Source organism: Sceloporus occidentalis, unplaced genomic scaffold (genome assembly GCF_023333645.1).
Source record: "Sceloporus occidentalis isolate IW3139 unplaced genomic scaffold, rSceOcc1.0.p SCAF_2, whole genome shotgun sequence".
NCBI lineage: Eukaryota > Metazoa > Chordata > Lepidosauria > Squamata > Phrynosomatidae > Sceloporus > Sceloporus occidentalis.
The window spans coordinates 52,983,223-53,127,401 of record NW_028316982.1 but is presented as its reverse complement, the minus strand read 5'-3'; the positions used below and the strand labels follow the sequence as shown (position 1 = coordinate 53,127,401).

General features: G+C 42.1%; 1 protein-coding gene across 1 annotated transcript; it reads right to left on the bottom strand.

The window, feature by feature from the left end:
- Positions 1-54,707: 54,707 nt before the first annotated feature.
- LOC149318300 (uncharacterized) lies at positions 54,708-117,648 on the bottom strand. Its single transcript, XM_089508319.1, has 3 exons — positions 117,614-117,648; positions 55,715-55,767; positions 54,708-55,420 (listed from the first exon to the last, which is right to left on the bottom strand). Exons 1-3 carry the CDS (start codon positions 117,646-117,648, stop codon positions 54,708-54,710), a joined length of 801 nt encoding a protein of 266 aa, XP_089364445.1.
- Positions 117,649-144,179: the final 26,531 nt, after the last annotated feature.

Sequence of the window (144,179 nt, the reverse complement as noted above, 5' to 3'; positions counted from 1 at the left end):
TTGAACCAGTTCTGCTTGCTTGGCTTTGTTTGAAGAGCTTTACAATCATTGAAGTAGTTTTCCTCTGACTCACAAGCAATTTCTTCCTACTTCTGAGGAAATAGGCTCAAGTCTATGAAAGCTCATGCTACCAACTTCTATCTTTCAGTTAGTCTCAAAGGTGTTGTAAGATCCCTTTGCATACTGATTTTCCAGATGAATGTGGCTATGTCTTTGAATTCTACCTAGCAATGTTATAGTTAGTATCAGACACTTCGGGGGCTTTAATTGAAGGGTCTTTGATTTGATTAAGATGCTCTGACTTGTATTGAGTTTGATTGTTCCAGCTCCCATATGAAACACCATTTTGTTACTCTGGTGATGATAAACATTGAAGAAGGTCCCGAGATGAACTGTGGAAGTCTCCCTCCAGATAAGAAGAAGAAGAAAAAAAAACCCCAACTTCTGCAAGTTTCCAGTTTTGTTCCTGTATAAACCATTTTGTTCTGGAATTCCACACAATGCTTTCTTAATTCCAGTGTATTTGCTGGGAACTCCCAGCATTATCAAAAACTTTTTATTCCTACTTCCCAGGTCACTTTAAATTAACCCATTATTTTCCAAAATGAAATGGATCTCTCCTTGACTATCTGTTTGTATTATGCTGGAACTGGCTAAGATGGCCATCCCCAGTACACATAGCTATTGCTTCCAGGATACTGGCTCAGTGGAGGTCAAGATGGATAGGAAAGATGGATGTTTGCACCAAAACAAAATCATCCTAATGCTTAGCAGAGCCAGTGTGCTGTAGTGGTTTTAGCATTGGACTATGACTCTGGAGATCAAGATTCAGTTCCCTGATCAGCCATGGTAACCCACTGGGTGACCTTGGGTGAGTCATACTCTCTTAGCTCCAGAAAGACCTGTGACAGATTTGCCTTAGGGTCATCCTAAGTCAAAGTGACTTGAAGGCACTCAACAACAACAGCAGCAATAACAACATTTAGCTATTATAATATTGCTAATGCATTTTAGTACTTTGACTATAACTCTGGAATAATAATAAAGAAGGCTCAGTGGAAACTGGTGAAAATTATTTTCTGATATGCTGTATGAGTCAAGATTTGACATGTGATCAGTGGGAGGGAGAGTAAGAGGAACACATGGATGGAGGGAGGGAAATCTGGGATATTTCAAGAAATGATTTGGAGGCTAACCTCGGACTATATAGTAAAATAATTTTTAAAAAGGACTGGAAATTATTAATACTTCCAGCGACATCCCCCAGCCTGTTCTGGATGAGCCCAATGTTTCTTGGCTTTTCACAACCCAGCACTTTCTGGCTCCAACACTGTATAGATCTCCAGTGCAAATAACCTTTGTGGGCTTGCTTAATCTGAAAGAAATGGGATATGAGATTGTGCAATCTGTTTCATGACACATTCTCCAGACATGTCCTGAGAGCTTCATGCAAAGTGAATGTGGTGGCATTATGGGGCAGGAGCTCCCAGTAAAATCAGTAGACCCTCCTTCCTCCTAAGCTTTCCTGGCATGTAACATGACAGAAACCCAAAGATTGCAGCACCTAGGCACAATGTGGACAATGCGGAGCCAAACAACAGCTCTGGCTTCAAACTGTGTTTCTCAAGGGAGGGAAGGTTTAATCAGAATCCTTTATGTTATTGGAGCACACATTTTTTGGGGGGTAGTGGTTTAGTTTCTGTTTTAACAGAAAAAGAATGATCAAAAATAAGAAAACAATCACTGTTTGAAAGTGAAAGAAGGGTGCCTTTCCCCCCTTCCCACAGCCCTTTTCCCTACTTTGACATCTCAGTGTTTTTTTCTCTTTTAGCTGCGGTTTCTGGGATAGGTGATAACTGCCAGTAATAGGATTAGCATTGATTTCTTTAGCAAGAACAGAGATGTGGCAGTTCCAGCCATTTACTGAACTGCCAGCTTTGAAATATCAAAAAAAGAAAGAAAAAAAGAAAGAAAAAAAGAAAAGAAAGGAAAGAAAAGAAAGAGAAATCTGCAAAAAAGAGCTTCTTGCAGCATTTTAAAGAAAAGAAAGCTTGTGTGAATTAAAATACACATACACACTGACTCAAACAGACATAGCATCTGTATAAACACACACACATACACACATATGCATGTGTGTGTGTGTGTGTGTATTAACAATTTGGTGGGGTTTTTTTGTTATGGTGAGATAAAGGATCAAAAGGACTGTCTGTGTTCTAAGCTTCACGAAAGCCTTTCTAAAAATCATTTGGCTTTCTTTAGCTTTCACTTGCTAACATATTTTAGGAGTTAATCTTACATATTTACTATTGTATCATGACTTTTTTTTAACCTTGAAATGCAAGCAAAGGCAAAATGAGAAGAAATGAGGGGAAAATAAAGAGATCAGAGGAGGAGATGGCACCTATGGAGGATGGTTTTATCTCTGGCATTGGTGCATATTGGCATAGAACTTTTTTATTATCTTCTACTGTATCCCCCAGAAGTCTCTGGTCTCCTTCAAAAAACCGATACAAGGCCCGTTAAGTGGATACAAGGCCTATTAAGTGGAATTTCCAAGGAATTATTGATAACTTTCCTTTGCTTTTTCTTCCAGTGGATATGGAAGGGGCTCTAAATTTACAGAAATTAGGGATGTGATGAAATTCATCAGTGTCTTAATTATGGCCGAGACAAGTGGTCTCAACATGGTAGTTTTCTTTGCTCATTTTTCTCAAATAAAAATTTCTCAAGTAAAAATAATAAAAATTATTTGAGGATTTTCAAAGCCTCACAAGACATCTCACTTCACGCATGAGAGCATGATGTGTGCGCCTTCAAGTTGCCTGTTGTCTTATGGTGACCACATGAATTTCATAGGGTTTCCTTAGCCAAGGAATATTGTACTCAGAAATGGTTTTGCTACTTCCTCTGAAATATAATCTACAGCACCTGGTATTCATTGGTCTTTCCCATCCAAGTACTAACCTGCTTTAGCTTCCAAGATCAGCCAGGATCTGTTGCCCTTATGGTATTTTAGGCCCATTCAAGAGCAAGATGCCCAGTAGCTCAAAAACCACTGCCTAAGAGCTCTTCTGTTTCCCTACTTTCTTTTTCCAGCCTCAGGAATCTAGACAGCCCTTTCCTATTTTCTAGCCTGTTTAAAATTATTTACTAATGAGTTATGATAGCTCCCATTTTTGCTTCTAGGAAGTGCCTTATTTTGAATTTCAACATGAAGCTGGCCACTGTAACTTATATGAAAACAAAAGCGCTGATCAAATTTTGAAGCCTCCCCTTTACAATTTAGACTTGCAACTTGCCACAAGAATCCAAAACAGTTGGTCAAATCCTGAGGTGTCTACCACTGTTTCCTGATGAGCTATATCAGGCCTTCTTTTTTATGTTCCCCTCCCACCAATTTTGTAATGTCAATGGTTCAACTTGAACTAGACACTAGCACTTGGAGGACTACCAAAAACATTCTGTGGAATTTTGAGGCATCTACTATGGTATCCTGATGATTTGTGGCTTTTGTTTCTAGAAAGCCCCTATTTGATTAGAGACTTGACACTAAAACCTGGATAACAACTGGAAACACTATCAAATGTTGAGTTGTCTATCATGATGTCTTCATGACATATGGCTCCCATGGACATAAGACTTTTTTTTTGTTTTTAAAGGTATAGTGCTCTCTTATTTTATTGGCTGATTTAGAAATCTTAAAATATATATCAGAAACAGGGCACATAATTCTCATTTAAGCAATTGAAATATTTGATCCTCTGTTATTTGCTTCATTATACTTCTGTTATTGTAGATCTGTGAGGCTTCGTAAAATGTAGAACAAACAGAATTACAGATGGATGCTGTAGTTGTATGCTCACTCAACTGAGAGTAAATCAACTAAAACCAGTAGGATTCCTTTCTGTGTAGACATATATAGGATTGCTCTATGAGATACTGTATTCATGACCCTGACCCAGGGATAGTCTTATGCAGCATCAGGGTGCCAACATGCTGCTGTGTAGGCGACACAACACAATACAATGCATGTCTGCTGTTGTCCTAGCTGCTGAAAAATGACTAGCAATGATTCATTTAGGATTGGTTATTATTGCATTGGTGATATTCATAATCCTAACCTGGTTTGTTTTATGAGAAAGAGATGGCATGACTTATTGATGACTTTCTGTTTCAAGTTAGCCTGTGAAAGATATATCTGAATTCTTATTCATTTTATTTGAGAAATTAGTGTATACGAAGAAAGGAAAATGATATTGCCACCATTCTATAAGCTGCTACATTGGTCTGGCAACTTATTATTATTATTATTATTATTATTATTATTATTATTATTAACCTTTATTTATGAAGCGCTGTAAATTTACACAGCGCTGTACATACAATCTTTTTAGTTAGACGGTTCCCTGCCCTCGGGCTTACAATCTAAAAAGACATGACACAGAAGGAGAAGGGAGTGGTGGAGGGAAAGGGTAAGAGGTCCAGCAGTTCCTCTCTACCTCCAAGGCCTGGACCAAGGCAGATGGACTGGAGGGAGGGCTTGGCTTCATAATGGATGGTTAATCTTCTTCCAGGGAAAATACATACTCTCAAGTAGGATAATATATATACACTTCATAGCAATACAGGAAATGGTTTGATAAACAGGCAACAAAAGAACATCAAATAGTAAGCGACAATTATGCAATGCCTGGGAAGGCTTCTCTGAACAGGATGGTTTTCAACTCTGTTTTGAAGCTGGTTAAAGAAGTGATGGCTCTTGCTTGTGGGGGAAGAAGGTTCCAGGAGTGAGGGGCAGCAAGTGAAAAGGGGCGAATCCGGGATGGGGCAGAGGAAATCCTGGGCTGAGACAGCAGACCTTGACTACCAGAACGGAGGGCCCTAGTGGGAAGGTGAGGAGAAAGAAGGTCTGATAAGTAAGGAGGGGCCAGTCCATGGAGGGCTTTAAATGTCGACAGCAGGAGCTTGTACTGAATGCGGAAAGGGAGAGGGAGCCAGTGAAGGGATGCCAACACAGGAGAGATGTGGTCAGAGCGGTGGGTGGAAGTGATAATGCATGCAGCTGAATGCTGGACAGAGATTAAAAGATGGAGGTGAGAAAGAGGAAGCCCAGCCAGGAGGACATTACAGTAATCAAGTAGTGAGATCATTAGGGCATGGACCAGGATCTTGGCAGTAGAGACAGAGAGATATGGTCGGATTTTGGCAATATTGTACAAAAAGAATCTACAAGCCTTGGTTGTGGTCTGGATCTGAGGGATACACGACAGAGAAGAATCAAAGATAAAACCAAGACTGCGGGCTTGCTGGACTGGTTGAATAGAAATGTTGTGCACAGAGACAGAAAAGGAGTGTTGAAGGGTGGGCTTAGGAGGAAAGACAAGAAGCTCCGTCTTGGACATGTTGAGCTTCAAACGCCGATTGCGCATCCACTGCGAGACAGCTGTGAGGCAAGACAAAACTTGCTGTTCAAGCCTTGGAGAAAGGTCAGGGGTGGAAAGATACAACTGGGTGTCATCGGCATACAGATGATAGGAAAAACCAAAAGAGGTAATGAGTTTTCCTAAGGACAGTGTGTAGAGAGAAAACAGAAGGGGACCCAGAACAGAGCCCCGGGGAACTCCAACAGATAAGGGAACAGGAGAAGAAGTCTGACCTCCTGCAACTACTGCAAAAGATCTGCCAGACAAGTAAGATCTAAACCAGTCAAGAACAGAGTCTGAGAACACAAGGTCAGAGAGTATGTCAATTAGGAGAAAGTGATCAACGGTGTCAAAGGCTGAAGACAAATCGAGAAGGATGAGAACAGAATAAAGGCCATTAGCCTGTAAAAGGTCATTCGAGATCTTAGTGAGATCTATCTATCTATCTATCTATCTATCTATCTATCTAGTCCAGTGGTTCCCAACCTGTGGGTCGGGACCCATTTGGGGGTCGAACGACCCTTTCACAGGGGTCGCCTAAGACCATCCGAAAACACATATTTGCATATAGCAATGAAAATAATTTTATGGCTGGGGGTCACCACAACATGAGGAACTATATTAAGGGGTCGCGGCATTAGGAAGGTTGAGAACCACTGATCTAGTCTGTCACATATATGATTATATTCTAATATAGTCCTATTTGGGCAGTGGGTCTACTGTTATTCAAAGAATGTACGGAAGGAGAGGAAGTGAAGTTGTCAGTGATGACACCATTCCCAAAGGTTTCCCCCCCCTCTACTGCCCATTTAACATGAAGGTATAGAGCAGGGGTAGGCAACCTTTTTGAGCCAGGGGCCGGGTTGCTGTCCCTCAGACAACTGAGGGGCCGAAGCCAAAAAATAAATAATTAAATAATTTTTTAAAAAATTAAATAAATAAATAAACTGGGACAAATGTAGGACAAAAATTTCAAATGTAAGGCACTTTTTTAAAAATATGGAGGACACGCTAAAAAATTTGCTGATTTTTAAAAAAATGTTAATATAAATCCATGTTTCGGAGGCTTCTATAGACAATTGCTCCCCTTGCCCGCCACTTGCTCCCCTTGCCTGCCGCTTGCCCCCCCTTGCCCGCCTCCTCCTGATAGGCCAAAGGCTCCGGCGGCAATCGGCGGCAGGACCGGGCTGGGGTCGGTCCCAAGGCCTTGCAGGGCCCCATCCGGCCCGCGGGCCGCAGGTTGCCTACCCCTGGTATAGAGGGAGACTGAATTGCATTCAGCTGGGGATCTCTGAACACTCCTCCACCCCACATGCATAAACTAAATTCTTAATCTCAGGGTGAATTCTAAATACATCTGAAGATGTCAGCCACAGATGCTGGTGAAACGTCAGGAAGAAACTGTGCTAGAACATGGCCGCATAGCCTGAAAAACCCACAAAAAACTATGGATGCCGGCCATCAAAGCCTTCGACTTCACAATTCTAAATACAGTCAATAGGTTCTAAATACATACAGCTGAATGCACTTAGAATCGTTGAGGCTACAAAGAACTAATTCCAGAGAGGCCAGTATTGAGCTAGCTCATTGAATAATCTGACCTGGTATAAAACGTCCCTCTGTGGTCTACGAATTCTGATTGTGTTTCTCTTATTTCCAGTAATCTTCATTCCAAATATTGTAGGCATAGATGTGACACTTGCACTACTGCATAGGAGAGCTCCCTATACAGAAGGAGAGTTAGCACTACCACCTCCTGGGTGTAAGGTCTGATTTCAACATCCATTCTGATTCTTCCCAAGAGATGGGCGAATCTACAAATTTTGGCTTATTTATCCTTGACAAAAATGTGGAGTTTTGCAAATACCACTCTCCAGGGATTCTCTACTTGCAGACAACTTCATGGCTCCTCTTCACCTTTCTTATGATGCTCTACTTTTATGCCAGACTTGGATTGGGCAGCCCTGCAAATGGGCAGCTTTCTCTTGTAAAATAGGACATAGGTGTTTTGAGTTGGGACTGAAGTCCAGACTTCTCCAAAAGATCCATAGGACACCAAGACTGGCCCAAGTCACTGGTTGCAGAAGAAGAATTTATTGATGATTAATAAGTGCAGTGGGTGTTTACAAGCAAAGATATTGCTCACTGCCCTTCAGCTGGTAGGGAGCCTGAAACTCCTCACAGTGTCCCCTAAACAGAACCAACCCAGCTTGTGCATTTTATCCTCCACTTAAGTGAAGGACCAAAGAATTTTCTTTTGTGCTCAGTTTATATGTCTGTGCCTGCCTTTGCTCATAATCTGGAAGCTTCTCCAAGAAAAAAGATGGGAAGAGGCAAGTACTCCCCTGTGTGGCAAAGGGCATTAGTTCTTTAGTAAGAGAGAGGGGAAGGTCCCCACTCTAATTCTTCTGGATTGTGGCTAGCCAGGCTGCTTCCCAGGATGTTCCTATCCTTTTAAAGAGGGCTGGGCAACTGTGGGTCCTTTCCTGTTATCAGCTATAGTGCTATATTCAACTTTATATACCAGGTTTCATCTTTTGGAATCTTCAATTTAGGGAAGTAACATCTAGAATTTCTCAGCAAGAGAGTTCCTTCAGTGGTTTACCAAATTACAAATCCCAGGATTCCATAGGACACAATCATGGCAGTTAAAATGGAATCATGACACTATAAATGTGTAATATGAAAGGTCAATGTGAGATACAGAGCCCATTTTAGCCTTTGCACACATTTGGCCCATGGGACTTTTCTGAGAAAGCTAAAGTGGAATCATGCCACTTCTAGTTTCATTTTTAGCTGACAAACAACTTTTACAGTATTTTAAAGGGTTTCTGGGAGGGGGGGGGGGGCAGAAATAGGTAAACTGTTCCATTTCCAGGTGGGTTTTGGCATTTGGAAAATCAAAGGTATCACCTGTAAAAATTAAATGGGGAGCCAATGTTTTAAGAAAAATGAAGAAAAGAGAAAGTCAGAGGAGATGTGACAATGAACTCTCCAGACATTTCTGTCATATTAATGTTAGCTGCATTTACAACTCCCTAATGTCTTTTTTAGTACTGCTCTTTGCGAATAACAGACTTAAAGATTGGTGTAGTCAAACTGGCCTTCAAGGACTGGCTTGATTGTATTTCTGCATTCAAGGACAGCTGTTCAAAACAAGAATTTTTATTGACTGTTAGTAGCTTTTACTGGTGATTGGCAACTAGCATCCTGCTCTCAGTTCTCTGAAAATAAAGAGCAGAAAAGCTCTGAGTTGTTACAGGTCTAGGGCAGCTGCTGATCTGCTTTCTCCAAAAAAGCTGCTTACAGAAGAAATCACATTCTTGGGGTCCCCTTGCACAATGTATTCCAGCTTGGGCTGAATGTTCTCCCATTTTAATGTTTAGATTAGAAATCATGCTTTTCATGGACAGGAACATCTCCTGGAAAAAAATATTTATGCTAATGCTTTGCCCCTCAACCTGCTCATAATTTTACCCCCTTTGATGTGTGTGTGGGTGTGTATTGCTTTTGAAAAATAATATACTAGTAATTATATCTGGAAATGGTGGCATGGACAATTCTAACTAATTGGGTATGATGTAGGCCAATGCCACTCAAACTGGCAGTCTGTAGGCTGGTGATGTCTTGAGCTATTTGCTGCTGGTATCTGAAGAATTTCCAGGGAAGAAAGAAGCAGTTGTAGTCAGTGGGCCCAAATATGGTGCTGGTCCATGGCACACCGAGGTAAAAGAATTTGCAACTCAACTACATCGAATAGTTTTTAAAAAACATACTGATGTAGGCTACAGGATGTTATTAGATTTGGCTACATTTTATAAAAAGCAATACAGATTGAGTATCCATTATCTTAAATGTTTGGGACCATTGCTTTGAATTTTGAAATATTTGCATATACATAACGTGATATCTTGTAGATGGGGCTCAAGTCTAAACATGAAATTCATTTATGTTTCATATATACCTTATAAACATGTACAATATTTTAAATAATGTTGTGCATGAAACAAAGTCTGTGTTCACTGACCCATTAGATAGCAAAAGTGTCACTATCTCAGCCATCCATATGGACAATTTTGGATTTGGGAGTAATTTGGTTTTTGGAATTCCAGATAAGGGATACTCAACCTGTATAGCTTAATTCCATTACACATACCATTGAGATTTATAGAGACTAAATTAAACATGACAAAATTAAAAAAATACAATTCAGACATCTAATGACAGAGCAAATAATTCAACAATGGGGTAGAGACATCAAGTGATGTATCACAGCATCTCCAGATGCTACCCCCAAAATGTGTCCCTCCAACACAGCCATTTCAGTGTTGCTGGTGAGTGGGGGCAATGAGTGCTTTCTTTGTAGCTGGATGTGCTGTGATAAGCTCTCAGGTGCCAGTCACAGGGCATCCTGCTATAAGAAGAGAGCTGAACACATAAATGGCTATGTTGGGGGAGAGCCTGTGCTGATGAAAAGGTAGGGGAAAACCTTTGGTTGCTGTGTGTGCAATGACCATAAAAATAAATTGCAATGATGTAAGACAGATGCATAACCTTCTAATTACTGAACAGGATGGAAGCCCATATTTTCTGAAGTGTTTGTGATGATTTCTTCATACAGTCTTTAGAACTCAGTGTATGCAATGAATGGGTATCAGATCTTATCAGTGTTAAATACAAGAACACTTTTTTGCCCCAATGCTTATTGCACTTGCTATGTGATAATATGACAGAGAACAAATAAAGCTAACTTCACTTAAGGGCAGTGCTGTCTGCCACTGAGTGATACTTTGGCTTGTTGCTTGAACTCATGATGTTCAACATGACAGAGACCAAACAAAGCCAATTGTGATTAAGGGCAGTCTGCCACTGAATGATACAACGAACAGAATGATACCATGTAATCAGCAAGAACTGGTTGTGTGACATGATTGAGGGGGAAAAATTCTGAATAAAGACAATGTTTTTTTAATTTCAGGCCCTTTTTACAAACTGTAAATGACACCTCTGCAATTTAATGTCAAAGGGGCCACATTTCAGTGATAAGAGGCCCAAAATCAAAAGTATGAGACGCAAACTGCCAACTTACTGAGTATAAAGTTCTTACTCTCAGTAATTATGCCTTAGGAAAGACATCTGAGTCTTTTACAACAATCTGGTAAAAACAACAACAATGAGATACCTGCCAGCTTTTGCTATCATGGAGAAGTCAAGATGGCCAGACAGGGACACCTCCGCTCCATGTCATATACTGTCCTAATTATTCCTTCCAGTCTTCTTTCTGGTTAGGAAGCCACACAAGGAAGAAATGTTAGATGAAGTGGAGCAAGTGAACTTTCTTTTCTCCTGTTCATCCCTTCGTTTCTTGTCATACCAGCTAAATGATGGAACACTCTGGCTGGCATTCTGTTAGTGACATTCACAAGCTTCATTCCATCTTATGATTACATATGCATCTCATTGGTCACCGTGAAGGTTGTTATTCTCTTCCTCTCTCTGCAAGGACAAAAGCTCCCTCCCTCCCGCAAGACTGCGATAGGCACTCCCAATAGCAATTTCATTGCTACTGGAGAGTCGATGGTATCAGAGAAGAGTCTGGCTATACTTCCAAAGCCAGATGCAGACCAATGACATAATCTGCTGAGATTTAAAGAGGACCCTAGTGGACAATGTAGTTCTGCCTGTAGAAGTTTTACACTGTCCTACCATACAATATCTCAGCCTAAGTGTATTATGAGAGGTGTAATCTTGTTTCCTTGGGTTTTTGCAGTAGTAGACAATTTCAGGTACACTAGCAGGATTCTGGCCACTGAGTTATATATCAAGTCAATAGCCAGAATCATGTCTTTGTCATATACTTGTGTAAGTCCCCTTGTGGTTATACTTTTGGGGTTGTTTTCTAGCTACCAGATTCAGTTCAGAGTTCCACAAGTGTAACTGTTGCACATGCAGTTTCACCTCCCCAGATGGTATGCAACTATTTATTGCTGGCTTCCATGTTGATTCACCGAGACTACAAAGGCATCATTGTGCATTCCCTATTGCACAGTGGGACCAAAAACAAGCCCACTGGCATACACACAACTGGTTCCTCACATTCAGAAGAAGGCAGCATAGTGCAATTCCTTTAACTACATGCATACAGATTTATGTTATGCATGTGTGTTGTAGGATCTTGGCTTATATAGTATAACTTAATATAAAACAGCTCATATATAGTGCACAATTTTCTCTTTGGCAAGTTTCAGATTAGGGCAACATAACTTTTGCAAAGTAATAATCTTCAGCTTCCTAGCATTTGTAATATGCAATTGTTGAAAAAGAGACAATATTATATTATTTGCACACAGTCTCTTCCTCCTATCCCTACAGAAGCTGGAAGGTTGCTATTCAAATATTTCTTTTCTTTGTCACCTACCAGTGAGCCATGATTCTTAGGGGTTGTTTGGAGGTGATATATGCCCCTGAATGTTTTGAAAATTACATATTGTGCATAAAGGCAAAACAACAAAAGAGAAGAAAAGAGGCATGAGTCGCATTTGGAAAACTGTTCTAATGCCTTTTGTCATGCTTTGCCCCACCAAAAGAATGTCCATGAAATTTTAAAATAACGGAGAGGGAAGGGAACATATCCAAGATGGTGAAAAAGGAGAAGCAGGATTTGGCAGTGACTGGGATGTAAGAGAAAAGGGGAAGGTCTGAGAAATCAAAGATGAGCCCAAGGCTACTGGCCTATGAGAGAGAGGAAATAGCAATGCAAAAATGTTGCTGCTGCTAAGAAATAATAATTCTTCCTGCTCACTAACTAATCTTGCAGCTGTATGTATTTATTCCTTTTAGTTATACACCTCCTTTCCTCCATGAAAGATGCTTAAGATGACAACTGTTCAAAGGTACAAATGACCTGGTTGCAGCAAAAACAAAAGCTAAACACCTTGTTTGTCTTTTTCTTAAATAAAGAGATATTTGTTTCAGTACTGGAAAAGGAGGAACAACCTTGATTCACAGTAAATAAAAAGTTCTAGAACAGGCAAGGAGAGGGTTAGAGATAGAACTACAGCTTATTATAAGAAACACATGCTCCTTTTGTGAATAGCAAAAAAATAAGATTTTTGTAAGATTTTTTGTAAGATTTAATTAACTGTTTCTTTCTCTTTTTGTCAGTGTTACAGATAAAACAGCTGCTCACAAATGCTGACTGTTATCATTCTCAGTCTGGATTGCTGCTGTGTCACTATGATCAAACTAGACTATATGTTTAGCTAACCTTTTAGAAGTTGTGCTATCTCTAGTGATAAAAGACATTGGTTAATCATAGCAAGTGATTTTTCTCACCTATATACTTTGCATTTAGTATGTTTTGTATTCGCATTGTGCTTATTGAAAGGTATAAAGGTAAATGTTTCCCCTTTGATGTGACTGTCCAGTCATATCTGTCTGCAGTGCATGGTACTCATCTCTGTTACTAAGCTGAAGGGGCCAGCATTGTTAAAGACAACTCCATGGTCATTTGATCAGCATGACTGCATGGAAAGCTGTTATCTTCCCATCAAAGAGGTACCTCTTTACCTACTTGCACTTTGACATATTTTTGAACTGCTAGGTTGGCAGAAGCTGAACTAGTGACAGAGCTCACTTTGTCACATGATGCTTGGGTCTTGAACTGCCAACCTGGCAACCTTGTGGTCATTGGACTAGGCATCTTAACTGCTAAGCCACCGCATCCTTTCTTGAAAGATATACATGGGCTTAGTTTTTTTGTGGATTTTTTGGGCTATGACGCTGTGTTTTAGAAGAGAATGACCCAAATGATCTATAAACCGACCAAGAAAATCCAGAAAATGCTGTGCTCAGCAAAGGACAGGAGAGATCTTTTCATGGCCACAGGTGTTTACTGCATACCGTGCAGCTGTGGACAAGTCTACATAGGGACCACCAAATGCAGTGTTCAAACAACAATCAAGGAACATGAGAAACACTGCAGACTGGGTTAGCCAGAAAAATCAGCAGTAGCAGAACACGTTATAAACTAACCTGGGCACAAAATGCTGTTAATTGTTTGTTTTGTATTGTTGTTATAAAACACTTAATTATTTTTAAAAAAACCCACTGGAATTCTGGACCATGCCAACAATTATCAGGTCAGAATGCACAGGGAAGCTATTGAAATCCATAAACACCTGGACAATTTCAACAGGAAAGAAGATAGCCTTTAAGTAAACAAGGTTTAGCTACCAGTCCTGAAAAACACCAAAATCAAGACCCAGCAAATGCAAATGAAAACCATCCAGGGTGAGGGGTTTTCCCAGCAGACAATGGATCATTAATTAAATAGACACCCTGAGGCCTTGCCATTCAACAGCAGAACTATACAGAGATTAACATGTAAATTGCTTCTTCTCAACCAAGGGTCACACAGTATAAATATATACCCCACTCTCTTTCATGCTAACATTCTCTGAAGATGCCAGCCACAGCTGCTCATGGAATGTCAGGAATAAACTCTTCTAAAACATACCCTCAAAGTGTGAAAAACCCATAAAAAAACTATGGATGCCAGCCATGAAAGCCTTTGACTTCACATGCATGGGCTTAATTTTGAGATCTGCTTGTTTGATGCAGAACAAATTGGCAAAACCATGTGAATCTCAGCAAAACTCAAGGAGATGTACTATGGGAACTCAAGCTTCTATAAACCAATCTGAAAGAGCCTCTGAGATGAGCACTGAAGTGAGAAACTGTGAACTTGATTATGAGAATGTTAGATACAATTTTGCTCCCAACCCCAAGTTAATCATGATAATCTATAGAATATCTTCCTCTTCTCTTCCCTGTGCATCAAGCACAATTTTGTACATTTTCTCTGTCATATTCCACAACCACATACATGAGAACATGTTCTAACAGTTGCCTCTTGTATTGAGTACACATTTCACATCAGGACTATCAAATGTAATGGCACTCCCATGTCTTTAAGAGTATTCCATAGCTTTTTGTGATCTATAGTGTATAAAGCATATGCTGATTTATTTATTTTTTTGGAATTCCTTGGTGCATTCCACTAAAATTCCATTGTATGTTTGCTATGTGGTTCCTAGTGCCTAGTGTTTTTCCTGAAACCTGCTTGCACCTCTGGACTTTCTTTCTCCATATATGATTGGAGTCTCTGTTGCAGAATTTTGAGCAGAATTTTGCTTGCGTGGGAAATTAATGGTATGATCCTATAGTTGCTTCAGTCTTTTGTGTCTCCTTTTTTGTGTGGATGGGGATCAATATTGAACATTTCCAGTCTATTGGCCACTGTTTTGTTTTTTTTGTATTTGTTGGCATATTTTATTTAACACTGGAATTGATACTGTTTAAGTTTATTAAAATGTAGGAGACTTATTTCAGAGAAAACTGGAGCGGGGCGGGTGGAAGCAGGGGGGGCTGCATTGGAGGGATTTATGGGAAAAACACAGTTCCTTTTCTTTCACAAATCTAACCTACCCAGAAATGCCTACTGTTTCTGTTGTACCCCTCCTAATGTTTCCCCAGATGCCACCTACTGCAGACTTGCTTGCATGACTAAATAGCATTGCACCATCCATGTATGGACACATCAAGGGAAAGGAGAGGCTTAATGGCTACACATTTCTGGTGGTGAACAAGAGTTATAATTTGTTACAAAAGGAGAGGCAGGGCTACTCTTCCTACTAAAGTCATACATTGAATTCTCTTTCCATTCTTGTTTAATTCTGAAAAGAAAGCCTTTTCTTGAGTGGTGTGTGTGTGGCGGGATGAATTTCAGCCTTTGAAATTACTAGACAGCTCCAGGCTTTTATAGCCTTTGAGAAAGAATAGTGTGTAAAAACATAATGAGTCACTATTAAGGGAAGTTGCCATATATCATACAGCAAGTCCCAATATCCTATTTTTCCAGCCTACCAAAACAGGATTGCTGTTCTCCTTTCTGCTCGGCTATGAAATCTGACACATAACATGATAAATAAATGCTAATGACGGGCACCCAGATACAGTAATATGAAGGGGGGGGATCTTGAGTGAAATATCTTGCTTCCACTTGCTTGTGTCAATGCAGAAAAAAAACCCCTGTATTTCCTCTTTATTTGTTCTATTTGTTTATTTTGCTGGACCACCCCATGAACCTGCAAGAAACATGTGAGAAAGAAAAAAATTATAGCAACACCAACTATTCTGGGAGATACACGAGCCCCTCCATGTTTATCAGGTTGAGGGCACTGTATTTTGATGTCAATAAGCAATTTTTCCAGCCCGGTCTCCTGCCCGACCCTTTTAATCCATCAATATATTATTAGAGATAAAGTTGGTGGATGCCTGCTGCAGTTAGAAGATAAATGACATCTCTGAAGTCAGGCATTAAAGACTAGATTAAGGCCTTGTGACACCGTTTTCAGTGCTCATCTCTGCACTTCTGTTCAACCTATCACACTGAGTGACAAGAAAGAAAAATAATGAACTGGGCCAAGGAAAGAAGAAGGAAAAAAGGCAGAAAGAGAGAGAGATTTCGCTTCCCCCCCAATAGACAAACTACATCAGTTCACACTCGGGATTAGACTGTATTTAAAGAAAGAAAGAAGAAAGAAGAAGGGGGAGTGTGGGGTCTGGGAATGGATGGTGCAGTAAAGATTAAAATAGGGAAGGGAAGAATAAATTGGAGAGTTTTGTTCTTGTTCTTACCTTAGCTTATTTTATTGTCATTTTGACATTATTTACCTTGAAGGAGTAACCAAACTATATTTACCTGAGCACACTCATGTGGAGATTTGGATGCTGTAGTTTTTTCTCAATCTAAATCAAATTCCATTTGGAAGTCAGGTATAAATCATGAGAATAAATCAATCTTTACCATTAAAATTAAAATCTAAATTAATTAGAACTTATTTTTCTTTTCTAAACTGGCTCTGGGATTTGTCATCCTTGAGGTGGCCCACTTTACTTATCTGGTGATTCAAGCAAAGTGATTTAAGAAAAGTTACCAGATGCAAAAGCACCAATGTCATCTTGCTTTCTCTTTCTAAAGGATACTCCGAGTATCATTGTACACTAGAGGGTCATACAAATACTGGTAATAACATTACTGCCATCATTACATGTAGCTCCATGAGCTGCTCAAATAAGCTGCTTCCTACAGAAATCTCTGTACATTGAACAAAACATGCCATAGACACAATGATAGCTACTGTTTATACCAGTGATGTCTGTTGTGGCCTTTCAGCAGCATGACTTCTGAGGTTACATAATGAAATACTGGTTGGGCATTATGCTGTCCACTTCTGCTATCAAACAACAAATGTTTATCCTGTGACAAGGCCAAGGGGTGCATCAAGTACAATTTGCCCTTAGCTAGTAGTCGACCACATACTCAGCTTTTCATTTTCTTTCCCCATCAAAACCATTCTTTACCTTAACTCACTTCCCCTTCTTTTGCATGAGACTAAAAGAGGGGAGACAGGAAGCTTAACAGAGTTATAATTCCTGTTTCCACTTTTCTCCCTCATAGCCAAAGCTGAGGGTGTAAATATGACACACCAGTATAAGGAATGCTAAAGCTCAAAATAAGCGGAGACTGTCTAGGCAAGCAAGGAGCAACACAAAGGGTTTTCCCCCAGATACAATGGAGGCAAGAAAATGACCAAGTGGGGCTTCTGTTCAATAAAGATGGCAAAATATTAACAGATCATAGTGAAAAGGCAGAACTACTCAATACAATATTTTGCTTCAGTTTTTCTCCCAAAAGAGAACTGGATACTTTCATGCAGCATCTTGGCAAATGATCTGGACTGCAAATCAAGATTGATAGGGAGTTTGTCAGGAATCACCTAGCTAACCTAAACAACTTCAAATCTTAGGGCTGGATGAACTGTATCCCAAAGTACTCAAGAAATTTGCTGATATGTTCTCTGAACCTCTTTCCATTATTTTTGAGAAATCTTGGAGAACAGATGAGGTGCCAAAGGGCTGGAGAAGGGCAAACATTGTCCCTCTCTTCAAAACCAGCAATAAGCAAAATGCAGGAAACCTCAGGCCAGTCAGCCTAACCTCAATATGAGGAAAAATATTAGACCAGATTATAGAAGGATCTGTCTGCGTGTATCTTGATGACAATGCAATGATCAGATGAAACCAGCATGGGCTTGTCAAGAGCAAATCCTACCAAACTAATCTTATATCTTTTTTTAATCAAGTCACTAGTTTAGTAGATGGTAAGAATGCTGCAAATGTCATTTATCTGGATTTCAGCATGGCATTTGATAAGGTCTCCTATGATATTTTAGTTAGCAAACTAATTAGGTGGGAACACTGTCAGATGGATCCAAAACCGGTTAGAAAACACAATCAAAGAGTCAGTAACAATGGTATTTTTCAAACTGGGAGAATGTCTTGAGTGGAGTTCCTCAAGATTTCATCCTAGAACTATTACTGTTAACATTTTTATCATGAGAGAAATGATGAGGTGGAGGTAGACCTCATCTAGCTTGCAGATAATACAAAACTGGGAGACGGGAACTATACGTAACTTATAACCAATGTAAACTGACCAAGTTATCCAACGTCCCCTTCAACCATGAAACTGATAAAAGCTACATATTCTCCATGTGAAAAGGACCTTGGGATTATTGTTGATTCTAATAAATTTATCACACTGGACTTGGAGAACAGGAATGAAGTGGAACAGAAGGGAAGGGAACAGAATAGAAAGGGGGGGCAACATATGTCATTGCACAGGAGACCACTGCCGATGCCCCTGGGAATCCCCAATCCATTCCCCAACCATTCTACAGCAGCCGATTTTGAAGAATGATTCTGACTTCCAGCGGCATCGGTGGCGTTCCCTGTTCCACTCTGTTCCCATTCTCTCTTCCAGTTTTCCAAGCCCCATGTGATAAATGCACTAATTAGACATTTAGCCAGCATTACTAGAAGCATAGTTTCCACATCAAGGGAAGTAATAATCCCACTATATTCTGTGCTGGTGAGGCCTCATCTGGAGTACTGAGTTCAGTTCTGGACACCTCATTTTAAGAAGGTGGAGCAGGTTCAGAGAAGTGCAATGAAGATGATAAGAGGCATGGAGAACAAAACTTATGACTCTGAGGGACGGTAAATGAGCTGGTTATGTTTAGCTTGGTGAAGAGAAGACATGATAGGGCAGACCTGTTGTCTGCTGCCCCAGACCATAGGGTCAGGTCTAATGGTTTTAAGTTACAAGAGAGAGACTGAAGACTGGGCCAGCCAGAAAAATCAGCAGTAGCAGAACATGTTACAAACCATCCTGGGCATAAAATACTGTTTTAAAACACTGAAATTCTGTACCATGCCAACCACTACCATGTCAGGATGCACAGGGAAGCCATTGGAATCCACAAACACTGGACAATTTCAACAGGAAAGAGGAATCCCTTAAAGTAAACAAGGTTTGGCTACCAGTCCTGAAAGATAGCAAGATAAAGACAAATGCAAATGAGAAATCTCCCAGGGTCAGGGGTTTCCCAGCAGACAATGAGCTCTAATCAAGCAGACATTAATCCTCTTGTGCAGACCCTCACACCCTGAGGACTTCCATTAGCAACCAACAATACACATGCAAATCACACCTGCCTTTCCAGCTCACACAATATATATAGCCAAGTCCTTTCCAGGCAAACATTCTCTGAAGATGCCAGATACAGATGCTGGTGAAACTTCAGGAAGAAACTCTGCTAGAACATGGCCACTTAGCCCGAAAAACCCACAAAAAACTATGGATGCTGGCCATGAAAGCCTATTCACATCAGAATAGATTTTGATTGAATATTAAAAGGCATCTTTTTTGACAGTAAGAACAATTCAGCAATAGAATCAATTGTCTAAAGAGGTGGTGGGGCCTCCTTCTCTGGACATCTTCAAAAAGAAGATGTCTGTTCAGCTACCTGCTGGGGATGCTTTAGCTGTAGATCCTGAATTCAGCAGGTGGCTGGATTAGATGGCCCATGAGGCTCCTTCCTACTCTATGAAACTATTACTCTTATGATTCAGTGATGCTACTGGCATAATCTACAGTAACTTTTCTTTTTGGTGAACAGAAAGCTACTGACACAATAGTGTCTGTTCATGACAAACACATTAAAGCTAATTAGATAAACATAGGCGGGATACAAACGGGCAGGGGAAGACGTCTTGGAGGTGTATTCTGCTGAATACGGAGCCTCCAGACCGCCCACCCCTGGGGCGTGGCTCAGGAGATGGGGCTTCCACATGGGGGGCAGTGAAGACGCCTCACCTGGGGCCGTTTCTGACCCACAGTTTCCAAACCGCCGCCTCGGAGGACGCTGCAAAGAGAGAGGCAGCTTCCTCATGGGCGGCCAAAAACAGGGCTTTTTTTTTCTTTTGCCGGCTGGCGGATGCGCAGCTGCGCAGCTGCAGCGCTAAGCAGCGGCGGCAGAAAGCCTATGTGCACATTTAAAGTGCCCAAGCCCCTTTAAAACTTTTTCCCCCGCTCTGCCCAAGAACAATAGTGATCTCCTGCCAGCTGGTGATCAGCTGGTGTTGGCATCCTTGTCCTCTTGCACTTTGCCAGTGTCACCAGCATCATGGATGCCTCCTCTCCTTTGGTCCCTGCACTCTTGCTGAATCTGCAATGCACAGCCACAGCTGTCGCCGCTGCCACCGCTGTCCCCCTGCCATCCCCCATCACCTCCCTTGTATATATGTAAATATTTACAGTTTTAGCGGTTTTTATTGTTAGGTGAAAATGGCACAGGAATGTGTGTAGGGGCTCACTTTAAAGTCCAAACTTTCCAAGCAGCGCATGCGTACATGTTGCTCTAGGGTTAGGGTTAGGGTTAGGGTTAGGGTTAGGGTTAGGGTTACGAGTCTTAAAATGCGCTGCAGCTGTTACTTTGGTCAGATCTTACCTGGGATACTGTGTCCAGTTCTGGGCACAACAGTTCAAGAAGCTGGACAATCTGGAATGTGTTCAGGGAAGAGTTACTTATAATAAAAATGTTGAAATCAAGGGGGCTGGGTATGTTTACCTTGCAAAGGAAAAGACTGAGAGGTGACACAATAGCCTGTTTAACTATCTGAAAGGTTATCATGTAGAAAATGGAGCAAGGTAATTTTCTGTTGCTCCAGAGACTAGGAATATATCCACACTGCAGAATTAAAACAGCCTGACACATTTTTACCTGCCATGACCTATCTTACAGAATCCTGGGACTTGTAGTTTGTTGTGGTATTCAGCCTGGTCTGTCAAAGAGCTCTGGTGCCTCACCAGACTACAAATTAAAGGATTCTGTAGGATAGAATCATGGCAGTTAAAGTGGTGTTGAACTGCATTAATTCTGCAGCATAGATACACCCTAGGACACAAATCAGTGGGTTCAAATTACAAGAAAAGAGTTTTCACCTAAACATTAGAAACAACATCCTGACTATAATAGCTGCTGAACAGTGGGACAGGAGACTTTAGAGGGTAGTGGATTCTTCTTCATTGGAGGTCTTTAAAACAGAGGTTGGATGAGCATTCTTCAAAATTGCTTTAGTTACTGTATGTGTTCCTGCATGGCAGGGTGTTGGACTGGATGGCCCTTGTGCTCCCTTACAAGTCTATGGTTCTTGTTTCTGTGGTTCACTTTTCCAATAGAGGCAACTGTGTTTGCCTATACAGGCAAAAATGATCAAAATTCTCTAATGATTAAGGCAAATTTGGTATAATATAACCCTTTGTGTACTCAGATCCATTGCATCATTTTAATCCACATTAGGTGCTATGAGTCTTCATTGTTTACTCCAAAGTGATAATGTTTCCTTCCCTTTCTTCTTCAACCATTATTTAGCAGTAATGCCCTACATTTTCATAGCTATAGTTAATGAAAATGGGTGGGTCACTTGGGTAACTTTTTTGTTTCAAAGGAGAGCCCAACCAGGGAAAACTGTGGATGAAATGCAGGTCAACCTGATGGAGTTTTGTCTGTTGGCCAACATTTCCCAGACAGCTCCATAACAATGCTATGCCCTCCTGGGATTTTAAAATGGCAGCAACATGTGGGCAGCCACTGAGGAGAACACTGCAGCTACTGCAAAAACAGGCTGTATTAGTAATAAAGGGTGAAAGGGGTACAAAGGAGAGGGAGACAAAAGGACTGATGAAAGGAAAAGCAGATAAGCGAAGGCATGATTGTAGAGGTTTCTGCTTCACCGGGGGGCACAAAGGCATACCTTCAATCTCTGATTATTGTACCTCCAGTAGTGTGACGCATGGCAATCAGGATACAATTGTATAAGCAGTGTATTGTGATGATGACGTGGGATATTTTGGTGCATATAAAAAGGATAGAATCATAGAGTTGGAAGAGACCACACGGGCCATCCAGTCCAACTCCATTCTACCATGCAGAAACTCTCAATAAAAGCATCTCTGACAGATGGCTATCCAGCCTCTGTTTAAAGACTTCCAAGGAAGGAGACTCCACCACTCTCTGAGGAAGTGTGCTCTACTGTTGGACAGCCCTTACTGTCAGGAAATTCCTCCTAATGTTGAGGCAGAATCTCTTTTCCTGTAGCTTGCATCTATTGTTCCGGATCCTGTTCTCTGAAGCAGGAGAAAACAAGATTGTTCCCTCCTCAATATGTCATCCCTTCAAATATTTAAACAAATATCACCTCTTAATCTTCTCTTCTCCAGGCTAAACATCCCCAGCTCCCTAAGTTGTTCCTCATAGGGCATGGTTTCCAGACCCTTCACCATTTTAGTCACCCTCCTTTAGACATGCTCGAAAGGCAGATAATACTAATGACAGATAACATCATTGAAATAAAGGCTTGGAGGAATAAGCTATCTAGAACAGCACTACAGGTCAAGTTCTTTAAGCATTATTATTATTATGAAGGACCAAGTCTCAGCAGCCAGCCAGGCCAGATAAGTCTGCAGGTAGAAAGACATTTGCTCATTCCACATATTCCATGAACTCTTGTTAGGGGACTTCATCAGATCCAGATGTGTGAATCCACAGGTTCTATTCACATATTTGCTTTTTAGGTGTATGGTTAAAAATATCTTAGGTGTATGCCTGACAAAGCCTGTGTGTAATGTGCATGAGTACAAGGCCTCAGATAGTTTGCAGCTGCTCTGTGAAACTGAGGGCAGTGATAAAATGGTGTGAAGACTAGCTTAGAGCTTAATGTTGAATGGGCCTCTCACTGTCTTTCTCTCTCTCTTTTGCTTACATCCTTGCTGTCCTTTCCTTTTGAAGATTTTCAAATTCTCTTTAAAAAATTACTTTGTCACAATAATTCAGCAAAGGGTTTCTGTGCCTGTAGAAAATATTAATAGACTATTATGAGGTCCTACAACTAATTTTTCCACACATATCATCTGTCTTTGCATGGTTATTAAGCGCCAACAATATTTCATGCAATGCTTCCTTGCTAAATTAATTTGGTTTCTTCTTCTCCTGTTTCATTTTTTTCTCCTTCTGCAACCTTTAAAATTAAATTGAATCTTCATAATTATGGCTTTTTGTTGTCCCTCGTATCTTTTGCTTTTCAATTTCCCTATCAAAGTGGCTATAGAGTTTAATAAAGATGTAAGGAAACAGCACTGCTGAGTATAAGAGGCAGGAATGGTTTGGATTTGGTTGGGATCGGAGCTCAAAGTATTGTGAATTGAAGGAGAAGGAGCACAAGAGCAATCCTCTACAACATTCAGAAACAGGGGTGGATTGTCTCCGTAATGCACTAACTAGGGCAATTAGGAAATAATTGAGCCTAAGATTTCAAGGTTGTCCTATAACAGCACAGACACAGAATTTTTCTCAAACTTTTCTGAAGATGCCAGCCACAGATGCAGGCAAAATGTCAGGAATAAACTTCTAGAACATGGCCACATAGCCTGAAAAACTCACAAAAACCTATTTTCCCATTAAGTTAATGGCTGGAATTCAGTATGGGACTTAAATCTTTATGCCCTTGGCTAGGGTTGCCTTGGAGTGCCGTTTCCAGATGCTCTGCAACCCTAGCACGTCACCAGGATGTCATCGTTGCACAGTGCCGTATACACGGCGTGAGCAACTCTGACGTCATTGCTGCGCGCTATCCAGATGGACCTGCGCAGCAACGACGTGCTTGCGCCGCCACCAGCAGTTTGTGGCGGTGCTAAAAGGTGCCACTTTTCAGCACTCCTTTGTTTTACGCATAGCTGCACCACGCAATTTGGTTGCTGTGGCATGGCTATGTGGAAAAGAGAGGCGGCTCCCGGCTGTCTCTTTCAGGCGGTCTGTACCCCACCTTACTTGGGGTGTGTTTCAAAATAACTGTATTCACCTGGGGGCTGGTGTGTGTTACTATATATGAACATCTACTGCACAATGGTAGCCAATGGAGTGATTGACACAGAACGTGTGGAATTCGCACCAAGGCATGTGGGCAACAGTCCTTGATATGCATCAGGACATTGTCTAGGAAGTACTGAAGTACAATAGGAGGGTACAAGGCACATCTGAAGTCCCCAATGTGCATCAAAGTATTCTGCCCAGATGCGCGTCTTTGCCATTCACTAACAGGGGTTTTGTTGCACTTCTACAATGTACCCAATAGCTATAGCAAGAAATATCAAATACATTTCTTTACCACTTATCAATGAACTAGCACTGTCTAGGCGGTTTATAGTGTGTAAGCTAATTACCCCCAACAAGTGGGTACTACGAAAGGATGGAAGGCTGAGTGGACCTTGGAGTCCTCATCAAGGATTGAATTTACAACAGTGTGACTGCAGTACCAGCATTTAACCACTGCATCACCAGGGCTCTTTAAATGATTTGTAAACATACGGTTTTGTAAAGTTATGAAATATAGACTGTGATATAGGATCTCAAACACTATTAGTTTGGGCAGACAAAAACCCTGAAGCTATTTGGTCCCAGCATGTGGACATTCCCAGGTGTTTCCAATGCTGCTAATCTTTATTTAGTAAATCTGAGTCATTTACAGTGTAATCCCATACATGTCTGCTCAGTCAGTCCCACTGTTTTCAGCAAGGCTGACTTCTAGGAAAGTTGAGTATGATTGCTACATCAACAGTATCCTAACTAATTTTCCCACACATATCTGTCTTGGTATGCTTTGCATGGTTATTAAGCACCAAGAACAGTTCATGCAATTATTTCTTATGGATGAGGGAAAACCGACTCAGTCTGAATCCAGAGAAAACGGAGGTGCTCGTGATAGGTTCTCCTGGCCCAGGGATGGCGGTGGTTCCACCTGTCCTGAACGGGATCACGCTTCCTGTGAAGGACTTGGTACGCAGTCTGGGGGTGCTCCTTGACTCGTCGCTCCACCTTACATCACAGGTGGACGCGACGGTCAGGAGCACCTGCTATCAGCTGCGGCTGATACACCAGCTGCGTCCCTACCTGGGCCAGAGGGACCTTGAAACGGTAGTACATGCTCTGGTAACCTCTCGCTTGGATTTCTGCAATGCGCTCTACATGGGGCAACCCTTGTACCATACCCGGAAGCTACAAATAGTACAGAATATGGCAGCCAGACTGGTTACTGGCATATCCAGAGCCAGCCATATAACACCTGTGCTTAAAGATCTGCACTGGCTGCCTATTTGCTTCCGGGCACAATACAAGGTGTTGGTCATTACCTATAAAGCCCTAAATGGCTTGGGCCCAGGATATCTGGAGGACCGCCTTTCCCCATACAATCCGCCCCGCACAGTCAGAACATCAGGGCAGCAGCTATTGAGGGTTCCAGGGGCCAGACTAACCTCTACCTCTAAGAGGACTTTTTCCATCTTGGCCCCTACCCTCTGGAATTCTCTGCCCATTGAGCTCCGCTCGGCCACCTCCCTGGCCCAGTTTAGAAAGGGGCTGAAGACTTTTTTATTTAAGCAAGCGTTCCCTGATACAAGCCCCGATTAACCCTCCCCCCCCCCCCCTACGTCAGCAGTGGCAGCTGGCTGGAATGTTTTAATGGACTGTGTTTTTAGTTATATGGTATATGTGTTTTGTAGATGTATATGATATGCCATGTATTTTATGTATGCTGTACACCGCCTTGGTTTATAGAAGGGCGGTATAAAAATAATTTTTTTATTTATTATTATTATTAAATTAATTTGGCTTTTTCTTCCCTGCTTCGTTTTGGGGCTAAAACCAGGGAGCTGGGACAAACCTTTCTTATGGCTCAGATGCAGGCCAGAAATAGTTTTGGATCCATTGATTATGGAAAAGACCATGATGGCAATCTGGCTAAATAGGCCATACCTGGTAGCTGCAGTATTTGCAAGGGATTTCAACTAGTCTTCCATTCCATCTGGACTTACCCATATAAGTCCACATGACACCGGGATAATTTTTTGTGGTGATGGGCTCCTTGTTGGAATGCTCACAACCTGTTCTAGGGGAATTTTTCTGCCAGGCCCTATGCCGCTGTTGCCAGAACCTGTACCACAAAGAAGCTGGTGAGTCGTAATGATGGTGCATGACATAAGGCAAGTAGCATTCAGTAGATGCTTGGATTTACAAAGGTTTTTACATAGGACATAAAATGTGTTTCCTTACTGATGAGCACTAGGGCTTGTGGGGCAGAGGGTAGGGACACCACAGGTGAAACCCAAGCCATTGCCAAACATGTAACCAACTACATCTAGTTTGCTATCCAGTCTCCTCCTTTGGAAGGTCAAAGTACACCTTGTGTCCCCCTGGTAGTTGCAATGAAGTTGGAGGTAAGATGGGCAGCCGCTCACATATGAAAACTTGTCTGCCTTTGCATTCTGAACACATTTTTTTCTCCCCAAAAGAATGTTTGGTTTGATTGTGGATTGACAGCCAGGTGTATTTCACTGGGCAGCACAATGTCAGCGCTGCCTCTTGCACAGTTCAAAGATGTGGAAAGTAACAAGGAGAATTATCAAATAGATTTCACCTTTCTATCAATTCAAACAAGAATGGGCAAAAATTTCTTTCAGGTCAATTGGAAAGAGAAGACCAACCAATCATAATAGACTGATACATTTTTAGAGGGGACCAGGTTTGTTAAGTCCTCTTTCCCAGGCTTCTCTCCGTTTGAGGTAAGCAGGTTATCATGAGGATGTGATGCTCAATCTTGCCAGATGGACAGAAAGGGAAGACCAAACTTACACACAAAAGACCCTATTATTGGCACAGCACATGTGCAGATCCATAGCTAGCAGCTTAAAGTATAATCCTGCTACTGTCACTATTTACCTATCGCCATAAGTCAGACACACCAATGCATGAGAAGATTAAAGTTAGAAAGCCTTGAATGGAGGTTTCCCCACTCTCTTGACCTCCCCCTTCAGCACCAAGCAAGAACTGAGACAGCCTATGAAGGGTTCAGCTTTAGAGGAGAGTTAGCAGCTTCTAAATGCACTTGAACTATTTCCTGAAAGTCACCATAAGGCCATAAATACTTCCCAGTGAGCTGGGCAGTCTCCATAGCAAGCTTAATCCAACAACAGACAAAGAAAAATAATGCAGTAAATGTAATGTGATCAAAACAGATTAGAAAGAGTAGTACAGTAAACAAAACAAAAGTGAATGAATAAAACAAGGGTCATGAAAAACAATAACAAAACAAGTATTTGGTGGCCAGAGAACTAAGTTAAATGTTGTTTCCCTCATGTGTGTGCATCTGTTTGTGTGTGCATATGAGTGAGTGATATGTTTGTTTTGTTGCCAGGATTCCACAACCCTTTGGGAGATAATGGGTAAGGAAATGATTAAGTAAATAGATGAATAAATATTGAAATGTGCATGGCTGCCATAAATTAGCAGCCTTTACTGAAGTCAAAGTGGATGTTAAAATTCAGTTCTTTCAGAACATGCTGAATTTTATTTAACTTGTGATTTTAGGGCTGTTATTTTAGGTAGGAATTTACATAGGCTGCTGCCCACACTCAGCTCCTGTAAGAAAAGGTGGGGTCAGAGGCTGGAAATGTTACTTCTTTGGACTGCAGCTCTCAGAATCATCCAGGAGAATTTTGGAAGCTGTAATCCAAAAAAGCAACATATCCAGGGTCTAGAATCAAATCAAATCAATCATTGTCTGACTCAGAAGACCTGTTTAGAAGATAGTGTTTCCTCTGGTGGCTGGACAGAGCACTGCAAAACGTAGCCTTTCATTAATGGCCAATTGATCTCTCAGAGGTGTTTGCTTAATACAGATTAGGAGTGAGAATCATGTATCCCTCTAGATCAGCGGTTTCCAAACCTTAGTCCTCCAAGTATTTCATTTCCCAGATGTGCCTCCAAGCTCAGCCAGTAGCCAGGAGTCCAAAACACTTGAAGGACCAAAGTTTGGAAATCACTGCTCTAGATGTTGTTGTACTGCAACTCTCACCAGTTTTAGCTACTGTCACCAATAGTAAAAGATGCTGTGAACTACAGTCCAACAACTACTGGATATGGGCTGCATGATTCCTACTCCAGATATAGACACACCATTGGATTCTGTTCTGAAAAGGCTGTCTCACTGAGCCTCTTCTGAAATCCATGATAGGCCTCTTAGAGAATTACAAAATTAACACTGGAGAGAAGTCTCTCTCTTTCTCTGACACACCCTCACCTTTTATTGTACTACTTCCACCTTTTTCACCATAACCCCAAAAGATTAATTGTTTTTTAAAAATATAACAGAATGCTGAAGTCACTCACTTGGGAATTAATTTCAGTATCACATATTCACAAGTAATATGTTAAATTCTGAAGATTTCTATTAATTGTACTGTCGTAAACAAGTGCTTTTTTAACCCATCTAGATGGGTTCATTTTTAAAATATATAGCATTGTCCACTAATAATTCTCTAGTGATGTGGTCATGCCCTAATGTACTCATGTCATGAATCAGCTACTGTCTTTTTCCCCAACCAAATTCTCTTAGACCAATATTTTATATAGAATCATAGAGTTAGAAGAGACCACAAGGGCCATCCAGTCCACCCCCTTGCCATGCAGGAAATCACAATCAAAGCATCCCTGACAGATGGCCATCCAGCCTCTGTTTGAAGACCTCTAAGGAAGGAGACTCCACTACACTCTGGGGGAGTTTGTTCCACTGTTGAACAGCCCTTACTGTCAGGAAGTTCCTCCTAATGTTGAGGTGGAATCTCTTTTCCTGTAGCTTGCATCCATTGTTCTGCGTTCTAGTCTCTGTAGCAGCAGAAAACAAGCTTGCTCCCTCCTCAACATGACATCCCTTCACATATTTAAACAGGGCTATCATATCACCTCTTAACCTCTTCTCCAGGCTAAACATCCCCAGCTCCCTAAGTCGTTCCTCACAGGGCATGTGACCCTTCACCATTTTAGTTGCCTTCCTTTGGACACGCTCCAGTTTCTCAATGTCCTTTTTGTGGTGCCCAGAACTGGACATAATATTCCAGGTGGGGCCTGACCAAAGCAGAATAGAGTGGCACTATTACTTCCCTTGATCTAGACACTATACTTCTATTGATGCAACCTAAAATCGCATTGGCCTTGTTGGCTGCCACATTGCACTGTTGACTCATGTTCAACTTATGGTCTACTTGGACTCCTAGATCCCTTTCACATGTAGTCTTGTTCAGCCAGGTATTCCCCATCCTATATCTGTGCATTTCATTTTTCAGTCATAAGTGCAGTACCTTACATTTCTCTGTATTGAATTTCATTTTGTTAGCTTTGGCCCAGTTTTCTAGTCCGTTCAGGTCATTTTGAATCTTGATCCTGTCCTCTGGGGTATTAGCTACTCCTCCTAATTTGGTGTCATCTGCAGATTTGATAAGTATGCCCCAATTTTGTCCTCCAAGTCATTGATAAAGATGTTGAATAGCACTGGGCCCAGGACAGAGCCCTGTGGGACCCCACTGGTCACTTCTCTCCAGTATGAAAAGAAGCCACTGTTGAGCACCCTTTGTGTTTGACCGGTCAACCAATTACAAATCCATGTAACAGTTGCCTTGTCTAGCCCACATTCTACAAGCTTGTTTGCAAGAATGTCATGGAGAACTTTGTCAAAGGCCTTACTGAAATCAAGATATACTACATCCACAGCATCCCCTTCATCTAACAAGCTGGTAATTTTAAGTACAGTGGGGCCCCCTTTCTTGAGGACTTGAGGTCCATGGTCTTCAATATTCACGGAGAGGTGACCTCTCTAATTTTCAATGAGGTGTGCCCCCATGGGCATGTGCCCCATTCAAGCCTATGGGGTTTGAATATTGGTGAGTCTCCATTTGTGTGTGTGTGTGTGTGGGGGGGGGAATGAATCCTCCATGAAAACAGAGGGCCAACTGTATACTTAATTAACTTAAGTAATCTCTCCTGGCCTGGCTCCCTCAAACCTGATGGAAATGTCATTCACCTGTGCTTCACCTGGCACAGAATAAGTGTCCTTATCCCATTAGAGCTGATGTTGGGTAAAGTAGGTTGTTGGGAAGTTACAATTGTGGCAATAGTGTCAAAAGTATGACTAAACAGTGTTCATAAATACAGTACAGTTATGGATGAGTAAGGACATTATCACACTTACTAAAAACCCGACGGCTCCCCAACGGGATACAGTTGTGTTGCAGGGTGCTACCAGGTATTATCAGACTTAATTCACTACAGATTCCACCGGGCGATTGCAACCCGGCTCCCAGGCACTCTTTGGAGGCCATTTTTCCAAGACGGCAAGCTCCCGTTTTGGAAAAGTGCCTCTGAAATGCACCTGGGATCTTGGATGTAGCTTGGTTGTAATTGTCTGGCAGAATCAGCAACAAATTAAGTCTGATAGACTCCACCAGCAAGCCGCAAGCCGACTGTATCCCGTTGGGGAGCAGTTGGGTTTTTAGAAAGTGTGTTAATCAGCTAAATCTAGCAACTCTTCTGTATTCACAATCACTACTTAGTCACAATTGTGACACTATTGCCACAATCGTTTCCTGCCCCCCCCCCCCAGGGCATCAGTTTCACTTCCATTTGTGGCTTCTGTTGTGCAATCATGCTACATCACTGGTGGAATTTTATGGTGTGTGTAGCTGTGTGTGAAGATGGCACTGTATTCCATTTGTAATTCAACCATGTCTTTCCACTGTTTCCTTTTTTCTTAGCTCAGGTATTCTGTTAAAGAGGGAATGGTGGAACTATTTCAATGTCAGAAAGCAGAGAAATGCCACTCTGCCTTCAGTGACCAGCACAGCAAACTTATCTCTATGCTATGTCCTACCTGAATATACTTTTTTTTTTTAAAAAAAAAGGGGTCTGCTAAATGCTCACACAATGCTAAAAGACAACACCACCCAGTCTGTTCTCCCTTGATGTGCATCCATCACTTGCAGTTGCCTCCTATAAGAAACCCCACTTCACCCTTAGCAGTGTCACCAAACACCAGCAGCTTGTACATTTGTCATCTTTAAGGTCAGTCATGCTAGGGCATCAAGGCTTGGCAGATGGATTTATAGGTAGTCTTAGATATAGTTATATTTTATAATGCATGTCAAAGGTGCCTAGAACCAAGGATAGGCATCTTTCAGATTTGATTGTATGCACTGGGATAAATAAAGAAAACAGTGGCTTCAGGGAGAATTTTGCAGGTGACAAGACTGTCGATATGGGATTTGAAAGTCTGCTAGGCAAGACTATAAGATTAGGTTTAGCTCTCCCTGTTAAACATTTACTTGATGCATGATTTCCTGCTCTGATCTCTCTGCTCTTCTCTAGGAAAGTAACATATACAGGCGAGTCATGTTTCTTGAATTTGGCCAAAATAGGGCCAACAGGATATAGCACCATTCTGGTGTGCTTGCACTTTATTAAGGGGAATGTCAAAGCCATTCAGAATCACTGACCATAATTTCCCCATCGTTACAAAGCTCCTCTTCCAGGAACATTTATAAATTGTAAATGAATGTCATGTTAGGACTGTTGGAAACTGCTTTAAACTGAAACAAATCATGGCTCCATTTATGCCCAATATGTTCTGACAACTGATTTCCTATACAAGAAATGTTTTTGAGCAAAAGAATCTCACATATATTTCTCTGCAGAATAATTCCCTTGGAACACTTCAGAATGTCTCACTGCCCTATTATTCTCCCCAACAGATGTTTGTGTGTGTGTGGGTGGGTGGGGGATCCCAGCTGTTGAGAAACCATTTTTTTAAAAAAAACAACTGGGAAACAAATAAATGAGAATATTCTTTCCATCTGTTTCCTGTCACACATTGAACATGAATATCTCCAATGAAAAACCTTAGGCTTGTAGACATCTGCGAGTGCAATTTCCACGAAGCTGGAGCCATATACAATTGCTATTCTAATTTATTTAGAAGCTTGTATACATTGAGGGTTTTTCCACAGCAGTTATTTAAGGAGAAGCTAGGCAATATTGGGAGGAGGACATGTACCATGGCCTCACATTTCCTTGTACCTGTGGAGACTCATTTGTGCAAATTAGTACAGGAAGCGAGGCTTCTCTCTCTTTCATTCTAAAGCATATTTGGGTAACACATGGTCTGCATGCTACTTTTAGCTTCTATCTATTTCTGCCATCCCTCTCTTATACTGAGTTCCAGTAGTGAAGGAAAAGCACACAAAACCTCAGCTTTCCAGAGGGAGTGCAGGGCTTCTTTTCAAGCTCAGTAGTGGCCCTGGACACTTTGCAGAAGTGCAATTTGACTTACAAACAGTGCACACACACCTCATGCATCTTGTTTAAAAGGTAAGCCAAGGCTTTTTCTCTGCCACTGTGCCACCTAATTTCAGCTGGCAAATTTGGCAGGGATGGGGTTTTTTGGGGGTGGGTAGAGACAATTTCTAGTCTGCCAATCAGTTTCCTATACATTTTATATAATTGTTCAGTGGCATTCTGTTCTCATATTACTGTGTACATCCCAAGTTGTCATGCTGCTTTCAATTTCTGGCCTGGAAAAGTGACAGTGGCCTAGCAGTACTTCTCTGAACACTTACTTGGGAGGAATTCAACATAATGAGACTTAAGACTCAGCTGTGCAAATGGAGGGGTAAAGCCAAAAATAAACAACTGCTATGCCATTGGGGGGTGAGCTTCTCATTTGGATGTCCATCCTGTAGCATCCAGTTCATATTGTGGGCAACCTGTGCTGCCTTGAGAACACCTCTTTCTCTTGTCCAATATTTTATTGCTATCGTGTATGCCGACAGTCAATATTTGCAGAATATATATGTATAAATAAGCTTAGAGAGAGGTATAAAAACCAAGGAAAATTCACCTCAGAAAGCCTTTTATTCCAACTGGAAAATTGCCCTGCAAATGTGCTCGACACAATGCTCCATATGTCATTTGGAACTGACAGGTGCAGCTGTTAAAGCTGCTACGTTATCTCATCTCTGAAGACAAATTCCAGGCTGTATTTCACTGCTGCTCCATAATGTGTGTGGGTACACTGCCTAACAGCTGCTTTACTGCTCTATATAGATTTCAGGTATAGTTCTGTACTTAGGGGGGCAAAACAGTCAACTAACAACAACCTGTGATATTCACAGAGCCCTGCCAACCTGTAGAAGGAGAGGTGAGATGATAGCAGAGGACCACACATATTCATGATTGGCTTTGCAGTTCACCTTCAAGGCATAGCTTGGTGCTCTCCTTGCGACATATGTCCTGAGACATGAATGTCCTGAGACTCTGCTACAAAGATAGGCCATCATGATAGGTGTCAGGGTAACTTACTCAGGCTTGTCCAGTGGAACTGTGGATGACTGTGGATACTTACATCTATAAAAATTGTCTTTTTGCTAACAGAGACTTGCTCATAGCAAATGTTTTGCCTTTCAAAGTGTTTACTTTTTTGTAAACTTCTAGGACCTGCTGAAGCTGCTCTTTCATAGAGTGAATCAAAAATATCTAATGCTTACTCTGGAGAATTTTAGCAGCACCATCTTTTCTGTGGGAGCTTGTTGTTTTCTTTTTAAGAATACTTGTTATGCTCACTTATTCAGGAAACAATCCATCACTCTGATTGAATTGATTTCATTTGCCAACAGAGACATTAGTCTGTTGGCAGCTAAATTGGCTAGCTGCCTACTGTTGTGAGGTCATCATATTTGCTACATGACCCCTGCTTGGCTAGGACCACTCTTATAAAGATTATAACACAGTGATTAGGATGGGAAAAATGGTACTGAACCAGTAGCACAAGGGGGCATAATGGTGGTGAGCAAATTAAAGCAAGATGGAAATGTTCAGTTAACTTTCCTGCCCTCTAGAAATATTTGTGACCTACAAAAGCACTATTTTAAATCTGAAAATAGAAGTGGGAGAACATTTGGTGCAGCCCTGTTGTTTCATTCTCAGCCTCCAGCTGATTTTTATTTTGTTATTGCAGTTGGTATATTAGACCGCATTGAACACTGATTGCACTAGTGGCTGTTTAGAAAAGTTTAGAAAAAACTATTTTTGGACCACAACTCCCAGATTGCCTCATGCAGCATGAGATTCTGGAGGCTGTAGTACAAAAAGGTATGTTTTCCAAGCTAGCCTCACAGAACTTTTTTCTTTCCCCTTGTAGCTTTTTGTTCCACCTCTTCAAAATTCCTAGTTTTCCTATCCATCTGGATCAGGTTTTCAGTCTACAGAGTGGGGCTGCAGATAGTAGGAGAATCAATTCCTCCCTGGGAGCAACATTCTTTGATCCTGGCCTATACCATGAGTTTAGACTTTTGTTACTATTGTTTGCCTAAGTGAAGCAATAAGAACATAATTTATTTATTTAAGAATTTAAAACCTACTCTTGACCTTTAATCAGATTTCCAAAGCAGTGTTTAATTTATATGAAACCCCCCACCACTGCACATGTAAAATGCAAGAGACAGAAAAATCAGAGCAAGCAACAGCAAATATTCTCAGCAGTTAAAATCAAATTCAGTTAAAGCAAAGCAAGTAAGGAGATCCTGACATGATACCAACAATTTATGAAAGTCAGTTCTAGACAATGATTTCTGGAGTGTGAGGTGCCAATGATGCATTCAGGGGACAACATCCAGGGTGCCAGTCAGTAGAATGAGTAAGAGGGCACATAAAGGCAGCAAGAGGACTGGCTTAGCATATTTTATTTTGAAGTAAATGAAGCAGAAGTCAGACATAATGAGTTAGAAATAACAGTTGCCTGTAATAAGTTATGGGAGGAGGGTCGACAAGGCCATATCAAAGTTAAATTTCAGAAGTAATGGATGTCTGGACATAATGACATTGTAGGAGGGAAGCAGGAGGGGAAAAGTATGGCAGCAACTTTAAGACTAAGGGGTGAAACAGATGGTCAAAATAAGCAGGTTTCCGGATGGCTTTCAGGCAGGGCAATTAGATGATGCATGCATGCCTTGAAGGTGATCGGAAAGCGCACTTAAGCCACACTGTGGGGAGAACCCTTGAAGCTGGTCAGAAAGCGCACCCAAGCCACACTACAGGGAGAAAAGCTGGACTAAAAAGGAACTGGATTTTTGTGCTTCTTTCCAGAAAGTGTGCACCTTCACATGATGTATAAATGCACTGATTTATGGGCGACTCTAAAGGGGTGCTCTTTCTAATCCCCAACAGTAATTGTGCATGTGAATGGCCTATCAAAGGAGTGCATTTGAAAGGGAAGAAGCTGCTGTACCCAAGTGGTAGGGTGGCAATACCCAAAAGAGAAAGTGTGACACCTGTCATGGAGATGAGTACAAAATATACAAAACAGGCAAAGAGAGAGCATGGGGTGAAGGCAGGTTGAAGGGGGCTTGATTATGCCTTGGCATCTGAATGGGCACACCTCTGCTCTGATGCCCTGTCCCAGTGAAGTGCTGCACATGCAAATGTGTGCAGGTTCACAGCCATCCAATGGGATGGCAATCACCAGTGGTTTGTGCCTGCAAAGATGTGCAGGGAGCACTAAAAAAAAGAAAGTACCCAGAAGTATGGCTTGTAGCTGCATCGCGTGGTCATGGCATGCTCACTGCAGCTGCCTTAGGAGTGGTTGGCGCGCTTGGTGGGGTTTCAATGCAGCTTCAAAAAAGGCAACTACAAGCCGTTCTTCCTTTGCCCATCTGTTTCACCCCAACTGGTTTTTGTTTTCATGGATATAAACTCACTTTTTTGGATGCAGTATCAGTTAACCTTAAAGGTGTTGCCACATTCCACCGCCCCTTCTCCTTTTCATGCTGCAAGAAACTAACATGGTGGCTTCTTCGAAAACCATGACATTGTTGTGTAACAAATATAATTTCTTCGTTGTTTTTCCTACTTCCCTTTCCATGTCATTTCTAGAGGCACTTTGAATAGAATTTTTCAGGTTGATGCCATTCTCTTATCAATCCTAAGCTTTCTTTTCAAAAAATGCAATGGGAATGTAAGACAAAGTAAGACACAGATGTAATGAATAGCATAACAAGTTGCATCTCAGACACTACAATGAGTAACAGTTATGGACTGCTTCTGAAATATTGCAAGGAGGAACAGGAATGAATTACTATTATAAAGCAACTATTCAATGTTCTGAAGTAACAAGCAATATCATCTAAAGAACTTGACTCTATAAAGAGCATTAATATCCTGCTCTAAAAATACCAAACTGAACCACTAGATGCCACTACAGAAAAGATGCTCTCCCATATGCTGCCATACACATCATTTCATTTTATTCATTTCATTCGTATGCCACTTCCCCCCCCCCCCTCCCAGAATGGGACCCAAGGTGGCTCCCAGAGAAAGTCAGTTACAAAGCTCTCCTGCTTACACATTAAAAAGCCTTCTTAAACAAAAGGGTATTTTCTGCTTGATGAAAGAAAAGCTAGGAAGGGGCCAGTTTAGCCTCCTGTGCAAGTGTTTCAGAGGGTGGGAGCAGCCACTGAGAACTCTCTCTCTCTCTCTCTCTCTCTCTCTCTCTCTCTCTCTCACACACACACACACACACACACACACACACACACACACAGAGTTAGGGCCTAAGCCATATTGGGCTTTTATAGGTCATGGCTAGCACTTTGAATTGTGTCTAAAAATGAACCAGTAGCCAGTGAAGCTGGTTTAATAAGGGAATTATATGCTCCCTGTAACTGGCCCCAGTCAGCATTCTGACTAAAGCATTTGGATCCACTGAAGTTTCCAAAGACAGTCTCATGATGACTGTGTTATAGTCAAATGGGATACAATCAATGCACCATGTGTCACCATAGCCAGATCTGACATCTCAAGATACGAGCACAGCTGGTACACTAGTTTTAGCTGTGCAGATGCTCTTCTGGCTATTGCTGAAATGCGAGCCTGAGATTTCAGGGGTAGTGTAAGCCCATCAAGCACCAGTGGATATGCCTTTTGACTTATCAGGAACACCTCTGTCTTGTGCTGATTAAGTTTCAGTTTGTTTTCCTTCATCCAGCCCATTACTGATAGAAGGTAATAATTTATTACTAAGTCAGTTCCCTTGGAACCATATGGAAGGAGAGGTAGAGCCTTACTGCATGAGAAAAGAAAGCAGAAAAGGGAGAATAGTGACTTTCTCCTTGCATATCCACATGCTGTCATAGCACTCCTTCCTGTGGGTGACAGTAGTAAGAACATGTCTTTTGCCAAATGGATTTTTACAGTACAACAAAAGGCATGCTTTTGCGACCATCTTCCTCAAGGGGAATAGAAGTGCTTTGACTGCATGCAAGCATGGAAAAAGCTGCTATTCCTCTTATCTTTTTTTTTTTTGGTTGTTGCTTTTCCCATGCAATAAGTCTCATAGAGTTGAGTATCTTTAGCATATTGGTGACATCAAACACCAGAACTCAGGATGATCTTTCTCAGTCATTTCATGCAGATGTTAAACAGCATGGGAGACAAAATAGAATCCTGAGAAGAAGTCAGGAACCCTGAGGGACCCCACAGGCCAATGGACAGGTTGTTGAACAGGAATTCTCCAGCACTGCTTTCTGAGTTTGCCCTTCCATGAAGGACCAGAAACCCCACAGAATAGTGCCCCTAGGTCCCATCCTAGAGAGGTGGCCCAGAACAATAACATGGTCAATCGTATCAAAAGGTGCTGAGAGATCCAGCAGAACTAATAGGGACACACTCCCCTTGTCTATATCCCCTATCTAGATCATCCACCAAGGTGACCAAAGCTGTCTCAGTCCCATAACCAGGACTGAAGCCAGATTGAAATGGCTCTAGATAAACCACCTCATTCACAAACTCTTTGAGGTGGGAGGTGCCATCTCTGAAGGTAGAAGCATCTAAACAAGAGCCCTTGATAAAAATTGTAATGCCTGGACAGGTTCATATGAGAGTAGATGCTCCTACTTTCATAAATGGTTCTTGGGTGATGAAGGTCATTTTACCCAGACCACTTTCCTCATTGATTTACTAGCATCATTAAACAGATCTGAGAACTGGTACATTTCAGTGACTTGGCACGTTTAAGCCTGTAATGACTGAGGAAACTATTCAGAAGAAGACTTCTGATGTGTAAATAGCCACAAGTTAACAGAACTTGCTTTAGCCCAGAGTTTGTGCCACCTCTGTGCTTTTCCCTAAAACATGGATGCCTTCAATGGAAGTGGAAGAGTACTTCAGGCAGGCCTTTGAATAAAGCTGTATTAAAGCCAGAATCCCATTTTTATCTGGCTAATTTTCTTTCCCGAAATTAATTGTGTGAAAGAAAGAGAATAGAGCAACCTGCTGGAACAGGAAGGAAGAAAAACCTTGGACAGAATGGCTTTGCCTCCCAGGCCCTGAAATTTAAGATCTTTATAAATGATCTGTTAAAACTATAGTGACGATAAGCTTATGAATCATGATCTATATTAATCAGGGCTGCTGATACAGAAAGATTAATTGAAACGTGCAGTTCTACACAAATGATAAAGTGGTAACAATTTAATATCAGACAAGAAGAGTGAAGAAATTACACTCCAAGCTTCATGCATCATTACTATGGATATTAATATTTTACGCAGCGCAACAGCATCGGGAATCATAATGAAAATCCATAACTAGTGCACAGACATGATTAAATACAACAGTCTTTAGGTGCTGTTTGGTGATGGGGGTTTAGCCATATTTCACTCCTGCTGTGGGTGATTCGAGTGATAGAGTCTAGACGAGAGTGATTAAAAAGTGTTCCTCCTAAAGGCTGTTAACCTTTTACTACTGAAATGAATTTCTTTGATTTTAAAATTATGCCGCTCACCCTGGTGTTTTTTCCTCCTTCCCCAAGTGAAAACCTTGTATGGAATATAGATAGAGTGGGTTCCCTAAGCTTTTGAAAAAGCATCAGGAAAGCAATGTGTGTGATATCCCCCATGAAGTACGATCTTCGTGTGTGTATGTGTGGTTGTGTACAAGAGATGCTGAGACAAAACACATCTTTATCTTGATTATGTGATGTGGGAAAATGATAATAGACCAACTCTTTTTAGCTCTGGGGTGGGAAAGACTTGGTTCTTCAAATATGGTAGGCTTGCAGCTCCCACTATTTGCTAAAAAGAAACAACAAAAGTTTAAAATATAATTAAACTATCTATCAATTTAAAAGTAGTATAAAAAGGATGATTGTTAAAAAGAAACAACTAAAAATATAAACAATACAGCACATTTTGAAAGACCCTTTCTCCCTGAGCAATCAGTCTTCTAATGCCAGCTGAAACTAAAATGTCTTCTGTAGCCTATGGAATGACTTTACTAAGGGAGGTCCAAATCCTGAAAGCAGCCACTGAGAAGGTCCTCCCCTATGTTCCTACCAGATGTACTTGTGAGAGTTATGGAACACAGGGAAAGGTGTTGTCAGAAGATCTCAAAACACAGGCAAGCTCATATGGTAGAACATGATCCTTCTGATAATCTGAACCCAAACCATATATGGCTTTATAGGTCATGAACAGCACTTTGAATTGTGCCTGGAAACAACCAGCAGCCAGTGGAGCTGCTGCAAGAGGGAAGTTGTGTGCTCCCTGTAGGCAGCCCCAGTTAATAGTTTGGCTGCAGCTCTTTGGATCAGATGAAGTTTCTGAACACTTTTCAAAAGCAGCTCCACACAGAGCATGTTGTTGTGCTGTTGTTAGCTGCCTTTAAGTCAACTTCGACTCATAGTGACCCCATGAATGAGACACATCCACGTCCCTCTGTCCTCAGGGCTCTGTCCTGGGCCCAGTGCTATTCAACATCTTTATCAATGACCTGGATGACAGAATTGGGAGCATACTTATCAAATTTGCAGATGACACCAAATTAGGGGGAATAGCTAATACCCCAGAGGACAGGATCAAGATTCAAAATGACCTGAATAGACTAGAAAGCTGGGCCAAAGCTAACAAAATGAAATTCAACACAGAGAAATGTAAGGTATTGCACTTAGGGCGGAAAAATAAAATGCACAGATATAGGATGGGTGACACCTGGCTGAATGAAACTACGTGTGAAAGGGATCTAGGAGTCCAAGTAGACCACAAGTTGAACATGGGTCAACAGTGTGATGCGGCAGCTAAAAAGGCCAATGCTATTTTAGGCTGCATCAATAGAAGTATAGTGTCTAGATCAAGAGAAGTAATAGTGCCACTGTATTCTGCTTTGGTCAGGCCCCACCTAGAATATTGTGTCCAGTTCTGGGCGCCACAATTCAAAAAGGACATTGAGAAACTGGAGCGTGTCCAAAAGAGGGCGACAAAAATGGTGAAGGGTCTGGAGACCATGTCCTATGAGGAACGACTTAGGGAGCTGGGGATGTTTAGCCTGGAGAAAAGAAGGTTAAGAGGTGATATGATAGCCCTGTTTAAATATTTGAAAGGATGTCATATTGAGGAGGGAGCAAGCTTGTTTTCTGCTGCTCCAGAGAACAGGACCCGGAACAATGGATGCAAGCTACAGGAAAAGAGATTCCACCTGAACATTAGGAGGAACTTCCTGACAGTAAGGGCTGTTCGGCAGTGGAATGCACTTCCTCGGAAGGTGATAGAGTCTCCTTCCTTGGAGGTCTTTAAACAGAGGCTGGATGGCCATCTGTCAGGGATGCTTTGATTTGGATTTCCTGCATGGCAGGGGGTTGGACTGGATGGCCCTAGTGGTCTCTTCCAACTCTACGATTCTATGATTCTATGATTCTATGATTCAACCATTCTTGCTTAGGTCCTGCAGGCTCAGGGCCATGTTTTCCTTGATTGAGTTTAGTCATCTGGCATGTGGTCTTCCTCTCTTCTTTTGCCTTCTACCTTTCCTAGCATTATTGTCATTTCTAGTGAGTCCAACCTTCTCATAATGTGTCCAAATACAACAGCCTCAGTTTAGTCAACTTGGCTTCCAAGGAGAATTCAGGCTTAATCTGTTAAAGGACCCATTTGTTTGTCTTTTTCACCATCCAAGGTATAATTATACTCTTCTCCAGTAGGATACTATGGTTACTAGTATAGAAAGCTGCTGAGATTCCAGCAGAACCATGAAAATCAGACTTTCCCTGTTACATTAGTTCCTGATGTAGGCCATAAACCAATGTAACTCAAACTATTTGCATCTTATAGCCAAGACTGAAAGATTGAAAAGGAGCTAGATAATTCATTTTATCCAGGAATCCCTGGTGCTGAGAAGTCATCACTCACTCAAAAATGGAATACTGGAAACTGGATGATAGTTGTCTAATATGATGAGGATCCAAGGAGGGTTTTTCTAACAGTGGTCTTATAATTGCCTCCTTTAGGCATGATGGAATTTTGCCTTGTTTTAGTGAGGCACTGACCACTACCCACTCAGCCAGTCTCTTTCTGGCATTTTTGATAAGCCAACTAGGGTGAAGATCTAAAACCCATGTGGAGGCTCTAACCTCTCCAAGAATCCTGTCCACATCCTCAGGCCATACAAATTGAAAATTAGCCATTATCTCTGTACACACAGGGGCCCATTAGATCTGTATTAATTATAGCATCCAAGTCAGAGTTACATGTGTAATTTTACTTTAAATTATCCTTTTCAACAACAAAAATAGTGCCTTTTTCAAGCAGATGTGTTTTGGCATCTGGGCAGTGGAAGCAAACTTTCAGTCCTGTAATCATGATAGTGCTATGATTTTAGTGAGTTTAAAATGTGAACTGTAAATACTAATAGCATAGGGATGGAGAGAATATTTGGAAGATTTGACAAACAAGCAGAGTGGCTTCCTGAGTATCAGGTAATCCTGACAAAGAGAATCCTCCTCAAGCCCATTTCTCATTTCTTTTTTCTAGTCCTCAAATAGACTTAAGGATGTAAAGTCGAAGGCTTTCATGGCCGGCATCCATAGTTTTTTGTGGGTTTTTCGGGCTATGTGGCCATGTTCCAGAAAAGTTTCTTCCTGACGTTTCGCCAGCATCTGTGGCTGGCATCTGGCATTCTCTGAAGATGCCAGCCACAGATGCTGGCGAAACCTCAGGAAGAAACTTTTCTGGAACATGGCCACATAGTCCAAAAAAACCCACAAAAACAATTCCAAATATGTTTCTTCATATCACTAAAACATTTATCCTACGTTCTTCTTCCTAGCATTCTCTTTACACAAACATCTTATCAGTTCATTCCATCTCTTTCCTTCTATTTTCACCTTCTTTAACCTTCTTCTTCAACTCTTCATTCTCAAACATTCCACCCTCACTTTTCCATCACCATTTCTTCTATATCACTTTCACAGACCCTTGTACTTAGCTAAATATTTATCCAAACTTTACTGACAAGGAGAAATTTACTTAAAAATTTAAAAGTCTATTTCCCCTGCCAAAGTAAGCTATTTACTTAGTTCATAAGTACTAATGTTGCCTTGGTTTATTCAAACAATTATAGCCAACCAGTAAGCCTTTATATCTTTTGATCCTATGCTACCAAGGTATCATGTTTCTGAGAGGGAGAATGGTGAGATTAGAAAGCCTCTTGTGAAATAAGGAACTGAAATGAGAGAACTGAAAGAACTGAAAGAAGAGGCCTGATGTATCCTTCCTAAATCTCCTGCAACTCCTTGGAGGGCTGGAAAGGCAGCATCACCTCTCTTCTCCTGGATGTAGAACTGTAGCTATATGCTGTTTGGGCACTTCCTGGCCACACCAGGCAGTTAAATAGCTATGACAGTGTGCTCTTGCACTTGGAAGCTGGCTTCTGGAAAGAGGAAGCAGGGAGGGTTTCAACTTGATTTATTTATTTAGCCCCATCAGTGTACATAGCACACAACACAAGTGATTTAATTGTGAATTTGTCAGTTCTGTGCCCTCAGGCTTACATTGATACACTAGAGTGTTCTGTAGTATCTAGATGGATTTTACCACAAACCTCATGATTTAGAGACACCTAAGACAATTAGTTGCTTTCATAGAACTATCTCACTTGTTTCCTTCTTCTGGAACCTATTTTTTATTTCTTAAATTTGTATTCTCCCTTTCCAGCAAATTGTACACAAGGTGGCTGACAATATGCAACATAATTTTTATTAACATACAAAGAAAAGGAAAAAAAACTCTCACAAAACCAAGGAACAATAAAGCAGATGAAGCGAATAAAATATGATAAAACCAATGTTATATCATACTTATACCTTCCTGGTCAGTTTGGAGAGAAATCACAACTGAGTGGCCAAAGTTCTTAAAAAACAAATAAAGGAGAGTGTATATTTATATGTATTTTTCTATTTCTGCCCTTACTCCAAAATGATAAAAAAACCTTGATGCCTGAAACTTGGCATGCTTACTAGGGGGCTTCTTGGAGGTGCACCCTGTGGCTTATTTACTGTAGTTTTGGAAATTAACAAATTAAACATTAGCTAATTTCAATCTGTCCATAGCCTGCAGTACCATCTTCAGTCTCTAACTGGCTCTACATGCCTTCCCAACTGGAAATTACAGTCTGGTCTGGCATAGTAATTCTTCCAGACATCTTCTAGGCTGCTGTATGTGAATTAGAGACACAGCATGGAAAGAACATGCTGTGGGCAACTCCTGCTTTCATCTGCAAGATCTACAAACTCTTGAAACAGTTAAGGAGGGGGAGGTCCTGCCGTATAGTAAGGAGGGAGAAAGGAGTGGGAGGAAGAAAGACTGAATGAGCACTGCAGTGGAGGAAGAGAGACAACTGTGAAACAGATGGGATCTGAGAAGAAAAGAGTGGTAGGAAAGAAAAGTAAGACAGCAATAGGGAAAAGGAAAATTCACCTGGGTGGCTAAGGAAAGAGAAAGGCCACTTAGGAACCATCCCTTAGGAGAGAAAGAGCATAGGACTAGATGGGTGGATGAGGCTATAGGAAGAATGCTCTCTACAGCACTATATAAATAATAATAATAATAATAATAATAATAATAATAATAATAATTAATGCTTGGGGTCAGAAAAAACCCTAGTGACAAGGGGGGTTTCTAGCTAGAGATGTAATAATGCTTACAAGTTTTCTAGTCCTTGAGAATAAATAGTGTCTTGACACTGAGCTTTATCACATGAGGAAGTAAATCAGAATTAAAGCAAGATATTAATACATTTGGCCAGTACTTACACATCATCATGCCTATTCTGTTGCTGCTTTGCATTTCCTTTGTTTCTGTAGTGCACCTTTTCATTGATGTGGAAAACCCATCAATAGGGTCTTAATATTGCTCCTATTCCATTAGTCCTCCAGGCGCAATGTGTTCCTTCTGTGGCAATAACAATTGACAGGAGTCCTATGGCACGAGAGGGCATGGTCCTCCTCCTCTTTCCTCTCCCTCTCACTATTCTCAAGCAAGCCAAGACTGTTTTTACTACATAGCTTTCATTTTTTAAAAAAACATTTGCTGTGATTGCATAAATGCAGCATACATACATACAATAAAATAAAAGGAGTAAAAACAATGTTGGCAAAGGGATGTATGCACTGAAAGGCATGGGAAGTGGGGTTATGAAGCCAGTGCAGAAGGAGCCATGGATCGCCAAAGCAGCACACTCATGTGACTATGGAGCCCTGGTGGCACAGTGGTTAAATGCCTGTACTGCAGCCATTCACTCGAAACCACAAGGTTGCGAGTTCAAGACCAGCAAAAAGGCCCAAGCTCGACTCAGGCTTGCATCCTTCCGAGGTCGCTAAAATGAGTACCCAGACTGTTGGGGGCAAATTAGCTTACTTGCTAATTAGCTTACTTGCTGTTCACCGCTATGATCCTTGGAATAGCGGTATATAAATAAAAAACAAAACAAAAAAATAAAGAGAAGTAAGATACTGAATGTTTTCAAATTGGTAAGTTCCCATTTTCTTCAACACTGCAATTGTAAGAAGTAAAAAACAAACAAAACCCTAGTGAGATACAATCTTTTGAGAAATCCCATGAAGAAAATATGCCAGTGTGAGGGTTGTTTCACCTTTCAAATCTTCAAAAAAAATATAATCCTATCTGCAGAAACAACATCTTGTGTTGAAAAGTACAACACAAAATGTTGGTTTTGTACAAGAAACAAATGATTGTTTTCATTTTTTAAAGTGCCAAGCGACCAAAAAAAAAAAAAAAAAAAAAAAAAAAAAAAAAAACCAACTGAAAAATGTGCAAAAGCTCTCATAATCTCACCAGCAAGAAGAACTTTTAAAAAATATTATTTATTCTTCCATGTGGGAAAGTATGCTGGGATGTAAGTATTGCATCTTCTAGTTGTTTTCCAGTTATTGTCTTGTTTTTAATTATTTTTAACTGGTTTTCTCACTATTTCTGAAGAAAGGTTCTGTATTGCCTTGGTATATGGAAAAGAAAAAAGGGATACTATCATCTCCTTTGCCTTTGGCAGCAAAATGTTTTGGAAAAGCATTAAATGCTAAAAATTATCCTGAGGCTGTGTCTTTAAGAAGCTTGATATTTTAGCAGCCCCCTTTTCTATGAGAAGTCCTTATTCAGCTATTCCTAGAGGCACATCTTTAATGTTTCTCTGGAAAATTTCACCCTTCAAAGAACCAAAAATACTTCCCCCTCTTTTTCTCTTTCTCATCCACTTTTCTGTTACTACAGCCCTGCATCCAGTTTTCAGAGAATGGGATACAATGGACACAAGCAGATCTGCGTATAGGACTATGTTGTAAGCTATTGACTGCCTTGGCTGCCTGATCTGTCTCACTTACCCACAGTTCAATGACTGGAGAAAATAAATTTTCCAACAATGACAGAGTAAACACTGATCAGTATTGACTTCAAAAACATTTTTTCAATTAGTTCTCCCCACAATGAATGATCCCACACACATTTTCTAAAAATAAAGAAAACTTATACACTTCTTGCTTTAGAAATCACTATAGAGGTAAGCAAATTTAAACAATAATGAAATCAATCCATGGGGTAAAACTCACACAGTTAACCCATGAAAATGACTCTAACTGGATTGCAGACTGTATTGTCTTAATAAGAGGTGATATCACTACAGTTTTCCATAGGGAAACCCATAGGGGAACCCTGTGGTGTTAATGCTACATTTCTAGCAGGAGGCTTTATCTCAACATTGCAGTTGTCCCATTTCCTCTGGGTGGGTAGCTGTTAAAACAGAGGTGGGCAACTTTGGTGATCTAAGGGAAATCTGTTTTGCCCTCAGAACCTCTGGGGATTGCACAGGCTGGTGAAATGTGAAAACCAAAAGAATACCAAAAGCAGAAGTGGCTGGAAGGCTAGCTCCAGATTAAAATCACACACATATGTACATACTGTATATATATTTACAAACTTAAACAGTGTTTCTGGATGTGAGTGCATGTATGTGCACAAACTATTTTTTAAAAAATGAATTTGGGAGCCAGGCATCAAATTAATTTAGACTTTTTGACCAGGAAAGAAAAGGCTAGTTTGGAAGAATAAGGGAGGTTTGTGGAAAACAGCATTATGGGGCTGTATGTGTCCCAGAGCCACTTTCCTTATCCCTGTTTTGAAAAGGGATGTCATCAGAAACAGGTAGATGTTCAAATGTTATGTACGCACAATTTTGTGTACACACACCCATGCACAGAGCTCTAGTATTTTGCTATACTTGATAAGCAATGCAAATCACTTTATTTAAAACACCAGCTAGATTTCCTGCCTATTTTGAAAGTCTTTACTAAAATAAAAAGAATGGGACGTCACACCTCATCTAATAGGTATCTCTATTAGCATATTCCCTCCAGCAAGTTTGTGCTTCCCAAGGAGCGCTCAGTGCACATATAATTAAGCAATGTCTGGGAAGCTGGAAGGAAGCAATGTCAACTTCCAATCAATCAAAGCAATTATTGTTCAGCAAAGAGAGATTGAGAGAAAACCACTATCAAATTAAAACAATAGGCAAACATTCATTTTAAACAGTGCAAAAACCATTTATGGGGGGAAATCCACTCCTATTGATTCATCCAGGAAATATTGCAGCCTGACAATTTCCCATTTTACTTGGAAGAAGGTAATTTTTCTTTCTCTCCGCTCCCGCCCCTTGGACGCTGCAAACATAGCCTCTGTATACATGACCTATTTACCATCATTGTTCAGCAAGAATTTTATTTCCTCCCTATCATCTGTGTCCATCTGCTCAAGTAATAGTTCAGCCAGAAATTTCCTTGTATACAGTGCTTCGAATGGTCAGCACAAAAGACTGTGCTACTGTTACAAATCCCCCCCCCCCAAAAAAAAACCAACCCTCCATATATATGAATCTGATGCAGTTGCCAACTTAGACTATTAGGTCCCCTGGCATCACAAAAGCACGATTTGGAATGTGGTGGTGGAGACCTTGGACAAGAGAAGTATGCTGAAATGAGTTCATGTATATAACCTTCCCATGGGATTGACCCAAGACATTTTGCTGCCTGAGGCAAAGGATGAAAACTCCCACAACCCAATTCTGTATTCCAGAGCATGCTGGACTAGCAGCTGAGTCTTACCATCAACAATGATAACAGAACCAGGCCTTGGAAATAATGAGTTACAAATAACATTGTTACTGTACTTGTAAATTGCTACTTTTTTTGCAATAAGACCTAGCAAAGATACAGTTCAAAAGTAGCTGAATGATTTGGAACAATATGCTTTGTGGATATAAATAACAAATAATATTTCCCCTGATACTTAAAAAATATTTGGAGCATTTTTAAAAGCATTTGGGGCAAAATGTTGCAAGTTTTATGACATTTTGTTACCAATCTTAAGGATTTTTCATTAAGTAATGCAACAGTGGTTTTTCCATTTCTTTTAAAAATTAAAAAACCCTAACACAACTAACATTTTATGAGTGACTCAAGAATAAAAAAAAATAATTTGGGGGAGGCCTTTATATTATAAAAAGACTCCTTTTACAAAAGGTAATTTTCCAAGCAGAACAGTATCTTCTACAGCATCTGAGTGAAGCAGACAGGTTTATGGGACTCAGTATAGACTTAGGCCCTGTGCAGACCAGTAGTTTCGGCTGGCTTGGGGGAGAAGTTGGGGCATATCGTCTACATAGTACATGCCCCGGCTTCGCCCCCAGGGTGGTGTGATGCCACTCATAGCACTGCGTGGTGCACAGCTTCACGATGCTCCTTTGGTTCTGCATACATACCATGCAGTGCTGAAGGAGTACTGCCAAGCTGCAGCAATGTGGCTATCATGCCCTTTGCAGGGTGCAAAAAGGAGCCACTTTTTGCAGCTATTTTTTGTGCCCTGCAAAGGCCAGATCAGGGCCGTGGCGTGTCATTGTTGCAGCCCCAATCTGGATGTAACAGGGGCAGCTCTAGGCCGCCCCTTTGGGGCTGTGCGTACAGCTCCTTAGTGGTACTGTTGTGAGCCCTTCCAAGTATCAGCAACCTGTGAAGGATGCTTTATTCTGCCTCATGGTAGGATTGACTTTGAAGGCCATGCATCCCCCTTATTTATGAGTCAGAATTTTAGGACTTTCATTATCTTGGCCCTATCTTCCCTTCCACTTCTTTGCTTTCTCTTGTATCCCTCATTTTCCCAATGTAGGGATCATATATAGACTTAATCCTAATAATACTCTCAAATGCCACAGAAGCGTTTGATAAGTGGATATTATTACAGTCCACTCTCTCTCTTTGTGTGTAATTATTAAGAAATGAGAACTGACATCTTTCCATACAGTTTTTAGTTTACAACAAAGGAGGACTAGAGCTCACTAGTTGCACCAGAGCTTGAAAAATGACTTCTTGGAAAAATCAAACTAGAGCTTAGAAAAATTGCAAGTGGTCAAGACTGCCAGAGAATTCTGAGTGTTGTCCAGAAAGTAACGTTTACAAGCAAAGCATATCTTTTGCCAGCCAGAAGTTCCAGCGATCAAGTTCAGTCTCCAGTGACTTCAGTTAGCAAGGCTCAGGCAGTTGATGATGTGAAAGATCTCAGAGAATCTGGAGGGCTGCTGCCACTCAGAGTAGACTATACCAGTCAAAATAGACAAGCAGCCTGGCAAGGATGTTACGTAACTTTCTGTGTATAGCACATTTACAAAGCAAAAACTGTGTTTTGACAATGTTGTTAATTGGCATCATATGATGTTGATGTTTTCTTTTTGAAGGCTAATGCCTGTCTATGTGATAAAAATGGTGAACTGGTACATTATTGAACTTGCTATAAATGGTGGGTGCATTGTAAGTCTCACAACATGATACCTTTATGAGCCGACAGAGCATCAAGACCATGCAAAAAAGACCATGTTCGGTCTTCATCAGGCTAGAAGATGGCCTTTCCAAAAGACATTAGAAACATGTGCCCAAGTTGGAAATTCCTTTTCTTCAGCATGGATTGGAAGAAAGACATCACTGAGAGTACAACCACTAGTCTCTCTTGTACATTAATAGTAGAATTCTGAAAGCTACAAGTGTCACCCCAGTAATGAAGAATAGACACCACTGAGGGAAACTGGCAAAGCTGTAGCAATTTCTTCTCTGTTGCTCTTGAGATTTGGTTGTAGATTCAAAGGATATGCAGTTGGGCGGGGGGCTGGAAGGAGGAGAAGGGAGGGAGAGAGGAGGAGTTGGCTCATATTCTACTGTGACCCAATTCCATACAAAGCATTTTGTAACAAAACACTTCTCTATCTACAAAGTACAAGCAATCTTTGTTTTCAGTACAATACTTATCTGCATTTAGGCCAACAACAGCCGTGGTTGGCGTATTTTCATGGCTCCTGTTATCCTGTTTATCCCTCTGTCTCTGTCTTTCCTCTGTATACTTGGCTTGTTTCTCTTTCTCTTCAATCCCCTCTCCTTATGTTTACAGGCAGGCCAGAAAGACAGCAGGTATAGGAGGCTGCTGAGTGTGACCTGGACATATGACTTAGAGAGAGAGAGAGAGAGAGAGAGAGAGAGAGAGGATCACATGCCAATATATTTGAAATATCTTAATTTTCAGAGCAAAAGAGGACAGGGCTCTTCAGGAGGACAGAGATCTGCAGTGACCTATCCTCATCTTCTTTGGGGTCCCAGAAGGTGACTGTATGTGCACCACTGCAACTGTCTTTTTGTATTTCACCACACCCTCATTCTCCAACTATCCAGATTTGGCAGGGACAGTCCTGATAAATCCCTCAGTCATCCCACTATCTCAGCTTCCTTTGAAATGGTCCAGGTTCTCTTTCTTGCTCCTATTCCCCCCACCCCCTTTTTCCTCAGCATAATTTAATTGCTGCAAAATGAGTTCGCACTCAGTTAACTCAGCAGTGGGGAGAGGAGAGGAGGAGGCAGAATTTTGGCCCTCCCTGTAGACATAGGCCGAAACAAATAGCTACCTCCTGGTTGTCTGTTCTTTCTCATTAATACCTTTCCCTACCTTGTCCACACTTTGATGGTGCTTGACCATTCATTTCCCAGTTTTCATCTGTGAAATGTTGCAAGGTATGCATTCCCAGTTACTTTTGGGAGGTTGAGCTGGGGTCTTGGTTTTTTCCCCTCTGTTTTACATTATCCCCTTTCATTTGTTGTTAACTGTCTTTAAGTTGACTTCAATCTATGATGACCCTATGAATCACAAACCTCCAAGTCATCCTACTCTCAACTGCCCTGCTCAGTATTTGCAGATTCATGGCTGTGGTTTCTCTGACTCTATCCATATGGAATGCAGTCTTCCTCTTTTCCTATTGTCCTCAATTTTACCAAACATTATATTGTTTTCTAGTGAGTCCTTTCTTCTCATGATATGACCAAAATACAACAACCTCAATTTAGTTATCTTTGCTTCTAGGGAGACTTTGGGCCTCATTTGTTTTAGAATCCATTTATTGGGCTTTTTGCCAGTCCATGGGATCCATAGAATTCTTCTCCAGCACCACATTTCAAATGAGTTGATTCGCTTCCTAGCAGCTTTATTCATTGTCCAGCTTTCATAACCATATATAGAAAATGGAAATATGATGTCCCGGGCAATCCTCCTAACTGTAGTATTTAAAACAGTATTATAAAGAATAATTGGCAGAAATACTTTTTTCTAATAGGAAAAAACCCTGTGGAATTCAGGGGGACTTGGGCAGTGTTGGGAGAGGGGTCTGGGAGGATCAAGCACACCCAAAGGGCTAGATGTGGACCATGGGTCACACAATTCCCATCCCTTGTTTAGAGTACAGTCACCCGTCCTAACTCATGGATCTGAGATCCATGCCCTTGAATATCCATGGAGGGGTGACCTCTGCTATCTTCAGTGGTGTGTGCATCTGGACTGCATGGACAGGGATGAGCCCCATTCAAGCCTATGAGGCTTGAATATGCATGAGCCTCTATTTTTACAGGGTGGGGGTGAGGGTCTGGAATGGATCCCCCATGAAAACGGATGGCCAACTAGATATACTCGCTGTGCAATATATTATGTAAGCACAGGCAAGCAGTTGGTTCACATGTAAAGATAAACTTTGTTTTAATGTTCTGTGTTTGTGGCTAGGGCTAGGGTTTATGTGCTACATCCACTTTTTTGACACAAACTGAAATTGTGGTCAATATAATAGGTAGTCTAGAATGGTAAACTGGCCTGCCTCTGAACACAAGGGGTGAACAAAGTGCAGCTCATGGGCAATATGACTAGACCCCATTTTGTGGCTCCTAAAGTACCTCACTAATTTTACCCTCACATTTTTAAAAACAATATTGGCATAATTTGAGGGTAACCTTTGATCCAAACCTATGCAGAAAGACCCCAAATGTGTGAAAATACACAAAAATACCCCCACCCCATGCCCTAGCCTTTTCATTCCATTTGTTAAATGACATATCTCCCCCCAGTATATTTTATATATGATCATTCATCAAAAACCCATGAAATCACTGAGGTTGCCTGCTTTTAACTATGCATAAATCAAGAAACTGTGAATGTGCGAAGAGAAAATACCTCAGCCTCAGTTTTACTAGAGAGAGGAGTACCTGAACAACTTAGAGGACATGTAGCTGCAGACAAGTCTACATAGGGACCACCAAACACAGTGTACAAACAAGAATCAAGGAACACAAGAGACACTGCAGACTGGGCCAGCCAGAAAAGTCAGCAGTAGCAGAACATGCCACAAACCATCCTGGGCATAAAAATACTGTTTGAAAACACCGAAGTTCTAGACCATACCAACCACTACTATGTCAGGATGCACAGGGAAGCCATTGAAATTCACAAACATCTGGACAATTTCAACAGGAAAGAGGAAACCCTTAAAGAAAACAAGGTTTGGCTACTAGTCCTGAAAGATAGCAAAATAAAGACTCAACAAATGCAAATGAGAAATCTCCCAGAGTCAGGGGATTCCCAGCAGCCAATGAGCACTAATAAAGCAGACACTCATCCTCTTCTGCATACCCTCCTACCCTGAGGCCAGTCATTAGCAACAGAACAATACACATGCAAATCACTCCTGCATTTCCAGGTCACACAGTATATATACTCAACTCCTTTCCAGCCAAATATTCTCTGAAGATGCCAGTCACAGATGTTGGTGAAACATCAGGAAGAAACTCTTCTTGAACATGGCCACATAGCCTGAAAAACCCACAAAAAACTTAGAGGATATTCCTTGAAAAAGTGTGTTACCAGTTGTAATTGTCAATGTGTCACCAGTATATTTGTCAAATTGAATAATTGCTTGCCAAAATGAAAAACCAGTCATAAGATACAAGAAATGAGATCTACCACATTACTTCTCTTTCCTCCTGTAAGTGGCCTCAACAGCTGGTGAGGAGGACTTGTTTAAAATAGTGTGATGCATTTTATTTACAGTATATGCTTTGCCACATTTGAAACTATACTGTTTTTTCTAACCCTAAATGTTCAGGGGTCTATTTTGTTGCTGACTGCCCTTGAGTCAACCCTGACTCATGGCATGGATGAGACAGACATCTCCAAGACCCCCTATCCTTCTCTGCTCTGCTTAGGTGCTGCAAACTCCCTTGATAGAGTCTATCCATTTGGTGGATGGTCTTCCTCTCTTTCTGCTACCCTCTACCTTTCCTAGCATTATTGTCTTTTCTAATGAATCATGGCTTCTCATCATGTGGCCAAAATATGACAGCCTTAGTTTGATCATCTTGGCTTCCAGGGAGAGTTCAGGCTTGATCTGTTCAAGGACCCGTTTGTTTGTCTTATTGGCTGCTCATGGTATCCGCAGCACTCTTAAAAGAACACTTTTTGTTATATCTTTACACTTTAGAATATTGCCCAATTCTTTCATAGTTGTCCTTACCATTCCTAGGAGTTTATTCCATTAACAAATAAGCTGGCTTACCTCTTCTGGCTTGAATTCAGGATCTGGGATGCTTTCGGAGGTTATCATACCTAAATCACTGCTCAGAAGCATCCCAGGTTGAAGCCTCGCGCAGCCAGCACTTTTTCGAAGTTGGGGAGCTTCTGACTTCAAAAATTGGCTGGCTGAGTGAGGCTTTGACCCAGGATGCATCTGGGCAGTGGCATTCCAGCTATATAGGCAGTGATTTAGGTATGATAACAGCCAGGGGCATCCCAGATCCTGATTTCAAGCCAGAAGAGGCAAGCCGTCTTATTTGTTAATGGGATAAGCTTTCTAGACTTCTTCTGATTTCTTTACTACAATCTCCATTCTGATCAATATTTGATCAAAGATACAGGAACTCTTTAACTATTTTGATTTTCTCATTGTCTAGGGAAGTAGGAAGAACTAAAATAAGCCTCTAAAAAGAAATAGATGTGCTATTTTTATGGACAATATTTTTTGGAGCTGAAAAAAATCTAATATACACATGAAGAAAAAAGGGATTGTACAATCAGCTTAGATCAGTTAATTTAACTTGAAAGTTAAATTAGTTTACATCAATACAACTGATCTATCAGTTAAAAGAATTAATTTAGATCAAGAAGCAGCCTAGTGTGGACAGGGCCTTAGGTCTCTAAAAATGCAATCATGGCCTCTTAAATTTGAATCTAATGTTCTAAGCAGAGTTGGAAAAATTACCTTTGTGGGCTAGAACTCCCAGAATCCCATAACTACTCCAGATGCCATGCTGATGAAAGGATTCTGAGAGTCCTAGGACCAAAAAATAAAAATAAATAAAAATAAAGCTTTTCCTAGTTCTGCTTTTAAACAATATCTCTAAGACACTCAGCTTCAAACAGGACATGCAGTCAGTCCTTATTCAATCTTCAATGTGATGAATTCAAAGCATCAAGTAGCAGGTGATGGAAAAGACAATGAACTTTATTGCACCACTGGCTCCAGGCAGGGACGAGAACAGAATGGAAGGGGCCAGGAACGAGTGTGGAACGAGTGGGGGATGCATTTTACTGCACACAAGGAAGTCCTTCAGTCTTTCCATTCTGGTCCCCATCCATTCCCCATCTGTTCCAGAGGGGGCAATTTTTGAGAACTGTTCAAAACAGTTCTCAAAAATATCCTCCTCTTGGGACGTATTGGGAATGGAAGGGCAGGGAACAGAACGAGTGAAGGACTTCCATGTGTGCAGTAAAATGCGTCCCCCACTCGTTCCGTTCCCTTCCCTTCCAGGCTCCTTTTGTCCCATTCTCACCCCTGTCTGGAGCCCTGTGCGATAAAGTTCTAAAAGTCCCACAAGAAAACAAAGCAGAAAGGGAGCCAGGAAGTAGTGGCTTTCTCTGTGCTTTCCCACATAATAATAATAATAATAATAATCTTTATTTCTATCCCGCCTTTCCACAAAAGTGATCAAAGCGGCGTACAAGATACAGTTAAAACATCAGTATATAAAATTTTTAAAAGACATTACAAGGGGATATAAACAGGGGGTGAAACATGAAACGAAACAGGAGATGAAACATATCACATTCATCAGGGGCTAAATAAGCAACAATATTACAAAATGTGGGGTCAAAAACAGAGAGCAAGGGGCAGAACAAAAAAAAAAAAAAAAAAAACTCAGTAGCTAAAGTGAAAAAGCCAGCTGAAATAAGTATGTTTTTAATTGTTTCTTAAAAGAAACTAGTGATGCAGAGGTGCGGAGCTCTATGGGAAGCTCATTCCACAATGAAGGGGCAACGACAGTAAAAGCCCTCTGGGAGGTCCTTACCAAATGAGACTTAGGGACCTCTAACAGATTTGTCCCAGATGATCTGAGAGTGCGGGGCGGATTGTATGGGGAGAGGCGGTCCTCTAAGTACCCTGGGCCCAAGCCATTTAGGGCTTTATAGGTCAAAACCAACACCTTGTATTGAGCTCGGAAGCGAACAGGCAGCCAGTGAAGATCTTTTAAAATGGGAGTTATATGGTCTGTCCTGGAACTACCAGTGACCAATCTGGCTGCCATGTTCTGCACCAACTGTAGCTTCCGGGTTTGGTACAAGGGTTGCCCCATGTAGAGCGCATTGCAGAAATCCAAACGAGAGGTTACCAAAGCATGTACAACAGTTTCAAGGTTCCGACGGTCCAGGTAGGGGCGCAGCTGGCGTATCAGCCGAAGCTGATAACAAGCACTCCTAACCGCCGCATCCACCTGCGAAGACAGCTGGAGCGACGAGTCAAGGAGTACCCCCAGACTGCGCACCGAGTCCTTCAAGGGGAGCGTGACCCCGTTCAGGACCGGATGACAAATTTCACCACCCGGGACCGGGGAACCAATCGCCAGTACTTCCGTTTTCCCTGGATTCACACTGAGTTTGTTTTTCCTCATCCAGCCCATTACTGACGTCAGACAGGCCTCTAGAGGAGAGATGCCATCCTTAGTTACTGCATCAGTCGGAGACACAGAGAAAATTATTTGGGTGTCATCAGCGTACTGATAACACCGCGCCCCGTGTCTCCGGATGATCTCTCCCAGCGGTTTCATGTAGATGTTAAAAAGCATAGGGGACAAAATCGCTCCCTGAGGGACACCAGATGTAAGGGCCCTCTTATCGGAGCGACAGTCCCCCAGCTCCACCATCTGGAATCTACCTGAGAGGTAGGACCGGAACCACATGATGTCCAAGTGCTTCAGATCTCTTTCTCTGGGAAATGGATATAAAAGCATGACTTTTGTCAAACAGATTTTTCCAGCTAGATAAAAGATGTGCTTTTACAAGGCAAGGAGAAAGTAACTACTCCCCAGCTCCCTTTCTACTTTGTTTTCTCGTAAGATAAGGCTGTATGATTTTGGAGTATGACATTGTGAAGCGGCAAATGAGTCACAGTAGAGAATATTCTATAGAGATGACTTTTAAAAAATGGTTGAGAAACATGTTTTTGATGGTCAGGAAACCATGAAGAGAAGAATCCTAGATTGATGGAAATATTCAGTATTTGAACTGATAGTTGATAGGCACAGAAAACCGTCTAAGGCCCGGTACAGATTAGAAGAAAGGGGTGGCCAGAGGCTCCGAAATGGATCTCCTTCCCGTGATGGTGCCAAGGTGCCATTTGCGCCCTGGGGTGTCACAGTGACGTGTCTTGTGCGCAGTGCCGTTTGGATGCATAGCACAAGACACTTCATGGATATGTGCACCGCATGGATGGTGCTGCGTCAAGATAGTGCCGCCCATATATATTAGGGTTTGGAGGCATGTGGTTGCTGTGCGCTCCTGAACCCTAAAATCACAGCCAGCATGCCACAACGTGCCCATTTGTACCAGGCCTTTGAAAGTTTTCATATCGTCTAAATTAACCAAGCATCTGGTATCCAAAATCTGGAAAAATACATTTGGATCCTCCCTCTTTGTTTTCTACTCTTCAAACCCATACAGACAAAAAATTAGGAGTTTTTGAGTTCTCTGTGCAAATAAAGGATGAAGCACTGCTGTTTGTCAGTTGTTTATGCTAAACCAATAGAATACATTCTATTTCAACAGAAAAAGAGCAAAAATCTGACCTACACGACAGGGGGTTTGTGAGGATAAAGTAGGGAGAAGGAAATCCATTGAATCCATTGTAGAAAAGGCAACTAATAAATAACAAAGCAAACAAAAACCCCTATCACAGAAAAGATGAACAAGAAAACAGAAGAGCTTTCTTTGTATAGCAAAATCATAGGATGTGCTCTGTAAATCATTTGCAGCTTGGCAGTTCTTCACACAAGGTAGCCTCAGTGGACTTTCAGTATTTGCTGACTGAAGACCCCAGTCCTCCATTAGCTGCTTGACACATCTACCCCACCACCTCTTTACCAGAGTCATAACAGTTTGACACATCACTAGTGTTGTTAACACAGCTATGCTCAGGCTTTCTCAGGGGACCTCAACATTTTGCAACTCAATGCAGAACTGGAGAAGTGTTTGTCCTCGTTCAGGACAACAAAAACTGATATGAGACAAGGGATAAGATATTTCCAGGTTTTCCCCCTCTCTTTCATGCTGGACATGATGATTCTGTCTGAGGGTGCACCTACACTGTAGAAAAAATGTAATTTGACACCACTTTAAGTGTTTTAGCTCCATCTTATAGAATCCTGGGATTTGTAGTTTTACATGGTCTTTAGCATTCTCTGCCAAAGAATGCTGGCCCCTCACAAAACTACAAATCCCAGAATTCTGTAGGATGGACCCCTGGCAGTTACAGTGGTGTCAGACTGTATTATTTCTACAGTGTAGGCGCACCCTAAGATTCTATGTTCTCTCTATAAGGATGGAAGGTGATCTTTTGTTAGTTGCTTTAATGCTGCTGTTTGGGGGAAAACCTAAGGCTTGAGGAGGTTCATGGCACAGACTTTCTGATGGGATCTCCTTTAGGCCTGTGGTGGGCTTATCTTGGCTGGTGCAAGATATAACAATTTCAGTTATTCATAATGCCCTTGAGGATTATTATTCTCCATCAAGGCAATATGAGGGAAACTCAAATGGAAACTATCTTGCTGCCTGGGTCTTTCTCATAAAAAGCGGGCATGTAGCAGGCTTTGGTGATGGGCTTCAACAGCTGTCTAACGGCATGCTTGTGCTCAACAAGGCATTGTCTCAAAATATTTTGGAAATGTCAGAATTCGCTGCTTCTTTACTCACAGTCATGTAGAAAACTATCTGAATATGCAAGCAATAGCAAAATTTAAAACCTTATGCAATTGTTCGTGAAGTGTGTTTAGTCCACATGTGAAAATGGGAATGGACTATTCCTGCATCAGTCAGTCACCATTTTTGTCAGTCTCCTCATGGGAAGATCAGTTAGCTTTAACAGAATTTTCTCTATGGGTGGATACATTTCATGTGATTGGGAATGCTGTGTTTTGTGTGTGTGTTTTCTTTTGATTCCTGATTGCATGGAGAATGTCCACAGACAGAGGAAGCTCTCCTATTCAGGATGATCTGGTGGCGCAGTGGTTAAATGCCTGTACTGCAGCCATTCACTCAAAACCACAAGGTTGTGAGTTCAAGACCAGCAAAAGGGCCCAAGCTCGACTCAGGCTTGCATCCTTCCGAGGTCGCTAAAATGAGTACACAGACTGTTGGGGGCAAATTAGCTTACTTGCTAATTAGCTTACTTGCTGTTCACCGCTATGATCTTTGGAATAGCGGTATATAAATAAAACAAATTATTATTAAATTATTATTATTAGGATAGCAACAGACGTGTGGGTAGAGATGGGCCAGGATAGCCCTTCCCTCCCCTCATTCCACTCTTCACATGTTGATTCACCATACCAACAAAAGTAAGACCATAAGCAGATGGAGGGGAAAATCTGGCCCACCCTGGGGGTTCCCAATTTGTCGGGAGAACATGTCAACTGCACCTCTAGCTACCACAATGGGCTGACAGCTGATGCACAGTCTACTCTACCCCCTTCCAGCTGTGAGGACAGACCCGCCATAACAGAGCAATCAGCTACAACCCGCGCCATGCTATTATTTTTTTTCTCTTCTGCCAAGTGCACAGATATTCCATTAGCAGCAGCTAATAGCCTCCCTCATCCCACCCAGCCATCAGCTCATTGGATGTCTCACACAACTGTTCTCTCGATTGCATGATTGACCAACTGCTTGTATGGTGCATCGGTGACACATTAGCACAACATGAGCATGGAGCCCCCTTTATCTTGCTTGCCCTCTACAGTTCATTGACTGGAGCAGAGTGTTTCCACCACGGAGAGACAGCTGAGAGAGATCAAAGCCCTCCTGGACCAATGCACACTTATCCAGCCATGATGACTCCTCTGTACGTACCCCCTTCCCTCCCCCATGGCCCCCTGTTGGACTAGCCAGTTTGTTCATGTTTATATTAAATTCATTTTATTATTAGTAACCTGATATGTTTGTCACCATTTTGCTTCACAAGGTGTGTGATTGGTCAGTGGTGCAGCTGACCACTTGTGTGCTTGCGTGATTGATTCATGGACAGGTAACAAAAACAATTATGGCCAGAAATGGGACTGGTGGCAGTGTGGGAGCCCATAAGTAAAAATGCTATGCCCCATGCGGGAATTTCCAGCTGGTAAGGGGGTGGCAGCTTGCCCAGCCTAGGGCACTTGCTTCTGTTGGTTTCCACTGGCTGCCTGACCCCTCCCCCATCTCTGCACCAGTACACATTCTGCACACCAAAGCAATAGTTTGCTCTTTTTAACTTGAACCTTAGCAATCAGGGAATTTTTTTGATCTGAAATTCAGCCTTGGAGCATGACTTAGGACCATTTCCCTGGTGTTTCAGCCATGTGTGTCATCTTCATAGGTGAGTTCTGAAATGGGGTGGAGCTGAATAGCCTCTAATGCAGGTTATACTTTGAATTATCTACAATAAGTGGTACATAATGGGTTGATGTTGTTTTGTAAAATCAGTTCCAGTAGGTAATAAATGCATGGAGAAATGCTCTCTTATAGCAACTTTTAATCCTTCCCTATCCTAATAACACAAAGCTCCATTAATAAGTTACCATGAACACAGACTTCACTGAACTGCCCTGAAATAACAAAATTGTAAGCAAACAAACTGTAAGCAAACAATAAGAAAAGGATGCTGTTTTACAATGTATGGAGAACTTCCTTTGCAGTCATCATTCTCTCAAAATAGTATTCAGTTCTATCAGTTGCATGCTTACATGTCCACATACAATGTCTGTGCTGTTACTGAACTACTGAACAGCTATGGCTGCAATCACATGTTACTAACACTGAGTTTATAGGATTGAGATGTACAGCCCATTTGACAACAAAGAGTCTAAAAACCTGAAACGGTGCAATTAAGGCTTTGTTAGTGCATATCTGTCTTGAAATACCCCCCTGGACTGATGCAGCAAATAAATCCATTCTCCCCCTTTACAGTGAGGCCAAGAATGATTTTTTAAAAAATGTTTTGTGTGATTTCAAATTCTTCTATCCAATGAAATATGTTAATTGTTATTCTACATGAGTGGAGTCACACTCTTCTCATAATCATGGTTGCATTTGGATTTCTGAAGATATGTTGTGTACACCATCACAAAATAGTGTGTGTGTGTGTGTGTGAGAGAGAGAGAGAGAGAGAGAGTGATCTGAAGGGCGAAAATAAGGGTGTGTGCAATATCTAAACACAATTAAATATGTACATAAAACTCCATTCATTTTATTTGCAGATGAAGAAAACAGTCTATTACTAGAAACAAAAGGTTAAGGATGGACTATTATTCCATCCTATTATAATACATTCTGAATTTAACACCATATTGCTCAGATTAGTACATTGTTAAAGATTAGAGGTTTTTTTAATTGCAAAGCTATAAATAATATGTTTGTGCATGTTGTTTAATGACTGAAGTTTAAGTGGTGTGTGTATGCACAATGAAACTAGATTTTAAGGTGTAAAATTGCACACAATAAATCGCTTCACAGCCTTAAAAGCAAAGCAGCAGCAGATTTCACAGAGCTAATACACACACACACACACACACACACACACACACACACACACACACACACTAAAAATTCCTAAGAGAAAAACTATAGAGTCTTTCTATAACATGTGAAATAGAGTCACAATCAATATCAAAAAATATTTAAGACAGCAAATGTATTAATAATTTGCTTCTCTAAACTAAGAGTTAAGAAGCAGTGAAAAAATGATGGAATGGTAAATGAAAGCAGCAAGTTAAAAGGGGTAATATGGTCCCACCAACTTTGTAGAACACTACAAAGCTAGTAACTGCTATCTGTATTGCTCCTTTTTTCAGAATCAGGAAAACCTTCACACATTTAGCACTTGATATATATAGAGATATGATACATCCTTCTTGTCTCAGATATATCCTCTTTTTCAATGTTAACATTTCTTTCTAAGCAGATTCTGCCCAGATGAATTTTAACCAGATAGGTTGTTGTCATTATTAAATTTGGCCATGAAACCCACTGGGTGACCTTGGGCAAGTCATATGCTCTCAGACTCGGGGGAAGACAATGACAAACCTCCTCTGAAAAAATCTTGCCAAGAAAACCCCATGATACCCCATGTCAATTGTAGGTACATAGCAACAATATAGTTCTTGTTGTTAACTGCTGTCAAGTTGATGTTGACTTATAGTAATGCCATTAATGAGAGCCCTCCAAGTCAACCCATCATCAACAAACCTGCTCATGTCTTGCAGATTCAGAGCTGTGGCTTTCTTGGCTGAGTCTATCCTCTTTTCCTACTGCCTTCCAGCCTTGGCAAGCAATATTGCCTTCTCTGGTGAGTCATGCCTTCTCATGATATATCCAAAGTATGACACCATCAGTTTAGTCATCTTGACTTCCAGAACTTGATTTGCTCTCAGACCCATTTCTATAACAGGCCATGCTATCAGTAGACATCTTCTCCAGGACCACATTTCAGATGAACTGATTTTCTTCTTATCATCTTTCTTCACTGTTTAGCTTTTACAACCATCTATAGAAACTGGAAATATGATGGCATGTAGATGATCCTAAATTTAGTAGCTGTAGCCTATATATGCTATGGATAATTAAAGTGAGAGTCATCATGACAATCAGTGGTTTGAGATAGTCAGTTGATAAATGTGTTTATTCCTTCTTGATGTTTTCCTTTTAAAATATGGTAACCCTACCCCAGCATGGTGTAATGGTTTGAACCTTTGACTATGACACCAGTGGTCAGGGTTCAATTCCCTGCTCAGAAATGGAAATCCACTTGGTGACTTGGGTGGGTCACACACTCTCAGCACTAGAAAACCCTGTGATAGGATCAATTTAGGATTGCCATAAGCTGAAAATGACTTGAAGGCATACAACAACAAATCCTAGGTTTTAGAATTGTCTTCCTAGGAGTGGTTTCTTCTTACTGGTCTTTTTTTCACTGGGCAGAGCCCTTTTTTAATTAAAACCCTGCAGACTTTTGAGAACTGAATGGTTTCAAAGAAGAAGCTTTTAAGAAGTTGTTGTACTATTTTTAAACTACTTTGTATGCCATCCAGAAGCAATTGGGTTGCAAGTCCTATCAGCCCTAGCAGGGTGAGGAATAGAACTGTAGCCCAACAACATCTGGGTGGCAACAGATTCTCCATCCCAACCTTAAAAGCTATTGTGATGCTTAATATCAGGGGTAGGCAACCTGCGGCCCGCGGGCCGGATGCGACCCGGTGAGGCCTTGGGACCGGCCCCAGCCTGGTCTTGTCGCCGATTGCCGCCAGGGCCTTTGGGAGGCAATTGTCTATAGAAGCCTCAGAAACATGCATTTATATTAACATTTTTTTAAAAATCAGCAAATTTTTTCGTGTGTCCTCCATTTTTTTTAAAAAGTGTCTTCCATTTGAAAATTTTGTCCTACATTTGTCCTGGTTTATTTATATATCTAATTTTTTAAAAAATATATTTAATTATTTATTTTTTGGCTTCGGCCCCCCAGTTGTCTGAGGGACAGCAACCCGGCCCCCGGCTCAAAAAGGTTGCCTACCCCTGCTTAATATCAACTTTGGTCCTGTGTCCCATTGTGAAAATATTGTATTCCTTAAATTGAAGGGGCAGAATTGGAATTTTCACTCTTGCACTTTGATAGTGTCAGTTGGTTTCTCTGTAATTTCTCCATTGTAACATAGATCTTCTAGGATAGGAGGAATCTTAAAATGATTCTTAAAGGTGATGTTGATCAAGCTGACAGCCCTGATGTTTCAATCCTAAGTAAAAGTCTGTAATGACTGATGGCAATGGTGGTCAATGAGAATGAACTGCTAGGACTGTACAACAATGGCCAGCCGACTATTCCCTCTTCTTCACTGGTGGCTTTTAAGCTGGCTGTATGTCCTAAATAGCCTATTTTAAGATTCCCTAGTTTCATAAAAAGTAAGCCAATGAAAGGATTAAACTAATTAAAAAATGTGAAGTCCATCTTCAGAGCCATAACTTCCCACATGATCCAAAACACAATAGAGATGAGGAGGCTTGTTGACTCCAATAATTTCTATGAACTATGAAGGGACTCAAGAACTCATCTCCACAAAAATAAAGTAAAATACAAAGAAGCTACTGTTCTCACAACAAAAGGTAAAACTCCTCCTTTCAGCTTAGCTTTCTCCCTAAACACTGTTCTCAAGAACCAATAAATCTAATACTGAACAAGCTGCACATACTATTCAGACTACACTTTCTTCTGTATTCACCCCTGTCTAGGAAGAAAATGAAATGTTAAAGAAACTCATGCTATTATTTGTAGTTTTGTTTCTTGATTTTTGTGAGGTGGTCTCTTAGAGGGCTATCTATAAAACTGGAATGTTAAGATGTGCTGTCTTTAATTGCACATATGTTTTACAGTAGTTGCACATATTTCTCTCTGTATTGTATGGGTCTTCTGTGACTCTACACAAAGCAACACAGTTGCTATGGTACTTAGCACCAGCACTTTGGGTTTAAACTGTAAGGATTATTGCAGAGCTTTGGAATTCTGGGAATAAACTGATCTACCACTTTCCAAGGGGACATAGAAAGAGAGAGAGAAAGAGAGGTGAGGGGAAGGAGGGGTTGGAGAGAGAAAGAGAGAGAGTAGGGAGGAGGGGAAATGAAAGGATATTATTTTTTTGTATCTGTCATTTCCCTGCTATCTCCCATATGACTTCTTAATCCATCAGAATGCTGGGAAGATAATGTTTTGGGCGAAATAACATGAGAGAGAGGATAGACTCCCAAGGACCAATATCTTTATTGCTCGGAGGATAAACGGATTATGTCAGCCATTTTCTGTTGCTGACAGCTTTTCTTATTAACCGATTTTATTTTTTAATCTTCCGGGGAAGAAATATGGTTTTATGTCACAATAAAACGCCGGTCACATCTAATTCTGCCCTCAAACAAACAGATTTCTGAAAGCCTTGCAGAGAAATTTGAAATAACTTTAAAGAGGGGTTTTTTGGATAAAGTCTTTATCCAGAGGCTTGTTCAACTGCAGTGTAAAAGGTTTAGAGTGAGAGAGGGAGAGTGAGTAAGAGAGAGAGAGAGGAAGAGGGAGAAGAGAGAGAGAAGTCCCTCACAGTTGTTTTTCCCCCGTTGATCCCCATTAAAAGAAACTCTTCATTGTGATGTACTCAAGGAAATACAGCTCAAACGAAAGAGTCATATGAATGTTAACAAATATGGCTATTTGTGTGGCTTATGCTCTCCGCCGGGCTTAGAGATGTTACGTGTGACACCCAGAGAATGAAGGAAGCAATCATTAGAATCCCAGCAACCTGCTTAACCGCCTTCTTTCAGACTCTCCTTTTTGATCTGACACTATTTTTTCCTCTTCAGTTTTGCTAGGATTACTGTGGAAGATGTTAATAAAGTATTGCATACATTGTGTAGAGAGAAAGATAAGAAAGTCTCTGTGGATGAAACTTTGAAGTTTTCAGCAATTCACACGTATACTTGTTGCTCCTCTTCCCTCCCTGCACATCTCAATGTGAATTCAAAAAATCCCAAGGTCTTATTTCTGCTTTCACTTCTTCCAAAGGCTCACAATGTAGCATCTTATGTGCCTGTCCTGTCAGGAGCAACAGGAACCACCATTAAGCTAATCACACATGCTTTCTTATGGATGTTGCTCTTGACTTGCCCTCATCTACAACAGGCTGCTCCACTCACAGACCCAAATTTTCTTCCGTTCCACAATATAGGATGCTATTTTCCCTGTTATGACAGTAAATTGAATATAGGGAGCATGATGAAAGGTGAAATGGAGGTTATGGAAAGCTTTTTAAATGTTGAAAAAGATACTTTTCTTTACCTTCAGTGCCCTGTTCTAAGGCATCACAGCTTCCTTACTTGGCAAAATCTGCTTAGATAAAACTTTCAGCCAACAAAAAAATAAAAAATAATAATAACTTTATACTTCTGGAGAAGTCAGCTTCATGATTTTTGGCTAGAATTGGGTGTACAAATGATAAACAACATTCAAAACATTTGGATTGCAATTGAAAAATCCAGCAACATTTTCAGAGGCGCACCATAATAGAATATGAGCCTAACTGGCCATGATGGTGAAAGATTGATGCTGTGCTGAATCCAAACACCTCATAAACAGGTGGTGCTGGAAATTACTTAGGACTACCCTTGCCCTTGTGTTTTGGCATTCCCAGAGAAGGTTGGGACCTACAGTAGCTTGGCTTCTCCCTTTCCCTGCCCACTCTTGGTCTCCTTTGGCTCTTCTGCCTAAAGCAGAACAGTATCTGAGATCAACCACAGAGGAGAGTTCTGTTAGGAGAAGGACATTTGTGCCAACAAATGAAGTTTGTGCCCTAATCCTAATCCTTTACATATCTTTGTGTTAGAATTATACTGTAAATCTATTCCAGATGAGAAAACAATGAGGAGTCTTGTGGCGCTTTAAAGAAGAAATGTACAGTGAGACCTCTGTATCTGTGTGGGAATCTGTTCTGGAAGTTCCCCTCCCTGGATACCAAAATCCGTGTGATCTCAAGTTCCATTGTCCCTAATGGTGGCATGTGCATGCAGCCACACCACCATTAGGGACAATGGGACTTTAGGTGAAGTGATGGGGATTGTCCCTAATGACAGCACAGCCATATGCACACACTACCATTGTGGACAATGGGTGGTTTGCCATCTATGAATGCTAAAATTGGTGGATGCCAAGTCCTTGGATACAAAGCTCCCACTGTATTATGGCATAAACCTTCACAGACTAGACTCCACTTCAACAAGTACATTAATCAAGAAATAAAATGCAATACTAAGTTATAGATGAATAGGATTTTTTTTAAAAAAATGTTGATTAAAAATGACCTTACTGGTGCCCATTCAAAAAGCAGTTGCTAGAAATAACATAAACAACAAAACAACAAAACTAATTATCATATATATTGTGATCAAAGAATGTTAGCAAACATTGATTTTCTAATCACAGCAAGTATTGGTGACCCACAATGTTTCCATTGAATCAGGAAGTTCCTCAGGTTGGGATAAACAAATGAATTTAAACCATTGCCCTATTCAGAGCAAAAGAGAGCTAACTGAATTTTTTGATAACTTGAAATTGAGCAGTTTAATGTGGTAATCGCCTTTTGAAGTTCGTTTGTTTAAGAATGATCACCTTAAGGCCAGTGGTGGTGTGTCCTGATTGACTGAAATGTTTTTCCTATTATTATTATTATTATTATTATTATTATTATTATTATTATTATTATTTTGCAGTTTCTTTTACTGATATTGGGTTCATGCCCCTACTCGCTTTTGCTTAAAGACTGGCTTTTTTTGTGTCTTATGTAGAATTCAGATGGGCATTACTGCCAGATGATAGTATATATCATGTTGGAAGATGAGTTGGTGAATGGACCCTTGAAGTTGTGCCTGATATACTTTCATCCTGTAATAGTATTGCTTGAATAGAGAGACAGAGCTGGCATCTCCAAGTTAATTGCATAGTCTGGTCCCCCTGCATTTGTGTGTCCCTCTTGTGACCTGGTATTGGGACATCATCAGTATAAGTGAAATAGGAGACAGCTCCACATACTGATAGATGGTCGCTGCTTTATTTTCTTATTATTTAAAAAAGCTCAGAGCAGTTTGGCCTCTACCAAAATTGGCCTTTTTCAAGGCTGCAGTATAAAATACGAAATAAAATCCCATTAAATATATTAACCTGTACAATATAAAATCAGTCATATTTTCTGCAAGCATATAAAATACCTTGTTCAAAATGTCAAAGTGTACATACATACTTTCAAACAAAAATTTCTGGAGTTTTATAGACACTTTCCAAAGAACTGAACCATTAAACAAAGAGACTATCTTTCTTTCTTATTATATATGAACACAGAAAGTCAGGAGAGAAAAGAATTTCTTAGAAATCTTTGGCTTCTTAGTTCCTTGCCCCTTTTCTTATTTTGTTTCCAAGAGGAGAGGTGGAAGGAAGGGCTGATACACCATGGGTGAAGCCTTCTCTACAGATTGCTGTGATCTCCCTGTTTGTTTGTTTGTTTTAAACCAAAACCTTTTTGAACATAAATCATTTTGTTGCTCCGAAAATGCTATGCACTTCAACTCTGTAGAGTTACATCAGGATTTTCAAAAGATCCTGGCATTACCTAGAGAAATAGGTTGCTTGTTGTTGAATAGTCTAGCCAATGAAGCATCTTTATGGCACAATCCTTTGAGCATCTGCTCAGAAGAATATCCCATTATGTTCAATTAGCTTATTTTACTTGTAAGCAGCTTTGACTCCTTGTTTTGGGGGACAGGCAGAGTATAGATAAAGGAATGGTAGTGGCTGTTATGATAATCATGATTGTTATCCAGTGAGACTTAGGCCCTGTATAGATGGGCCCTTTGCAGTGCGTCCACGACGTGCTAGGGTTGCCTCAGGGCGGTGCGTGCACACGCCCCACACCCTAGCACGTCGTCAGTGTGCCACAGTTGTGCAGCACCATACAAACGGTGCACGCAATCATTACGTCGCAGCTGCGCTGCCTACAAACTGCACTGCGCAGCTGCGATGTAACAGAGCTGTCTCTGGCTCTTTGTGGCACCACAAAAAGGAGCCGCTTTTTACAGTGCCTTCTTTGCTGCATAGCTGCGCAGCACCGTTTGTAGGTGGCGGCACTCCTGTGCAGCAAAGAGAGGCGCCAAGGAGGTGCCTCTTTTTGGCAGTCTGCACCCCACCTTACTTCCAAAATGGCAACCCCTACTTATACAGGGGTTAGTTGCATTGAACATAATGGGACTTCTGTGTGAAAACATAAAGGATAGCCCTATTAATTTCTTTGATTTCAGTAGGGAACTAAGCACTGGCATCACTAGTGGGGTGCAGGGGTGTGGACCACACCAAGTGACACCTTAAGTGGGGGTGACACCAATGCTCCTCAAACATCTTCCTTTGGGCAGAAACAGGCTGTGGCACTCAACTGCTTTCCTTTAAAATGCTTTAAGAGATGGGGGGAGTGGGGAGAAGCTCATTGGGAGAAGAAAGGAGAGGTCCCAGAACTTTTTAAAATTAAAAATTTAAATTTCAAAACTTTATTTTTTTAAAAAAATTGAAATTTTATTTTTAAAAATTATTTTAAAATGTTCTTTACAAACATGACATTTTAGCCCTATCTTAACTATGTATGTGTAAATAAATTTAGATTGTGCATATGATATTGTAATTTAAAGATATAATTTAAATTTTGCTAGTTTGCCACGACTATTAGCATTACATTCAGTGGTATAGGGGAATTACAATTTATGACTAACATTAGTGCAAAAAAGCATTACTAAGGATTCTGTATAGTGTGAAATGGGAAGAGATCAATGGGGGGGGGGGGTTGATACCATGAGTTACCACACCAACCCTAGTGATGCCCCTGACACTAAGGGAACAATCCTATGGGGAGGTTTTTGAGCAGACTCTAGGGAGTTGAATAGAAGATGCACTCTCCCCCATTGGAATAAACAGAATTTTAAAATGACTTGTTTGCCCTTGGTATTCCAAGGTGAAACACTCAACCAGAAGATTCAGATAGCCGAGCTGATGCTCTTATATAAAAAAGTATAAATAAACAAACAAATCAGTGAATGTTCTTTTTAATGATTCATTACAGTCACATTAATAATGCTTATAATATTAGATAATTACAGTATATATGATAAAAGGATGATACATGCTGATGGAAGTCTTAAGTAGGCTTAAATGGGAGGAAATCCCCCTTACTGTCTTGGCATATGTGTATCTCTAAAATGGATGCTAGGACAACTTATGTGCATGTGAAAACACACAGAGTGTAAAAACAGAAATTTGCACATTATGTACCTGGAATCTTTGGGTTAGTTGATACTTTTTAATGTTTTATTTTAAATCATCTTCATAATTTCCTTTAAAAAAAAAGATTATTTATTAAATGTATATCCTGCCTATCTGCCAAAATGTAAGTAAAGCTAGAATTACACTAAAGCCAGAACCAAACAGTCAACACACACCTAAGCAGCAATACAAAGGCTTGTCTGAATAAAACAAACAAATTTGCCTGCTAGTGATGGAAGAACAAGAGAGGAAGCCAGACTAAGGGCCCAAAGAGATAGGCCAAAATAAAGCTGATTCGGGTCACTTTGGAGGTATGCTGTTTAAATGGCACACGCATCTTAAGAGGCCAGAAGCTGCGCCAAAGCTGCGCTCCAGTCCTTAAGACTGAAGCGTGGCTTTGGCACAGCTTCCAGCCTCTTAGGACACATGCATCATTTAAACAGCAGACCTCCAAAGTGACCTGAAGCAGCTTTACTTTCACCTGTCTGTTCGGGCCCTAACTTGCCATAGTAGGACTCCTAGAGCCTGGAGGACATTTGGAAGAATGAAATGTTGCATTGTAGTGCTTGAGTATTAAGAGCCTGGAACTAGGCAATGAAAGCCAATGTTAGGAAGTTTAAATAGGGAGTAGATGCTCCCAACAATGCTAATGCAAAAGGAAAAGCAAAGGAAATAGAAGGCAGAGCCATGTTTAGAGCCATATTCATTCTAGTGCCATTGTAAGCACAGGAAATATATTAATACTTCTTTTCCAATGTGGAAAAGAAAAATCAATAGGGAAAGAAATATTATTTTTAATCTTCTAAGTGATTTTTTTTTTACAAACAACGAAGGAAAAAATGGAAAACGATGAAAAAAAGGACTTGCCTGTGTCCTTTTAACCTTTATTTATTATCACTCAGTCCACATCAACCCATGACTGCATGATAATTTCTTTGGGATTTCATTTTAATTTCACTGTATCATATAATTCAGCACAGCTTTTCACAATATTTTTTTAACTGTAAACTTTAAAAATCTCTTTAAAGGAAATGCATCAAGGAGAAAGTCCCCATCACCCTTCTGTTGCAGTTACTTAATTTATAACATGAAAAGGGTTTGTGCTAAAATATGATAAAAATAAAATCAACACACTTCAAAAAGGGAATATTCTGTAATAAAGCATTTAAATTTGAAGGGTAGCTGCTTCTGTGCTTCTTGGAGAGTTTGCATGAGACACACGTAATACTGTAAGTTTTCGTGGAGGTTATTGCCTTGATCCAGCATGACCAATCCATGTGCAAACACAGATTATTATATGTAGATGGTCCATCTGTTCCCCCTCCCCATACAAATGGGAGATTTCTGAAGGCTGAAGAGTATTCAGTTAAGAAGAGGGAGGTCCCACATTGAAGAATGAGTGAACATGTGCACATCCTGCACTGCTGAACAAAAGAGCAGTGGGCATGTAGAGTGGCCAAGTGCCCTACTTGAGAAGATCTCTCTTTGAAGGCATTCTCTGTTTGATGGGCTAGCCAATCCAAATTTGACTTGAAGAAAAAAGAACCATTAAGATGCAGGACCAAGGGCTTGAAGTTGCCCATCCATTGAGTTGCCATATTCCAGTCCCTCATATCCCAGCATCTAATTTGCATATTATTCAAATTATTATAATTATGCATACTATTAATTTGCAAATTCAGCACAATAATCATTGCCCTTTTTCTACCATTATGTTTCAACCTCAGTACCAGTACCAAGCTAAGAGCTCTTTCCCCCTTCTTTTCACCTCTAGCTGGTGTGAAGAGAGGGAGGCTTCCAAGCAGCCCTAGATAGTAAAGGGACACCCTTCATTGTCTCCCTGCTGTTTGGAAGTAAATTACCATCGTGCTGCCTAGCCCTTGGCTCATGCCATCAACACAGTCACCTTTCCTGCTTTCTGCACCTGTCAGAGAAAGCAGAGAGGGAACGGAAGAATAAGGTGGCAATGCTACTTCTGTGTAGCAACAACCAGAGCTAGAAGGGTGGAATGAGGCTCCTGCCAGTGTCAGAGTTTCTGCTTCATTGCCACCACCACATTTTAGCCTACCTATCAGCCAGCAACAAATGAGAAATCTGAGATTTATTGCTTCAACTGGTCCAGCCAGCCAGGATACTTCTTAGTCCCTTCAATCTGATTTTTCCCAGGTTTTCTTGGGCAAATGGCAACCTTACCCATGCGCCATTATCACTTGAGGTGGGAATGATGCAGAACACCAGACCACAATTTTCCTCACTATGCTGAAATCAGTATCTTCTGTTGCTCTTCCACTTCCTTCTCACTCCTCACCCCTTTTTGGTTTTGGCCATTCTGGAAGATGCCTGGGAGAGTACTAAATCTAGTTGCCTTCTCTTCATAATATTAGTTATTACCATTACCAGTATATCTTTCTTGGAGTGGCAATCAAAAATTGGTTTTCCATAGAGCCCTGGCTGTGCAGTGCTTAACTGCCGGTATTGCAGCCACTCACTCACAAACCACAAGGTTATGAGTTCAATACCAGCCAGGGGCTCAGGGCTGACAGGGTCACTAAAAAGAGTACCCAGCTTGTTGGGGGCAATTAGCTTACACATTGTAAATAGCTTAGGGAGTGCTTAAGTGCACTGATAAGTGGTATAGAAATGTTTTTGTTATTGTTATTGCTTATGACACCCAGCAAGGGACCCTAGTAGTTGCCATATCCTCCAGTGCTTCAGCTGACACAGGCTGTAATTCTCTTTGATTCTAGCAGGGTGCAAACTTCTATCAGTGTACTAATGTGGATGTCCAGACACTGATACCTGCCAGATAGAACATAGGTTGAGAGGGAGCTTCCCAGTAACCCCACGGCTAATTGGTGGCCATTTGTGTCAGGGGACAGAGATGTGTCCATTTGCCATTTGGATCCTATTTTGCAACCCAGGAAAAACTGCCATGCAAGAAAGTACTGGGTGCAAGAGAAGAAATTAGTCAAACAGCACCTTTACACAGCTCTTTGAAAGTTTATGACTAGGGTCACAGTTTGCATCTTCTGTATTCGTGTGTTGTCAAGTACAAATTTTCCAGATATTAACCGCACATATACAGTAGAGGCTTATTTACAAACAGATAAGCTATGGAAAAGATTTCTGCAGGCCATTTTTCATATGAATAGCAATAGCAAGTATATTTCTATGCCACTTAAGAGTGCACTTAAGCACTCCCTAAGCGGTTTTTAATGTGTAATGCCCCCAACAAGCTATGTACTCATTTTAGCAGCCTTGGAAGGATGCCATGCTGAGTTGACCCTGAGTCCCTGGCTGGTATTGAATTCACAACCTTGTGGTTTGTGAGTAAGTAGCTGCAATACCGGCAGTTAAGTAGCTGCAGTATAAGCATTTATAATAATAATAATAAAATTTTATTTCTATACCGCTATTCCAGCGATCACAGCGGTGTACATCAAAGAGTAAGACAATTGAAACATTAGCATGAAATAATACAAAGTTAATAATTAAGAACAGTAAAAACAAAACAAAAAACTAACAACACTCTATACAAGTGGCTTTTTAGAATGGAATACACAAAGACATTGCCACGGGGAAAAGAATGACCACAAGGCTCACGGGGGGAAAGCCTGGCGGAACAAAAAAGTCTTCAAGTTCTTCTTGAAAGCATCGAGGGAGGTGGAAGTACGGAGCTCATTGGGGAGGGAGTTCCAGAGCTGAGGGGCTGAAACAGAGAAAGCCCTCTGAGCTGATACATATCGAGCGTCTGGAACTCTTAAAAAATGTCTTTCACCCGACCTGAGAGTGCGGGGCGGATTGTATGGGGAGAGGCGGTCCTCCAAGTACCCTGGGCCCAAGCCATTTAGGGCTTTATAGGTGATAACCAACACCTTGTATTCAGCCCGGAAGCGAATAGGCAGCCAATGGAGATCTTTTAGGACTGGTGTTATATGGTTGGCCCTGGAACATCCAGTAACCAGCCGAGCAGCCATATTCTGCACTAATTGAAGCTTCCGGGTTTGGTACAAGGGTTGCCCCATGTAAAGCGCATTACAGAAATCTAATCGAGAGGTTACCAGAGCATGTATAACGGTTTCAAGGTCCCCCCGGCCAAGGAAGGGTCGCAGTTGGCATATCAGCCGAAGCTGATAACAGGTGCTCCTGACCGCCGCACCCACCTGAGCAGTAAGGTGAAGCGATGAGTCAAGAAGCACCCCCAAACTGCGAACAGAGTCCTTCACAGGAAGCGTGACCCCATTTAGGACAGGTGGAAAAATTTCCTTACCCAGACCAGGAGAGCCAATCACCAGTACTTCCGTTTTCTCTGGATTCAGGCTGAGTCTGTTTTCCCTCATCCAGCCCATTACCAACTCCAAGCAAGCATTAAGAGGAGAGATGCCATCCTTAGTTACTGCATCAGACGGAGACATAGAGAAAACTATTTGGGTGTCATCAGCGTACTGATAACACCGCGCCCCGTGTCTCCGGATGATCTCTCCCAGCGGCTTCATGTAAATGTTAAAAAGCATAGGGGACAAAATCGCTCCCTGAGGGACCCCAGATGTCAGGGCCTTCCTATCGGAGCAACAGTCCCCCAGCTCCACCATCTGGAATCTGCCCGAGAGGTAGGAACGGAACCACTGCAAAGCAGAGCCCCCGATACCCAACTCCCTCAGTCGACCCAGAAGAATACCATGGTCGATGGTATCGAAGGCTGCTGAAATGTCCAAGAGCACTAACAGGGACACGCTCCCCCTGTCCATACCCAGACGGAGATCATCAACTAAGGCGACCATAGCAGTCTCAACTCCATAGCCCACCCGGAAGCCGGTTTGAAATGGGTCCAGATAATCCGTCTCATCCAAGATCCCTTGAAGCTGAAAGGCAACTGCCCTCTCGATCACCTTCCCTAAAAATGGCAGCAGCGAGACAGGCCGATAATTGTTCCGAATTAGGGGGTCAAGGGAGGGCTTTTTCAACAAAGGTTTAACAATGGCCGTCTTCAAAGTTGATGGAAACTGCCCATCCCTGAAGGATGTATTGATAATACGGTGCAACATATTAGTCACAACCGTTCCCCCTTGAGCTGTCAGCCATGAAGGACAGGGATCGAGAGAGCAAGTCGTCTTCCTAACACTTCGAAGAATCTTGTCCACATCCTCAGTACAGACAGACTCAAAGTGATCCAGTTTAACCAAGTCCACGGAGGCTCTGGACACCTCTACTCTAGATTCTGAACTAATAATGGAGTCAAGATCAACCCTTATCCGAGAGATTTTATCCGCAAAGAAGTTGTTAAACTTGTCGCAGCAGGCTTTCGATGGTTCCAAAATAGGGTTCAGGGGAGGAGGGAGTTGAGTAAGCTCCCTCACTACCCTGAACAGCTCTGCCGGACGCGACTCCACGGACGCGATACGCGCAGAAAAGAAAGAGTTCTTCGCTGCTATTATCGCCACTCCGTAGTCCTTCAAAAGAGAGTCCAGGAGTGTCTTGTCAGCTAAGGTCTGATGTTTCCGCCATTTGCGCTCTAGTCGTCGCAAAACCCGCTTCCTGGTCCGAAGATCTTCCGTATACCAAGGCCGTTTTTTGGAAGCAGGTCTGAGAGGAGACTTGGGGGTGATACTGTATATAGCCCTGGAGAGATCAATATCCCAGATGTTAGTTAGGGCATCAACAGAATCACCATCAGTTCCAATCATAAACCCCTCTAGGGCTTCTTGGAACCTTTTGGGTTCCATCAGCCTTCGAGGGTGGACCATCCGAATAGGTCCGCCACCTCCAGGAGGGATCCGGGTAGAAGCCTTGATATTAGCCTCGACCAGGAAATGGTCCGTCCATGACAAGGGAGAGACATTAGAAACCTCTGCCCAAGGCGTCTCCATATCCGTACAGAAGAGAACATCAAGTGTATTACCAGCCGAATGCGTAGGTCCTGAGACTAATTGGGACAGGCCCATGGCTGTCATGGTAGCCATGAACTCCCGAGCCGCACCAATTGGATCACGACTGGTCTCGAAAGGGATGTTGAGGTCCCCCAAGACTAAAAGTCTAGGGGACTCCAACAACAGTTTCGAGACCAGCTGTGTCAGCTCGGTTAGGGAGTCTGTTAGCGCACGGGGTGGCCGGTAGACCAACAAAATCCCCAAACTGTCCCTGTTCTTCAGGGTCAGGTAAATACACTTGATGTAATCTGTCTGACGTAAATGGTTCCTGGTCAAGGAAAGGGTGTTCTTATGGATCAAAGCAACACCTCCCCCCCCGCCCACCTAACCTGCATTGGTCCTTTACTGAGTACCCAGCTGGGAGGGCCTGAGCCCACACCGCTTTGCTTTCAGGCCCAAGCCAGGTCTCAGTAATGCAAGCCAGGTCACAACACTTTTCCTCCAACAAATCATACAAGATATGGGTCTTGTTCTTTACAGACCTGGCATTGCACAGGAGCAGAGACAGGGTTTGTGGTACAGTTGGACTCACCCACAGATCTTTTTGGCTAGAAGAGAGGATGGAAGGAGGGATAGATATTACGCATTGATCCCGCCTTCCTTTCTGAAACGACTCCACTCTCCTACCACTATATCTCCCCCTGCCCCACACTACTCTAATAGGAGCTCCATACAACACAGAACAATCCACCATCCCCTCGCCCAGCTGTCCATCATCCATGGCCCAATAATACCCACACAGCAATGTAACAAAGCTGCAGCAGAGGAAGACAACACTACACGTTATTCCTCTGCTGCGCACACAGCAACTCAGGACCTGCCCCAAGCCTGCCTGCAACTGCGAACAAAGTGCATTGGCTGCCAAGTCCCTGGACAAATGCGCAGCTGTGCAAGTTCTTCGCTGCCCAAGGAGCAGCCCGGTAACAGCAGCAAACAACGGCATCCCTCAGGGCCTTGGAGGGGGCAGGACGAGGAGGTTTACCCACAGGTAGACTTTATGGCGTGCCCCTCTCACCGGCACACCCCTCCCCGCCTTCCCCTCAGGTGTTCCTGGTCCTTCGGTTAGCCGGAATGCTGCGAACAAAGTGCGTTGGCTGCCAAGTCCCTGGACAAATGCGCAGCTGTGCAAGTTCTTCGCTGCCCAAGGAGCAGCCCGGTAACAGCAGCAAACAACGGCGTCCCTCAGGGCCTTGGAGGGGGCAGGACGAGGAGGTTTACCCACAGGTAGACTTTATGGTGTGCCCCTCTCACCGGCACACCCCTCCCCGCCTTCCCCTCAGGTGTTCCTGGTCCTTCGGTTAGCCGGAATGCTGCGAACAAAGTCCGTTGGCTGCCAAGTCCCTGGACAAATGCGCAGCTGTGCAAGTTCTTCGCTGCCCAAGGAGCAGCCCGGCAACAGCAGCAAACAACGGCATCCCTCAGGGCCTTGGAGGGGGCAGGACGAGGAGGTTTACCCACAGGTAGACTTTATGGTGTGCCCCTCTCACCGGCACGCCCCTCCCCGCCTTCCCCTCAGGTGTTCCTGGTCCTTCGGTTAGCCGGAATGCTGCGAACCACTGTCCCTGCAGGACCACAGATTGTATCCCTGCATTCTCCTTAATTGTTTTGTCACTGAAGATTCTTTTGAGTCTAGGCCTGTAAAATAAGACTACAGTGTGTTTCTTGACTTACAATCATTGGTGGTCAGCTACTGACATGCATGTGAAATTTGTCATTTCCACACTGCTTGGAATCTAAAGTGAACAGTTCTCTAAAAGCACTTGATTCCATGCTTTGTCTAATAGCACACTAGATCCCATTTGTTTGTGGGGTTTGTATGGAGGATTGGTTCTGGGATCCAAGCATTGAAAGTCTTGGCTAAAGGGTGGAAACAAGTGGTTTTTGGACAATGTTCACCTCACCTTCTAAGGGGTGTGGAGATCACAGGAGTGCACATTTGTGACCCAGGAACTAGAAGTACAAATGGCTCCCAGAAGGGAGCAGCCACTTGATAGAAACTGAGGGCAGGACAGGCAAGGGCAGGGAGCCCCCACTGGTTGCAAGGGCAATGCCACTCCCAGTTCAATATCCATAGATCACAATAGAATGTACATCTTATTGCAGCAATTTGGGGGGGGGATCTTCATGGTGCACAAAAAAGAGTTAATAGAGGAAGAGCAAGCATGGAAGAAAAGATACAGACAACCATAGCAAGTCTTGTGTGCACCATGCATTGGCTGCTCTTTTTTTGTTCATCTAGGAAAAGAGCAAGGAACTCAATCAAGTCACTGCTTATGAAGAGGAATATCTCACTCTTGCATAGTGCTCTCGAGTAAAGGTGGCATGTAGGGAAACTTGCTGATATAAATGGACAAAGTGATATATGGACGGGATGCCAGTTGATTGCCGCCATTTTTCTTGCCAATCATTACTGAATGGAAAATGGATTCCTTGTTTATTTTCCACAATTATTATTGACAAAAAATTCACAACATTAATTTGCTTAATAGCACCCTGCTGCAGATGGCACATTTTGCCCAGCATGTTGGCACTGGCTGAGGACATAAGGAGCCTCATCTATTTAAGTCAGCTTTCATCTGCACGTCTGTTTATCAGAGGGCTCCTTAAGCATCCAAAACAACGAATTTGTTTATTTTGAATTAACATTAAGTCATTGAAGAGAGCTGTAGAGACCTTCTTTGCTGTCAACCATAAGCAGCCTCAGGCCACCAAAATGATGGTAACCTAAGCCAACCTGGGAGTGGAGAGAGCAATTCAGGTTTCCAGAATGTTGTCTTTGAAAGAAAATTGCTCTCCACCCCAGTTGCCCACTGAGCAAATTCACTCAGGGGAGGGTCTGTGGAAAAATTAGACATTGCTATTCAACAGCGGAAATCTGATTCTCCCCTCTCCCTTTCACAGATGGAATGGATAAACTGCAGCAACAGAACCTTCTTTATTGGGTTACCATATCTCAGGACCTGGTTCTGAATCTTCATTTTTTGTGAGTCATCTCTAGGTGGGAGATGAGGGTGCAAATTCTCCAGATTTGGTGGGCTCAGTTCCAGGTAAAACAAAAGGGCTGTGCACAAATCTCCAGCTCACCTAGGAAAGCAGTAGCCTGCTACAAATTTGAAAGGTTCAGTTGACTTGTTCTTGCAACTTGCTTTCCAGAGGTGTCTAGGTTTTTATTTAGCTTCTTCCTCCCTTCCTTCCCAGTTGTTTTGCCATTAGGGCTCACTTTCCACTCTGTTCTGCATCTGTCTACTGGCTAGAAACAAGCAGTCATGTTAAATGTTCCTTATTTTGTCTTCTTAAGTCAATGAGAGGGAATAAAATTCTTTCATTTCACCTTTGACCTTGGAACAGCCCCTTTAGCTAAGATTTCTGTTTTAATTTCTAAAACAGGGGGAAAAAGTTCTCTCTGTGTGTGCGTATGTGTAGTTGAATGACAAGCTGCGAACATCTGCATTTGGTGCATAATGCATAATGTTTAATGACATAAGTGGGCTATTCCTAAGTCTTGGCCTGGAAATCTCAATGCCTCATCTGACAACTGGTAAGCCTATTTCTATTTCACTTCAATGGAATGATTCCTGGAGAGCTGCAGCTCCAGCATGGCTAGCCCTATCTTTAGGAAAAGTGAGGCAACTGCCTTAGTTAGGCAGCAGACATGAGAAGGTGGCAGGCTTCTGAACTTTCCTCCAAAATGTCCCATCAGCCCCCCCCCCCGTCTCTCTCTCTCTGTGTATGTGATGGTACATCCTCCTGCTCTTGGGTGTAGAGGAGAATGTTGTCATGTTGCCAGTGTTAAAATGAGGTGTGACTGCAATGTTGTTTGGTTTCTGAATGTGGAATGGAGGCTTATCTTACACCAGCCCTGGACTTTTGTTTCATTAACTATACTACAAGCTAGGGAAGCTATTGGCGGGCTACAGACCGCCGCTTTGCGGCGGTCTGCCGCCGCCGCCGCTTGCTCCGTGCGGGAGCCGTAGCAGTCACACCGCGTGGCTCCCGCGCGGAGCAAAAAAGGAGCTCCAAAATGGAGCTCCTTCTTGCGGCGCCTCTGTGACGTCGCGAGGCGCCGCTGGCGCATTCGCGACATCATAGGCGCCGCGACACGTCTGGACGCTATGCGTCCGATACGTAAAGATGGCGGCGCCCGTATGAACAGGGCGCCGCCATCTTGTACGTATTCTATACATACTAGGGTTAGGGGGGTGCGGAAGCACCGCCCCTTCCTAACCCTAGTACGTATAGAATACATACTAAATGGCGGTGTGTAACCCGCCATTGTATCCTGACTAGATCTTGGAAACAAAACTTCAAAATGTTAAAATATTAGTGCCAGCATTACTTTTTATTGGGGTGGGGGGATGATTATTCTGTCAGTTACAATTAATTGACTTTTTCCAAATTTGCATATGCTTTATAGTTTTAAACTGTTTTAATCTTTCAGAGCCAATTGTCCTAACTTGTTATATTGCTTAATATATTTTAGACTATTTAAATTATTTCTGACTCTTTTCTATTGTATAAACTGGTCAAACTGATTTTGAGGCATAAATATTTAAATAAATAATTTGTCACTGCCTCTCATTACTTGTGTACAAACCCTGAACACCTTATATTGTTAATTAGTTGCTAGAAGTTTTATTATTAATTTCATTTTAACTAAAATACCAACAAAGATCCCTAAATGTTCCCAAATTCTCCCCCCACATTAGTGTTTTGAAATAACAAGTAAACATTGCTCATTACTTAAGAATAAGGAGGGTTACAAGTAACAGTGTTATGACTTTTAAAACCACTAAAGTCTGATATTTCTTTTACCACCAAACTCTGATCCTCAAGTACATCTGGCTTAGCTAGGGATGACATAGGAACATGAGACTTAGCCCTTGGATAATAGTAATGGCCCAAAATGTTGCCTAATTGAAATTAAACCAGCTGTTGCTGAACTCTCTAATCAACCATCCACTTGTTAATGCTCCTGTTGTGCAATTATTCAGAGCAGATGGCATTCATTAGTTCTGAGGACTATGCCTAATAATTGAATATAGCGCAAGTCAGGAGGCCTTTAAACCAGAGTGTATACAACTGGTCATACTGCATCTTCCATTTCATGTGACAGCAGCAAATTAGTTTTGGGCTTTGGATGAATAAGGCACATAGTCTCCAGTACTTGGTCACAGCATCCTACCACTCGAGATCTGCTGCCTGAGGTAGCAACCTCACTTTAATTAATGGTAAGGTTGACCCTGCTTCTTGGTTTCTTTCTTTCTTTCTTATGATATTTATATCTTTCTCTACATCAATGGTTCCAGCATTGATAAAAAACCCGATTGCTCCCCAATGGGATACAGTTGGATTGAGGGATTCTACTGGGAATTATCATATGTAATTCACTGCTGATTCCACTGAGCGATTGCTGCCCAGCTGCATCCTGGGTCCCAGGCATGCTTCAGAGGCCACGTTTTGAAGTTGGAAACTTTCCAACTTTGAAAAGCAGCCTCCAAAGCATATCTGGGACTTGGGATGCAGCTGGGATGCAACTGCCCAGTGAAATCAGTGGCAAATTACATGCGATAATTCCTGGTAGCATCCTGCAACCCAACTGTATCCCGTTGGAGAGCAGTTGGGTTTTTTTTGTCAATGCAATAATCTCCTATGATAAAGGAAATTAAACCAGATATCAAAAACTGAAACAATAAAAGTAGTTTGAACAGTTTATAATATATTAATTTGTTGTTGTTGAGTGGCTTCAAGTCAATTCTGACTTATGGTGACCTTGAGGCTCTATCACTGGGTTTTCTTGGCAAGATATGTTCAGAGGAGTTTTTGCCATTGCTTTCCCCTAAGGCCAAGAGCATGTAATTTGCCCAAGGTCACCCAGTGGTTTTCATGGTTGAGCTGGGAATCAAACCCTGGTCTCCAGAGTCCAACACACAAATCACTGCACTACACTGGCTCTCACATAATATATTAAAGAAGACAACAATTTAAAATAAGTGAATTTAGTTTTAAATCATATACATGATTTGGAAAAAAATATATAGACCACAAAGTATTTAATAAAAAGCCATGTTTTAAATAAGGTGTTAAATAAAGTCTCTAAGGGGAAGGTATCCCACAGTTTGTGTGTCACAACAGCAAAAGTCTTCTCCACTCCCAAAACATTGCACTAGTGGGACAAGAAGGCCCTTCAGCACAACTCAGTCTTCAGGCAGGCATACAGGGAGAGGCACTCCTCCAGCTATCAAGATCCAAAGGCAAGGCTCTAAATGTCATTACTAGCATTTTGAACTTAAAACCAGAAGCAGATCGGCAGCCAGTACATTTCCTTTAGGACTGATGTTACATGTTTACTGTATCATATTCTAAGCAATTTAGCTGCTGCATTTTGCACTACTGAAAAATGAACTTCATGTGTAGCCCTATGTAGAGTACACTGCAGTAGGGAACTTTGCAGTGCATGAACTACTGAGATTGAGTTATTTTGGTCCAGGACAGGCTGTGCCTGGCAGACCAGTTAACTCTTCTCCTAGGCTCTTTGAGCCTCTGCATCCAGATGTGGCAATGGTAAGCCCAGGAAAATTCCCAAGCACCTGGTCCTTCAGAGGGATAGCAACACCATTCTGGGCAGTTTGTTTACTCAATTTCCAGATCTGAGAACCACCAGCCCAGAGACTCTCTATCTTATTGGGATCTAGAGACTGGGGCCGCATCTACACTGCAGAATTAATGCAGCTTGACACTGCTTTAACTGCCATGGCTCAAGCTATGGAATTCTGGGATATTCTGTCAGAGAGCTCTAGTGCCACAACAAACTACAAATCTCAGGATTCTGAAGGCTGGAACCATGACAGTTGAAGCAGTGTCAAACTGCATTAATTCTGTAGTGTGGCAGCAGTGTGGCCCAGTCTCTACACGTTACAATAACTAGAGACTGGCCCAGCACCTACACAGTCACAGCTCACTTCAAGGAGAACTAGAGTTGAGTGTCATCAGAAGACTGATGGCATCTCACCCCCAACCCCCTCCCCCCTCCAAAAGAGTTCATATAAATATTGAATGGCATGGTAGTTAAGATACTCCAAGACATCCCACTGTGGAATGGCCCCAGGCTTGAGTAAGAATCCCCCAGTTCCAGTCTCTGGAGCCAGCCCTGAAGATAGGAATGGAGCCACCATAACACCCATGGATATCAGAAGCCTGTGAGCCTACTGCTGAATGTAAGGTTCACTAAGTCTCTTTTAACAGAAGGTGGACTGGCATAGATTTTTGCAAACTGGAAATAAATAAACCAAGGAAACTTGACCAACAAAGGAAGGATGGATATGGTATGGTAATTAGCAGGCCATTAATATTAAAAAGTAGTTTTAAATAAATATTTTAAACATTTTAAAAATTAAATCAGAAATTAGTTACAGTTATAATTCCAAACCCATCACAATAGTCAGTTATTGTTGTAGTAACTATCTTAAAAGTAACTTACATACCCATTTCTCAAAACTAATGACCATGGTTATTTTTATTTGCATTAAGAAAGCCATCTGAATGCTAGTTGCTGGGGTGAGGGTGGGGTGGGAGAGAGATGTATTCTTCTCTTCTCCATCTTGTTGTCTCAATATCTGCAACAGAATACAAGCCAGCAAGATGAGGTACACATGATGTGCTAGCACTTGAACTCCTCTATCAGTTCAAAATTATGCATTTGTACCTGTAATTGTGAATTCCAGACTTAATGTAAAGTAGTTATACCTTCATAATGGGGGAAGAACAACCAATTAATGGCACTCCCAAACTCTTTAAACCTTTGAATATGCTAGGGTTATTCTAAGATGCAGTCAATTTCTCATTGGGAGGCTGGGAGGAATTTACTACAGCCTTTAAAGACCTTCCAGAGGACATTTTCTGCAGCCGCTCCCAATTTATGGAATGGCCTACCAGACGAGATCTGTCAAATTACCAATCTAGAGAGGTTTAAAAAAGCCATTAAGACGGATCTTTTCTGGCAGGCCTTCCTGGAATAAAATCCTTGGTCACGAATAAGACTTCCCATCTATCGAACTCTGCCTATGGCTATTGGATTATTTGGATTTTAGCATCTTAGTTTTTAATCTTATATTGTTTAATCTTGTTTTAAGGGGGGCATTATGTATATATGGATGTATTTTAGCTTGTTGTATGCCGCTTTGATTGCCTGGCAAAAAGCGGGATAGAAATACAAAAATTATTTTTATTTTATTTAGACTGAAGGGTGACATGGTTCCACTTTTTAAATACCTCAAGGGCTGTCTCTGCTACCCAAAAGGACAAGACCGGGTCTAATGGTTTGAAGTTACAGGAGAATCGACTTTGAATATTAGAAGGTACTTCTTAACATTAAGAGCAGTTCAGTAATAGAATCAATTGCCCAGAGCAGTGGTGGGGTCCCCTTCTCTGGATGTCTTCCAAAATTCTATAATTTTAAATTCTATAATTGTGTGTGTGTGTGTGTGTGTTTGTGTCTGTGCGTATGTGTGTGTGTGTGTGTATGCACGGAGACATGTGTGATCTACATATACATTTGTGCATGGTAAGTAAAGTTCCAGTGGTCTAAGGAGACAACACAACCCACATATATTTAAAACAAAGCAAAACCTATACAGAATAAAGATTCATCATAAGATTCCCAGTAAAGATGGAATAAACACTCATATCTGCAGTTGGGTCTGCTGGTCACTATCCATGATGATCAAAGATCAAAACAACGCTTGGGCAAGCTGTATTGATTCAATTATAGTTCATTTGGCCCTGTCCTGATGAGATAGCCCAGTGCCTCAAATTTCAAGTCATTAAAAAACTGAAATGGCAAAAGAAGAACAATTTGAATTCCGTGAGGCTTTATCTTCTGTTACATTCTGGTCACAGGGTCGCCTTGTAAGGTACAGAATAGATAAGTCAAAACAATCAGTGCCATTGTTGTGGAAAATGGCAAACCTAATTCCTCCAACCACTAGATGAGGGTGTGCTGTTGCCATGTTGGTTGCAGCAAATAAGCAATATAGACTAGGAAAAATAAAATGAGATGGGATGAAATATATTCTTACATGAGCAAGTTGAGCTGTAGGATAGCCATGGCATTTTTGAGCCATTGAACAATCCAGTTTTCCAGTGGAAAAGATCTCATGGACTCTTGGAACAGGGCAGGATTTAGTTAACACACACACTTTTCTACTGCCTCTCATTTTATAGGTTCTGTTTAACTCCATATATTCTGTTTTAGAGGAGTAAATATGCCACTTTGTACAAAGGCAACATACAAAAATATCATGCAGCTAAAATAATTATTTATGTTTTATGATACCCATTCTTTTAACAAAATATTAATTGCTTTTGTCTCCCCCCAGTCCCCCCAAAAACAATATACAATGAAACACACTTAGAAATGTTTTACCAAAACAGATTAAAAGTAATTTTTAAAAGCCAATTTTATAAACCAAAGGCCAGGCAGAATAATAGAGATTTGAGTGCTTGCCAGGAGATTAACGGGGATGGAGCCAGCCTGACTTCCCTTGTAGCTTTGTCACGTTCCATTGTTACTATCTGAACGGACTGCAGACAGCTATTCCAAGCATCTCAGATTTTATTTGATCATGGTTTTCGACACAGATTTTTTTTTTTACATCCAGTTTTGCAGTGTTTATTCTTTCATTTTATTGTGACTTTGAACTCTTATGGCAAAATGATTAGAGCAGTGAACTAGGACTGGGCAGGATCAAATTCAAATCCCCCATTTATTTATGAAGCTAATTAGGTGACCAGACTTTGGCCAGTCTCTCTCAGCCTCAGCCTAGCCTACCTCACAGAGTTGCCATACAGAAGGGAGAGCCATGTAAGCCATGCTTTGGAGGAAGAACAAGATGAAATAAATACAGCATAGACAATGTTGGCTCAAGGACTGAGTAAGAGAGGGATCTTTCTTAAGCTCAAAATGATGGAGGGAGGCACTCCTCCGTTCCAGCCACAAGTCACCTGTAGCTGTAGCTTTCCTTTTTTGGAAGCTCTTGACTATCATAAACCTTCTTATACTGTTTACACAATTGCTGTTGAATAAAGTGCTGTCCTTAATTAATTGTCTGCTGACTGAAGAAAGTCTATGGCCAAGAAGGAATGATCACTTATTTTGCTATTCCTCAGGACTGGTAGCCAAATTTTGTTCACTTTATGGGTTTCTTCTTTCCGGTTAGCATGTTTTAAAAAGCACAGATTTATAGGACGTAATGAAAATCATTAAAAAATTTGAGGCTGGTGAAATAAATAAAATAATCCTTTGATGCATATTGGAAGAAGCTTTCAATTGGCTTCTAGGAGATTAAAAAAGTTTTTGTTAGCTTATACAACCCTTAATTGACCTGGCGGTTTGACTTCACATGTGCATATTGTTAGTTTTGAATAAGAGGTCTGCTGAAACATATTGAACTGCTTTTCTTTTTCTGGTATAGGAACTTATTCCTATCATTTTCATGTTATTTCTACCTCTGGTATCAAATGTTCTATGGAAGAAGTAATGCCCAGGAATACATCTACAGTTGGCCCTCCACATTTGTGGCTTTGACTTTTGCGGCTTTGGTTATTCATGAATTGGATGAATATGTTCTGTCTAGGAATCTCTAGGTCCTCCAGCGTGACTCTATTGTCACCTTCCATCAAATGTCACACTGGAGGATCTAGAGATTCCTAGAGAGAACACTTCACTAGGCATTTGTGGGTCCTCCAGCACAGTTCTATGGTCAGCTTCTGGCAGATGTTGACCACAGAATTGTGCTAGCGGATCTAGAGATTCCAAGAGAAGTGTTCCCTCAGGTAAAAAAAAAGTGGTTTCTTATTTGCATTTTCTCCATTTTCACAGTGGTCCTGTGCCCCTAACCCCAGTGAATGTGGAGGGTCCACTGTACTTTGTTAACTAAGATATACCTGTATGGCCTTATTTTGATGATCATGATTGTCATTGTTGTGCTCTTCAGATGTTGTTGGAATACAATCTCTATGATCCTTTTGCCATTGGTTATGTTGTTTGTGTGATTTTTTAAAAAATGATCTTGTTTTTCTATTGTTAGTTTAATTCTATTTTTAATGTTTGTATGATATGCATTTTAAAGCTCTATCACTTCTAAGCTTTGTAAGCTGCCATGAGTCCCAGAACTGAGATAAAGCTAAAAATGATGATGATGTTAATGAGGATGATGGCTAGAGCTGTTGGAAACTGCAATTAATAACTTCTTGAAGATCACACATTCCTCCTCCTGTTATTGTTACTGTCACTTTCACTACTGTTGCCATTATACATTGATGTTATTCTTTTCCTGAATATTAAAAGTGCTTCAGTAATTCTCATAAACATCCTTGTAATTTAGGACAGTACGGATTATTATGTGGAACTGATTATTTTTAAAAGGCCAACCTCCTACTCTAGGCTTGGTGTCACTCATATCCAAAGTGGAAAGGTTGATGGCTAAGACCCACAGTTGCTTCAAGAGGCTGTGAGTATGGATTGATGATCAATTCCAAAAGTGCACATGTGACCATGTAACACATCACTGGGGTTTCCAAAAAAATTGATTTGGGTGGGTTTTTTTTAAAAGACAAAAATAAAGTTGGTGAGTCCCTCTGTTAAAAGTTCTTAGAATTACAGTACTGACAAATAGTTTCTGTATTTTTCTATAGCCAGATAGCAGCAGGTTCAAGAGAGGGGAAATGTTCTGAAAAATATGGAACATTTGGAGCAAGGCAGTTACGAAAGATATGGGTATATTTAATCAAACTCATAATCAGTGGCAAATTTGGATAGAAGATCACAATGTACCTTCATTTAAGCATAAATAAATTCAGAAAAAGGCAATGCTAATCCCCCTCTGAACAAATCTTGCCAAGAAAGCCCCACAATAAGTTTGCCTTAAGTTTACTTTATGGTCATCATAAGATGGAAGTGACATGAAGGCACACAGCACACACACACACATTCACTATTTGGTTATAATCCTGAAATGTCAGTGAGGACATGTCTTTAAAAACAAACAAACAAACAAACAAAAAAACAAACAAACAAACATAAAACTCCAAGGGGTACTGTTACAGAATCCTGTTCCCTGCTGATTTGTAGGATGTAATATAAAAAGCTCTTCCTCTACATTCACTTGACAAAAGAAACAATTGTCCATCTCCAAAATTATCTTGAGCATAGAAATATTCTATCTCCCTAAAGGGTAACCATTTTTAAAATTAGCACAAGCTGTCATGGGCTACACCAGGGGTAGGCAACCTGCGGCCCGCGGGCCGGATGCGGCCCTGCAAGGCCTTGGGACCGCCCCCAGCCTGGTCCTGCCGCCGATTGCCGCCGGAGCCTTTGGCCTATCAGGAGGAGGCGGGCAAGGGGGGGCAAGCGGCAGGCAAGGGGAGCAAGCGGCGGGCAAGGGGGGCAATTGTCTATAGAAGCCTCCGAAACATGCATTTATATTAACATTTTTTAAAAAATCAGCAATTTTTTTAGCGTGTCCTCCATATTTTTTAAAAAGTGCCTTACATTTGAAATTTTTGTCCTACATTTGTCCCAATTTATTTATTTAATTTTTTTAAAAAATTATTTAATTATTTATTTTTTGGCTTCGGCCCCTCAGTTGTCTGAGGGACAGCAACCCGGCCCCTGGCTCAAAAAGGTTGCCTACCCCTGGGCTACACAGTCTGCTTCATCAGATGCTACATGAACAAATACCTTCTCCCATGTGTTTGTGTCTATTTAGTTAATCCTCAGAAACTCTTCTCTGAGACTGCATCTGCACTGCAGAAATAATCCAGTTTGACAGCAATTTAACTGCCATGGCTATGGAATTCTGGTAATTATAGTTCTGTGAGATATTTAGCCTTCTCTGGTGCCCCAACAAACTACAATTCCCAGAATTCCATAGCACTGAGCCATGGCAGTTGGATTATTTCTGCTGTGCAGATGCAGCCTGAGTTTCCTCATGTACAATGGTGTGACAAAAAGTTAGAAGGTGAATGGTGTTCTAGGTAGCAACCCCTTATTGCCGAAGATCTGTCTGGCATATTTGTGATATTCATTTGGACATCAGGCTTAGATCTTGTTTTTGTTCTAAATTTCATTGGTAGTTTTAAACATTTTAATATTTTAACATTTTAACTATGAAGTTGCCTGTATTTTTTACTTTGGTTGCTTTTCTTGTTATTCTCTTGATTCTGTTGGATTTTTACTATTGCAGCTAACCCATGGGCATTTGTTAATTTGGTGGGGTATAAATTTGATAAATATAAATAAAATGAAATAAAATAATTTTATGCTATAAAAATTAGTCAGTTTTTAAAGTACCATGGGAGTCTTTGTTTTTGTTGCAATGGCTTTCCCTCTGGAAACTGCTAATAATAAAAAAGTTACATGTGATAGGACCAAATCCCTAGCTAACTGAAAAGAACACATCCTATTGCAGAGCCGTTTTAAGACATGCTGGGGCTCTAACCTATGTTAAATTTAAAGGGCTACAAAGCATCACCAATTCTGTTTTTTTTAAAATTAAAAATATGTAGAGATCCCCTTGAAATTCAAGGCTCCAAACTCTACTTTTCTTATTTTGTGCATTTATTTGACCCTGTCCCATTGACACCAAACTTTGGCGGGTTACAGACTGCCGAAAAGCGGCGGTCTGCTGCTGACGCTGGTTGCAGCGTCCGGGAACCACAGCAGCCAAACGGCGCGGTTCCCAGACGCTGCAAAGAAGGAGCGCGAAAATTGCGCTCCTTCCTGCGCCCTGGAAGAGACGCTGAAAGTGCCGAAGTGCGCACTCGCGGCGTCATTTCTGGGGTGCGACATGCGGACGCAGTGCGTCCGCTACATCAAGATGGCGGCAGCCGTGTGGAACATCTGGAAGAGACGCCCCTTTCTAACCCTAGTACGGACTGAGTCCGTGCTAGGGTGCCCGTTTGTAACGGGCCTTTAATCTGTCGGGCAAGTCATTATTCAGCCAATTTTTTTTCACAATGATAGACAGTTGTTTGAGAGAAATAGGTGTAAACTGGTGACTTTCTTGCTCCACATATCATTAATGTGTGTCCACAATTCTACATATAAGGTCATGACTGCTGACTCCATTGTGTGTGATGGCATATGCATGTCATAAGAGCGAAGGTGTGTGTGGAGGGAGAGGGGAGTGTGCTACATAATATGGTAGATTTGACAGGAGAGCTTTGTGTCAAATGAATAGGGGGTGGTTGTATTATATACATTCCCTTGCTCCAAGCTCCAGATGATAGAAATCCTATAATCCCACCCTGCTCTAATACTGGATTAATGTGGATTTGTTAATAAAAATGCTAGGGAAAATGAGAATAAATTGTAATTAACTCAAACTTCTACTCCTCACATGCTTTTTGAATATTTTTAAATAGAAAAGAAGGATGGCTTTCAATGTTGTATGTGCCTGCTGTAAGCAAGATCTCCAGCATTGAGATGAGACCTTTGGAAGTGATCTCTTTTGGGCTGAGCTGGCTGCAGCAAGAACAGCTCCATAAAGATAGGAATGGAATAATGACCATGCTGCCTTTTAGGAGCTTTGAGAAGTGCTCTTTGATATTAGTAGAGCATAATCCTGAATGGATATGGCAGTTTATTTCAAAGAACATGTACCAACAGGCAAAGTATTGTCACAGGCAAATATAATGAGAACAATATGAAAACTACTTATCATACCCACTACAGTAGGTTTAGAATTACAGCATTAATGTTGCTACCTGCTCAACGGCATTAAGAGATCATGCTTTGCATACATGGGATTTCTTACGAGATACTCCTCTGATCTCAAGTCTTTATAGGCACAGAGACATGCAGAGCACAATACTGAGCTATCCAACTCAACATCCTGCCTAATCCTTGTGCAACCCCATGGAACTCTCACAAGAAAAGGAAAGAAAGAAGGGAGGGAAGGCAACATAAGCAATCACACTCTGCGAAAGAGATCACTAAGGATGTGTGTGTGGGAGTCCATCCATCTTTCCAAGAGTGGTCAGCCAGTTCTTGGGAAGCTCTTCAGGAGGACACGAAGGGGAATAATAGCCTGATTCAATTGTTGTTTTGCATAATAATTGATTTTATCCAGTCTTTCAAACCACTGTTTTGTGTCCATGTTTATAGATGATAACTGACTAATTAATCAGTGAATTAAATTTCATATGGTGCAAGCTTATCATTGTCTATCACAAGTAAACTCCATTTACTTCAAGATGACTTAAGGGCTCCTCACACTAGTCATAAAAAGACATACTGCAAATATCCCCCCTCCCTTTTTTTTGCTCCTTCACAGGTTTTCTGGCCAAGTTTCATATTTGTCCATTTCACAGCATTCATAATTTTAAAAACCTCATCATTTCACCTCTCATCTTTGTTATTTTTGTAGGCCTTGTCTCTAAGAAATACGATTGTAGATTCTTAGAATATTTTAAAAGAAACAGTTGTTCTTGTTCTGTAGTTTCTTATCTGTTCAAGGCCACAGACACACAATAGAAAACTTGGGTTTGACCATTCATATCTAGTCCTGGACTTTCCAACAGTTGGTCTCATAAAGAAGAAGATATCAAACAAACAAACAAACAAATATTTGAACTCCCAATGTCTTTCTTGTTTAGAAAGAAGAGGATCCTGGATACCGTGGCATGCAGCGCTGCAGGGAAGGATCCAGCTTGGATGGCAATATTAGGCCATGCTGCCCCACATGTGCCCCTTCAGCTTCAGCACCATGCCTCACCTTCCTGCCCTTAGTGCAGTGTGAGCATAGTTGGTCACTTTGGGGCTGTGTAGCAATTTTCTCCCCTCTTTCCAAAGGGATTTTTTGCCTACCCTACATTGTGTCAGGAGATCTCAGGATATTTGGCTTTGGGTGGTGGCCATAATTAGGATTTCTACAGGTAGGTAGGTAGTGATGCAATGGCTTAGTGCTTAAGACACCAGTTCTGGTGATCGGAAGTTCAGAAGGTTCAAGGCACAAGTGCTGCATGATGGTGTGAGATCATGTTACTAGTCCCAGCTTCTGCCAACCTAGCAATTTGAAAGCATGCAAATGCAATAGATAAATAGGTACCACCTCAGTGGGAAAGTAATAGCATTTGCTGCAGTCATGCTGGCCACATGACCACCAGAGCAGTCTTCGGACAATGCTGGCTCTTTGGCTTAGTGACAGAGATGAGCACCATCCCCTACAGTTGGTTATGACTAGACATTCATGTCAAGGGACTATCTCTACCTTTACAGGTAGATAGCAGGGGAGGTAGTTCAGATGACTAGCCAGGGAACAACCTAGCAAGCAACCTAACACCCTGGGTCAGGTGTTTTGCCTAAGGGAAGGCTGGGGAGGTAGTCAGGGGTTGACATCTGGCTCCAGCTGAGCCCACATCAGATTGCTCCCCCTCACTTCGTCTTCCAGGATTGTAAATGTCATTAATTGGGACAATAAAGAGGCCTTTTGTTTAGCCCCACTTATTGTGCCTGGTCTCATTATTCCATGATGGATGATCAACAGTCATTACCATTGCTCCTTCTGAAGCTGAGTCATCAGATTATTACCTGTTGTCTTGCTTTGGAATCATTTTCTAAACATTCCTTAACTTGAATTTGCCTTTTTTTCCACTGCTTTAGCACACTGAGCTGACATATAATGTACTTTCTGCTAGGACCCAAGATGTTTTTTCCTATGTAACTGTAAACCTTTTACACCCCAACAGCATTTATATTAGTTTAAGATGTTACTGTAGTTATTCAGATGTGTAGAGCCAGCATTGTGTAGTGGTTTGAGTGTTGGGCTTGGAGTCTGGAATAGCAGGGTTTGAATTCCCCCTCAGCAATCGAAATCCATTGGTTAGGTACAAACCACATTGTCTCAGCTTGAAAGGAAAAACATCAAAGTTTAGGTGTCAGCTTAAAGTCAAAACAACAAATGGATATGTGTATCACTTTATATATATAGTTAAACTGAATCTCACCCCTTATGTGCTGCTTGATCACTTAATTTGTAGACCTTTTTGGAATTCTTCCTGGTCTGTTTGGGATTTTGCCACCTTGAATAATTCACTGTCAACTTCAGAGACACTGCTGATGCCTAGCTCCATATCTTTTACATTACATGACATCTGCCCAAGCCAGCTAAAATGAATGCATATTACTGTATCACAAAAGGTAATTTGTGAACATCTCACAAGTCTCTAGATGGGGAGAGTTTTTATAGCTGAAAGTTGGACTGCTGTTGAATGAGGAAGTGGTTGCCCTGAAGTTAGAAGATGGCAGATATGGTTGTTAGGTAGGTGCTTTTCTCATCTCATCTCATAGGTTGCAATGGAACCCAAGGAAGGAGGGAACATATAATCTTTCAGCATTGCCTTAGGTTTAAATAGAACTCTGCCATTATTATCTCTGTCTGCTAGTGGTTACTGGGCTAGTTGAAGAAAAACAATTTGATCACAGGAATCAATCCTGCAACATATTATTTTCCAACATGGTGTCTTTTCCAACATGTAGGTGAGATGTCTTCACGTACAAATCCCACCATCCCTAGACAGTATGCTGGTAGCTGAGATGATGGGTTTGTTGTCTAACATGTCTAATGTCCATAATTTGGAGAAGGCTTCTGTTGGAGAAATATCACACCATGTGAAGTCAAAGGCTTTCATGGCAGCATCCATAGTTGTTTGTGGGGGTTTTGGGCTATGAGGCCTGAACAAACTCTTCTAGAACATGGCCTCATAGTATGAAAAATCCACAGAAAGCTATCACAGCATGTGGTTATCATTTTCAGTGGCATCACCCCACAAAAGAGGGATGTTGGAACATATCTGTCCAGAGCAGAGCAGACCCCCTAGCTGTCTCATTATGCCTGACTACTGGATATGCTATCTGGAAATCACAGTAGCTTAGTAATAATGGAGGTAACAAGTTTCTCATATTTGGTTTAAAGCATAATAATTCATTAAAAATGTAAAAAAAAAGATAACACAGATTTATTGTATACAGTGACTGGATTTAGAAAGGGCAGAACCCAATATGAACATGAGGAAAGGCAATGAAGATAAGCTTTAAAAGGTCAAAAGCATTATGTTGAATTTTACACAGAGCCTCCAAAAACTGGAAAAGTTACTTTGTTGAACTACAACTTACAGAATCTCCCAGCCACTTGGTCCTTGGACATACTGGCTGTGAGAGAGGTGTTCTAGAAACTGTAGCTCAATAAAGTAACTTTTCTATCACTACCATCAGGAATTATTCAGTCCAGTGAAATACACAGTAAATGATACAAAATAATATTTGTTTTCCAGCAGTCTCTGGCTTTGCTTCGCGAACGAAGATTCAGGAAGGACTCATCCTGCGCTTTGTACAAGCGCGTTGGTGACTAAAAAGGCCAATTCGGGATAAACAGGTCCGGTTGCAGAAAGCACAGCAGAAAGTCTCCTTGGGTGATGTTTCCAGGTTGCGGTTCTTTCTGCGTTGTCGTTTCTCTTCGAGGCTCGTTTGGCGTGAGCTTTCGAAGATGGCTGCAGCATCATGGATAGTGCGTCTCATACCTCCTGATGCGAGGCCAGGGAAGACCATTGTTGGTGATCTATCTGGCCAAGCCTGAGATGTTGTTTCAGGGAGTCCTTGTATCTCTTCTTTGGGGCGCCCCTCTTACGCTGACCCGTGGCGAGTTCACCGTAGAATACTATTTTGGGGAGACGATGGTCCTTCATCATAGAAACATGTTCTGCCCAGCGCAGCTGCTTCCTCAATAGCATGGCCTCAATGCTGGTGATCCCTGCTTGCTCGAGGACAGCAACATTTGTCACAGAGTGTCTGGGAATGCTGCCAGCAGACACTTGACAGTAGCCGATAACAGAGCCTTAGCACAGTGGAAGTGAAAGTAAAGCAGACCTTGCAAGGAATCAGTCTGAGAGCAGTCCGAGAAAACAAGCCGAGTTCAGAATTCCAGAAGCCCAAACGTTCCGAGAGTCAAGCCGAAGTCAGGATACCGAGAAACAACGTTGGTCAAACAGTCCAAGGTCAAAACAGCCAAGAGATAACGAAGTCCGGTCCGAGGTCAAGGTAACAAAGAATCCAGATACTAGGAGCTAGTGCTAGCAGCAATCACGCCGAGAGATCATGCAATAAACTCTAGCAACAAACTCAAGCTTCTCTCCCACTTAAATTAGGGAAGCTCTCCCTCGAGCCACCTGAGGCTGGTTTTCTAATTGTCTTTCTGCAATCCTCCTGGATCTGCACCTGCAAGCACTCTCAGCCCTTCTCTCTTGGTAAGAAGGCACTTGCAGGCACGCCTCGTCTCCCGAGTCACCACTAGGCTGTGGCACCATAGAAGGCCTTTCCTCAGCACTAGGACCTGGTTGGACCTCCTGCTCTGGGGCTGGGGAAGCACAGCTGGGACCTGGCAGAGCAGAACTAACACCTGGTGTAGCCTCAATCAGCCCTTGCTCTGGAGGAGGCTCATCCTCCTCCTCATCCTCCGAGAGCTCATATTGGCTGGCCATGACACAGAGTCAGTCCAGTGTATATTTAGAATTGTGCGTAAACAGCACTGATGAAAGCGTTCAAGGAGTCGTAGGTGTTGGCGATAGGTGACCCATGTTTCAGACCCATAGAGGAGAATAGACAGTACAATGGCTCTATACACACTGATTTTTGTGCTTCGCCTCAAGTGTTTGTTACTCCAGACTCTTTTGTGAAGCCTTCCAAATGCGCTATATGCCTTTGCCAGTCTGTGATCAGTCTCTTTATCAATCTTGGCGTCTGAGGAGATGATGCTTCCCAGGTAGGTGAACTGCTGGACGGACTTAAGCACAGATGTACCTACGGTGATGTGAGGTTGGTAGTGTTCTTCCTGTGGTGCCGGCTGGTAGAGAATTTCCGTTTTCTTCAGACTGACTTCTAGCCCAAAGAGCTCTGCAGCTGTTGCAAAACAAGATGTGAGGCGCTGCAGAGCTGCTTCCGTATGGGCAACGAGGGCAGCATCGTCAGCAAAAAGCAGCTCACGGACTAGATAGTTTAGAGTCTTAGTGTGGGCCCTCAGGCGGCTTAAGTTAAACAGGCTACCATCAGTACGGTAGCGTATATAAATGCCGTCTTCTTCTTCAAGATCTGTCGTAGCCCTTTGGAGCATCATGCTGAAGAAGATTGTAAATAAAGTCGGAGCAAGAACACAACCTTGTTTTACACCATTAGTTATTAGAAAGGGCTCCGAGAGAGCATCGTCATATCTGACTTGACCTTGCTGGCCTTCATGTAGCAGGATGATCATTTGGAGGAATTTGGGGGGGCATCCTAGTCGTTCCAGGATCTGCCACAGACCTTTTCTACTCACAGTGTCGAAGGCTTTGGTGAAGTCGACAAATGTTACATAGAGTCCTTTGTTCTGCTCTCTACATTTCTCTTGCAGTTGTCTGAGGGCAAATACCATGCCTGTAGTGGTCCTATTAGCTCTGAAGCCACATTGGCTTTCGGGAAGAAGTTCTTCTGCAATGGCAGGGACTAATCCTTGCAAGGATTTTTCCAGCAATGGAGAGCAGTGTTATACCTCGGTAGTTCGAGCAATCCGATTTTGCTCCTTTTTTCTTGTACAGGGTGATGATGACTGCGTCTCAGAGATCTGATGGCAGTTCACCTTTTTCCCAGCAACTCACAAGGAGTTCGTGGAGTTTAGCATGGAGTGCATGACCTCCATGTTTCCAAGCTTCAGGTGGAATTCCATCAATCCCGGCAGCCTTGCCGTTTTTCATCTGCTGTATGGCCTTAATGGTTTCTTCCAAGGTAGGAGCTATGTCCAATTCTTTCTTCATCGGTTGTTGTGTCATCTGTTGAATAGCTGAATCTTGGACTACTCGGTTGGCACTAAAGAGGCTTTGGAAGTGTTCAGCCCATCGGTCCAGAATGGAAGCTTTATCTGTGATTAGTGTTTGACCATCTGAACTGTATAGGGAGCTTTGGGTCTGATATGTAGGTCCAAACACTGCTTTAAGAGCTTCGTAAAATCCTCTGGAATCACCCAGATCTGCACAACGTTGTGTCTTTTCTGCTAAACTGATCCACCACTTGTTCTGAATGTCTCGGAGTTTTTGTTGGAGATGACTACATGCGAGGTGAAAGGCTGCTTTTCTTACATAGCAGGATGGCTGGGCGAGTTGTGCCTGGTGAGCAGTTGTCTTCTTTGCCAGCAGCTCCTGGATCTCTTGGTTGTTTTCATCAAACCAGTCTTGGTTTTTCTTGAGGGAGAACCCTAAGGATTCTTCCGCAGACTGCAGGATGCTGTTTTTGATATGTTGCCAAAGCGCTGTAGGAGAAGGGTCTGTAGGGTGGTCTTCAAGTTTTGTTTTCAAATTTGCCTGAAAGTTGTCTCTCATGGCAGCTTGTTGAAGATTGTTGACTTGGAGTCTCCTCTTTAGGATGCCACCCCTCTTAGGTTTAAACTTAAAATGAAGATTTAGTTTACATCTTACGAGGCGATGATCTGTTTGACATTCTGCACTGGGCATCACTCGGGTATGACGGACATCACAAATATTTCTCTGGCGCACTAGGATGTAGTCAATGAGGTGCCAGTGTTTGGATCTGGGGTGCATCCAGGTTGTCTTCAGGCTGTCTTTCTGCTGAAAGATGGTGTTTGAAATAGTCAGCTGCTGTTCTGCACAAAATTCTAGCAGGAGAAGTCCGTTATCATTACAGTTTCCAACACCATGCTTGCCTAAAACACCTTTCCAGGCTTCAAAGTTCTTTCCTACTCTAGCATTGAAGTAATCTAGGATAATGATTTTGTCTTCTGCAGGGACTTTTTGTATAAGGTGGCGTAGGTCTGAGTAGAATTTGTCTTTCTTCGCAGGGTCAGCTTGCATAGTTGGGGCATATATACTGAAGAGAACAACATGTGGGAGGCGTAAGGAGATAATGCGATCAGAGTGTCCTGTTGGCAAGGTTTCGAGTTTGGAGGCGATGGAGTTTTTGATCATGAAGCCTACACCTGAAAGATGTTTTTCAGTTTTGGGTTTGCCAGACCAATAGAGTGTGTAGCCAGCACCGTGTTCTTTAAGGCTGCCTTCCTCGTGGAGATGAACTTCACTAACAGCAGCAATGTCGATGTTAAGTCGTGACAATTCATGGGCTATTAGAGCAGAACGACGCTCAGGACGTCCACTGTCTGCAGAATCTTGCATGGTTCTGATGTTCCAGCATGCAAGCGTTAGTCTGTTTGCACCTTTGGAGGCTGGTGTGTGCCTTTGTCTCTTTGTCTTTGTTTGACCGCATCAGAAGATGCCCGTTGTCCAGCAGTACATATCAGGAATTATACACCAAATAGCTTTATTGTTAAAACAGCAGCTAATGGATCAAGGGCCAACATCAGCAATTTGACAACAGGAAGTCATTGTCAAATCCACATAGGGTGAATGCTATGTATTTTTTGAGCAAAACAGAACTCCATGCAGAGTAGGAGAAATCTCAGTTTGACAGGAAGTCAGACAAATCCATCTGTCCTGAGTGGCGCATATCAACAACCTCCCAAACAAAGTCATGCTGCAACAGAAGAGCAGGGTTGGGCAAATCTGTCAAGCTCCATTTCATTCAGATTCTTGTTTTCCCCTTCCATTTTATTTATTTATTTGTTTGTTTTTTTGTTTGATTTCTATTATTATTATTAACCTTTATTTATGAAGCGCTGTAAATTTACACAGCGCTGTACATGCAATCTTTTTAGTGAGACAGTTCCCTGCCCTCGGGCATTCAATCTAAAAAGACATGACACAGAAGGAGAAGGGAGTGGTGGCGGGAAAGGATAAGAGGTCCAACAATTCCTCTCTACCTCCGAGGCCTGGACCAAGGCAGATGGACTGGAGGGAGGGCTTGGCTTCAAAATGGAAGGTTAATCTTCATCCAGGGAAAATACATACTCTCAAGTAGGATAATACATATACAGTACATAGCAATACAGGAAATGGTTCGATAAGGCAACAAAAGAACATCAGATAGTAAGCGACAATTATGCAATGCCTGGGAAGGCTTCTCTGAACAGGATGGTTTTCAACTCCGTTTTGAAGCTAGTTAAAGAAGTGATGGCTCTTGCTTGTGGGGGAAGAAGGTTCCAGGAGAGAGGGGCAGCAAGTGAAAAGGGGTGAATCCGGGATGGGGCAGAGGAAATCCTGGGCTGAGACAGGAACCCTTGACTACCAGAACGGAGGGCCCGAGTGGGAAGGTGAGGAGAAAGAAGGTCTGATAAGTAAGGAGGGGCCAGTCCATGGAGGGCTTTAAATGTTGACAGCAGGAGCTTATACTGAATGCGGAAAGGAAGAGGGAGCCAGTGAAGGGATGCCAACACAGGAGAGATGTGGTCAGAGCAGTGGGTGGAAGTGATAATGCATGCAGCTGAATCCTGGACAGAGATTAAAGTACGGAGGTGAGAAAGAGGAAGCCCAGCCAGGAGGACGTTACAGTAATCCAGTCGTGAGATCACTAGGGCATGGGCCAGGATCTTGGCAGTAGAGGCGGAGAGATATGGTCGGATTTTGGCAATATTGTACAAAAAGAATCTACAAGCCTTGGCTGTGGTCTGGATTTGAGGGATACACGACAGAGAAGAATCAAAGATAAAACCAAGACTGCGGGCTTGCTGGACTGGTTGAATAGAAATGTTGTCCACAGAGACAGAAAAGGAGTGTTGAAGGGTGGGCTTAGGAGGAAAGACAAGAAGCTCTGTCTTGGACATGTTGAGCTTCAAACGCCAATGGCACATCCACTGCGAGACAGCTGTGAGGCAAGACTAAACTTGCTGTTCAAGCCTTGGAGAAAGGTCAGGGGCAGAAAGATACAGCTGGGTGTCATCAGGATACAGATGGTAGGAAAAACCAAAAGAGCTGATGGGCCTATGCCGCCTTTCTCCCAGAAAAGGACCCAAGGTGGCTCATAAATAAAAATAAATTCTATAGTGTGTTCTATTCCATTTCCACACTGGATTTGTATATAATTTTTGCAGTCTAAATGAAAATGCATGTGCAAATTTCAAAATATACATACCGTGTTCACTTTTCTGTGCACAATTTCCACATGTAAGCATTTTTCTAGTGATTCCCTCCCCCTGAATAGTGTATTTCACAAACTATATATCTCAATTGCATTCCATGTTTGAAGGGTATGCATTAAAGGTGAAAAAAGAGAAGGAGGAGGAGATCATCATTATCAAATACAATAGCACCATGAACTTTCAAAGTATAGATTATATTATATTCCAATTCATGTTTATGACTGGGAAGTGCAAATTTGCACACACTGAAAATACTATGCAATGCTGAACCTAGTAAAATGAATCAGCTGTTGTGGATCTCAGCCCCTGGTCACTTTTCTCTTATCATTCATCTACATCTTGTTTCACATACCTGTCTCTGGCATCACTACATGCTCTGGACCACTGTTTGAAATCCTTTCGTGCCTCTGCACACCAAAATTGCCAGTTTGTTTTCATTCTCTTGGTAGGTCTAAAGCAGGGATTTCTGTCTTTCAAACTGCAGGTGATAACGTCCAGCAGTATCTGTTCTGTTCAAAGTTAGCAGGCAGATGTTGCTGTGGGTAAACATACTAAGGGGAGGGGGTCTTTACATCTATTATTGCCACAGTATCAAAGCTCAGCTTATGAAGCTGCCATACATTTCTAAATGTGTTCTGCTTTTACTCTGGCACTAAATGAGCTCAGTTTTGCTTTACAAAGGGCTACACACAAGAGTATAGTAAGAATTGCTGTGGATATTCATACATTTGTATTGCTGGTTAATTGTCTTCACTTTCCTGTACAAATGTGCATCTATTTGCATCTACTCCCCCTCCCCCTGTCAAAATGCATAGCTATTGCCACATGTCCAATAATGCACATTTTTGTGGATCTCCATGGATACTCTGGTAAAAGAAATAAAGCCCTTTCCTGTTGAATTTAAGGAGTTTTTTTGGGAGACCCCTGTAAAAAGCCTGAACTGCGACTCACGTGTGGCCAAATTGCATTTTATTCGACTGGAATGAGGAATATTTTAATCATCTTGACTAGCCCAAATTCTCTTATTCCCTCTCAGGGATTATTTCCTATTGTCCTTCAAAAGGGAAGGATGTATTAATCTAAAATAAGCAGAAAATTGATGCTAAACATATAGTTATACATTTAAAAAGAGTTTCCAAGGATGGGGACATGTATTGAGTTAGGATCAGGTTTTATGTCAGGTGCTGTACAGGTTTTAAACAATAACAAAGTAGTCAGCAGCAAAGTGAACTGATTTTCTGGAAAAATCCTACAGTCTTCTCAAGTGTAATAGACAGGTACATCTTCTGATTTTGTCTTTATATAATACAGTGAGAAATAGTGAAAAGTTACTTAGCATGCTTATTCCAGGAAATGTTAAATAGGAGACAACTGCACTCCAGTCACATAGCAGCAACATGAAAGTGTACTTTAGTGCCATCTAGCTTACCATACATGCAATTATATATCTCTATATATTTCTGTACACTTTGTATTTCTGACCAGTACACCCCTCTTTTGATGTAACTTCTTCCAGTTTAACTGAGCGGCTGATTTTCCTATGTAATTTCAGGATTTTTTCTTTTTCTTAATAACAATGTACATTTTGCAGGCATGTTTTTTTAAAAACAGAAACAATTGATCATTGGAGTTTCAGGCTCCACTTCAAGGCTACTTAAGTTGGTGCAACCTCAAAATGCATTTATCTTTGTTACGGTATAACAGTTCAGTCATTCTGAGGGGTGTGTGTGTGTGTATGTGTGTGTCTCTTTATGGATAAAAGCAAACAGATCATATTATATTTTCTTAACATACTCTGAAGCTATTGATGGTTAATTTGTAAGTGCAGAATCAGTAATTTCAGCTATTTATTTTGAGGGGATTTTTGCTTACTTGCAAAAGTGTCACTAGAACCACACAGGATTTTATCCAAACTGTGGTCCAGATACATAATCTTCAGTGTCTTCCAGCATGTATGCTTAGCTAACATCTTGGGGGCTGTTGACCTGACTTTTTTTTTTAACAGCAGAGAGATCAGTTTTGAAGACACATTGATTTCAGTGGTCATTTTATAGTCTGCATTCTGACCTTGCAAGTTAGTCACTTACCGCAAGTCCATTTGTGCCCTGATCCTGCAAATCAGTGGCTACTGTGGCTATGAAACGGATATGGTTTTGTTGTCTTTGTTTTACTTACTTAATTAATAAATATATAAAACTTTTATTTATATCCTGCTCTTCTGTAGCAAGACCATCAGAGCGGCTCACAGTAAAATGTCCACAAATAATATAATATATAAAATTACAATATCCCCCCCCAAAAAAGAATTAAATATATTAAATTAAAAGAGTTTTAAAATCAATTTCTAATAAACATGACATAGGCAGGGTGGTAGTAAATACATGGTGTGAGGGGGTAATCAATCTGTGGGAATTTATTCGGGAAAGGCCTGCCGGAAGAGATCTGTCCTGACAGCTTTTTTGAAGCTATCTAAGGCCCTGTACAAACAGGCCATTTTGTACGTACTCTGTACGTACTAGGGTTGCCTGGGGGCATCTCTTTTAGACGCCTGCAACCCTAGTATGTACAGAGTACGTACAAAATGGCGGTGCCCTGTCCACATGGGCGTCGCCATTACGACGTCACGGCCATGACACCTCCAAACAGAGCAGTATGGACATGATGTCCTGGCACCTCTGAAGGGCGCCTGTGGTGCCCTTTTCATGATGCCGGAAGGAGCTCCATTTTGGAGTTCCTTCCTGAGTTTGTGTCACTGGTGCAGCCTATACATGGCTGCGTGAGCGACACAAAGGAGAAAGGGGCCAAGCGGCCCCTTTCTCTTTTTCCCTGCCACTGTTGGGTATCCTTGGGGCATGAAGCCCCAAGGACACCCCTTTCCAGGCCACGGGGAAGCAGCCTTTTGCCACTTCCCCACGGCCTGGAAAAGCAGTGGATCAGGGCCTCTGGGCTGCCGCTGTGGCAGCTGAGGCCCCGATCTGTCGGAGAAAGGGGCGGGTACAGCACCTAAGTTGGTAATTTGACAGATCTCATTCGGCAGGCCGTTCCATAGCCTGGGAGCAGTTTTAGAAAAGGTCCTCTGGGAGGTTGCAGTTAATCTGGTCTTTAAAGGATGCAATAAATTCCTCCCAGAGGACCTGAGTGTGTGGGGCGGATTGTATGGAAGTAGGCAATTCCTTAAATAGATTGGACCCAAGTCATGTAGGGCATTAAAGGTAATAACCAACACCTTGTACTGCGCCCGGAAACTAATAGGCAGCCAGTGGAGAGTGACTTTAGGATCAGTGTTCTCTGGTCACTCCTAGATTTTCCAGTGACTAACCTGGCTGCCATGTTTTGTACTAACTGAAGTTTCCAGACTAGGCACAAGGGTAGTCCCATGTAGAGCGCATTACAGAAATTGAGTTGTGAAGTTACTAGTGCATGTACTCCAGTTTCTAGGTCTCTTACTTCCAGGAAAGGGCGCAGCTGGTGTATCAGCCAAAGCTGATAACAAGCGCTCCTGACTGATGCGATCACCTGATTTCTCATGTGAAGCGACAGATCTAGGAGCACCCCGAGATTGTGAACACAAACCTTTGAGGAGACATGACCCCATCTAGGACTGGAGGTTGCAACCTGATGCCTGGTTTGGGGGCCCCTACTGCAAGTACTGCCATTTTGTTTGGATTCAACTTGAGTTTGTTTTTCCTCATGCAGTCCATTACTGCTTCAAGACATCGACTGAGAGGAGAGATGCCATCTGTCGTCGAAGCTGTTCACCGAGGCATGGAGAAGTATATTTGGGTGTCATCAGCGTACTGATAATTTCCCCTTCTTCATGTAGTACATCACAGTCCCAATAGATATCAAACTCCCTGCTAGACCTGCTGCTACTTAGGGATGTAATTCTGCCCTAACTGAATTCTGAAAGGAAACAGCATGCAATTTTAACACTTCCTGCTGCAAGGAAGTCTTTAAAAACTGTGCTGTTTTTGGAGACTATTCATGATCTATTATGTGCAAAATTCACAAGAAGTCATTTTGCACAGCATTTTCTATTCAGGAAACAGCATTTACTCTGCAGAAAATAATATTACTGTAATATTCAGAAATATTACTTTCTGCATAGAATATGATATTTCTTCACATAAATATTATCTGTATAAGAATATTATTTTCTGCAGAGAAAAAAGTGTGAATTTTGGGCAGAATCAGTACCAACTGTGAAGATTCTTATCAGTCCAGGATTCTCCTTGTCAGAGTGTCCTGACACTCATAAACACATTTTTTCAGCCATTTAAAAAAATATTTTAAAATATTCTTTCCATCTGTACTGCTAGTCTCCCCCTTCTAAAAATCCATTGACAATCCAGTCATGGATCTCCTACAGTGATATCTACTTTAGCCCTTAGGAAGGCTTGGGTAAAAGCTGCTCTGAGACCCTTTGTGGCTGAAAAGTGGGGTATAAATAGTCTAAATAAATAAATACATAAATAAAGTGTATATACTATATTCCTTCTTTTGCAGAATCATGTTGCTCTGTGAATGTGGAGCATGAACACCTGGTAACTTTGGTGGAAGTAGAAAAAATTCTATGAAAATCTGGAGGTGGTGATCTAGGTTGCCCAAGGGTTTTATTCATCTCTTCCCTTTTCTTTTTCCATTTTTTAAATAAAATAAAATAAAATATGGAGGCTTTAATAGTGCTGCTAGAGACTGCTTGGCTGCCTGCTCTAGTCCCATAACAAATCAGAATGTTCATGCGAAAGCTACTATAGAGTGAGGGCTCATCATTCCTCAGGTGTATTCACGATGAAAAAACGCTGTCTGTCTATAGGATTCCCATGGGACAGCCATTTTCCTTCCACCCCAGAAAAAAGATAACCCAAAATATTGGGCTCTACCTGTGGCTATTCTAATACTGCCAAGTCGGCATCCAAGCCACCACTTCAAGGGTTGGCGAAGTTTCCTTTTCAAATTAAAGACAGATTTAAAACCTGTGTCCCTCTTGTATCTAAAGGTACAACCACACTGCAACAGTGGTTGGATTTTGTTTTTGACCCCTGATCTTTTCTGGACATTTTTGGCCTATTCTAATCACACACTGATCTACTAGTCCTAGACATTGATTTAAAAAAAAATCTGCCATTGGCTTTTTTAGTTGGTGTATTACACCATTGACTGTTGACATTTCTCTTTGCTGAAATTCATTTTGTTAGTTTTGGCCCATTCTGGGGTATTGCTTACCCCTCCTAATTTGGTGCCATTTGCAAATCTGATAAGCATCAAATTTCCTCTATTCCATCATGCAAGTCATTGTTAAAGATATTGAATAGCACTGGACAAAGGACAGAATTCTGTGGCATCCCACTAGTCACTTCTCTCCAGGATGAAAAGGAGCCACTGCTGATCACTCTCTGAGTTTAATCAGTCAATAACTTACAAATCCACCTAACAGTAGCATTGTTTGCTAGCTTGTTTACAATAATATCATGGGAGACCTTGTCAAAAATCTTACTGAAATCAAGATATGCTACATTCACAACATTCCTTTCATCAACCAAGCTTGTAACTCTATCAAAAAAGAGATAAGATTAGTCTTGCATGACTTGTTCATTGAGAAATACATGTTGATCTTTAGTCACAGCATTTCTTTCTAACTGCCTCTAGAACATCTGTTTCATGATCCACTCTAGAATCTTTCCTGGTACTGTCAGGCTGGCTGGGTGGTTAATTGTTGGGTCCTCTTCCCCCTGTCCCTTTGAAGTTGGGGACAACACTTGCCTTCCTCCAGTCCACTGGGATTTCTCCTGTTTTCCAGGATTTTTTTTAAAGATTATTGCCAGTGGTTCTGAGATTATGTCTACATTTTTAAAATACTCTTGGGTATAATCTACCTGGCTTTGGAGACTTGAATTCTTTCAGAGTAGCCAAGTATTCCTGTACTAACCCTTTACCTGTTTTCTGCACTTCCTCACCTGCACCATCTGCTCCATTTCCCCCAGGTTGAGCACTGTTTTCCTTCTGGGAGAAGACCAAGGCAAATAAGGTGTTGAGTACTTCTGCCTTTTCTCTGTCCCTTGTTAGCATCTCACCATCTTCTCCACATAGTGGCCCTACCATTTCCTTGTCCTTCCTTTTTATACAAACATAATCCCAAAAGCCCTTTCTGTTGGTTTTAGCAATAGCTAAATAGCAAGCAGTAGCAATAGTAAGTTTGAGTTCTCTCTGCACTTAGCTTTTCTGACTTTCTTCTACACATACTGGCTATTTGTTTGCATTCCTCTTTGGATATCCCCCCTTTTCCATTTCTTGTACATGCCCCTTCAAAATCTTAGCTCAGTTGAAAGTTCATTAGGCAGCCATCCTGGTTTCTTTAGACACACTGTGAAGTTTTTGCAAACTATTCACAATTTATGACTTATTTTATGCAAAATTCACAAGTGGTTTTTGGTGTAGAAAACAGCCTTTTCTATTGAAGAAGCAGTATTTCCTCTGTAGAAAATACTATTTATGTGCAGAAAATAACATTTTTCCCCCTGCACAGAACATGATATTTCTGTAAGGTAAAATGTTGAAGGTTCCCCTTTGACAAGGTTGTCAAGTTGTGTACAACTGTAGGGAGCAGTGCTCATCTCTGATACTAAGCTGAGGGAGCCAGCGCCGTCAAAGATGACTCCGTGGTCATGTGGCCAGCATGACTACATGGAATGCTGTTGCCTTCACACCAAATTGGTGCCTATTTTTGTACTTGCAGTTTTACATACTTTTGAATTGCTAGATTGGCAGAAGCTGGGACTAGTGATGCGAGCTCACTCCATCATGTGACACTTGAGCCTTGAACTGCCAACCTACCAATTTTGCAGTCGTCACAGTCAGCTTCTTAACTGCTGAGCTAACACATCTCTTTAGCTGTACACAGATATTATTTGCTGCACAGAAAATGATATGGTTGCACAGAAATATTATTTTCTACACAGAGGAACCACATGTGAATTTTGGGCAAAAAAAAAAGTCTCAAAATGGTGGGTGGTGGTCTCCATTCCAGGGGTATGGTAAATCTGGTCTGGGCTTCAGACCAAACTTCAAAGGTGCAATCCAAGATGCCCCAAATGGGATTCAGCATCTTTAAAGTCTGGGATAAAACCCAGGGTTTATATTAACCACACCCCTGACATGGAAACTGCTACTATAACAGGTATCTGAAGCAAAGAGAATTCGTCAAAATGGAAACCTCCCTACTGATGCAAACAACAGCTTTTGAAAAAGCTAAAAGAGATGGGAACAAAACATGAGGGGAAGGATTAAAGTCCCACTCCTTGTCCATTGAGGTACTGAGTGGCCCCTCTAGCAAGTCTTACCATGTGGGAGAAAACTGTATTTGAAACATTAAGTCACACATCTTTAATGTCATGTGTCGTTTGACCCTTACTCACAAGTAGTGATGCTGTCAAAAATTAGTCCATTTTTAATTAGAAACTGGTATGCCTGTAATTTTTAAATGTATAATGAACTAATTATTAATTCATTTTTTCCTGTGCCTGCTCTCTGCACAGTCTGCTTGATGGGAATGGAATGGGGAAAGTTTCTAATAAATGTATGAATAGTATATACAATGTGGTCTGGGGGTTTTCAACACTTTTCTTCTTTATGTCTTTTAATTTTTTTAAGTGTAAAGACTTTCAGTGTCTGGGAAGTGTCAACAAATCCAAAAAATGTGTCCTTCCTTTACTCAGATATCTGGGCCAGCCATATCATCTCTGCGGACCCTCTCACTGAAATGCAAAGCTGCCTAAAATTAGTTGGGTATTAATTTTAAATGAAAGGTGACTTAATGCTGGATAATCTAAGGGAATATCCAGCCCTTGTGAGATGGTTATACAGGTAATAGAGAGGCTATTACTATTCTACCCTCTCCCCCCTTTTTGCATTGGAAATGAGAACTTCAAATGAAAGCACAGTAAGAGGTAGCCAGATCATGGAAGGTTCCTGTGGTCACATTTCAAAATGCAATGCATCTTTTCCCATCAGCACATGGGCACATGGAGGCACTAGGGCACAGGCGCCCTTGCTGACGCAGCCACATAACAGGCTTGCTCGCAGCAACCTCGAAAAGCAATTTTTCCTGAGCATCAAAAAAGTCCCCCTTTCCACTTAAACGCTTTTCTGATTCATTTTACTTTATTTTTTTTATTTATTTCTTTCTCTGCTGTATCCTTTTCAATCTAGAAAGTGACTTGGCCTCTTCTCCCGCCATCTATTTTCCTCCTGCCACTATTCAGTTTAGGCATGAAACAGAGAACTAGATTGAAAGCATTCAATGGCCATTCAATCGGAGAAGAAAAGAGCCCCTCAGAGCTTTATTAGATATGAAGATCCACAATAAAAATCAATTTCTGCCTCTTTATGCAGTTTAAATGACAAAGCACCCACCCATTCTGCAGCCATTGTGCCTCGGAAATGTAATTCAGTCGTGAAGCCGGGACCAGAGCGCCATGGACTCCCTGACCTGCACTGACAGATTCCAATATGATACAGACCTTCTCAGATAATGACAGCCACTTCATCTCGCAGTAGGAGAAAAAAGTTATCTGATATCTTTGAGGGTTAAAAGGCTATGTGGGCAGCATTTTTAATAGTCCTCTAAATCAGCATCCTAAAAAATGCTACCTTTTCCCTGGGTTGAATCTTGTTTGTCCTGACAAATTTCTCTTAAGGCTATCACTTGTTGTGCACTGGCCCTGGCCTGTCTTTTTCTCCCCAGTCCCCGGAAAACATAAAGCAGGGATAGCATGAAAGGTCGGCATTTATGAACCTTTGTCAAGGCCCACATCTTAGAAGGGGGTCCATGGCTGATCCCTGTATCCCTCTGGAGGTGGCTGCTGCTTCTCCCTGCTTTTGCTACCTGTTTACCCCTTATCTCTAAGCAAGTGAGCACAGAGAGAAGGAGAAGAATCTTCATCTCATCTTGCTTGGTTTCTCACTCTGTGGGTGTGCTGATGGGCTCCCCAAGTAAGTGAATGGATGGACCCAGTGAGAGCATCTTTCCCAAGGGCCTCCAAAAGCTGGAACCCAAATGTTCAGGCAGTGCAACATACAGTGGGCCCTTTGTATATACGGGGATCTGTTCTAGCCCCCCCCCTCCCGCATATGGAAAAAACCACGGGACCTCAAGTGCCATTGATTTTAATGGTGGTGCGCTCTCACATATGGGGCTGCACATGTGATGTAGGCGTACACACCATTTTGTTGACCAGGGCTTGGCATCCCCACGAGCTTAAGTCCATGTATGGCAAGCCCTGGTCAACATATGGGCCGGGCGGACTGTATTTTCCTCAATACATTGTTGCTTAAAAATTAGAAGGAAATGCTATGATATCTCACAGGAATGCAATTAGCTATCCTCATTCAGAGATGGGTGAATTGGTCATGTTCAGGTCCATTCAGTCTCTCAATCATGAGCATTTTCATGCACGTTTACCAAAGGAAGGTGCAGTAGTGCAGCCCACACCCAGTGACACCTCAGAGGAGGGTTGACACCTGACTGGGTCACCCGTCCACTGGGAGAGAGGGAGGGGTGAGCACCCCAGCTCTGTTTCCCCACAGTAATAGTGGTTTCTCATGAGGAGGTGCCACCATCATGGGGACGGGCAAGGCTGAAGACATCTGGCCTTGCTTCCCTGTGGTAGTGGCTGTCTCCTCATGAGGAGGCCTCTGCCACTGAGGTAAAGAAGAAGAGGTGAGCCTGGCCTTTTGGCCATGCCCCCTGGCAGTCCCATCCCTGTGCTGGGTGACACTGGGGGTGGCAATGCCACTGCATTTACTTAATTTTGTACATGATTTCCAAAATTTATACATTTTTTCTACACATTTTTCTAAATATTTTAATTTTTGCAGGTAACTTCCCTGTATGTCACACAGTTTAAGGAGACAAAAGCCAAACACTGGAGGGGAAAGGGGAGACTGTTTGACCTGCTCAGAAATACACAAAATTTACTTATAAGACAGAGAAATTGTTTTCCTGTGATTCAGGCAACAAGGGCTGTATCAGCACAGCAGAAATAATCCAGTTTGGCACCAGTTAAACTGCCATGGCTCAATGCTACTCAATTCTAGAAATCATTGTCGTGGCACCAGACATCTCTGACAAAGAAGACTTGGGGCTGTACACACAGCCCCTTAGGGGTGGTGTGATGCCATCCCTTTCCTAACTGGATCAGGGGTGCAACAACCGCACACCATGGCCCTGATTCGGTCTTTCCAGGGTGCAAAAAGGAGCAGCAAAAAGCGGGCATGATAGCTGTGCTGCCATGGCTTGAAGGTGCTCCTTTGGCGCCGTGTCGTTTGGATGCAGTGCCAAAGGAGCGCCATGATGCTACGTGCTGTGTGGAGTGGTGCGCAGCATCATGGTGCCCTGGGGGCAGGGTCGGGAAATGCATCATGTGGATTCCACCCCAGGGGTCTGAAGAACCCCTAAATGTCTCAAAACTACAATTACAAGATTTCTATAGCACTGAGCCATGGCAGTTAAAGTAGTATCAAAATGGATTATTTCTGCAGTGCGGATGCAGCCTATGTCTGCTTACTACATTTGGCTACAAACTATATGTCTTGATACAGCATGGGCCACAAAATCCAAATATTGATTAACAATGCTTCCAAAAGATGCTCACACCCAGGCTTTGGCACATCTCCAGAGAAGGGAATCTTATACCTGTGATGTTCAGTAATACCTTCATTATATGCTCTCATAGCCTTAAACCAGGGTTGGGCAAGTGTGGAAGACTTGGGAGGGAGGAGCACAATATCCCTTCAGTAGACCTTGGAGGACCACATACCCCCCCATACACACATCTACTCCTGAAAACAACAATGCCAACAACAGAAAACCCCACAATCCTCCTTCTCTCCATCCCCAAAAGCGTCCAAACCGTCTCTAGGATTAATAATAATAACAACAACAACAATAATAATAATAATAATAATAATAATAATAATAATATAGCGCTGTAGATTTGCACAGCGCTGTACATAAAACAATAAATATATAAGAGTAAACCTGCCTATGGCGTACAATCTAAGAGATAATAGGATAATACATATAAAATACATAGCAATACAGGAAATGGTACGATAAACAGGCAACAAAAGAACATCAAATAGCAAATGATAATCACACAATGCCTGGGACCACTTCTCTGAACAGGATGGTCTTCAACTCCGTTTTGAAACAGGTTAAAGAAGTGATGGCCCTTGCTCGTGGGGGAAGAAGGTTCCAGGAGTGAGGGGCAGCAAGTGAAAAGGGGTGAATCCTAGATGAGGCAGAGGAAATCCTGGGCTGGGACAGTCGAGCCTGACTACCGGAGCGGAGGGCCTGAGTGGGAAGGTGAGGAGAAATAAGATCTGATAAGTCAGGAGGGGCCAGCCCATTGTCTACTTTGATAGGCAGCAGGTCTAAAAGGTCTCATATTTCTTTCCTATTACAGGCTACAGGAGACCTAGAGATGTGTTCCTAGGCCCCTAGAAGACATTATGGATTATGGTGCATTTTGGGGTCACATTTTGAAAAAAAAAACCTTTGCAATATTTCATTTTGACCCATGGGGCTCCAGAAGGGATCCAGACATGACGGAAATGGCCTGAACACCTCTAAACACCTCCTAGAGGTAATGTCTGGACATTCTGGAGCCACTCTCCACACTTTTTCACTGGGGAGGGAGCTGTAGGCCAAAGAAATAGCTCAGGGAATGCACTTTGCTCACCTCTGACTTAAACTGCCATATACATGGAAAGAAGCTAAATTGATTTTTTTTTTTTTTTTTTTTTGGTAAATGAAGGAAACAGGGATACTGATTGCAAATTGTTTAAAGATTCTAAGATGAAAAACAGGTCTTTGAATTGCACCTGAAGGGGACTGAACAGACAAAACAGCAACAGCCTTTTTCTCATGCTTTTGAGTGATTGAGACCCAGATCTTGTAATCATCACAATAACCCTGTCTAGTAGCATTATTGTCAGTGGTAGCTGGTGGCCTCCACATCAGATGGATGGTAGATCCACTCAGGGGTTTAGCCTGAATTTTAAAGATCTCATCTAGGTTACTGATTCTATTTGCGGTTCTGGAGTTTTAAAAGCTGCATAAAAGTTCAGGCTAAATCCCAGAGTGGATTTATTACCTTGACACTGATTATTACCCTTCATTTTGTAGGTGGGGCTGCTTGAAACTGAAAGCTTGCCTAACAAGCTCCTGTTTTAATTGAATAATATTCAAAGGCTATGGAATAGCAAATGTTATCCAGTTATTCCATTACACCAGTGGGAATTCCTGTTGATTTAATGTAATGGTTGATTTCTCTTACAATTCAAATCAGTATCAAATACTCAAGAAATTGACCCTACGTCTATCCCTTTCTCACTTAACACTTAAATGCTAGTGAAGAATTTTTTCTAGCCTCCTTGGAGTTGTGCAGACCTCAGTGGATTTCTTGACTCCTGCCTTGTGCTGATGAGCTCTTCTGATTATATTCCCTTTCACTCCCTTGGAGGTGACCTGTCCTGTGCTTGAATCCCCCACCTTTCTTCCATGATGCATGAAGAAGCTATGAAAACAAAACAAAAAGTTACGTCTCAACCAAAACCAGTGCAGTTGCCACAGAGAGTTAGGATCCAGGGCACATGAAAACTTGTATTTTATTGATAGGAATGTTAGTGGGAAAGTGTCACTATGTTACATTTATCCTGAAATATACATTAAAAACGAGAGTCAATGTAGCATAATGACTTGAGTGTTGGACTAGGACTCTGAAGACCAGGGTTCAATTCCTAGCTTAGGCCTGTTATAGACGGGCTTAAAAGTACGCGCAGAGCGCGTACTAGGGTTAAGACGGGGCGGTGCTTCTGCACCGCCCTAACCCTAGTGTGCGCTGTACGCGCACAAAATGGCAGTGGCCATTCCACACGGCCGCCGCCATCGATACGTCACGGCCGCGCCGCCTCCAAACGAGGCGGCGCGGTTGTGACGTATTGGGGTCGCGGCAGGGCGCCTAGGGTGCCCTTGCCGCGACCCCGGAAGGAGCTCCGTTTCGGAGCTCCTTCCTGGTTTGGTCCGCTGGGCGCAGCTTTCAAACGGCCCCTTTCTCCTTCTCCCCACCGCTGCGGGGTGTCCTTGGGGCTTGAAGCCCCAAGGACACCCCTTTCCAGGCTGTGGGGAAGGGGCCTTTTGCTGCTTCCCCACAGCCCGGAAAGTGGCGGATCGGGGCCTCAGCAGCTGCCACTCTGGCCGCTGAGGCCCCGATCCGGCGGGGAAAGGTGCGCCTACAGGCCGCCCCAAAGGGGCGGTCTGTAATGCGCCTTGATCATGAAACTCACTGGATTACTTTGGGCAAGTCTTGTGCTCTCAGCCTCAGGGGAAGGCAATGGCAAACCTTCTCTGAACAAATCTTGCCAAGAAGACATCATGATAGCTTCTCCTCAGGGTCGCCATAGGTTGAAAATGACTTGAAGGCACACAACAACATATTAAAAAGAGCTTGTTTATAAGATGTTTATTGTTTATTGGCACTTACATTTATACTATTGTTACATTAAATTCTTTAATGGAATGCAGGTGAAGTATCCCATTTGTGAGTTTATTCGACTCCTTCCTCTGCCATCCCTGTTTTGAATATGCTAGTAGAAAAGGAATCAGCTGCATGGATTTTGGAAAACTTCAGTTTTGGAAAACTTCAGCCAGCCACCCAATTAACAGGATTAACAATAAACACAAATACATATAAAGAATGCAGGAAACAATGTTTTAGTAGCGTGATAGTTATACATGAGTTTAGGAGCAAAAGAGCACAGTTAATAGAGAAACGCAGCTAAATTCTAGCCCAATAGTCCAAACAACCAAAAAATGGATATCAATCTCCAAACCAAGGGAAGTTTAAAAATATCCAGAGAGATTCCTACAACACATGAAGAACAACCAGTACCCCTCACTGCAATAATCCAACTCCCCAATGATCCATACAATACGCACAGAGCCCCCAAAGTGGGGATTAATTTGCAGATAATTGCTGCATGATGTGACCGAGGGGGCTAACAGAAGGCTACCTCCAAGCAGAATTTATAAAATAGACATGTGGAGAGCAGAAATATGATAAGAAGATTTTCCTCCTCTCTGTAGTTCAAGCTTCTGTCATGTTGCTCCCAAACCTGGGGTAAATTGGGCAGAAAAACGTACAAAATTCAAGGGTGGGTGGGTAGGGTAGTTTGGAGAAAAGTGTGTGTGTGACTCACTGGTGATAAACAACCAGTCAGCAGCCTGGTAAACTAGCTAATGGAGAGCAAGAAGAGGCAAAGGCCAAAAATAGCTTGGAGAAGAAAAGATGATAAGATAATATGACAGCTGTCTTTAAATATTTGAAGGGTTGTCAGGTAAAAAAAAAATGAAGAAAGCTTGTTTTCTTCTGTTTCAGAGACCAGAAGATAAACTAATGTATAAGATTCCACCTAACATGAGAAAGTGTTTCCAGATAGCTAGATCTGCTTGACAGTCAATGACTGCCCTGGACGCTGGTGGACTCTCTTTGGAAGTCTTTAAACTGATGTTGGATAGGCATATTTAAGATTTATATAGACTAATAGAGTTAGACGAGACCACAAGGGCCATCCAGTCCAACCCCTTGCCATACACGAATAACACATTCAAAACATTCCTGAAAGATGGCCATCTAACCACTGTTTAAAAACTTCTGAAGAAGGAAACTTCACCGCACTCCAATCTTTTAGTCACAATCTTTCAGGAGTGCTTTAGCTGTGTATTTCCAGGTGGGGAAAAATTGGACTAGATGGACCCTGTAGTTCTTCCCAACACTAAGATTCTATGATGCTATGAAAAATGGAGGCCAGCTAGCCAAAAGGTGTAAAGAAGGAGTTTTAGGGGCAGCCAAGGACTGACCAAAAACTGATCAGAGGTCAGATTAAAACAGCTGAGCATTCATGATACATTCACAGAGCTGAAAACCACCATGGGCTTCCTTTTCCTTTTCTTGTTCTTTCTTCTCTTCTCCTGTTCTTTCTCCTGTTCCTTGCACTTTGTGCTTTCCACAGTTATTAGGTGCCATTTGCCATGGAGTGAAAAACTATGGTAAGGATAGCAGGGGAGGTGGTGAATCCAGTAGTAAAAATGATGTATCTCCTATCATTCCCAGGAAAATGCCCTAAACATTAAATGGAATTTAATCAGGGAAAGAGTTATTATGTAGTGGCTTATGCTTTGGTTTATGTTTTTATATTACATCACTCACACACACATCATATCAACATCTTGGTTTAAATCTTAATTAATCTTAATTAAAAATTATTCATAGAAACTATGCATCCCAGGATATCATCCTACCATTACTCAGTTATGAATGGGTTCATCATGTCATTATATTAATTCTTCTTACAAATAACTTTTGAAGTCCTATATTGATGGTTTGGCAGTTGTATAAATTTATCCTCCATGACAAGTGATCTGGGTCAAGGATGTTAACATTGTTGAATTCTAAGGCCCCATTCACACTTTGGAAATAACCTGGTGTGAAACCAGGTTCCACAACGTTCCCACTGGCCTCGAATGCACCAGGCACCATTTGTGGGGGAGCCAGAGAAAAAACTGCTTAACCCAGTGTATTTGACACCAGGTCCTTAAACACATCTTTTTTAAAGGTCTTGAGTAATCTGGATCTTTGGTAGTGTGAGTAAGCTATCAAATCGATCCAGATTGCTGGGATCATTGCCGGACATGGAGACGCCTCCATATTGAAGTGAAGCAGTTTATGTGTGAATGTCGAAGAGGACTTAAATGCCTTGGAGAGATTCGGTCATGTTAAACACAGTGGGAACATCGATCCTGTATTGCATTACTATGGAGACCTGGATCTCTGCGGGACAAAACTAAGTATGAATGCCCTGTAAGTCTGATATGATAGCCATGTTTAAGTATCTGAAGGGATTGACCATGGTATCCTTAAGGAACACCTGAGGGAGTTAGGTATCGGGGGCACTGAGTTGCAGTGGTTCAGGTCCTACCTCTTGGGCGGATTCCAGATGGTGTCACTTGGGGACAGTTATTCATCCAAGAGGGAGCTCAAATCAGGCGTCCCTTAAGGTGCGACTCTGTCCTCATTGCTGTTTAACATTTACATGAAGCCAATGGGAGGGATCATCCGGAGACATGGGGCATGGTGTTATCAGTACACTGATGTCACCCAAATTTATTTCTCTATATCTCTGAATGCTGCAGTGACTAAGGATGGCATCTCTCCTCTGGGTGCCTGCCTTGGGTCGGTAATGAGATAGATAAGGGAGAACAAACTCAAGCTGAATCCAGAGAACGGAGGTACTTGCCATAGGCACCCCAAGTCTGGGGAAGGAGTTTTGTCAACTAGTCCTGGACAGGGTCACACTTCCCCTAAAGGACAAAGTTTGCAGTTTCGGAGTACTCCTGGATTAATCTCTACAGCTGTCATCTCAAATAGATGTAATGGCCAGGAGTGCTTGGTACCAACTTCGGTTGATACGCCAACTGCGTCCCTACCTGGACAAAAAGGACCTTGAAGCAGTAGTACTTGCACTGGTAATCTCTTGTTTAGATTTCTGTAATGCACTCTACGTGGGGCTACCTCTGTACCAAGTTTGGAAGTTTCAATTGGTTCAAAATGCAGCAGCCAGATTGGTCACCGGAACACCTAGGTTGGCCCATATAACACCTATGTTAAAAACTCTTCACTGGCTGCCAATTAGCTTCTCGGTGCAGTACAAACTGTTGGTAATTACCTTTAAAGCCCTTCATGGCTTGGGCCTGAGTTACTTGAGGGAACTCCCTACACAATCCGCCCCGAATTTATTAGAATACCATAAGCACAGGTTAACGCCAACTTCCCATAGATCGTTCATGGCCGCAGCCCCCAAACTATGGAACACCCTACCAGAAGAGATAGTGTCTTATCACTACCTTAGGCGCTATACAGACGGGCGCAACGGGGCGCCATCATCACATGCAAGGGGCGTTGCTTCCAGAGGCCCCTCACCCCTTGCACTTGATGGGGGCATCAAAATGGTGGCGCCCTGTACAGATGGGCACTGCCATTTTGACCCAACGGATGCTTAGTGTCCACACGTCATGACGCCATTGTGACATCACAAGTGCGCCATTGGCGCACTGCGGCATCACAATGGTGCCGCAAAAAGAGCCCGCTTTTTGTGGGCTTCTTTTTGCAGCACGAGGATGCTACACGGTTTGTCCTCTGCAGCTTCCTTGCGCAGCAAAACAAGGCATGGGCAGACTGTACCCTGCCTTAGATGCCTTTAAAAAGGCACTTAAGACGGATCTCTTCCGGCGGGCTTATCAATACGACCTCTTATAGGAGATCTGGTTATGATGTATGTTTTCTAGATCTTTTAGATGTTCTAGATGTTTAAGCTATTTTATTTTAGAGCTTGCTACTGTGTGTGGGACATCCCAGTCCTAGGCAGGATATTTGGTCCATTTGGAGCTACTACTTACCCATAGAGACGGGATGTCCCCATACATCTTATGAGTATCTTTCCAAGATTGTTTCATTAGTTGTACATGACCACTGAGGAAGACACATATGTCGAAACGCGTTTGGTCAACATTTATTATTTTGTAATGGGCATACTGTATTATCCGTTTTAATTTGTTAGTCATTGTGCACTCTCTAACCTGTTGTATACCCTTTAATCTCATTCTGTGAGGCACAAATGAACTGATATTTCATGTACTGTATATGTTCCCATGGGATTTGCAGTTTTCTGGTCCAGCACAGATTGTTCATTTTATGTTTATGTCTGTAGGGCGTGGCCCACAGGCTTGAATTACCTTTTATAGATCGCATGCTTTGTATTTTAACGTTTTTTAAAAGACATTCATTGCATTTGAGTGCAACACACTGTTTAAATAAAATTGCCGAGTGTCCATCTCCCCTAAACTTTTGGCTCATTCATTAGCTATTTTATTTAACTAATAATAATGTCAGTGTTTTATTGAATGTATTTTATATCTGTACTGAGTTATTTTATTGATGTAATCCCGCCTCACTCTGCAGGGAGAGACAGGAAAATACAAATTAAAAATTATTATTATTATTATTATTATTATTATTATTAGATTTAGAATATGGAGAAAGCTTGTTTTTTTGTTTTTAATGCTTTAAATAAGTGGAACTATATAATGGATTCAAATACCATGAAAAGAGATTCCGACTAAACAACTTTCAGAATAGTAAAGAGTTGTTCGCCATAGGGTAAATTGTTTTTGAAGGTGGCAGACTCTTTTCTTCCCTGGAGGTTTCTGAACAGGTGTTAATTGGCCACTTCTCAAGGATGCTTCAGCTCTGGGTTTCTGCTATAGTGCTGGATGGCTTTTGGTTTCATTCTAAATGTTATGATTATTTCATTGTAAATCATGATAGGGCTCTGATTCCCTAGCGTGGCCACCCAACATCCATTTTCCATAACAGACAATCTCCAAATTCTGAGCACTGCAAAATGCAGCAGATCTTTCAATTGCCTAATATGAAAAAGCCATCCTGTGCTCTGTCTTCTTAAATGGGCTTTCTAATATGCTTTCTCCCAATTCTCTGAAAAGAGGAAGGGTAGGAAGAGCCTTTATTTACTTACACTGCTTTTCTGACTGATCAGAATTACCTGCCTAGGAGATGTGGATTTGAATGCCACCTCACCTCAGGTTGTCTTCAGGACTGGAGGCTTTGTTCATCGCAGTAATTAGGGGTATGTATAAAGGGAGGGACAGGTCTGCAAAGTTTAAACATTTCTTAGAAAAAAACTTTTTAAAAGTACAATGTGAATGAGGTTTACTCTTTTGCCTTAAAGTAAAATAGCTTTTATCTCCCTCCCCCTCCCTTACAACAGTCTCCTCTACCTAGATAATGCATTTGGTTAGATTTATTTGCTCAGCCCAGAAAACTTGACACTAAGGGGATTATTTAGTTTTAGATTCGCTGTAGTCCATAGTAATAGCCAACAGGGAAAGGAATGAAGCAGCGATATTAGCAGGGAGATGGGAGGGGAGGGGGGATGAAGCAGGGGTGGCATAGACTGCAGCTAAGCAAAACTGCTTGCATAAACACCATTAAGAAGATTTAGACATTGCTTTCCTTATCATCAGCACTCCTGGAAGAAATAAAAAAGAGAGAGAGAGGAAAAGAAAAAGAACGCAAAGGAAAAAGGGACGGGCCCGACTTGCTGTGTATGCATTTCCATCAAGATTCAACACAAAATAAAACTCGCCCAGGGTCCAACCACAGCATTTCTGCCGACCTCTCTTGAGTTGCTTCCTCCTGGTCCAAAGGACACATTTGTTCCACATGTTAGAAGAGGAAGAAGTCAGCTTAAACTGGAGAAGAAAGTGCCTGTTTTCAGAGCAAGACTCCACTGAAGGAGATAAAATTAGGTCACTTCAGAATGACCAAAGAGTGCATTTACATCTCTCGCCCTTTGTGCAGATGTTCTCCCCAAGCACATGGATTCCCTTTGTGTTTTATTGCAGAGGCAATTACTGTAATTCTAGAAACAGGGAAAAAGGAGGGCGAAGGAAAGATAACTCATGATCCCATGGGATGCTTCAGTGGTAAACCAGCCTTGAGTGGTGGTGGGCCCAGTTTGTGGAACCTCTTGTGTAAGCAGTGGGAGGCTTAGGAAACCTATGAAAGTAATCTCCAAAGAACTGCAAGTATTACAATACCACTATGACCACCATCACTAACAGAAAACTGACATGAAGAATGCAAAAAACCCAAAACAAACAAAACAAAAAAACCTGAAACTGTGTAAGGAAATTAACAATCTGCCCCATCACAGGTCAACACTATAGGTTGTCCTCTTTTTGTCAGCAACATTTTGTCTAATCTAAATGGTTCACATGAAGAAAGTGGGCTATTGAAAGACTGTAATGCAGTTTAATGTGTTTCACAAGGGAACAGATATATAACCCATCTTTCAAAAGAAAGCTCAGGGGCCTAGATGAATCACTGTGAGGATCCAATCAGACATCTTTTCTTTTCTTTTCTTGGCTTTTATTTTCTTTATGTTATCTTTCATTTGTCCATGTGAAGTGCTTTGTGTGATCGCTGTCTGTCCATATCCGCTTTCTCTGCACAGGAGCAGTACACTATTCAGTAGTAAGCTCAGGTGGTATGCATACACAGGCTGTGATAAACCATGGCTGGAACTACAGCAGGAAGCAAAATCAGGGCATTGTTCCTCAAAATGTGAATCCAGGTCCCCTAAATGAAATTTCCCTATGAGTCCCAAATTTCTAGCATTCTAGAGAGTGAAACACTGCAAATCCTTCACAGCTAGATTCCTTTTATTTGCTATGTTCACATTCCCTCAGTAACTTTGTTTGTTTTTCTTCTTTGGATGCCTAAACTGTATTTCTGTATACTCAACTGAAAATTTAAGTTTCTGCAGTGCTAGACATTAAGAAAAATGTCGTGGGGATAGGATTCTTATTTGTGGGGCAATGCCCTTAACTCTCCAAGTTCACCCTTGTATAAACATCATTCATGTATGTATGTACATGTATTTTACAGCAGTGGTTGGTGGTGGGATAGAATATCCCTAACAGCCTCAACAGACCAGCATCAAAGGCTGGCATTGGGGCAGAGTGGGGGCATTGTGTCTGCACAGTCTATGTCCCGACTCTGTGCCCATGCCAGTGTGATGCTGCGCACACCACCACATGGCAGGCAGCATCACGGAGTTCCTCTGGTACTGTGTCCAGATGATGCAGCATCAAAGGAGTACTAAAAGCTGTGGCAGCCATGGCTATGGCGTCCTTTCTGCGGCACAAAAAGGAGCCACTTTTTGCAGCTCCTTTTTGTGCTGTGGAAAGGCCAGATCATGCTGTGGAAAGGCCATGGCATGTAGTTGCTGTGGCTCTGAACCGGTGCTGAATTGGGCAGCCTATTCAGCCCCCAATGATCACAAGAAGGTGCCAGGAGTATAAGAAGGGAGCTACTTTAAGAAATAATACCAGTAAGGAAGCGATAGACCTCAATGGCATCACTAGGGAGTATGCAGTGTGTGGCCTGAACTGGGTGACATCCATCACAGCAACGGTGAAGAGGGCCAAGGGTGACTCTACTGGCTTTCCTGTGGCATTGGATGCCTTCTCACATGGAGATCTCCACTGCCGTGGAGAAGGAGAGGGTCAAAAGTTACCCACACCAAAAACACACATGCCCCAGTGCTGCCTGCTATGTCATCATTTTGCCAATTTGAAGTATGTTGTGGGTTTATACCAGGTGAATTGCTTTTCTTGGATGACTCATTCACTTCTGATATTGTAAAATATGTTTTGGACAGTTGGCATTTTTGAACCTCTGATCTGGCAAGTTAAAACATTATTTTTCCATCAGGCTTTTAGAAACTGACTTTGATGGGCTTTTAATGGTGTGCTGTGCTATTTTGTTGGTTTTTATATAGTTTTTTTATAAAATGAATCTTAATGGTTTTAACTTTACAGATTATTTGTTTTTAAATTAACTCCTATATTTATACCTTTCATTTGTGTTTTTCTATATTTTTTCAATCTATATCATTTTAAGTAAACTGAAAGCCACCTTGAGTGCCATCACTGGGAAAAAGCAGGGATATAAATGAATCAAATAAATAAATAAATAATGCAGTCATATGTTGATGCACTCCTTATTTCCCCAGCCCAGAGTAATGAGTTAAGGTAGCGTTGTTAATTGTAATACATGTCTTCCAAGGTCTTGTTTGAAAGCTATTTATGGCTGGTAGTGAGCCAGCATGGTGTAACGGTTTGAATGTTGGACTATGACTCTGGAAATCAGGGTTCGATTCCTGCTTGGCCACTGGGTGACTTTGGGCAAGTCACATCCTCTCAGCCTCAGAGGGGTGCACTGGCAAACCTCTTCTGAACAAATTGGGCCAAGAAACCCCCGTGATAGGTTCACCCTAGGGTTATCATAAGTCAGAAATTACTTGAAGGCACACAATAACAATGGCTGATGGTAAGAGACTATAGTTCAGAGGAGAAGAAAATGTAGGCCAAGGGCTGCATGTGGCCCCAAAGGCTTTCTTTTTACACCCCATTCGTCATGTCCCAGTGTAGAAGATCAATAATGTCATACCCAATAACAATGACAGCATGGTGGGTATACAGTTCTACAGTAAACTCATTTTTTCCTCTATTCATTGCTTGGTCCTTGAGACTTTTTACACTCTAGATTCTCTTTGTTAAAAAAGGTGTTCATATAGCATGTTGTTGGTTGACTTATCCAGGGCCTCTTGCTGTGTGTGTCACATGTGGCTTTGATAGTTAGAATAAACATGATTTTGGCATGTTTATCTCCAGCGAGTTGTCCTTTTCTTTGATCTGTGTGATCCCTGGATCAGAGTCTCTCTGTAGGGGTCTGGAGATGTTGTCATGTTTCACCCTGTCCCCCCCCCCCAAAAAAAAGTGAGATTCTATTGAAATCTGTGCTTCCCCTTCAGCAAGCCCTAGCACTTCATATGGAGCTGATACGTGTATGGCTATGGGTTTGTTTAAAAAGAAAGAAAGGACAGAGACAAAACTCCACCGTGATTACTTTTGGGAGGATAATGTTAGCAAGGGGAAAGAAGAATGCCCTTGAAAGCTCCCTAATGTTTTGCCAGTACAGGAGTGAAGCTCTGATTTATATTGTGCAAGATCCAAGAATAAGGCCAAGTCCAAAGGCGAAAGAAGGGAGAGGCAGAAAAATCAAAGCAGTCCATTAGGAAGAATGGTTATCTAGGAAGTTTGCCTTAGGCAAAAAGTTAATCCAGGCCTGGGAAGAGAGAGCATTGGTAGTTAAAGCCCTTTAATGGCCTAAGCTCTATGATAATTAGTCCTGCCCTGGAGGTAGCTAATAGTGCTCCACTCCAGCTTGAAATGGGAGCTTGATCCACTGCTGCGGCCCTAATCCACTGCACACAATGGAAGCTGAACTAATTCACTGAGTAAACACTTTCTTCAGTTACTTACAAGCTGTCTTCTATAGATTCACTATCAAACCCTGGAAAGAAAATCAACTTTTCTTGTCCTTTCTTTTTCTTTTTCTAAAAAGGAACCAGCTGAGTTTGGTTGAAGTACACTTTGACTACTTAAGCATTCTGGGTAGAACCTGGGCATGTTAGGTGTGTCACTTTACCCCTATTGCCTTTTATTTTATTTTACAGTAGTAATACACTTTTTAAAGAATATGAATATCCATTGCAATTGCCTAGACGTTTTTCCTTTCTTTTATTTGAGGAGCCATGTGGTCAAGGATATTGGGAGAAAATGTGTTAGGCAATCATTCAGAAATTTCTCAGATAATATAGTTATTAAGGACAAGCTCTCACCAAGATTAGAAATGTTTAGATGATCTTGAACTCACACAAGCAGACCTTTTTAACAGCCCCCCATAAACCGGTAAATTCATGAGCCATCTTTCCAGGGTGTTCCCAGCATTCAGTGGTGCAGGTATTTCCAGAATTTGGAAACATTAGTGTTTAGGATTATATCTCCTAGAATGCTCCAGCCATGTTGGCTGGAGGCAGATTTTGTGAGCTGCAGTCCAAAAAGGGGAACTTTTCCAAGCTCTGGTTATTTTAGCTTTTGTACTGGATTAGGGTGACCAGATGTCCTCCTTTTCCTACATTTCAAGCTTCTGTCCAGGAGTAATTCCTAAACACCCTCTATTTTAAGCCTAAGAAGCACATTGAGTAACACTACATTTACTGTTCCCCTTCAAGCAATCTGTCTAGTTGGCAGCCTGTCCTCGCTGTCAATAGGAGGATAGAATAGATCCTTCTAAAGTTCTTTTTCCTAGGAGCAGAAGCAGACAAGACTTGCCTCCAGAGTTCAGGGAGAACTTGTTTCTTGGGAAAAGGACAGGAAATGTGTTAGGCAATGGGCTGCTTGAGGACACAGTACAAATGCTGAAAGTGTGTTTCCCTTAATTTCAACACCGTGGACAAATGAGAGGAATAATATAAATGTAGATTCAGGCAAGGGTTTGTTGCTAGTAAAGTAAGCATTTGTCTTGCTCAGAGTTCTATAAATATATTGAAGGCCAACTAGGCATTTCAACAAAGGTATGTTCACAAGAAAAATATGGTTGAGTACATGATAAAATATAGTAAATGATAGTATATGTATTCTAGCTTTAAATAAACCATATGAAATAAAATTATTTTTATATTAGTGGTTCTAGCTTTTATATTGTAATGTCCTACATTTTTCTTGAATCTCCTACATTTTGTCATGCTTTGTCCTTTTTTGTGCTTATTTACTGGATGGTCACCATGTACTGGATGGTTCCTTTTTTAGGGAGTAATATGTAACCCTGAAGCTCCATGTTTGTTTTCCGTAGGGTTCTTTTGCTCACCAGTATCTCCCACTTGCTGTCGATTGTAGGATTTTCATTTTCCCCTGATGTAGAAGATAACTATAGTGAGCAAAGGACTCAGGGGAACAGGGCAGGAGCTACTATGGCTTCATGGTCTCTGATAGCCCTGGATGTTTAAAGACACCACATCTCAGTGTGAATCTGTGAACCTTACAAGTGATAGCCATCCTCCTATGCTTGCTTTTGACATGAATGGTCAAATTACAACCAAAAAAGTTTCAGAGAATAATCATCTATTTGAACTTAGGCACTTCTAAACCTGCCCCCTGATGTTCTGGAATACAACTCCCATTATCCATGACATCAACCATGCTGGCTAGACTTGCTGTGAATTGTATGTAGTCTGAACATCTGGAAGGCACCAGGTGGCGTGGAACAACTTTATTTCAAGGGCTACTGGCTGACGATACCTCCTCTCCCATTTCTTGTGGAATTCCACATGCTTGTTTACTGGACATTGAACTTGAAGAAAGTTACTTTTATGCCCAGAATTTTATGGCTGGCTTGGCTACTGGCCATGCAGGCTAGGGGGTTTGGGGAGTCATGATCCAATTCACAGGAAATTTCTCCCAGGCTCTGGCTAGGAAACAGCAGTCTATTGTCTATTTGAGTTGAGGCCCAGTCAAGATAGAAGTCATTTTAGCAGAATCTTCTTCCAACATTCATTTTGCCACCTCCATTTTGTAATTTATTTTGATGCTTAGAAATATGGGGGAGGTCTATTATCCCTCTGCTCTAAGAGTGCAAAACAAGAGAGGGCCATCCAGGAGGTTCTTTCCTGCTATCAAACTTGTTGGCAAGCATTATTAGTACAGTAGCTTGCAGCTAGGAAAAGAATCATATTTTTTTAAGTGTACGTGCCCATATATGCAAGGAAAATGGAAAAGAAATGGTGAGGGGGGAGAAGAAAGGGAGAAAGAGAGAAATCCCTGTTTGCATTAGCAGCTGCTTCTGTCTCCAGGCACTTTGGCAATGATACCTCATCCCATCCATTCAGCAACCCATTATCATTTTCCTCCTTCCCATTATTCCCCTTCAACCTTATCAGATGCAAGTATCGCCTCAGACACTCCAACTGGAGCCTTGTAATTGTCCCCTGGTTGGTGCTCGATAGCACCTTGAACCGCCAGAGCAATCTCTGCTTAAAAAATAGGCCTCCAAAAGGAGGCGAAGAGAGAGTTTGCCTGTGGCTATGTGGGATCCATAATAGCTACCCCTCCCTCCCTCCTCCTCATACACATAGATAAATGGGAAAGGTTTTGATATACTGCCAGCCTTTTGGGATCTGGGTGGCCTGACTTCAGTCTACATCCATGGGCAGGCTCGGCTTTTTAAAATTCTTGGAACCAGAATTCCATCCAGGTTGTGGCACATCATCAATGTATTAAAGGAGTTCTTATACTTTTTACCCATGTGATCCCCTTTATTTGAACATTGCACCCTCCTGATATGGTATATGAATAATAATATTTTGTTTAGTGTGTATATTTTCATTCATGTATTAATGTATATTCATATTTTAACATTTTATAAGGAAATAGCGCTTCTTCTCCTCCTCTTCCCTCAGGCAGATGGTCCAAGCATCCTCCTTGCCTTTCTCTCCCCCTCCAGGATAGAATAGGTTTGGGAGAAAGAGGGGGGAATTGGGACCTCCAAGTCTCATGTACACACCCCCTGAGCAACTCTCAACCCCCTAGGGGTCCTGGCTGACAGTCTGAGAATCACTGATGAATTATGAATGCAAATAGTAAGAGTGCAAATTCAGGATCTCTTCACAGCTGAGAGATAAATCAGTTCTATCCATTGCTCTTGCTCTTGCTCTTGCATAAGAAGACTTGATATATCAGTCCCCTGTCCCCAGCCTTTAACTCTATACAAGAATTCCAGCAGCCACCCGAAACCAGATAATCTACTACAGGCAGATTATGACCTTCCTTTTGCTACAAGGCATGCCCTAAGACTGTGTGGGGCTGTGCAGACTGCCCCAAGGGACAGCCTGAAGCTGCCTTCAGGTGCGCTGGATTGGGGCTGCAGCAACCACATGCCACGGCCCCGATCTGGCCTTTGCAGGGCACAAAAAGGAGCTGTGAAAGTGGCTCCTTTTTGCATCCTGAAAAGGGCACGATAGCCATGGCGCCATGGCTTGAAGGCATGGGGCCAGAGTTGGGGCATGCAACATGTGGATGCAATGCCCCGACTCTGCCCCCAAGCCAGCCTTAATAGCCAGTCTGCACAGGGCCTAAGGGAGAAAATTTGAGATGCCAGGAAGGAACAGTACATTTTATGTCACATGTTGTTGTTGTTGTTGTTGTTGTTGTTGTATCCAGAACTTGGATAAATAACTTTAGGGTTATTCAGATGGCAAAAATAATCCAGGATGAATTCAGGTTGAATCTCTGTTGTTTACATGGATCCTGAATGCCCCTGATAAAGTTTTTTGGGGGAAGGGACTGCCAAAAAAACCACATAACTTGGGATAATTGATACCTGTTTTTCCCCCAAGTTTCTAAAAAGGATTTGCATCATTGAATAATTGATGCAGGAATAAACATTTCATGCCTTGAACACGTTTCAAATACATTCACATCATCAACTCCATGTTTATTTGAGTGCTGGCATGTGTGAGCAATTGAACTGTGGTTCCATAGTGTGAATAACAAACCAAGAATGCATGAGTAAGGTTATTTGCATCTTTCCACTAAAAAAAAAAAGATGTCTGTGGCCTGAGATAGACGGGCCAAAAGCGCTGTCTTGCTGCCGAAACTAGAGTTCCGGAGTGCGTGACAACCACACGCTCCAGAACCCTAGAACATGTGGTAGGCAGCCTAATGGCGGCCTACCATCCACACGGGGCCCACCATCTTTATGCAAGCAATGCACAGCATCTACACATTGCTGTGCATTGCTTACATCATGAGTGTGCCAGTGGTGCACTCATGACGTAACCCAGGTCCTGCAAAAAGAACCCAGAAGAACCAGGTTCTTTTCACTCCGGAGGGACTTTGCACGGTTTGGTGGCTGCGGTGTGCCTCTGGAGTTAAAATGGGCGCCTGCAGACCACCATTTTTGGGTGGTCTGTTTCGGCCCTGAATGACCCTTTGTGTACTTTATCTTCCAGAATCCCTCAACCAACAAAGTCCTTGCCATGTTACTTATGGGTTTCTGGGAGTTACAGTCCCACAAAGGGAACTTTTCCAAGATCTGACTGGAGTTTCATTGTCAGGGTGTGAGATGAATGCTTGTGAAATTTTTTGTCTTATGTGACAAAGCAACTTTAGCTAAGATGATCCTTGACTTGAGGATGGAGTTCTAAATTTGAAGCTCTGCCTCGGGTAGGAAAATGTCATGAGCTGGATATGCTGTTCTGTTGTACTGCTCCTGTTATTATTACATATTCTCCAATTGTCCCAGTTTTTCAAGGATAGTCCCAATTAATCTCTGTTGCCCCGCTTTTCCAGATGCTTTTAAAATGTCCTAGTTTCTCTCACCTCCTCCCACTCTCCCCCTTTGTCCTCACTTTACTTTGCTTGCTACAAATGGAGTTCAAAGTACAAAAGTAGTTTGTATTTGATTAAGCCAGCAGTGTTTTGTTCCTCATTAATAACTTTTGCTATCTGGACCACACTCTGATATTGCTTGGTCTCATGTGTCCCAATTTTCAGTTGTGAAATGTTGGAGGGGATGTTGTTGTGGTTGATAATAATAATAATAATAATAATAATAATAATAATAATTTCCTAAAAAGACTTGAAGCCTCTTCAGACTATCTGTCTCTCTTTTTCTCTGTGAATGGATGTATATATGGATGGACATATTAAATATTATTTTTGTTGAAGAAAGCTTTAGAGAAGGGAGAGTTACCAGCCATAATATAGAGTGGAAACAGACAAATATAATATTGGGAGAGGACAGGCAGATAAGGGACACCTAAAAAGAGAAAAAAGAAATAGGTTCAACTATCCCACATATACCCCCTATGAAGGTAAATGCAACTGGTTCAGACAGGAGGGATTTGATGCAAGCTGTGCTCACGTAGGAATATTGCAAAGCAGAAACTGATGAACTCAATCTGAATTCCTGAACCAGATGATTAAATTTTCCACGTGTGAATCAGTGCTATACCATGAGTTATAGTGCTGTTAAGAATAGGTATGGCATGTGTTATCAAAATCAACTTTCCTCATTCAGGAATTAAAGCCTCCTCAGCTACTCTTTGATCCACTGGTGGTTGCAGAGCAACAGATCCTGTGAACACATGGCTCCATGGAAAATTGGCTCATTAGATTAGCAGCAAGCTGTCTCACCAGTGCACCTACTATGTGGCAGGTTGGAGAAGGGCAGAATAATTCTCTAGGGAATCTGAGGATAGGAAAAGAGGGGTAAACTGAAATTGCCACTGCTTTTGGTACTCTCTGAGTGGGTACATGGCTGTATTCCCCACCCCCAAACTTGAATTCTTCATTTAGAATATATAGTGTGGTAATAGACCTGCACAGAATTCATTTTATGTGCATAGTGAATAGTTTCAAAGGGTACATGTGGTGTTGAGGGTGAATTTGTGGTCATTTCTAAACTGGCAGGGAACAAAAGGAAAGGCCAGAAGGGCATTTTGATTCAGAGCTTGGAAAAATAACTATTTTAAGACTACAACTTCAAGAATTATCCATCCATCGTGGCCAATGGCCAAGGTGGCTAAGAGACTCTGGGAACTGCAGACCCGAAAAGCAGTTTTTCAAAGCTCTGGTCGCCAGTTACTAGAATATGAAACCAGAAAAAGTAGAAAGAATGTGACTGCAGCCAAAGGAGGAAGATATAGAGGATAGAAGAGAAGGGAAGAATAGGAAAAATGCACACCTCTGGAATGTTAGAAAACCTGTTTACATTTGCTGTGAATCCTTAGCATTTCTAAATATTTCTGATTTTGCTCACATTCACTCTGTTTGAAGCCGTGAGTGATAGTAACTTTCTTACCTTTGGATTTTCTGCTTTTATTGTGAAATTAAGGAGAAGCAACAGTAGAGCAGTAGCGTAATTGCTTTATTTAGTTCATTCCTCCACAAAAATGCACCTGCTAGATATATTGGACTACAAGTCCCACCCCATATAGCACTGTCATTACCCAGGCTCAACTGGAGTGATAGTCCAAACATATCTGGAGGGTTCCAGGATGGGAAAGGCTAATTTTTAGCTAGTCCCTAATAAAGGGATTAAACTTCACTGTTATTTTTTGATTTCCCACCCAGGAGTCCAGAACAGGTGGGTGCATTTCTTGTCTACTTCAGCAACAAGCAGAATAGCATGGTAATATATAGCATTTGTTTAGTATTCTCCCTGCCTCTGTCAAATCCTCAGTGAAATCAGAATTTAGCTATGTAATCTCAATAATTTATGTAGATATGTAACATTTCTTCTTCGTGGTCTCTGCGAATCATACAAATGGGTTGTACTGCGCCTGCGCAGTGCCTTCGGAAACTTCTGGAATCACTAGGCAAAGTACACTTTGCAACATGTTGAAACTTTTTGGCGGTAACCCCGCCCATCCCCTATAAAGCCTCAGTTCCCGCTCTTTTCCCCAGTTCCTTTTTTCCGCCGCGTTAGCTGCCACTAGGAACTTCGCTCTCTGTGTTAAAGGAATCACTGGAAAACTTGACCTCGGACCGTTTTTGACTCTTCTCTGCATTAGCCCTTGATCTGATTTTGGCATTTAGACCCCGGAACGTGTTTGACCTCGCACTTGCCTCTCCCTCGGACTTGTCTCCTCGCTCGTTGCCGACCCGGACCGCCTGACCTCGCTCTTCGGATCATGCCATCGGTGCCTTTTAAAAAGTGCTCCGTGTGTGGGGGTAAGATTCCTGGCCAGGATCCCCACTCTTCTTGCCTCCTGTGTTTAGGAGAGACCCACGTTCCGGCCTCTTGTGCCTTGTGTAAGTCTTTGACTCCTCAAGCGAGGAAAAATCGGGAGACAAGGTTGAAGGCTGCTATTTACACTAAAGTCTTCACCTCGGGGGCAATGTCTTCGGTGGGAGCTTCATCTTCGGCCACGACTTCCCTGCCGACCCTTGCCGAGTCTCCGATTCAGTCGCCACCGGTGGATCCGTCAGGGGATGGCCCGTCTGAACCACAGGGCCTGGCTGAACCCGTCCCCAAAGCGTCCAAAAAGGATAAGAAGCATAAGAAGGTCCCTAAGGAGAGTCGGACCACCGAGAAGGACTCGAGCTCCCATAAGGGTTCTGCCTCGAGCTCCTCTGTCCCGAAGGCGCCCACTTCTACCACTCCGAAGTCGGGTTCCGCTTCGAGGCCTTCCTCTACTAAGACTTTGAAGTCTACGGGAGCGACCAAATCTCCAACTGGGGTTCACGTGTCATCCAAGAGACCCCGATCTTCTTCTTTGGGCGACGACCGTCAGCCGTCTAGACGTCCTTCCCTGGACCGAGGCCAGGAGGACACTCCACAGGTTCGCCCAGAAGACCGTTCTGACTCGGTACGCAGGCACTCGGATACCGACCGTAGACCGTCGGAGGCCGACTCCCGACCATCAGACCCACGCCTGGCGGCCAAGAGAGCTAAGACTTCGACCTCCGGGTCGCACGTCATAGACCCCAGCCGTGGGGACCGTCCTCGTGATCTGGCCTCGGGATCCCGACCTCTGCCTACCTTCCGACATGCTCCCGAAGAAGCTGTTCAACTCCTCTCGGAACCGGCTTCCCCTGCGGGCTCCAGGGATGACCGTCGCTCTCCGACTCCAATGCCAATCCGCGCACGTCGAGCTGTGTCGCCATCCCCACCCAGGGACCCTCAGCCTGAGTACTACTACGATTCTGAAACGGGGAGGTACTACAGACTAGTCCCTGAAGAGGATGTGGAGTCCCTCCTCGAACATCGGAGACCGAGACCAAGAGCTTCTTCCAGACCCTCCAGGGTGTCTGCATTTTCACCCCACCGAGTGGAGGCCGCTACCGACCCGGATGTCGTGAACCTCGAATCTGATGACGAAACAGCTTCCCAGGCCCGTTATCGCCCGAGACACGACTCATTTTCTTCCCGGGACGATGACTATCAGTCGGCCAACCAGGACTTTGCCCAACCGGGTGCGGTGTCCCCCTCCGACGACGTCCGAACCTTCGCTGAGCATGTCATCAAAATGGGCAACGCTCTGGACATCAAGATCTCCCAAGCTGAAGAGGAAGCCTCGGACCCGGTTGAGAGACGGATCCATGGGAGACTGCCTACCCCGCCGGCAATACCTCTTCTTCCCTCCTTGGAGAAGTTGGCCAGGCGCTCCTGGGAGGCCCCTGCATCCACGGCGTCCAACAACAGGAAGGTTGAGTCCCTCTATAGAATCTCTCCACCGACTCCGTCTTGGCTGTTTGGGCACCCCAAGCAAAGTTCGGCCATTGTAGAGGGCTCGCAGCGTGCGTCCACCCCGAAAGCTTCCTTGATGCCCTCCGACAAGGAAGCTAAGAAGATTGACGCCCTGGCTAAGAAGGCGTATTTCTCTTCGGCGTTGGGCATGAGAGTGGCGAATTACAACGCGTGCATGGGCGCTTACATACAGTGGCTCATGGAAAAAGTGTCCCCTCTCATTCCGGACTTACCTGATGACTCCCAGGCTATCCTCTCGGAAGTCCGCGACGAGGCCCACTCAATTGGAGGATGGCTCATCACTTCGGCCAGACACGCCACTGACTGTTCCGCTAAGTCTATGGCGGCTGCCATAGCACTCCGCAGACACGCTTGGCTAAGGTCTTCGGACTTAAACCAGAATGCTCGCTCGACCATCGAAGACATGCCCTTCGACGAGGACGGCCTCTTCCATCGTGAGACGGACGAAAAGCTTAACTTTAAGTACAGGATGAGGACCGCTGCCAAGAAGCACGGTATGTCTTCTTCCCCCCAGTCGTCTGCTCGCAAGCGTTTCACCGCGGTGCGCCAGTGGTATGGCCAGGGCCAGAGGCCCTACCAACAAGATAGGCCTTTCCAGCGCCAGGATCAGGGCAGACAACGCTTCCCGTCCCAGTCTTCCTCCTCCTCGGGCCGTCGGTCGGGGTCCAAATACAAGAAGAACTACAGGAGGCAGGACTCAGACCCGGTTAAGAAGAGGAACTGATGGGACGCAGCGTACTCCGTCGCTTCTCCTGCTCCTTCCTTTCTGGACAGACTGAGGCCCTTTGTTAGCACCTGGGCCGCAATTACCACCAATTCTTGGGCCCTCACCATCGTCTGTAGGGGTTATGCCCTTGAATTTGAGGAGCTCCCACCAACTGGAGCTATTCTGTCCACTTCCCCCTCAGACACCCTTCTCGACGAAGTACGCACCCTTCTCGCCAAAGGCGCCATCTCCACTGTCGATCCCGTCGACGTTCCTAGATGTTTTTTCTCCCGTTATTTTACGGTCCCGAAGCCGGATGGGGGAGTCAGGCCCATATTGGACCTTAGACGATTGAATACTTACCTGTCTTATCGTCGTTTCCGGATGGTAACGATTGCTTCTATTTTACCTTTGTTGCAGCAGAACCTGTGGTTTGCAACGATCGACTTAAAGGACGCTTACTTCCATGTCAGCATCCGGGAGTCCCACCGCAGGTTTCTGGCGTTCGCCGTCGGGACGGACGTCTACAGGTACAACGTCCTCCCCTTCGGCCTATCTACCGCTCCTCGCATCTTCACCAAGTGCATGGCGCCCGTGGTTGCTCACCTACATCGCCGCGGCATGAGGGTCTTCCCATACCTCGACGATTGGCTTCTCGTGTCCCCTTCACGCCAGGAGCTACGACGACACACCTCAGAGACACTCCAGCTCTTACGGGACCTGGGCCTAGTGGTCAATATCGAGAAATCCCAGTTGCTTCCCACCAGGCAGATAAAGTTCATCGGGTCCCTCCTCGACTCAAACAGTTGCATGGCTTATCTGCCTCCGGACCGTTTCCAGGCCTTGGCCCGGGCCGTCAACAGGTGCACCACCCGAAGGCGGGTTATGGCAAGGGACATTCAGGTGGCATTGGGTCACATGGCGTCGACAACATTTGTCACTCCGTGGTCAAGGCTTCGGGCTCGACCACTGCAGTCATGGTTCCTGTCGGTCTTCGATCTGGAAAGAGACCCCCCTTCCCGCAGACTTACCGTGCCAAGACCAGTCATTCGCTCCCTCCGTTGGTGGCTCGATTGCCGGAACGTCTGCGCCGGCATGCCCTTTTCGCCGCCCCAACCAGAGTTGGTGTTGACCACAGACGCATCGGAAGACGGTTGGGGTGCCCACGCCTTAGACCTATGGGCCAAAGGCATCTGGTCCCGGGACGAGAAGACACTCCACATCAACGCATTAGAGCTGTTGGCGGTGGAAAAGGCCTTAAGAGCTTTCGAGTCCTCACTGTCGGGGAAAGTTATTCAGCTCAGAACAGACAACACCACGGTGATGTACTACCTGAACAAACAAGGAGGCACCAGGTCACGCACCCTCCTAGACATCACGCTCCGGCTCTGGGACTGGTGCATAGCCCGAAACATTTTGCTCCAAGCGGTACACTTGCCAGGCACCCAGAACACTCAGGCGGACCTGTTAAGCAGGTCCCCCTCGTCGTGCCACGAGTGGAGGCTCCACCCGGACACTGTACACGACCTCTTTGCCCGATGGGGAACCCCACAAATAGACCTGTTTGCGACCGTGTACAACTCCCATTGTCCCCAGTTCTGCTCCCGGACGCCAGACGACGACTCCCTCGGGGATGCGTTCGGGTTCCGATGGTCGGGGATAGCACTCTACGCCTTTCCCCCCTTCCCACTGATCACCAGGACAGTCTCGAAGATGTTTCGGATTCAGCCGACGCGATCCTGATCACGCCTTGGTGGCCGGGACAGCCCTGGTTTCCTTGCCTTCTTCACCTCTCTCGAGCCAACTTTCTCCGGCTCGAGCCCAGACCGGATCTCCTCACGGTTCAAGGAGGTCGCGTTCGACACCCGGACATCGAGACCCTTCCCCTGGTGGCGTGGAGAATCCATCCCTAGCCCAGCTACCGGCCTCGGTACGGAATGTCATCTTGGCCGCCCGGAAACCGGCCACCCAAAAATCCTACAGACTTAAGTGGAACAGGTTTCTTCGGTTCCTGTCTGACAGACGCCTCTCCCTGGCCCAGGTGAATACACCAGTGGTCCTGGAGTTCCTGATGTCCCTAATTGATGCGGGCCTCTGTATCACATCTGTTAAGTGCTACCTGTCTGCTATTTGCTCGTCCTTCCAGTTTGATGGGAAGCCCTCCTTCTTTAAAGACCCCCTTGTCAAGGGATTCCTGAGGGGCTGCAATAACTTATACCCCCAGGTGTCGGTTCCGACTCCGGCCTGGAGTCTCGAGACGGTGTTGGGGGCCTTACAATCTAAACCATTCGAGCCTTTAGCCACCACTGACATTAGACTTTTAACCTGGAAAACAGTGTTTTTGGTGGCTATCACTTCTGCCCGCCGGGCGGGCGAGCTTTGTGCCTTGCGTCGGGACCAACCCTTTCTTAGGTTCCACTTGGACAAGGTAGTTCTCAGGACAGATATTTCCTTCTTACCCAAGGTTGTTTCCACTTTCCATATGTGCCAGGACATTGTTTTACCAACCCTGGCACCCAGCCCGACTACCGATACCGAGCGGGCCCTCCACTCCCTGGACGTGCGTAGGGCTTTAGCCTTTTACCTGGACAGAACTAAACACTCGAGCCGCTCTGAGAGACTGTTCCAGTGTTACTCGGGACCGAAAAGAGGACTGCCCGTGTCGGCCCAGAGGCTCTCTAAGTGGGTTTCGAGCGCTATTGCCCTATCTTATGAGCTTTTGGACAAGCCCTTGCCAACCAGGATCCGCTCCCATGCCACAAGGGCGTTAGCGGCCTCTTCTGCTTTCTTGTCTGGTATCCCTTTGGACGAGATTTGCAAGGCTGCCGTTTGGTCTCAACCCCTAACCTTTATTAAACACTACAGGTTGGACACTAGGGCCAAAAAGGACGCAGCTTTCGGGAGGGCTGTGTTGGTATCAGGACTACATTGATTGTGTTTGGCTGCTGACTGTGTTCCATACCGACAGCATCATTATGGCCGTCCTCGAAGGACTCAATGCTGGGGTTCAGGGTCCTCTTTGGGCCTGCTTTTATGAGGTGGGATTTCTTTACAAGTATATAAACAAACCATCGATTCTTATACTTGTTTCAGTTATCTTTATTGACCATTACTTATTGGCTCACTGAGATTCCATGACACTCCCGCCTCCACTGACCTTAGCTTGCCAGTCTCAACCCATTTGTATGATTCGCAGAGACCACGAAGAAGAAGGACAGGTTGCTTACCTGTAACGGTATTTCTTCGAGTGGTCATCTGCGAATACATACAAATCCCGCCCATCCTCCCCTCAGTGTCCTGCTCTGATTGGCTCTTTTTGTATCGCCTACACGGCGGAAAATTGCGGAACTGGGGAAAAGAGCGGGAACGGAGGCTTTATAGGGGATGGGCGGGGTTACCGCCAAAAAGTTTCAACATGTTGCAAAGTGTACTTTGCCTAGTGATTCCAGAAGTTTCCGAAGGCACTGCGCAGGCGCAGTACAACCCATTTGTATGTATTCGCAGATGACCACTCGAAGAAATACCGTTACAGGTAAGCAACCTGTCCATTCGGGGCTAGCCATATAGCAAAATTCAACAACAGCCACAATTCCATAAAACAGTGATACCTTTATTCAGCAACCAAAATGAACAAAATGCATGATGCAAGCTTTCGAATCTCCACTGGCTTCTTCTTCTAGTTGTATTTCTCTTTATAAAGGTCTCAGTGATCACCCTTTTTAAATTCTCATGAAGTACATGGTGTCCATAATATCAAGCATTCTAGCTTTACATGTAGCTATGATAAATCTTTTTCTATGTAAACAGGAGGTGAAACAGGCAATGCTTTATGAAAGGAGAGTACAATTACATTCAAAATCCACAAAACAATGGTACCTTTATAGTGCCAACCAACATGCATAAAATACATGTCACAAACTTTTGAAAACTGGCTTCTTCATCAGGCAAAGGTGTTAAAAATTATACATGAGAAAAATGTTTTGATGACATCACAGACCTGCATTTTGTCAAAATGTTGTTGGTGTTATTCTGACTAGGGAGGGATAGCTATGCAGGGAGGCTACTCCTCCTCCTGGTCATGTGGTACTGGGAGACAAAGTATGTTAAAGTCGAGGAAATAAAATTTAAATTCCATGAGCAACACAAAAAGTTACTTCCTTTGCAATCCAGGATACTTCAGTTGAAAAGCAGGGAACATAAACATCCCCTTTCTACTCCAGTTCTCATGGTTTCAAGGGAGTGCAGGCTTCCTTGTGGTTGCTATTTACATAGAGGGAAAGGTGCATGCTCATTGCATTTACAAAATTACTAGTGCATCTGGTATGGGCCTTATTTCAGGGTAGGAGATGAGAATGAGGGTATCTGAATCATGTGTACTGGGTGGCTCTAAGTGTGGTTTCTGTTTCCTTAGTAGCCTAATCTGCCTCCAATTGCCTTATGAATCCTAGGGCTGAGCCAGTATATTTTGCTGCCTGAGATGAAGAAGATGTAGCCATGTGTGGTTTACTTGCTATTGGGGTAGTGAATTCGTACTGTGTTTTAGTCTGAATTTAAAAGACCTATCCAAAGAGCTATACCTATTCCCCAAATAGGTTTAGTTGATTTAGAGCCCACATTGAAACCTGGAATTGATTCACCACTCCACTGACACAGAAGCTACTAGCTGCCACTGAGTGGCCCCTTCTCCCATTCTATGTACAAAGGTGAGTGGACTGGCAGTTAAATCTTTCTTCAGTATTAAAAACAGGACAGAATTCTTTGCTGTATCTGAAGAAAGGGGCAAAGGCAGGACATCTGCTGCTTGAAGCAACCAATTCACTTTGCTTTATGATAGGACTGGTCCTGACGGGTCCTAGTGAGGTATAACTTCTTGGTAACACAGAAACAGTTTCAGAAATATTGCAAAATATGAATGAGGCTCAAAGGATGTCTACAGAGCTCATTTGTAAACCAGAACATTAGCAGGGTGGTAGTGGTTGTGTTTGCAGGAAATCAGATACAGAAAAGCTGATCAAGATTTATAGATCAGAATTTGGCATTAAAATGTGAGCGTTGGATCTATAAAAGCCCATCATAACAGTGACAGGGACTCAGAGTTTCCATACATAAATCAGGCTGTTGTATTCCAAATGCATGGAAGAGATTTGTAAATGAACATCTTCTCATTTATTTATTTATTTCACTTAGGACTTATTGGCATGACTTGTGATTATACTGCGGGATTTGTAAATCTGTTTTAGGATTTGTAAATCTATTTCCTGACTCGTAAGCCAATCGAATGTTTCAGAAGTCAGTCAGGTAGTTACATCTGATGCTAAAAGTCATGGCTTGTAAATCAAAATGCTTTTCTTAGCATTCTCTCTCTCTCTCTCTTTCTCTCTTTGGAAAAGGATTTATGAAACTAAATGGAGATATCTAAATCTGGTTTATTAAAAGGGCTGATTTATAAATAAAGCCTGGAAAAGAATGGCTTGGCACACAGCAGATGATGAGTCAGGATGTGCAAAATGGCCGTGACAAGGCAGCCTCTTGCTGTCTGTCAAAAACAGAAAAAGGGAGGGGGCAGAAAGACCTGTGATTTAACTTCTGTATCTTGCAACAGCTTTCGCCTCCATTAAAAGGGGAAAACCTTGTGACCCTGGATCATAGGGGCTGCACAATGGGATGAGATACTAGTCCAATTTTTCTGTCCAGCAATTTCTCTCCTTCAAACCCATGCCCAATTAAGATGTGGATGCTCCAACCCCTCCCCTTGTACAAACAGATGCCCATTAAAACTTCTTGATAACCTCTTGGCTTCAAATTTTCCATCGGGGCAAGGGGTGAGTATTTGTGTAATACTCACTGCTTCACAAGTTTAACATTAGAAATGTGCCTCTTATGTAAAAATGTTTTAAAAAGTGGAGAAAAATCAAATTTCCATGGTTCCAAAAGTTTTTTTTAAAAAAGGCACTTAAAATTTAAGCCAGGGATTTATAAATGGGCTATTAAAGTTTAAGAGTTTCATTATAGTATCCCCCCATTTTTTTTTTAAAAAAAAATCATAATTACTTGAGGTAGAGAAGGAGGGTTAGGTCTACTTTATTCCTAGTGGAGACTATACATATATATGAAGTATCTATATAAAAGCAGGAACTGAGCTTATATTAATACAGTTTAACTGATATTCAATAACTTCACCCTCCCCTTTTCCTATTGTCCATATTTAAATACTTCAAAAAGAATTCTAATCAAGTGGAAATTAATAGGGGAGGAAATACTGGGGCTAGCAGGAGAGGGCTCTAATCCCACTATCTCTTAATATTTCAAAGTCTCTTTTATTTTCGTAATAAAGAGAGAGAGAGAAAGGAAGGGAGAGGGAGAAAGCGGAATTAATCCAGAGCTCTGAACTGTCCTCTCGTCTTACTGCTTTAAATAAATTCTAAGAATGTATTGCACATGAGAAGGCCATTCCTGGCCTATGGCCAAGCTGGGCTGTCAGTTCCCAACTTTTCTTTTCTTCAGGAGGTGCAGGTGGGGAGGAGTATAAGAAAGGCAGCATGGCAGGAAGTCTACTTTGTGTCATCTTGGGATATGTGTGTGTGTCTCTTCCCGTCTTGAGTAGCCATGTGTCCTGCTTTGTACAGGACAGTCCTCTGGTTGCAGGACTGTCAGAAGAAAGGGCTCCGTTTCATGCCATCCAATGTCTGATTCAGCCAAAGGCCCATTCACCATACTCTTCAACCTTTCACGGATGAAAACCGGAACACACCTAGTCAAGCAAAATCAGAGTATAGAGAAACTAGCAAAAGTTATCAACGAGGAAGAGCAGACAAGCTAGGAGAATTTGCTTTTGCCTGAGTTTACAAGAAAGGGCAAGATCCAGCTATCTCCTCTCATCTTACTGAATTATCTGAGTGCAAACTTTGAACTCAGTTTTCAGCAGTCAAAGTAAGCTGAGGACAAAGGGAGAAGAAAGAGTCAGAAACTGGGACATTTTAAAAGCAACTGAAAAAATAGGACAGCAGAAGATTAATTGGGATTGTCTTTGGTACAGCTGAAGAGTATGCTTTCATATCACACAATTGTAGCTCTATTTTCTAGATCCTCTTTTTACAGGTTGCATCCTGTGGAAACTTCGGATTTGTAGTGAGGTGAGGCATGGGAGTTCTCTGAGGGAGAATTCTAACCACTCCTTCTTAAACTGCAAATCCCAGGATTCCATAGGATGATTCCACTTTTAAAGTGGAATCATAGCACTGTAATTGTGTGGTATGAAAGGCCCACAGTACTGGTTTAAAGATAAAAGAACTATAAGGATTGTGAGCAAGCACTTGGATAGCATATTGAGTGAGGCATACAGTCCATCTGCTCACAGTCTCCTCCTTCTATGGCTGAATGCATTGGATTTCTTTTTAAAGTAATATGTACATATATTGCACATACTTAGGCTTAGTTACACTAGAATTAGGGTATGGGAAGTAAAGGATTGTTTCAAAGGCTTAACAAAAATATAGATTTTAAGGTCTGTCAGAGTTATAATAATTTCAATATGGTGTATTAAAGAAGATTTCCTAGAAGCTTCGTAATGTTGTTTGGTCAACTATTTTGTGTGCATTGTCTTAAAGTCTTTATTCTGTGAGCCTCTTTTTACAATGGGCTTGCATTCCATTTGACACATAATGGAGTTTAAATAACAGGCAAATTTTGTATGGGGCAGGATAATATCAGAGCAGAGTTTGGCAAGACATTTCAGAAGTGATTAGTTACTGGTATAGTTCTAAGCCTCCAAAATAATTTATTACCTTTATAGTCACAGTTTGAAAAAGTAACTATTTTCATGTCCACTTTTGAAAGTAATGGAAATAGTTATGTTTAGATACTTTTGAGAAAGCCAATTACAAGCCCCTATCTTGAGTTATAAACCATTTCACTGCCAATTTTTCATTTTTTTTAAAAAAAAGATGATGTATGTTGTGACAACAAATAAAACCTTATACCAAGAACTAGAAGAGATTGAATTCTAATTCCAGTAATTCTATGATAGAATCACTATAAACTTGCTTTTTAAAATCATCATCAGCGGCCCTGTTGCATGTCTCAGCACCTACAGAAGCTTTGCTGTTGTTATGTGCTTTCAAGGTGGCTTTGACTTATGATGATCCTAGAAATGAGAGGCCACAATGAGACTATTAACAGCTTTCCTCAGGTCTTGCAGACTCAGGGCTGTGGCTTCATTAACTGCATTAATATACATGTAATGTCATCTTTTCTTTTCCTACCATCTTCAGCTTTACCAAGGATAACTGCCTCTTTCTATGAGTCATAGTACAAACACAAAACAGAACTTTTTCAATATCAACCTCCTAATCTTTGAACTCTTTTGCTAGGGAGACAAAATGTATACCTGAAATTTATATAGACAGTAAAGACTGTTCCTTTCTATTAGATCCTTAATGATGTGTAAAGTTACATGTGCTGTTTAATTTTCCTTGTAATGCTATCCTTAATTTTTTGGGATAGATTAGTTCCAGATACTATGTTTCTTGATTTGATTATACATTTTAATGATTTTTTAAATGACTGTGCATCTTTCTGGGCATCAGGAAAGTGGATAGGGACAGAATTGTACAGGTTTAAATAATAAATAAATTGACACAAGTGTCATTCATGTTCTTTCAAATAAATGTCATTTGAAAATTAAATGAGGAGCGTGTATCTCAATCAAAATGGATCAACAAATGTAAAATCAAGAAGTACAAAATAAGAGCTTTTTAAAACACAGAATACCTTGTTCATTTCTAGGAGCATTTCTAGGGATTGTATGGTTATATTTTTGGAACACCCCCCCCCCTTTCCTATGTCCTAATCATTCTTCCTGCAACAAGCATATATCTGAAAAGAAGTTGGGGTTTCTCTTTGTTGAATAATTTCTGCTCTGCATCTACTGATTCTATTTTTTCTGGCTTCTCACAGCTGAAAATAACTTACTCAATTCCACTTATAGCTAGTCCTATTAGTTGTAAAATTGTACCAAATTGCTGTGAGTCACCATGAGGGCAAGAAAAGCAACACAGAAATCCAATACATACATGCATACAACAAACAGAAATGTGTAGGTACATAGACTTTCATACCCAGAGACAAAAATGCCACCCTTTCTCAAAGCAAATCAACAGTTATCAGCTTCTGTCACCAAGGGCAGTACCAGTCAGGCGCGATAAATCATCCATAGGGAATAGAAAAGATTAGAAGCAGAGACTGAACACAATCAAATGAGATTTTGCTTGGAAAATTGCCATTGAGAACAGAAGGAAATAATCCCAAAACACACACACTGACTCTTAGATGGAAATGCTGGAGACTCTAATGCTAAAGGAGACCCATAGGTGACGTCACCAAATGCATGCATTTGCAATCAGACACAGCTCCAATATAACTTTAGCTACCTATGCAAATGCTTTGTGTAGTGAAATGAAGTCTGTAGTAATCTTTTGCAGGATATCCAACTACTGTTACAATAGGCATGGGATCATGTTTCTTGTGGTGAGGTATGGGAGTGCTGAGTTTCTATTTTATTATGCTTTAAATTTCCTTTTGAAACTGCTTTTCTGACTTATGTTTGTAAAATAGAAGTTTGGTTTAATTGTGTTTTAACTTTTGTACTAAGGATTTTTTAGTTGCATTGTGTTTTTAAAAGATTGTATGTCAACGTGACTCCTGTGCTAGGAGAAATGCAGGATAGAAATAAAATAAAATTATAAAACAAGCTATTATTATTACTGTGTTTGAAGCTTTTTCAAAGGGGCCATAGAATAGCCAAAACTAATGACATTTATTAACATTTTGTTTTAAAAAGGCAGGAGTGAATTTTGTGGGTTCCCCCATGCCTGAAACATTGCACATAAAATAATATGAGTTATTAAATCTAAAGTCCAAACAGATTCAACACCCCACTGGCATGGAAACCTCTTGCCACCATTGGTGCTAACACTTTCAGCAGGTGCATGATTGAGAACATAAGAAAGGTTGTGCCGGAACTAACTAAAGATTGTATAGCCCAACATCTAGTTTTATATAATGGTTAATTTGGTAAATTTCATTACAGTTTTAATGTTACAAGGGATAATTGCAATGTAATTATTTTAGGTGCTTTTCTAATAATGGGAGTGAGCTCACTACTACTGTCCTATAGTTCATTACTTGCAGCACTCTGATTTTTTTTAAGTAAATAACTAAAAATATTATTGCAGTTACTTTTGAATAAAGGGACAGTAAAAGACTAGATTGTTGTTGTTTTTTAAATGTAACTATAAGAATAATAAACTACTTTGGACTTCAAATAGAAACAGTAATGGGTTACTTTTCAAAATCTACTTCAAATGTTGGGCTATTTCCCAGCTATGATTATGACTGTCTTAAATTAAGAGAAAGAACACATCTACTGGTGGGATTTACTCATGGAGGTAACTAAATGGATCCCCATGTTCAGAAATTAAGGGTTAGTTCAGCAGTGGGATTGGGAGAGTCATATAATACCAACATTGGGTGTACAAGTTGGCCTTAATTTTGGGTTTCCACCTGAATTCTGCCTGAATGTCAGAAGATGGATGCTTGGCTACTAGCTGGACTCTGGGTCTGATTCAGCAGAGCTCTGAGAATGGAAATGGACAATGACAGAAAATCTGGAGCTATTTTTTGCTGTCTCTGGGACCTCTGTAGGCTGTAGTTACATTTGTTTATTTATTTATTTACTTAAATAGGCTACTTCTGGACTACAACAGGCTGCAGGTGTGGGTGGGTGAGTGGGTAGCATTCAAATGATCAATCACAATCTCCAGAGGCAAGTGATCATTTTTAACACTGTTGTTTGTAGGAGGTATGGCCTGCACTAGGGGCCCTGGCAGACTGCTATGCCTTTAAAGAAGTAGGAATAAATCTTGTTCATATTGATTTTAGATATTCTTGTAAGGATAGGAAACGGGTTAGTGTGAAAGAAGAGTCTGTGTCAGTTCAGTAACAGGTTTTATTTCTCTTTCAGAACCTCTAGCTAAAAATTGAATAATGTAAATTCTCATTTAGAAATTGAATTGAATGCCAGTTATTCCTCCAAAACAAAGAAAAACCTGTTTTGTGTGGATATTGAACTAATTTCTAGAATGATTATTCCATCCTTTTAATATTACTGTGCTTCTTCAACATTTTTTTTCACCATTTCATAACAAAGATCAATAAAAAGGACCTGGGCAACACAAGTGATAAAAGGTAAGGGAACTATGATATTGTAAGTCTGCTGTGTTTGAATTTCAAAAAGCCAAAATAATTTGGGGGCTGAATTGGGGGCTAAAATCTTTTAATTTTGCCACTAATTCTTCAAATGTGATTTTTTTTACAGTGTCTGGAATATAACAGGAAGCTTTCTACGCCAGACCTACATAAATGAAAAGAACCTGCTTCTCCATTAACTGTAAGTTAATATCAGTGAGGATTGAAGAGGGAGTATCTTTCTGCCTAAAGTCCTTAAACAATGGTCCAGTTTCAGGTTGTTATTCCAGAAATAAGCAAATCTAAGAACAAACTAATATTCTTTCTGATAGTGAAAAAAGCTGATAGAATGAGAATCAACTCATATGAGATGTAGTGCCGGAGGAGAGTTCCATGGATACCATGAGCCATCCAAAAACACACAAATAAATGGGTCCTATAGGAAATCAGTTTTGAACTCTCTCTGTAAGCCAAGGTGACTAAACTGAGACTGTACTTTGGACATACACGTATCATGAAATGATATGACATTAGAAACGACAATGATAGGTAAGGTAGAAGGCAGTAGAAAGAAAAAGGAGTCTGCATTATAAACAGTCCTATAGACAATTTACAAGACCTGAGCAGGACTGATGATCACAGGACAATTGGAGATCTCTCATTCATAGGATCATTCATAGGATCAAGCAGTTGACTTGATGGTGAAAAACAACAAAATCATCAGCTCCAGCTGATGCCCCCACTACTCCTTTGGATTATATCTGGCGTATAATTAATTTTAAAATTAGGATATCAGACTGGTTCGCTTGATATCCTGATTAGTTGACAAAATAGAAAGCTTCAGTTAGTTGCAAATCCCAGTGTGAAGAGGAAATTTCCTCTTGTTTTGTACAAAGGCAGAATCAAGTGAGCTAGTATGATATCCTAATTTTAAAATGAATTATGGCTTGCAGAAACTACATTTTTTTTCTCTTTGGAAGAAATGGAAAACTGGGGGTTAGTTACAAACCATGAAGGAAAGCTTCTAATCTCATTTCTTCCTGTGAAAAAGAGAAGAGGTGAAAAGAAAGCATCACATCACAGCTGCTTTGTATCCCAGTCTTTGAGGGGGGGGGGAGTGGAATATAAATAGTGATTAGTTAATTGATTGATTGACATCAGCCTGTGGTTCATGAATGCTTGTTTTCACAACAAAAGACCATGAACTGAGCCAACAGAGGGTGCGTCAATAAGAATCTGGAGGCTTTAACATTTGCTTTAACTTCCATTACTCAATGTTCTGGAATTCTGGGATTTGTAGTTTTGTGAACTATTTAGCTGTCTCTGGCGCAGGATAGACTGCCCGAAAAGGGCGGCCTGCCGGTGGGCTAATTGACTCCAGGGGGAAACCACAGCACCCAAACTGGGTTCTTTTAGCGCCGCAAGGCAGATGTAACGAGCGCACCACTCGTTACATAAGCGACATGCAGTGAGGTGCAGATGCCATGCATCACTTACATCACAATGCTGGTG

Bases quoted from the DNA above. Each gene is read 5' to 3' on its own strand.
- LOC149318300 (XM_089508319.1), bottom strand. From the start codon at position 117,648: ATGAACAAAGCCTCCAGTCCTGAAGACAACCTGAG. The intron at 55,768-117,613 runs GTGAGGTGGCAT...TCCATTTCCCAG, and splicing joins AGTCCTGAAGACAACCTGAG to AGAAAGAGATCTGAAGCACT. The intron at 55,421-55,714 runs GTAGATTCCAGA...GTGTGAATCCAG, and splicing joins GTTCCGGTCCTACCTCTCAG to GGAAAACGGAAGTACTGGCG.